Source organism: Tachypleus tridentatus, chromosome 6, assembly GCF_004210375.1.
Source record: "Tachypleus tridentatus isolate NWPU-2018 chromosome 6, ASM421037v1, whole genome shotgun sequence".
Lineage (NCBI taxonomy): Eukaryota > Metazoa > Arthropoda > Merostomata > Xiphosura > Limulidae > Tachypleus > Tachypleus tridentatus.
In genome coordinates, this window is record NC_134830.1 from 63,553,641 (window position 1) to 63,697,819 (window position 144,179).

At 32.2% G+C, this 144,179-nt stretch overlaps 2 protein-coding genes across 4 annotated transcripts in view; one reads left to right on the plus strand and one right to left on the minus strand.

Annotated features, from left to right (window-relative positions):
• Positions 1–15,404: 15,404 nt before the first annotated feature.
• LOC143252683 (arfGAP with SH3 domain, ANK repeat and PH domain-containing protein-like) lies at positions 15,405–112,931 on the minus strand. Its single transcript, XM_076505205.1, is given in 30 exon segments — positions 15,405–15,754; positions 17,242–17,360; positions 27,865–27,944; positions 28,228–28,279; positions 29,773–30,000; positions 33,058–33,229; positions 34,371–34,505; positions 35,676–35,792; positions 36,302–36,485; positions 38,991–39,076; positions 43,945–44,125; positions 45,536–45,624; positions 49,868–50,001; positions 50,571–50,711; positions 50,714–50,748; positions 51,020–51,068; positions 51,457–51,496; positions 59,736–59,783; positions 62,371–62,544; positions 62,691–62,853; positions 66,028–66,113; positions 66,824–66,873; positions 73,599–73,678; positions 74,854–74,903; positions 75,413–75,487; positions 75,694–75,755; positions 76,309–76,395; positions 78,546–78,610; positions 90,856–90,863; positions 112,668–112,931. Coding segments are annotated over 30 exon segments (3,117 nt in total). The 5' UTR covers positions 112,794–112,931; the 3' UTR covers positions 15,405–15,553.
• A 7,262-nt stretch (positions 112,932–120,193) lies between these two features.
• Positions 120,194–144,179, plus strand: part of LOC143252687 (F-box only protein 9) — a 48,671-nt gene continuing 24,685 nt past the window's right edge. For 2 of the 3 annotated variants that reach the window (XR_013029105.1, XM_076505216.1), the window contains exons 1-6: positions 120,194–120,338; positions 126,365–126,667; positions 133,848–133,905; positions 136,366–136,449; positions 140,678–140,705; positions 141,338–141,455. Coding sequence is in view for 2 of the 3 variants with exons in the window: in XM_076505216.1 (XP_076361331.1) it covers positions 120,336–120,338; positions 126,365–126,667; positions 133,848–133,905; positions 136,366–136,449; positions 140,678–140,705; positions 141,338–141,455 (594 nt within the window). In the remaining variant the exon portion in view is untranslated. Of the gene's footprint in view, positions 120,339–120,628; positions 120,753–126,364; positions 126,668–133,847; positions 133,906–136,365; positions 136,450–140,677; positions 140,706–141,337; positions 141,456–144,179 lie in introns of those variants that run through there. The other variant, XM_076505217.1, reaches the window with a different exon arrangement.

Genomic DNA, 144,179 nt, shown 5'->3' on the forward strand with positions numbered 1-144,179 from the left:
AGTCACATCTACTGGATGTGACAGTCAACCTGCTCTCTAAGTTAAGGTCAGTCATAATTAAAATATATAAAACGTAACAAATTCATGTGGTTAAAAAGGAATTTAATGTAATTTTTTATTCGAGAAATTGGTGAATAATCCTTTCTTAATGAACTTGATTAGGTATACCATTAAAATGTTTGTTATTCTAGTGATCTCGAGTCACCCCAATTTCTACCAAAAATAGGTTTATTTACTTTTTAAGTTTGTTTTTTTTTTGGAATTTCGCACAAAGCTACTCGAGGGCTATCTGTGCTAGCCGTCCCTAATTTTGCAGTGTAAGACTAGAGGGAAGGCAGCTAGTCATCACCACCCACCGCCAACTCTTGGGCTACTCTTTTACCAACGAATAGTGGGATTGACCGTCACCTTATACGCCCTCACGGCTGGGAGGGCGAGCATGTTTAGCGCGACAAGGGCGCGAACCCGCGACCCTCGGATTACGAGTCGCACGCCTTACGCGCTTGGCCATGCCGGACCAACTTTTTAAGAGCGGGGAGAGTGACTCAAGTTAAAGCATGTAAAGATTGTGAGAGTGATGAGTTCAGCTTCTAGGAAATGTTGCTGTATCGATAATTATCGACTTCATAATAAAAGTGTTAGTAAAACAAACGTTTTCTTTATTTTTTTATTTTTTGGAATTTTCGTGTATGTGGAAGGTAAGTAACCTGAAAACTTAATCCTGAAAATTGTGTATGATAGTAATTAGGAAATTATTAATTTATTACTGGAGGGCGCTCACCAGGTCCCCCAGTGGCTCAGCGGCATGTCTGTGGACTTACAACGCTAAAAACCGGGTTTCGATACCGGTGGTGGGCAGAGCACAGATACCCAATTCTGTAGCTTTGTGCTTACTTCGAAACACCAACAACAGCCCTAAACAGTTAAAAAAGGAGTTTGGAATACAAGCAAAAGAAATCTGTCGATGTAACATACTGAAGCACATATCTTGTTGTTTATTTTGATTTTATACCTTCATCTTGTTTCAACGCCAAAATAGCCTGTAGAAACATCATAAAAGAAACAGGCAAATTACTTATCGTTAGATAGACTGAATTTTGCATTATTTTTATCAAATAATTCAAAGGAACCTACACAATCATAAAACATATTAAAACAGCAAATATAAAGTAGTGGAAATTGATTTTTTTGGTTATATAATTTATCAAATATTAAGAGAGAACAAGCTGTGAGAACATGTTAAAGAAAAAATTACAAAATAATAGGTTTATATGAAATGAATAAAACTGCTTTTCCACAGTTAAACAACTGGAAACATGTTCTTCAAGGAGATGTTCAGTTTTTGTTCAGCTTCTTTTATTTTCTTTTAGTGTGGGGGACCAGAGACAGTTGAACACATTTGCTTCTCCTCAATCAGGCCCTGCATGGCAGATATCACAACCTTTTAACAGTGAAATACCATACATAAAAAAGTTAATACACTACAAAAACAAATTCAATTGTCAATAAGTAAGATAACATTATAGAAATGAATAAAAACTCTATAACCCGCTCGACCCGTAATCTGAATGTCACAAGTTCGAATCCCAATCACACTAAATATGCTTGCCCTATCAGCCGTGGGGGCGTTATAATGTAACGGCCAATCCCATTTTTCGTTGGTAAAAGAGTACCCCGAGAGTTAGAGGTGGGTGGTGATGAGTAACTGCCTTCCCTCTCGTCTTTTACTGCTAAATTAGGGAAAGCTAGCGCAGAAAAAGACCCTCGGGTAGTTTTGCGGGAAATTAACAAAGAAACAAAACTGCTAAATTTGGAACCGCTAGCGTAGATAATCCTCGTGCAGCTTTGTGCGTAACCTAAACCAAGCTATATTTCTCAATATGGCCTCCCCAGTGGATCTGCGGTAAGCGTAAAGAAGCTCAAAAATGCACATTAATTGTATTTCTTCTCCACACTAAAACGTGAAGTTTGAGTGAAGAAAAGAATTTTTTTTTTTTTTTGAGTGACATAGAAACTGAATCCAAATTCAAGCATCTAAATTACGCTGGTATCTAAGGTTAGAATAAATATGTTCGTTCAGTAATAAAGATTTGTTCTTTAACGTTTGGAGAACGGTGGAAGATACTACAGTGTTAGAAAGATTCACTTTGTCGCCTAATTTTATTCACGCTTTTCTTGGTTTCCATAATATTTTACGAAATTATGCATTATTGTTGTGTAAGAAATATTGTAAAATAGTTATGGAGGTAGTGTGATGTACGTTAACTCGTACTTCAATCCTCCAAACATGTATATGGATTTTTACCAGCTAATAAACAGCAACAAACATATCATAAGATATGATCAATAAATATTTGGCAAAAATATTTTCTGAATAAAACCTAGGTGTAAAGACAATGTCTCTAGCGTTATCGACAAACAAATAGTCATAGAATAAGTTTCTTGTTTTAATATTTGATTTTGTCCTTTTTGACCCTGATGACTGCTTGACTTCACCGTGACATAAGTGCACAAAAGATTGAATGTCAGCAAGAGTGCGTTCATGATGCCACAGACGGATTAGGGCTGTCTGCAGTTCTAAATGGCTTCTCGATTCTTTCTCTTACTCTTTGTTACTCATTACCTTCCATCAGTTTTTTGACAGAACTAAAAGTTTGGCTGTTGACTGGCCAGGGTTGTATCTTTATCCTCTCCCTTTAAAGACACTCCTTCACTTGAAGTAATGAATACATACGATGTATTTTTTAAATACATACTATACACCGTAAAATGTCTTCTTTATTTCAAGTCTGCTGCACGGAGTAAATAAATATCATCAACATAATTAGTCAAATAGCATGAAGAAGGTCATCCTGGAATGTGCACGAGTCAGCTCTACCAAAGATATCCCAAAATGTTTGCTTTAACGAGGACTCAGGAGTATTGATGTACTTGTTAATATTGGCAGTGCCTTTGATGAAATGCGAGTGTCCCACACCCCAATCAGAGATGTATCCCCATATTACCAGATACTGCAAATAATTCACAGTTGCACTGAAACACACTGAATCAAAAGTCATACAAAATGTTTCCTTTCAGACATGTGCAGGCTGAAAATTGATTTGTTTGAGCAGATCATTTTGCTCGGCATTGCTTTAGTCCAGTCAGCATGTTCTTTGGTCCAGCTGAACCTCGTCTTTCCTATCCTGTTAGTAAGGAAGGGTTGCTTTTTTCATGTCTTGTTGGGAGACAGGCTGAATACAGAAGAAATCAGACAGCGCATGCAGTGACAGTGGTCCCTGAAGTTTCCTATCACGCTCTTTTGAGATCTATGGATGATATTCAATGATTCTGCAGACTCGTGTTTCAGAACACCACTGTCAGCTGCTGTGAAAGTTTTCTTTCTACCTCTTCTCTTTCACTGCTCCACACAGCCAGTCTTTCTATATCTTCAAACCCAGCAGCTCCAAGTAGACTAGTTAAATTTAATTATTCTAGCAGATTGCATTGTCGAAAGTCCCTCTTTCCTCAAAAAAAAAAGATTGATTATTCCATATAATTGTTTTCAAAATTCATACAAAGCTACATGAGGTCTATCTGCGCTAGCCGGTCCTGAGCAGTGTAAGACCAGAGGGAAGACAACTAGTCATCATCACCCATCGCCTACTCTTGGATTATATCGCACCAAACATGCTTGCCCTTTCAGCCGTGGGGGCTTTATATCGTGACGGTCAATCCCACTATTCGTTGGTAAAAGAGTAGTCCAAGAGTTGGCAGTGTATGGTGATGACTAGCTGCCTTCCCTTTAGTCTTACACTCCTAAATAAGGGACAGCTAGCGCAGATAGCTCTCGTGTAGCTTTGCGCGAAATTCAAAACAAATCAAGATGAGGAAGTTTCTACCTCGACGACCATTGAGGCACCACCTGCCAAACAGTTCCATGAACAAGCCTAGAGACTACTGAAAGTGTCCACATTAGAACAGATCTCAGTCTACAAGAGATAACAGTAGAAGATTGCCACTCAACTGAGAGGAGAGCTGCCTCTTCACTGCATAACAAAGAAGAGTTGAACTATTATCTTGTTGAGAATGCCCTGTTCAAAGCTTGGGACACTTTGAAGGCCACAGGTAACTAACTATCTGTAAAACCACAATCATACTTGAAGATATTCTAGCAGGGTAAAGGTGATTGGAGCCCTGTGCTTATCTTGGTTAATATAAACGTGTCTATTAACTTAAAAGGGTTCTATATATACATATGTATATTCAACTCTGCATTTTGTTGAATTATTTATTGATGTATTCTTTACAATCTCTCTAGTATAGTTTATAAATGTTTTAAAAGAGGTTTTCCTAATATTTTAAAGTTCTTATGTATTTATTTTTGACGTGTTTTAATTACTTTTGTTTCATTATCAATCCACTTACTTTCTTTAAGAATGCGTTTATTTTGTATTTTGATTTTTCTTCTTTATTAAAATATCACAAACATTTTAATGAAAGGGTTTAGCTTATCTGGTCTCTCGTTAATCTTACTTCTATTTTGCATCTATTATATCAGTGCAGATTTTTTTAAAATTTGAACCGTATAAATGTTGAAGTATTTACGTACAACTACTACACAATTGCATCTTCAATAAAAAAAAAATTCTATATTGTACTTCTACTTGCTTTTGAAGGGTTTTTATTTTAAAGGGCTTGTTTGATTTAATTAGTCTATTTTTATATTTTAGTGCGTACTTGTATCAATATTAAACAATTTTTATCATGTAGTTCTTTGTTTAATTAAAGGGTACAAAATTTAATACACTCACTGCATTTTCTAAAAATTTCATTGCTTCAGATATAACTTTCTTATTGTGTATGTCTTCACCAATAGGAAAGTTATATGTGTACAAATTGGGTAAATTCATGTTGAAGGGATGACTGGAAATGTTAACAAAATGAAAATAGTGTATGTATTACAAGTAACTAGTTCAAGCTATTTATGAGGTGAATGCCAAGTTATTTGTTTAATATTTATATCTGATAATTTCTTTTTTCAGCAGGAGTATTGCCCAAGATGAATATTCTTTATCTACATATTTATCTTGTTTTCCTCGTGTTTGACCAAGATAAAGGTGCCAAAGTGAGAAATACTATGAAGTTAGCTTTTATATCGTGAAAGCTTTGATTTGTCACATGTTGGCATATCATGAACTTTCTAGCTTCTTTAATGATGTAAAAGCTAGAAAAAAATTACAACTTAGTTTCTGCGTTGTTTTGATGGCAACATGCGGTCCCGAAAGTTTGGTGTTTTTTCTTAATTTTGTGCAAAGCTGCAGGAGAATTATCTGCGCTACTCGTTCCTAATTAAACAATGAAAGACTAAAAAGAAGGCAGCTAGTCACTACCCACCGCTTACTCTTGGGTTACTTTTTATCAACAAATAGTGCAACTGTCTGACACTTATAACACCCCACAACTGAAAGGGTGAGCATGTTTGATGAGATGGGAATTCTAACCCGTGACCCACAAATTACAAGTACAGTGCCTTAACCAACTGGCCATACCAGGCCTCCAAAAAGTCATTAGCACAACCCAGAGCCAGATTAAGGACAACTGATCCTTAAGCACAACCCAATAATGGTTACCCTCTCGGCCCCTCCATTACTTAACTGACAAGACATTAAGACTCAGTAAGTGCTGAAAGTGAAATAAAAGTTTGAAATGCATAACCATTCTACAGTTTTCTTCCAGGTCAGACCCCACAACTATATTAAATAAAAACGTTTTTATTTTATTTATTTAACAGATTGGGCATAGAGTAAAATCAAACAATGATTGAGGCATTTCATTTAGAAACGATGAGGGAAATCACTTCTTTAATTAATGGTAATTAAAAATAATTATTTTTACTGTATATTTGTTTCCATTGAGTTAAAAATTCTCACTGTTGTTAAAAATTCTCACTATGATGACAACAAAAGTGAAAAATTTACTCAAAACCCTTTTATTTAAAAAACTCTCACTTTGATGTTAACAATTTCTTACTTTGAACTTACAGCCCTGTAAGCAAATAATTAACTTATACCTTAATAATATTTGTTTAAATTTTAAAGTTTTCTTCCAATTTTTTAATTGATCAAGTCCTTAAAACTAATTTGGCGCAACATATCTGCTTTATACTTAACAGAGACAAGGCATCCAGCCTGTCTTGTCGCATAGTTGTTCTGTTGGAATTTTTAATATGCTTGAGTTGAGAAAATGAACCCTCAGCTGTGCAATTTGTGACCATTAATGTTAAACAATATACGCAATGCAATGTTTATGTTTGGAAACGCACATCAGATTTGTCTTCTGAAATTATTTTATAAAGTTCAGCATGCCTAAATCTGTTTTTTTACAGTTTTTGTTGCACTGAACTTACGGCGCACATATGAGTGAAACTGCTGAAGCTCGGCAGAGAGAAGAGTGTCCAAATCCTTTGAGTAAGCATCAATTAGCTTTTGTTAACACTGAGAGTAGCTTTCAGTTTCAGCAGATGAAGTGACATCATTTGGCACATCACTTAGGAAAGAAAATCTGTTTTCTATTCGCAGTACACCCCTCTTCTTCTTCTCATCTGGGCTTTTAGTTGGTCAACAATTATATAGAAAGTGATGTTACGAAATTATGCATCTCCGTCAATGAGTATCTTCTTTCTGACACGTTTGCGAGTTTGAGCTGTATTGTAATCAACATCTGGTAGTATTTCCTTTGCAACTACTTCAAATCTTTCAAAGTCATTCCTTATAGTGCATAGTTGGTCGGCTAATGACCGATACAGATCTGCACGTTTTTAAGTTCACATCTTCAATTTGCAGAACTTGACTTGCTTTATGAAACTTTTGCAAAATATCATCCCACATGATCAACATTAAAACATATTCTGCCTCTTGCATCTTATTTGCAATATTGTCTGCTTCTCTTCCAGTACAGTTACGACAGAAAGTGTTCGTACCCCTGCGTCCCGAGTGGTTTTTTGCTCATAACTTAAAAAAGTATCACGAGTAGGCTAATAGAAGTATAATATACAGTAAATGTTCATTTAGAAGCACGATTGAGGTATACAAGAAACCAGGTATATAAACCCTTTACCTATTGGAAGAGTATTCTTTGGTCATACGAGACTAAAATCGAGCTTTTCGGCCACAATGATGTTCGCAATATTTTCCGTAAGAAAAGGAAACGAAATCTTCCAAAGAACACCGTCCCTACAGTTAAATACGGAGATGGCTCGATCGTTCTATGGGGTTCCTTCAGCTCTTCTGGTGTAGACAGCCTTCACCGCGTCAACGGAATCATGAAAAAAGAAGAGTACGTTGATATATTAGGCATTTATATCAATGATGATGCTCGGAACTTGCAGCTAGGGCGTTGTTGGATATTCCAGCATGACAATGACCTTAAGCACACATCGAAATATGTGCAATTCTGGTTGCAGAGGAACCATATAAGCATTCTGGAGTGGCCATCGCAGTCACCCAATCTCAACCCAATTGAAAACGTTTGGCATGAGTTGAAGATCAGGGTTCATCAGCGTCATCCGAAAAACTTGAAAGAGTTGGAGGATTTCTGTAAGGAAGAATGGAAGAAAATACCAGTCGAGTACTGTCAAATGATCATGGAGGGCTATGAGGAGAGATTGAGCCAAGTAATTCACCTGAAAGGCTACACAACTGACCATTAAAGTAGACGCACGAACACTTTCTGCCCCTCCTATGTTTGGTTATTTGTTTATAAACAGTTTATTTGTCATTCAATTTACATAAAAATTTATGTAGATGTGTGTTAGTACAATATTTATAATACACTAAACTTTCATTTTCCTAATCGTGATACTTTTAAATTATGAGGACAAACCTACTCACAACTCAGGGGTACGAACACTTTCTTTCGTAACTGTATCTCTCTTTGTGACTGGTCTTCAACTAAACATTTTCAAGCTTCCAAAATCTTAAGGAAAGACTTAAAAATCGTTATTGTTGCCATAGCAAGTGCCTCCCATATGTCTGAAACTTTATCTGCATGCTTGGATGCGAAGGCAAATTCAAAACCACGCCCTTAAATTGGGAATTGTCCACTTCATTATTCCAGGCTACAGTAGCGTTTCCAGTATACTTACATTAAACTAGGTACAGTATTTAGGCCAAACATTATTGTCTCTCAGTTCTCAAATAGAAACACTAATGTTAGGCCTACTGCTAATACATTGCAATTGAGGCCACAAAGTTGAGCTTGTACTCTGTACTAACTTTGCTCATATGAACTTGTTCAATTCATGCACTTTTCAAATAATCCTAAATTGATTTTGTTAATTTGTCGGTTCTTTACAGAATCTTTGTATGACCACATTACCACAGTATTGTACTACTTCTAGTAGAATAGCGTATACATACCAACGTTAAGAATCATTTTGTCGTACATGTCCAAGTCTTACGCAATTTGACCTAAAAGGTCGAATTATCGCCTTTAGACTGCTCCAATCAGTCAATTGTTTTCCCAGCTTTTCAGAAATGTAATAGAACACATATCGATCTGAATTTATAGTCGCAAAATTGTTGAATTACTCCTAAAAGTTTGTCGTCGTCTCTTGTGTTTCTATCCCTGATTGTTCGTTCGTCTCATAAAATATATCACCAGAGGGCCGGGGCATTATGACGTCAGAATAAGATCAAGTAAGAAGTGAGAAGATATATACAGTGTTCTCGAATGGCTCCCTTCTCGAACAATTTGGTTTTCGAACATATTGTTTGAGAAAAAAATGTCTCGGTTGTCGAACATAAATTCGGTTCCCAAACCAAGCTGTCGTGGCCCGAACCTCCGAAAAACCCGAACGACCCTTCGACCCACGCCAAGCTTGCCCAAAACATTTTACCCGCACCTGCCGCTCAGTCCACACCCCCGCTAAAATCTTTTGTGAACGTTCTCGTTTTTCTTTTTGTTTTTATGTTGTTTTTCTAAATATTCTAATTAAATAAGTCACCATGGGGTCAAAGACGGATAATGAAAGCAGCAAACCAAAAAGAAAAGTTGTTAGAGAGGTGACAAGAGAGGTGAAAAAAAGATCTCATAGCGAATTATGAGAGTGGTGTTCGCGTGTCTGACCTTGCTACACAGTTTGGTATGTGGAAGTCTACAGTCTGCACCATACTGAAAAATAAAGAGGTCATAAAAGGAGTGACAGTGCTTACGAAACAAAGATCACAAACAATGGAAGAGGTAGAAAAACTGTTATCGATTTGGGCAAACGAAAAACAGTTAGCTGGCGATAGCATTTCTGAGACCATCATTTGTGAGAAAGCAAAGCAGTTGAATGCTGACCTCCTGAAAAACATCCCTGGAACGAATGCTGATACAAGTGATGCCTTTAAGGCTAGTAGATGGTGGTTTGAAAAATTTAGGAAGAGAAGTGGCATACATAGTGTGGTTATACATGGGGAGGGTGCCAGGCAAAAAACAAACCTCATTAGACAAATCTTTAGTGAGAAATAGGTCCAGTGAGTCTTAAGCAGTCTGTAGCGGTGCAAAGAGACAGAAAAGAGAAAGAACCCCAAAAGGAGAGTTACCTGACGTTTTTTGGAAGGTGACTCTCCTTCCAAACAATAATAACCCTCCTACTCTCCACGTTCCTTACCACCTTTCACTTACGCCATCAGCTCTCTTCAGCACAGGTAAAGTGCAGTTAAATTTTCATTTGTTGTTGTTTTTATTGTGTTTATAGTTTTTGTGGTTGACTTTATGCATGTAAGTATTATTATACAGGTATAAATAAGCAACATTTTCACTTAAAATGCTTCATAATGCGTAATTTTTGGAGGTCTGTAACGGATTAATTTAATTTACAGTATTTTTTATGGGAAAAATTGATTCGGTTTTCGAACAGCCTTCTGAAACGGATTAAGTTCGAGAACCGAGGTACCACTGTAATTGTGATTTCCATTTTTGGTCTAAAAATGGCATATTTGACAAAATGTTGTTGGCTATTTATGAATGAGGATCCGGTCTCAAATCACATTTAAGACTTGGCACCCTTGTATTTATCCCCAAAGTAAATCTCAACTTCAGGTCTTTTTATATTATACATAATCACAAGGGAATACATATATGCCCTAATACTCTTACAGGTTACATGTAATCTATGAACAGTAGAATTGCTACAGTGGCATTCCTTTTTAAATTTTTTCTTGGTATGGTAAATTTCAAAACATGTACTCACACACAAAGGTTTTTTTAAACACAAGTTACGGCTCAGAAAACCTTCAGTGAGGAACACACTTATAAAAATATTACAAATCACACACGAATAATGCAATACTAACGCAAGTAAAGGTAAAACAAACGAGACAATAACCCAAATACGAACGAAATCAGAAACCGAAAAACACATAAACTAGCCACGTCTCTGTACACATCAGTCAGCATTTCATTTGTTTCTGTGGTATTATACTCTTATTTTTCTGTAGATGTGACTGAATAAAGCAGCAAAAGTTAAAACAAAACAGTTCCACTGCCTATAATGTCTTACAAATAGCCATAACAGAAGGAATGATTGAGAAAAATATTTCATCTTCAAGGTTAGACATTATAACGTCCGATCATTTTTTTACCTGAAGTTTTATCAACATTTTGTACTGCCGTTTACAGTAATCTTTCGCAAATCAATGACTTCTTACTTTAGATACATAGTTTAGTAGTTTCTCGAAACTTTAGTCACTCATCGAGCCAAAGAAAACGTTTTTTTAACAATGTGGAGTGAAGTCGAACACTGCATATAAGGACATTTACAAAAAATCCACAAAAGTTGAATATGGCAGTAAAAGAGTTAATGGCATGATAGTTAGGGAAAAAACCCTGTGATGCTCCCCTTCCCTTGATGCCCTGAGCACGTGCTTAGCTTGCTTTATGGTTAATCTGAGGCTGGCATTACCTTGTTTTAGTAACTTCATTTTTTTTTTTTTCGTAGATGAAGTATTATTTGTTTGCAAAGTTATTTTAGTACTATATCGAACATCCAGGTTAAATGTATTATTAACAATTTGATATCCTTTCCTGGTTGACCATGACATTGGTTGAAACTGATAGCCGACAAATGTCAACCAAAAGTCACGAAGTGATGATGTTCACTGTACAAAGAAAGCGAGTTTGAATGCTATTTTAGTTCAGCTTTCTACTAGATTACAGACTAGAAAGGATTGCTGTTCAGAGATAAATGGGTTTAGTTCCTCAAAAATCAACCTCAAGAGAAGGAAAACACCTTTATTAGAAAGAACTGTCCCAGCATTTTTGTACGTGTAAGCACAGTTTCCCGGTTTTATTTGTAAAGATTTTAACTTTTTTCAAAACTCGTTCAGACTTTTTATTCAGTACATAAAACAAGCTCAGTCCAAGTAACTAGTACAAACACATCCAAAATTTAATCCTCGGAAAATAAACAACCTGCAGGCATAACTACCTAAAAACTTGTTAGGATATTTATTTGAAAATACCACAGGTCCATAAATTCAACAACAGTAAAAAATCTCATCAATCGTTGGCTGTGGTCATTGGCTTTCACAAGAGATTCTTCCTGTTTCTTCTGCACCTTACCTGCGTGTTTTTGCAGTTAAGGTCACAATCAGAGCAGCCAGAATAGCCCTTCAGCATCAGTAAAACAAAGTGTTCATGTATCATTACCCCTAATTCTGTGATTTTCATTTTCTGCAAATATGTTTTTTGTTTGAAGTACTGAACTGATTGTATGCAGAGTGAGCACATATTTTCTTAGAAGTGCAGTAAGTCATTCAATCCTATGCGATATGATTTGCCAACAGTTAAATGGTAATTTTATTGACTATGATATTCAATGCTGTGTAGTTGTAATCCAAATAAACGTTTACTAATTTTCTTTTCTCCATTTCATCTACTTGTATCTTTCTGTAATACACACCTTCACATTTCTTCGTAATAGACCCGGGTCCCTCTCGGATCATATCGATACCAATTGGTTTTTTATTTTGTGCCAAATATTTTTGTTTCACAGATAGATGCGCTTCCTGATAAGCGATTGAGCTAGTTTTGATTAGAAGTGAGTATTGTGGTTTCTTTACATATTGAAAACAATCTACACTAGTTACACGTATCTAGTGCAGTAGTACAAGAAAACTGCTAACACTCAGCATGGTGTATCCACTGGTTCCTCGTATTTCTACCACCTACAGTTTTGGGTTTGAACCAGCAAACTTGCTTTGCATAGTCCTCACTTGTCCTACGTGAAATAATGTTTAATTGTAAAGTTGGGGATAACTCACTGGTTTCTCATGTCCATATTTGTTCTCTTTTCATTGTTTGTTTTGAAATTCGTGCAAAGCTACACGAGGCTTATCTGCACTAGCAGTCTCTAATTTAGCACTGCAAGACTAGAGGGAAGGCATCTAGTCATCACCATCCACCGTCAACTCTTGGACTACTCTTAACAACGAATAGTGGGATTGACCGTACATTACAGCGCCCCACGGATAAAAGGGCGAGCATGTTTGGTGTGATGGGGATTTGAACCCGCGACCCTAGAGTCGAGTGCCTTAACTACTCAGCCTTCATTTTTTGAAAAACCATATTGCATAATTCTTGTATCAAGATTTTTATAGTTCTAGCTGCTATACGTTTTTCTTAGAAACATCGGTTATCTTGTACTATTAGTGTTTCTGTACTCTATAAAGATTAGCAAATACACTAAATAAAAAAATATTTTAATTTATTTTATTTCTTAATTTTACTTTACATTTAATGTCTGTGTAGTATTTAAAATGTTATTGGATGATTTTAATTTTTTTTCTTTACAAATTTGATAATCTCTGATGTTAACTCCACTAAACTTGTGTCAAAATTTGAAGTATTTAGAATTAAAAATACATCTATTGGAAGGAACTATCTGAAAGTACACTGAAACTATACGAGTAATTTGAGGTTCTGAAATATTAGGTATTACTAATGTGATGTCTTGGATGGTTTAAATTTTTGCTCATGTACACAAGTATCATAAACTCATTTATTGAATTTATGCAAATTTAAATACTGACTAAGTTTTATTTATTGTATATATTTATATATATATATATACAAATCTCACACAGTAGAAAAGTTTAAAGATGACAAATATACAACAGCATCTATTGTCACAAATTAATTGTATAAGAAAAAAGAATATGAAGGAATATATTAATATTTAAACTACACCTTAGGGTAGTATTTTTTAAGCTCTCTAAAACAATATCCTTTCTATTAAACTTTTCAATTACCAAGACTCCATGAGCAATATAACAGGTAATGTTATATTTGGAAGAACAAATTTGTACACTGGTACAAAAATCAAAGTTTTGCAGTTTTTTTTCTATACTTGCATTTCTACCAAATCCTGAGATAAGCAATACAATTTTATTTTGCATAAGATTATTAAGTTCATGTTTTAAACAGTTAAGTCCAAAAGGTACAATCACTTTTGGATAATTTATACACACTGAAGTCTTAATACTCAATTATTTTGAATGTTTATCAGTGGTAATGTACAAAACATTAACAAATTATCTTTCAATTCATTCACTGTGATCCACATTTAAAAAAAATCTTATTAAAACAGGTTTAGAATAAATTATGGTAGTAATAAAAACACATCCTATATTTTATGTTAGAACTGGACAACAAATACTTGTGTCTTCCAAAACTTGAAATGTTTTTGTTTTGTTTTAAAAATCCTCACTACCTTACAGTTCTGAGAAGTTAAGACAGAAATGTATAAAATAATAAATGCTATAACATGTAATACTAAATTACTGGAATAACATATGCATAATATATACAATTTGTTGGACAATGTGCTTAATGAGTATTTATAGAAAGTGAAACAAGACAAAAGGATTGTTTTTTTTTACAAGACTAGGATATGAAGCTGTTTTCCAAAGCTAACAAACAAAAACTGAACTCAGAATAAAAAATAAACATATTTCAGGTAGTTATGGTTTTAAGAAACAAAATGTTATAATGGAAAATTATGGAAACTTAATAAAAACCCTCATTAGTGAGTAAGTCTTAAACTTTACAATAGAAGTTCTTTTTACTTTCTCACATTTTCTTTATTATTTGCCTTACTTTGAGAAGCACCACCAAACAATATTGGTGGGGGTATTAGGCATTATTGTCATTTCAAACAAACATTATTTCTAACACCATCTGAGCCCAAACTCAAAATAGTCAGAAAAGTTTGAGAGGATTCACTTTGAACTTCTTATAAAACAGGTAACATTATGCAACTAAGCACTGTAGTGCAATGTGATTACAACAAAACAAGTGATATTTCACATAAATAAGCAATCCCTTTCATCGTATTACATATACTTCCAATATTAACAACTTTAATGCTTTTAATCAGTTTTACATTCAAACTTTCATTTTTAATTAACCTGAACTAAATACAATTACTCCCATCTAGTCAAGAGTATCAAAATGATTTAAAATAAGAAATTATATCCAAATAAATTTATTTATCAAATTACTTGCAATAAAGTAATTCATCTTCTCTGTCAGCTTCACAATCATAAAGAGCCTTACAGCAAGGCTTCAAACTGTCATGATGCTGGGAAGGTAAAATAATATCAGATCCAATTTAAAAAATGTTTAAAAAATTTCCAATTTTTCTTAAGTATGTGCTAATTACTTTTTGTTTTCACAACAAAAGTAAACAAAAAAGAAATGATTATAGGAAAATATATCCCCCTACTATTTGACAACTTGTGTTTCATAGTTATTTGCTATCTGGGTAAGCCTGAGTAACATATTTTGTTTGACTTACTTTGATATCAAAATGATGTTATTAGCAGAACTAGAAAGTTTCTCCTCTCTATAAAGTACTTTCTACAGAACCAATTTATGGTTCAACCTAAAAATGTGAATACTTCACATTTTAACAATTTCAAGCTGGAATGTTCATAGTTTTATAATAAAGCTACTTCACTGCACAGTCTAGGAAGAAATTTTATGACTATGATATTAACCTTTTTTCTCTCTTAAGTTCAGTAAACTAAGATTGAAAAAAACCCTTCCTAGTTCTTAGGATCAAAAATGGTGTGAAGGAATGTTACTGTTTCCTCCAAAAAGGTATTGTACTACAGATTATTAACATCAGAAAACATACTGCCACGTACAATGCTAAAACACACCATGCTGTGACTACATTTAAGACTTTTGAGAAATTCAGTCGTAACTGTAGTTTCCTACCTAAGACTGACTAAAGAGCAGTATTATTAAATGTTGGGTCAACTCAAACACCTTAGTTGACACCTTTCATTTATAAAAAAAAAAATAATAATAAAAGAGCATAAACTCAAACAATTTTTATAAACATTAACAAGCACTTTAAAAAAGGAGCAATGGCAGTTTTAGATATCTTTACAGAAGTCCATAAAAACCTCTGAAAATTCTGCCTTTATGTTGTTCCGTAGTGTAGTCCACCACTCCTTTTATGTTCCACATGTGAATAGAAACTTTGGTTTATATTAACTCTGTTTTCCTCAATTTATTATTACAGCATGTGGACAAAACTTGCTGGAAATACTCCTCTTCGCTGAGGTTCCCCTTCAATCATTCCCTCCATCCACTCCTCATCATCAGTAGTTTCACTGATTATCACAATGATCTCTCCTTCACTAAAAGATAATTCATCCTCTCTATCAGCTTCACAATCATAAAGAGCCTTACAGCGAGGCTTCAAACTGTCATGACGCTGGGAAGGTAAAATATTAGATTGTTTAACCACTAAAGTATACTTATGTATCAAACGTAATATTTAGACTAGAAGAAATGTGTGTGTATATTTGAATAACTGCACCATAAAAGGGTTATTTCCTAAACTACACAACATTTAATGAAAATATTTTTTATTGAACATGTTGGAAAATAAGCATTATTATTATTAACAAGATTAGTAAAAAACTGTTCATCTAAAAAAAAACAAGAGATTCTCAAAAAGTACAGAAATATGTTGAATCAAAATGCAAGTAATATATTTTCAAGTCTAAAACATTAGGGACTCTAAAACAAGTAAACAAGGCTGGAAATAGTGTCTACGTTACATTCTCAAGCTACAAGCCCCTATTTTGACTCCATGTGTATAGTACTATCAATTTAAAAATAGCTATAATTATATGAAATAGTGATATATGCTGTGGTAATAATTACTGAATACACTCACAGTTTCAGCTAAGTGTGAGGAATAATAGAAAAAAAATCACCACCACTTCTTAGTAGATACATCCTACTGGGGTAATCATTCACTGTTAAAAACTTGTTAAAATACATTGGAAGAAATCCATGTAAAGACAGCAAACTTGAGTAACAATGAACAATGGTGACTTGACTAACAATGTGCAACAGCAAAACTGGGAACCCTTCACATGACAGTTTCCAATTAACAAACTAAAAAATGCTCAAGTTGTAGTTGCTAACTAGTGCTCACACTATGAAAAAACTGAATTTTATGATATGAAGGATTTACATAATTTTTTAGTATAACAAAATTAACAAGACTGAATTAACTTTAAAAATGTTTTTTTTTTTTGCAAAATTCCTGTTCAATGCCACACTACAGAAGATATAATATGTAACAATTTTATAGCAGAGTTAAATAATAATTTGTAGCTTGAACAAACTGCCAGAATTAGATCTCCAGCACTGTTTTCTTAATTTTTTTAATCATTATTTGTATGTTTTGAAGTCTCAGTTTTTAATTACTTTGTATGCTGAATTTTTTTAATGCACAGCAATGGACAAATAGATGCCTAGAGTTTGATATAATTCCCACTGAGTGCATATAAAAGTTTATTATGAAATATGAAAAAAATTATGAAATCACTCATTTTGCTTATTTATCAATGTTTGAGTGGTCTTGTATATTGAAAAGGAAGGTTTTGAGTATTGTCTAAGGAACAAGTTTTCTTTTTAAGGTGGTTTTGACTAAATGTTCTATTAGTTTTGAGAAAACTTGTGCAATTCCTATTACAAACTAATATAATGATTCCTGATTACAGCAACAGATATTGTTGTGCATTTTATTAGATTAATAAAGCAAAATTTTTAAAAACCTAGAAGATATTAAAAAAATTGATTTTGTTTAGTTTTATTATAGGTAAAAATTAATACCCTTGAATGAAACCATAATTTTTGTTGAATAAATACATTTCATATTTCCTTATAAAATGCAGTATATAATACCTTCCTTGGTGGAGGAACTGGCACAACTGTATGACCCGACTCTGTATCTGAAGCCAAGGAAGATAAACTATCTGACGATTGTCCATTACTGAGTCTTTTCTGTTGCTGATTACTCAAACCTTTAAAACAATCATAAAAAACTCTTAATAGCTTACGAAATCAAAATAAAGTACACATACTTTATTCTTAGGTTCTTAATTAATAGTAAATTTACATATTATTACAAAAGATCGTTTACTAACTACAGATTTTACCATTTACAGACTGATATGTACAGATTTGATATCACTGCAGACCAGTTACACATTCAGTTACTTCACATGTATACATGGATTTTGTGTAAATATATAAATACAGGTGTGTAGTGTGTGTAATTTCTATATAAAGAGATATGTTGATGTACTCACAGGAAGTTGTATTACACTTTAAGAAAATGACTTACAAGATTTGATACCACGGATAATATACTTAGCACTTATATGTGTTTGATTCACAATGAGTTCCTAAACATCAGACAAGCAAACCCACTAGAAGTAAACGTATTGCTGGTGAATACGTCATAGATTTCTTCAAAGAAAGATACTTGGAATACAAGCCTGTTCAACAATGAAGAGGCAAATAATGTTTTGAAGAGGGCTTTCACTGTCCTCTATGAAGGTAGAAACATTCACACAACAGAAAATTTAGATTGATTGATTGATTGATTTAGTGTTTTATGGCACAAAGCAGCGAGGCTATCTGCGCCAGACATTCGGTAAAAATGTAAAAAAAAAATAAATAAATAAATAAATGTAGTAATAGACATAAATGGAACTGAAGGTAAAACAAAAAAGTATAAAACCAATGTTGACACCTAGTCTACAATGTTAAGATAAAAGGTAGAGTATAAGAAGTTGTAAGGTATTTACTCTAGCAAAAAGGTAATGATCATAACCCGCCAGGAAGATTAACAGGTAAGTTCAAGAACCACCGTCAATCACCTGAAGTTGGCCTTTCCAGTCCTGGTTCTGGGTTATGTGTCATAGCAGCTATTATCAAAATGTAAAAGAAAGTAAAAGTTTTAAAGACACTCCATAAAATCGTAATAATGAGTAGCCAAATGTCCAGTAAAAGGATAAAGTCAAGTAAATGGAGTAAAATTTGTAGAAGTAATTGAAGATAGAAGCAAAACGGCAATTAAGACAGAAAATGGCGTAAAACCAATGTTGACATCCAGTCAACAAGGTTGTAAAGAACTACCTGTAGCAGAATGGTAATGATCGTAACCCGCCAGGAAGACTAACAGGTAAGTATAAAACCACCGTCAGTCACCTGAAGTTGGTCTTTCCAGTCCTGGTTCCGGGTTATGAGTCAATATGGCCAGTACTAAAAGTTAATTAGTAAAAGTGTGAAATGATATGCAGTAAAGTATAATAACAACTTCCAGGATGACTAACGAGTAGTTCAAGCGGATAGTTCAAACAGGAGCGTTAGTCACCTGAAGTTGGCCTTTCCAGTCCTGGTGTCGAGTTATTTAATGTTCTGGCCATTGTCCAATGTCAAATTGAAGGAGAAAGATTAAAACTGTAAAAAAGGAACCACAATTAAAAGGTGTAATGAATAAACATGCAACACTTAAATGAGATTAAAAGGTTAATGGCCATTAAAAAATTAAAAACATTATCAAGGTGGACAGAGTCACCATCACCAATAACTCTGTCCAATGTTACAGATTGACCCTGGGAAAAAATATGTTTAAAATATTGCCGTCGTTGAGAATTGTAACGATGGCAAGAAAGTAAAATGTGGCTGATAGTGATTTGAGTGTTACACAAATTACACATTGGTGCATCAGTTCCAGATAAAAGAAAATGATGAGTTAAAAACTGTGACCAATGCGTAGCCTAGTGAGAACAACTTCCTCCTTCCGAACTTTACGGAAGCTAGATGGCCAAAGTCCAATTTTGGGTTTGATTTGAAAAGTTTGTTGTCACGCTGCTCACTCAAGTGGACTGCCAGCTGGCACGGAGCCGACCCTTGAAGATAACACCATAGTCCATGTGCGGAATAGGCATAGGAGTGATGGTGCTGAAGCAGACATATTTAGCTGCCATGTCTGCAAGCTCGCTCCTCGAATACCAACATGGCCTGGTATCCAGAAAAACTGGATTGAAGTAGCTGCTAATGAGAAACGGGCCAGTCGGTTCTGAATATCAGCGAGAATAGGATGTGAGCCAACGTGTAGCGATTCCAAGGCAAGTATAGAACTAAGCGAATCAGTATAAATAGTGCAGTTGGAGTACTGCTCAGCTGCAATATGATCCAGGGCAAGAGATATGGCATACAGTTCAGCAGTGAACACAGAAGCTGTAGAAGGGATTCTGCGTGCAACTACTGATCCATAGCAAACCATAGCAGAGCCCACTGAATTACCTGATTTGGAACCATCTGTATAAATAGGAACTGAATGATTGTTTGAAAGATATTCATTGAATAAAAGACGGTACTTCCAATCTGGAGTATCTGCCTTTTTTAGGTGACTGAAAGAAAGGTCACATTTGGGGCTGTAATAAGCCATGGTGGGATGGGCCGACCTGTGGAACATGCAATGTTATCCAAGGACAGACCCAATTCATCCAATTGCTTCGGATGCTAAGGCCAAACGGAGCAATGACAGATCGTCTGTTCTGAAAAGTACTGCCCACCGAGGAAGGAAAACACATTTCCAGGTGGGATGCTTTGGTAAGGAATGAAGTTTGAAGTATATTGTAAAGATAGTTGCAAACGGCGAAGGTGTAGAGAAGGTTCATGAGATTCAATGTATATACTTTGAACTGGAGAGGTGCGGAAAGCCCAGTGCAGAGTCGAAGTCCTTGGTGATGAACGGGTCCAGCATCTTTAAGGCTGAGGTCTGGCAGAGCCATAGACCATTGATCCATAATCGAGTTTCGATCTAATAAGAGCACGATATACCTTTAACATTGAACAGCGATCTGCCCCAACTGGTAGAAGAGAGAACACGGAGGATGTTCAGTGCTCTTGTGCATTTGACCCGCTGCTTTAAGTGTGGTATAAAGGTCAGTTTACGATCAAAGATAAGCCCCAAGAACTTGGTCTCCGGGACAACTGGCAGCAAAACTCCACCGATATGAAGTTCAGGATCAGGGTGAATACCCGTCGACGGCAAAAGTGCATGCACACAGTTTTGGAGAGAGAGAAATTAAAGCCGTTCGCCATAGTCCACTTCCATTACACAATTGAGGGCGGTTTGTAGTTGCCGCTCAATATATCTCATGTTTGACGACTGACATGAGATGTGAAAGTCATCGACATACAGCCCATTCGCAACAGTGAGAGGGAGTTGTTCAGTGATGGCATTTATCTTTATACTGAAGAGTGTAACACTCAATACACATCCTTGAGGGACTCCAAGTTCCTGTACAAAAGAACGGGAAAGTGTCGAACCCACACGAACCTGGAATCTCCTGTCCATTAAAAAATTTTTAATAAACATGGGTAGATGGCCACGTAACCCATATGTATGGAGGTCTCAAAAACGCCATACCTCCATGTTGTGTCGTAAGCCTTCTCTATGTCAAAGAATATTGATACAAGATGTTGGCGGCTGAGAAAGGCTTCTCTGATAGATGTTTCAAGACAATTAGGTGGTCTGTGGTGGAGTGCTGTCGACGGAACCCACACTGGGTGGCGAGAGGAGGTTGTTTGATTCAAGGAACCAAACAAGACGAGCATTAACCATCCTTTCTAATGTCTTACAGAGACAGCTTGTCAAAGCAATTGGACGGTAGTTTGAAGGAATCTTGGGATCTTTCCTGGCTTAGAGAAAGGTAAAATAATAGCCTGGCCAAGCATCAGGAAAAACATTCTTCTGCCAGATCCGGTTGAAAACAATCAGAAGGACATTAAGAGAAGCAGGAGATAAATGGTGCAGCATGTCATAATGAATATCATCAGGTCCAACAGACGTACTGGCAGACCGATGAAGGGCCATTTTAGTTCCACCAGGGTAAAAGGACGATTATAGTCAAAGAAACAGTTAGTTGAAAGGAAAGAGGTGATCGCTCGCCTGAGTCTTGATGGCCAGGAAGGTGGAGGAACAAGCAGAAGTGCTAGATACCGGCAAAAGCTTTCACCTAGAGTGTTAGCGATGTTCGAACATCAGTCACCTCCTGACCATCAGAGAGTAAGATCGAGAGGGGATAGAATTGTAGTGTCCATTAACCTTTCGAATCCTGTCCCATATGATCTTGGAACTGGTGGTAGAAGATATACTGGTTGTGAACTTAATCCAAGATTCCTTCTGGCTGTGACGTCTTACCCACCTAGCATGTGCACGGCCCGCTGGAAAGCAACCCGGTTTGAAAGTGTGGGATATCTACGAAAAGTATCCCAGGCCCGCTTTTGAGCCTTCCGTGCTAAGTGGCAAGCAGGATTCCACCACGGACGAGGATATCGTGGAAAACGTGTCGAGGTTTTAGGAATACACTGAGCAGCTGCATGTGTAATACAGTCAGTTACCGCTGCTACACAGTAGTCTATTGATGGCTGATTTACGATGGCAGGATCAAGTTCTGCGAGAGCAGTGAAAGTGGACCAGTCTGCCTGATCCAGCTTCCACCGGGCACGCGGGTAGGGTGGCATCGACCACGCCAGTCTCTCTTATAAGGATTGGAAAATGATCACTGCCTAGTGGATTACTGTCAACCCTCCATGAAAAATGGGAAAATAATGAAGGGGAGCAAACTGAGAGATCAATAGCGGTAAAGGACTGACTAGGTGCATGAAAGTAAGTGGAAGAACCAGTATTGAAAAGAGAAAGATTGTGATCAGAGAGCATCCGCTCTACAGATCGCCCTCCCATCTATAATAGCACTTCCCAGAGGGGATGATGTCCATTAAAATCCCTAGGATTAGAAACGGAGATGGCAATTGTTCAACGAGAGCATCCAGATCTGATTGATCATAAGTCTTTCCAGGGGACAGGTACAGAGAACAAACAGTGATGGTATGACCCAAGGAAATACGGATGGCTACAGCCTCCAAGGGTGTGTTGAGTGACAAAGACAGGGTGGGCACGTGTTGATCAACCAACAGTGCCACCCCTCCATGTACTCGACCATCACACAACCTGTCATTTCTGTACAGAGAAAACTGCCGAATGGAGACAGTATCAGCAGTTTTGAGAAATGTTTCTTGTAAAGAAAGACAAACAGGATGGTAGGAAGCAATCAGCGTTTTGATATCATCCAGATTAGAACGTAAACCTCGACAGTTCCATTGTATCAAGGTGGCCATTTTAAGAACGGGTAGGTGAAGTGGCTGGAGAACCCTTCGGTTTACGACCACGCTTTTTTTCTTTACTGTCTTTAGTTGGAGGAGGTCTATCAACCTCCATGGATCCTGCTCTGTGTCGGTGGGCAGGTTTTGTTATTGGAAGGGAATCTAGTGACTGAGGACGAACCGAATAATTGTGTTGTCTCTTGTGGTGGGAGAAAAGATGTATCAGAAGAAATGCCTGTATTTGAAACTGAAGGACGTGGATCTTGAGGTGTGTTGGAAGGTATGGGAGGGACAGAGATAGGTGTGGTAGTTGATTCATCAACCTTTTAACCACGGAGGTCAAAAGGCTTTTCATTTGTTTTGAAAACGATTCTTTTGGAGGCACAGAGAGATCTGTCTGCACTCCCACTGTAGTTGTGGAATGAAGTGCAGCAGCATATGTCCGAGATGGAGTTGTGGACAGCAATTTCCGAGCCTCAGGATAACTAATGTTATGTGTCGTTTTCAAACGCTGCACCTCTTTTCCTCCAACCATTTTGGGCAAGAATGAAAGTATGAGGGTGAGAACCATTGCAGTTTACGCAATGTGGGTTCATGTCACAGTCATAGGCATCGTGGTCCTTGCCTCCACAACGAGCACATGTCAGGGAACCACGACAAGATGTCTTTGAGTGGCGAATCTCTGACATTGGAAACATCAAGAGGGTTTGGTATGTATGGCGAACCCTGCAATGAGATAACCTGCCTTGATAGTGGCAGGTGCACGTGGTGAAGTAAATGTTAAAACGAGGGTATTTGTTGGCAGTGTAATTCCATCTTTGAAAGTGGAGATGCCTCACTGCAGAAACTCCTTGAGTGGAGAGACCAGCGAGAATCTCTGACTCGAACGCTCTTCAAATCCTTTCAACAATAACTCCTCGTGAAGAATTCAAGGCAGCATGGGGTGTAACCTCAATAGGTATATCCCCAATTGCCTTTGATTTCAACAGGAGTTCACTGTGTTGGGATGTGGATGTTTCAACTAATATGTCACCAGATCAAGTTTCTTTACTGATTTTGAGAGCCAGCAAGTCCCTCTAGTCCCTTTTGAATAAAAAAAGGGGACATTTGCCCTAAAGGTTTTTCCGAAAGAGAATGTAATATAAGAAAATGAGGTACATGTGTTACTGATGTTGAAGATTGCTGTTCTGAGTATTCAAGACGTGGTCGCTACCCATTGACTGTTTTTTTACAATTTTATTTAAATTTTTTGAGGATCCATAGGAAAGGGAAAAATTTCGGTACCCACTGACCCCACCCACCATGGAGCCCTACAAGGGGACGCACTACAAAGTCACGCAAGGACAATGCAGCAACGCCAGGGTTTCGTGAGCACTATACCCAAACACCAGCATCAGGCACAATGTCCACAACACCCGTTGAGAACTTCCAACACTGGTACTTGGTTGACTCTAGCCCAAGTGGACCAGCCGATTGACCCAGGGGGCTACCCAAAGGCCGCCTGTCTACAGGAATTCGAGGCCAAAGTGGTGTGTTAGGGTTGGACCCCTCAACCACCAGGATCTTCTCCTCCCCTTCACGGGTCGCCACGCACGGCAAACACGTGGGTGGATGTTTAGATCCCAGAGAAGGTAACCAGATAGAACAGAACCTTCCCTGGGAGGTCCCCTCACCACGTACAGGAATCCACACCGAGGGGCAGAAAATTTAGAACAGCAACAGGTTTTAAAAGTCCATCTCAAATCAATCCCTCTTCTATAAAATAAAGGTTATGGTTATAAAAGAGAACTTTTTAATTAAAAAAAAAACAGTCATACCATCAAAACTTGCTGTTTTCAAAAGAAAGATGGCTGAATTACAACATAACCAATACGTTACCTAATGTAGCTCCAATGAATTGTAATGCTTTTGACCTTTTTAAATGCAGTCTTGAAGACAATTTTCGAACACAGTGTGGGTTTTGTGGAAAAGTTTTCAAGATAAATGGTCTAAAACTGACCTTGCCATTCTTTGCAGAAGCTCATCATAATGGAAAATGCTATGTATAGCTGAGTATAAACTGAGTAGGAAACTAAGCATAACCAATGATGGAGCGAGTAGTTTCAAAGGCAACAGGAGACTTGAAATATTCTTATCAAGGGCAATTAACCTTCAGTATAAGTATGTACTGAAGTATGCAATTTAGAAGCCTTTAACAAGTTTTTAAAAGACGGTACGCGAATAGAAACCTTTGGAATACTATTAGTTATCTTAAGAATTTATATGTTTTTTAGTTCTGTACAACTCATAAACTGTCTGACATCAATACAGCAGCCATCTTGACTTGTAACTGGAAAAAGGGGATGGTGATAAATTCCCTCATCTACAGAAAATGATCTGAGTTCAGTTAAAAGTTAACTATTTAATTCAATTTTCCATATCCTTCTGCCTCAGTTATGGGATGTTTGAAAACTGGGAAATTTATCAAAAAAGTAAGAAGACTAAGGTATATTATCATACTCAATCAGGGGTGTAGATTTTTTTTTACACCCGATTTGGGGGGAGATGATTTTTGCAACCACTTATGTGGACTGTTAAATTTGCAAATTGGTAATCTCTGATTACGTGAACCTGAAAGCTGTAAACATGCAGTCATAGAGTAATCTTGTTGCCACAATACTTGCATGTATACCTAGGCCTACTGACTGATACTTAGGAACTATCGCTTAGATCAAAATGCTTAGAAGCACGCCGATATTAAAGATGTACATTTCAGCTACTGAAAAAGCCTACATCTAGGCCTAATTATGTAATTCGATTGATAAGAACACGAGAATCACAAGAACAAACATACAATTTGTAGGCCTGTGATGCAATAAAACAATTCAACAGACCAAACTGTAGGGGGAAGGGATGATTGTATGCACCATATCCCCCACCTAAAATGAAGGGGGGGGGATGTATATCCCCATTGGCCCATGAACTACGACCCTGTACTCAATTCATTTTATGAAGAATCACTTAATGCTAAAAACAGAATTATAATGATTATTAGCTTTTGCCTTTTTATAACAATAAGTTTTCTTTTTAAAAATATTATGTTTTTTGGGACTACTGTTTTAAGCTGCATGTACACGTCTTGTAGTGTATCCAGTAAATCATACACTAGTTCACCATGGTTTATTATGTTAACTAAACCAAAAACTGGATTTTTCATCAGTGACAAAAAAAAAAGTGAGTGTTTTCTAAAAAAAAAGGATTTTTTTCTAGGAAGTACTGCACAAAAAAGTGTGGTGATTGTGCTCTTGAACTGCAAGAAACTTTATATCAAAATATTTATGAAATTTACTGTAAACTAATGTTTTTATACATTAAAAGTGTTACCATTTATTAAAAAAACAAGTTTTTAATAACCCCAGTTTCTCAGTACTACATTTAAAAATCAGATCAATAAATGTTATCAAACTCTCACGTACAGTCTTAGCAAAAGTCATGTTCTTTTATTTAAAATTGTATTATATTATAAAGAAATGGTTGTTGCACATGTTGCAGCTATTTTTCTAATTAACCAAAATCTTGAGAACCAAAAGTGTGAAATTTTATAAATTTTTGTTTATGGTGTCATTGAACAGATGGCACAGGAGTTATGGTTACATCCATTGATACTGACACATTTGCTGTGTCCATTGTAATAAGATTATTGTCACTAAATTTTAAATTAATTTTACTGTTTTCATGCAATTTTATATTCTGAGGTAAATAGCATAAAAAATAAGTCAGCTAGTGATATTTTCATTTTTTAGTACAAATGATAATATGAATCCACTTACGAAAAAATATTAAGAAATAATTATGCTATAATGACTGAAAGTATACCATATTTTACACTTAAAGAAAACTCATCCAGTTGATTTCTTACATACATGTTGACAATATCTTCTTCCATATTTTTTTTATTTAACTAAATAAAAACTTTCAGTAAAAATTTCAGCATCAGAATTTGGATATTTTACTTAAAGCATCTCTCTCTTCAAGTGTGTTAAAAAAACCCTAAGGTGTCACGTGTACACCTGTGTGCCAAATTTGAAGATTAAAATAAAAATAATAAAATTATCTCAATTTCAAAAAGATTTTAAAATCAACATTTTGCAACATTTATTAAGTATATTCACAATGAAAAATTAACACCATGTTCAAACCTAGGTTCCTGCACAGCACTTAGCAATTTCACCTTGAAATAAATTTTAAAAAAATTTCTTTAGAATTTTGCTGCCTATCCCAAAAAAGTAGATTTATATTTGCTTAAAAAATTATTTTTTAAGAATATAAACATTTATGTATTATTTTTCATATTATCCTATGTTTTCACTGACTTTTATTAGTAAAGCCTTGCATTCTCACCCTTTTACAACCTCAAAACACCTAATCTAAACTCTGGATAATGAAGAATTACTTTGAAATTGCTATAGGTAAAGTTTAAATGTCATTGGACATAGCATATTAAACTATGTGCAGCAAGTTTAAGTCATTAAAGTGGTACAAGAACACCAGACTCTTATGGAAAGTTCAGAAGATTCAAGAACAAATCACAGTTCTGGAAACTTAATTTATTTAGGTATTATTTGTATTTGAGAAAATTTGTGTTAAGTTATATTTGTTTAAAAGCTGTGGAAACATTTCTGTAATACAAATCATCAGGTAGATCTGGTTAGGTTTAGAGAGCACAGTAGATTATAGCAGAATATTACAAGGACTCAAATCTTTATTTATTGAACATTATTAAGTTCATTGCATTTAAATAATGCACATACAAAAAACATTTTATCAGTAAACTACATTAATTAGATATAAATTACTGTTGACTAAGAACTTTGTTAGTACAAATACTGTAACCCAGTTTGACCTGACAATTTTGAAAGTCACTGATCAATATTTGTCAATTTTGGGGTACTTGTAATGATTTATAGCCACAAATGGTGACAGCAGTAATTGACAAAATAAAGAATAAAAAGAAATATGTCAATGAATATCCACCTAGCTGAAACTGATTGGAAATATAAACAAAACAGAGCTTGTAACAAAAAAGTTTGGAAATATCAAAACATACATAAAATTAAGAAAAATTAAACATTTTGTAAGCAGTAAAAACAAATACTAGTTAGAAAGTTCATTCAAAGTCTTATTCAATTTGGTTAGGTGTTTCCTCTGTGAGAGAGAAAAAACTAAGGGACATCAACAAAATGTTTCTGGTGTATCAGGATTAATATCAGGACACATTAATCACAAGGTTAAAAGTGGATTGAAAATCAAAAGAAAAAGAAAATTATGCATCACTATATAAGAGTTTGAAATTTATTTACTCACTAGGTTGTCCTGAAGAAGGAGGAGGCCATTTTGGTTTGTGAATAGAACCATAGACCTGTGATGATGCTCTTTCTGAAGTACTATGTTTTAAAAAACATCAACAAAACAAAGTCAGGCAACACAAATATTTCACACATGAATTTACATACTCATATATTTATATTAATCCAAAAACTTAAAAGCTGCTTTCACTTAATAACACAATACATTTGTTTCACTAAGATAAGACTGTAAAATACATTAAAAACTGAATTCTGATCACTAGAGTAGTTTTTAATACAGAGTACCTAAAAATTTAAAACAAACATATAACGATGAGGTGTCCCTACAATTCCAAACTACATGTTCCTTAAAGTTTTTTACCTTTTCAATGAGGGAAACTGTGGATTTTTTGGAAGCACCTGCTTAGCTCCAACTGTAAAAATAACTTATGTAAGTGTCAAGAATATATGAAGTAACAATTACCAGAGTTTTAAATATTTAGGTAAACAATTACACATTTTCACAATGTTATCTCTCAATAATTTTAGCCTAACATACTTTACCCAAGAAAACCAATATAGATTATTACTATCCTAACACTTAAAAATTAGAAAAGTTATATTATTATGTAAAAAAACTAACCCTTTCATCAGCTGGATAGATCTCTAAAATATAGCTTTTTAAACACCAGATTCTGATTGTCATCAGGAAATGATTAATCAAGAAACAGAGCTTTGATATAATTGATGTGAATTTAAACCTAATTATCAACCATAATATTCATTAGGCTCACCCTTAATATGTAAATTGTAAGAAATTAACCAAAAACTGTTCACTAGACATGATTCCTTCAAAAAGTGATGTTAACATTATGTTTAAGCTGCAATGTTCATTACAATACTTCATAAACATCTAAATACAGCAATCATCACTAGCAGACACATAACACTAAAACTAAAAACTGTAACTTGTATACACTTCATTCACACTTGAGTTGTAGCTAATCAAACCCACTACAATTATGTAATCTTTATCATAAAATTTTATTTAAAATTAATACCAAGATCATTTTATGCAACATGAACAAAGAAATAGCTCTAACCATTCAATAATACATGATGGCACCATAATATACTTTGGAAAAAAAACAGTCTTTATCTCAAACATTAAATTATACAATATGCATTCTAAAATTTAAAGGTTAATAGCTACTTCACAAATTTTATGGTATATTTTAAAACATTTTAGAAAAAAACGATTTTATTTCAGACAGATTGACATTTACAAATGGTAACATTTATCAACCAAAAATTAAAAGTACCTTCAGAATTAATGATGTTCTTAAACAAATTAGAAGTTTTCTCACAATCAGTTACTTACATGATCCAATTATTTTTGCTTCAGTGCAGAAGCACCCAGATACTCAAGTGAGTAAAACTTGTATAATTAATTTAAATATAATTAAATTATACAATCATACAGTTCTAAGCCTAATAATAAATATCAGCATTAAGAATAAAAGAACAAGTATAACACAATGACGTAATATATATAAACTGAACTTGTAAATAACTAACGTGTTACTTAGGTAAAACAACCTTCAATCTATTATTTAGTGTATAACTGGAGAAATTTGAAAGTGCTTGAAAATTTGGATGTTTAAATAAACTTGAATTATATATGAAGTATCAGTCTGAAAATACTTTTTCTCCCTTCATTGAAATTTCTTTTTAAAAATGGACATTTTATATTTACAGTCGACAAAATGGTATTTCATCATCATTCAAATATTCATCACTGATCAAAACTTTGTTCAGTACAAAATTTTTCACCCAAAGAGAGAGAACAATTTTAGCTTTTTTTAACTTTTAGGAAAGGTATTTATATAATGTCTACGTAAATAATATGAATAACTGAAATCTTTACCTAAATGAGCACCCACTGGTGTCTGTTGTCCCCGACTAGTGGCCACATTGTGATTGCTTGTGGACATGAAGTCAGTTGAGTGATTGCGTTTGTGTACTGCACTTGATGGAGACTGAGAAAGACCTGGATCAGAAGGTGTACGAGTGTGGCAAACAGTACCTGAAGCAAGACTAGGAGGAGGGGGAGCAGCTCTTTTCTTCATACTACCATTAGAGTTCAACCCTGGAACTAACAAGAGTAATGGACTAAGCAGTCAGTATTTTTACATAATTACCTTACTGTACACAACATGCTAATTGTCTTTCATATACAGTCATATAACAAATGTTTGTGTTTAAAAAATATCTATCATATTACTTAAAAAAATCTTATTTGTCTTCCACTGTTTTATATAAGTAATGAATGACTAGCTGAGTGTGTAGTATCCAAATACTTTTGATGATACAGGTATTCACGTCTTGATTTTATGTTAATTTACATTCATTCATTTCATACATACACACATGCATGCATGCACATACATTTGTTATTTATAGTTTCATTTCTGTAGTCACAGGATTAATTCATAGCCTGCCTTTATGGCTAGATTATTTTTTTCATTGTTTCACTATTTTTGACATTGTGAGAATCACACATGATCCAAAAAACACTCCAGCTAAAAAGTTCAAAGCTTGCCAGAAATAAAAACATCAACCATTTCCAGCCTGGCTCTTCAAGGCTTTACAGGAGGAAAAATGACAATATCAAGTTATAAAACATTTTGTCTGATTCCTCCCCTCATATTACCCTCAAAATATTATGGTAAAAAATATTCATATTTTCTACTTTTGTTTGTTATATTAAAATTTTGTTTTGGGTCAAGTAATCATACAAAATTGAAATTAGTAGTCCTAATTACCAATTTTTACATCCTTTTGTGATTATTACTTTTGTTAAACTTTCTGCCTGCACAGAAAAAATATGTCACAGTATGATACAAAGCCAGACATAAAAATATTTTCAATGAGTATGTTGCTTGTTTTTACTTGGATAGTTTGATTAAAAAAAAAGGAAAATTTTGAAAAATTCAAATTTCAGTAGCAAGTTTTGTTTCACAATTTAAGTTTCTGAAGCTGAAAATGTTATAAATATATCATATTAAACTTGGAATTATTTTTCTTCTTGTAATCTAGTTGCTGTAAAATTCCTTTTTTTTTCCCCATGATATGGAATGTAAGTTTTCAAACATTCAATTAACACATCACAAAACTTGGTCCAAATCCTTTGTTTGTAATGGTTTAAGTTATTAATGATTATTTTTTATTCCTTTTTATCCTACTAAAAAGTAACAAATTAACTTAATAGGTTTTTATACATGTTTATATTCTTGGTTTAAAGCAATTGCTTTGGTAGATCATTTTTGGCAAACAAGAACTCTCACTGTAGTAACCTGGCACCCAGAGATGAAGGTAATAATTAGTACAGTAAAGTGAATAAGTTTTTATGTGAATGAGGTTTAACTTTAAGAAGAGATAGTGAGGACAATGGTGACTTTAAAAATGGAAACTTTCTCAAAGCTACGCAAGTTTTGGAGAAATTCAACCCATTTACGGCAAAGCATCTGGAGTCATGAGGCAATCCAGGATGTGGATGCATATCCTGTCATCCACAACTCATGAAGAAAGACTCTCCTTTTAATGGGGGATGGGAGTTTTCAAGGCAATTTCCAATGAAGTGTTGTAAGGTACTTCACTATAATCATCAATTCATCATCAGATGTTTCCAACTGTATCATATTTTACTACATGAGTGAAGAAGCAGTAACTGAAGAGCTATTCCTCTAACAAGAGTCAATAAGTATTTATACAAGCAATTTAATGGCCAATGTAGAACTGGGAAATGTTGAAGGAGATATACAAGAAGCAACTGGACAGTCATACAACAAATCAAATGCCCAGAAAATGCAGTGGCCTACAGACTTCTCTAAAAAACAAAATGAGCACATATGCTGTGTTCTGTCTGCATTCTCTGAACTTGGTAGGACTCAATACTGTTAAAAGCTGTCAGTGTGCTTCCAACTTTTTTTTTTTTGTCTTTCTTCAGCTTCTATACAATTTCTGCATTTCTTCTGCACACTGATGGGAGAAGATATTGTTCAGGTCTCACATGAAAAAAAGATAAGTCTATTATGTTTAATATGTATCATTGACAGGAGGACAGGAATACCAAGTTGAGTCTTTTATCCCAGACATTGACAAGGTGACTGTATTTTGTCCTGTATGTACCTCATCATGCATGCTTACCTAATTGATTTGGACAATTCTTTCCCAAAAGAGATGGTGCACTTCTCTAAGTTCATAGAATATGACATCACCCCCTTCAACACAAGAATGCCTACAAGTTATTCAATGCAACAAGCTCAAATCTGTCTTTCATAATTTGTAAGTAGCATTCTGGATTTATCCAAGTCGTCACAGATTTCCTTTGTGTAATCACTAAACCCTCCTAAATACATTTCAAATGTATTTTTCCAGTAAAACCTACCTTAATTAAAAATGGAATCAATCAATTTGACCAACCTCATAATCACACACAAAAAAGAAATAAATCTAAATCACCCTTTTTTTCTCTCTAAGATGACTTCAAGTTGTAACATGAAACTACATTTGTTTATCCTAAGTAACCTAAACTTGTAACAGTATAAGCCTATTCATGATTAAATGTTATTGTTTTATTGTCCTTTTGATTGCCCTTTAAATGATTTCTAAGTACTAGCCATGCCATTTTAAGTTGTAAGTCATTCTTGGTAAGTGCAGCTCATGTTAATGTTATCGAACTACATTACCCATATGCTGTTTGTGTGCTTGCCTTGTACCTCAAGAAACCATTTTAGGATATTATCTTTTATATTACCTAATCTACTTTTAACTAACCTAAAAAAATCCTAAAAACCTAATTATGTGAATAATGCACATTTAATTTCTTACTCTTCCAAAGGGCAGTTGAAAAACAGAGAAGACAAGATATTTAGAGAAAATATGAAATATATGTCATACTAAGAGAAATTTTGGTTTTTTAAAAAATATTTCCTTGTAGAATTAGTAACTTACTACTTATATACTATTAAAATTTGTATTGTTAACTAAGACTTTAGCTAACAATACCAATTAGCATAACATAAACAAAAAGTAGGTTAATAAAAGTTTCAACATAAGGCATTAAAAACCTATCTGTCATGCATAGTAATAGACACTTGGGGTGAAAGAGAACTCATCTTTATTAAGATTTAAACTTATATGCACTAACCCATGGGCTTTTTGCTTTGAGGTGGAGGTGGTGGAGGCATGATACGTGGTGCAGGTACTGGACTTTGTTTTGGCCCCTCACATATCAATGCAGATATTTTGGGTGGGGAGTCATTCCCTATAACACTGGAAGGTCGAGAATGGCATCGCCTTTCAGGTGTAGTTTGGTTGCCCTACAAGGAAAAAAGTTGAAAAACAAAACTGTTTTAGGAAATAATACTAAATTCTTATGATAAAATTAAAACTTTGCTGTGTATTTTAAAACAATAAACATTTAAGTTGAAAGGTATACTATAGATTCACATAAAATATAGTACAAAACTAAAATATCTGCATATGTCATACAATGTTAGCAGTAACAACAAAATATCTAATTTTGCTGATATACTACTGATCACACAAAAAATACAACATAATAAAGAAAAGTGCTTACACAAAATATATTACAATTTATGTTTCATAAAAATCCTATTGCTTTGATCATTTAAACTCAAACCTCAAACTGTAAAGCAAAAAGAAAAATCCTATCTCTTAAAAAAAGAAAAAAAGAACATTATAACTTGTTTTTCATAGCACTTTTCAACAGTTGAAAAATATTATTTACAATCACAGTAAAACAATATTGTTACAAATGACTAATTTCAAAATTTTAAGGCATACAAACCAATAACTGACATGCATGAGAAATTATTAATCACTAGAGAGTAAAAGAATAAACAAACACAATGAAAACAATATTAATGTTTCACTGAAGTTTATATATCACATCACAATTCATTTTCAGGCAACAGCACAGCAGGCTTGAAATAAACAAGTAACAAATTAAAAAAGCATCGTACGGAAGTGAAAAATATATTTTCATCAAGAACGCAGTATAGTAAAGTTCAGTACACAGGTAAAGCATATGGAAGTCCTTTCATGCCACTTACTTGAATTACTGTTGAAGAAATAAGACAGAAAAACATTATATGATTAAAATGAAAATAACACATTCTGAGGATAGTTTTCTTTTTTTTTTTTGGAAAGGGCTGTGGTTATGCAGGAAGAGCCAATGTTAGTTGTAACTAATCAAGCAACTCACTCAGGGAAACACTGGCACAAATATATTACCCAATTTGAAAGTGATGATTTGTCCTTATATAATACTATTTTGATTTATTCTGTTGCTGTAAACTGCATGGGTTTTAATCCTTTTGTAATATAATTAGTACTGAACAACACATGCTATGGTTTCTGCTGTAATCCAAAATTCCTGAATTGTAGCAGAAAAAGTTTCATTCCAAGGGCTGAGAGGGGATTTATTAATATGTTTACCAATGGAGTGAGTATGACTCTTTCTCCAAAGTTTCTCTGTTCAAGTGCAGAAAGAGAGAATTTTCTGATGTAGTTGTCTAGCCTGCTTGTCCCATTAACCAAGTGTTTAAAAGAACCCATGGTAAATAACCGATACTGAAACATACAAGACGATATCAGTGTAAAAGTAAAAATAATCCACAATTTCTTTTCTAACTATCAAGTGATGATATAATCAATGAATAAAAATAAAAACCCTTTCAGAAACATTCTTAATTTACATACTATGTCAAAAATGAGAGATAAATTTAAAGTTGCTTCTTCGTTATCCAAGTTTCTCCTTTCCACAAATAAGTTTAATTTTAACGAAAGCATAATAATGTATGGATGATTAATGGTAACACTTTTTAACTTTATATAATTCTTTTATGATTGTTAAAAATTATAATTTTAGTCATTTTTGCAATTCTCCATGTCCACGTAACAACTAATAAATGAAATAGTCAAACTGTCCAAAACATAAAAACAAAATAAATCAAATATATTTCTACACTGACAGCAAACATTTTGAATATTGAAATAAGTAAAAAAATTCAATTTATTTTCTAAAGTGATAAAAAACAACTAAATTTACTAAACTACTAAGTACTACTACCATGCACAAACACATTCAGTGTTACTTTTCATTTACTGATAAGAATGTTTAACATTATTCATAAACTGAACATTTTCACATGTACAGATAGGTTTTGCCACAACACCAGAACACAATTTTCAGTAATAAAATTAGTAAACATTGTATTTTAAAACTATGGAGACAATCTTCTCTTTTGGAAATATATATTATTGTCTTAATATTTTTGAACAGACTGTGCTACATAATAATAGCTTTGATATCATGGTAATAAAAGCTCACACTTCCTGTAGTTTAAATTGCTTTTTAAAACATAAGAACATTAATTATATTTGTAGCAGATAACTGTTGTGTATGTTTTTGGTATTAAGTAACTGGGCTGGTACAATGTAAGTCATAGTTTAGGAAAGACTGACTAAAGCACTAGCATATCTAAGTTCTGAAAAAAAATTAAAGTTGGGTGACAATAAATACTATATCTTAGTTTATTCCAACAACTTGGTTTAAAATTACATGAATATTAGTTAACTTGTACAAATTAATTACTTTATCAAATAAATGCACTTCCTGTCATTACAAAAGCAATATCACTGCATTTTATATATAAATATATACATATAGTTCACATAGAAAAAATTATATCACCAAAACATGTTTTACTTAACATTAAAAAGAACTGTTTTTGTGTTGACCTTTTCATCAGCACCATCTTCATCACTTAAGTCAGTAGAGCCATCTTCATGTGTTAAACGCCAATCAATGTTCACATTTTCAAACATAGTTTTCTTGTTCTGAAGAGCATGTTCAAGCTTTGCAAGATGGGGAGCAAGAGAGAAACAAACTGAATATCAATACCTTGAGACAGTTACAACAAAACTAAGGAAAACACCTACTTATAACACTGCAACATGTTCTAGTGCACCATGAAATTATAAACTTCAAAATATAAGAAAATGTCTTTAAAAATATTTTATAAATATAAAAAAAAACAATTATTGCACTGTTTTGAAAAATTGACTTAAACTATACAGACAGCACATCTATAAATAAAATATGAAATTATTGTACAAGTAGTCTAATAACATATCTAGTGGGAAACATTTTGGCAATAAAGTTAGAAAAACAACTTTTACTCTGCAAATTATAATAAAAACTTTTATTTTATCTGAGATTTTGTCACTTCAGATCCAACGAAGCCAGAAGTACAAGAACTTTATATGAAAATAGTATAAAATGTGATTATACTAGTTTAATATTTTATTGTTGTATCTTTTGTTTATCTCAATTTCATAAAAATGTTTGTTTTAAATGTACTCACCAGCTCTACACAAGTGTGAAATTTCTTTTCTCTGGCTATATCCAGTGGAGTTTTTCCCTCAGAGTTTTCTATCTGTGGATTGGCCCCACATCTCAAAAGTAATTTCATACATTCAGTTTGATTCTGTAAAGTGCTTACATGTAAGGGTGTATTGCCATGCTTGGTCTGTTTGTCTATACTGGAACTGTGAAAACAAATGTCAGTACAGTTAATATAGAATCTTAAAGGCTCAACAACTTGCAATGAATTTATAAACGTTCAACTTAAATCTTCACATTGAATTTTATAAACATAGTAGACTTAGTTAAACTAGTTCTCTTAATAAAATTATTAACTTTATATATATACACATATATAAACACATTTCTTTATACTCAGAACTATTCATTGTTTCTTTTCTGATGAATAATTGTCATAACAAAATTTGAAAAATAAAAATTCACACACACACACACACACACTACACACTTAAAAATAATTCAATTAATCCATACTATGACTCTTGAAAAACATAACAAGATGTAACCAGATATCTATGCCTAATGCAACAACTACTATATTATTAATTTGTTTGCTTGTTTTTGAACTTCATGCAAAGCTATGCAAGGGGTATCTGCACTAGCCATCCCTAATTTAACAGTGTGAGACTAGAGGGAAGGCAGCTAGTCATCACCACCCACTGCCAACTCTTGGGCAACTTTTTTGTCAAAGAATAGTGGGATTGACCATAACATAATGCCCCCACAGCTGAAAGGGCAAGCATGTTTGGTGTGACTGGGATTTGAAACCACAACCCTCAGATAACAAGTCGAATGCCTTAGTCCACCTGGCCATGCTGGGCCTATATTATTAGTATACTACTATGACAAAGGAAGTATACAAGTATAACTGACATAATAGTATCAATATTTCCATGGAGAATTGGTTCAAAATTACAATACCATTATTATAAAACCTGGCCATTCAAAAACCTATGTGATAATTGAAAGGGAATTATTTTTTTAATGAAATAAGTAAATAGTAGGTTTTTAAAACAGAACCCTAACAACATCTATTTCATACAGATAATGCCATTTCTTTTGAACATTCTATAAGTTCTTTACTTTTAATTAAATTATATTATTTTGAATATTATTACACTTATTAATGTCAAAATATATAAAAACAATGACTTTTCTGTACATGTACTAAACATTAAATCAAAACAGGTACTGCATAATTCAGACCTTTTGTCTTTTAACTTTTACACCAACAGAACTTTACATTGAAATCTAACAAAAACTGTACCATTTTAAAACTTTTGATACTAAAAAAAGTATTAATGAAGCATTTTGAATGATACTTTAGTTTCTCATAAAGTTAGTAAGAGATTTTGATATGACTTTTAACACACCAGTTATATGAAATTTGCATGTAATATCTAAACTGTCTATACTGACGAATTATAATGAATAATTATATTTCCACAGTCACCTCCAAAATCTAGGGTACTATTCATATCCCACATTATAGCCTGTCATGTGGGGAACCTTTTGATTCGTGCAGGGTTTTTCTATTTTGTTTGGTCTTGTTTTTGTTAATCAAAAATTATTGTTGCTCAGTGGTTTGGATTTGGTGTTTTTAACACAGTCCTTCCTTTTGATTTATTTTGCTTGACTGTTAAATATTATACACACACACATGTATATATAAAAAGAACTTCACTGTCAATAATTATAACCATATCAGTTTAATTACATCAAATGAGGGTGAAAATAGGGTGTTAACAACATCTTTTGAAGTAATATTTTCTAAATGATATTTCTGTACAAATATTATGTATAACACATACAAATTTGCTTGATTCCAAAAAACACTAATATTATAAAACTGCCAATAAAATTTACAAAAAGATTTAAGATAAATATAACAATTATATCATAAAACTTTGTTTTAAAGTAATATATGATAGTAAACAATAAACATGAATCTGTTCTTTCGTCAATTAACACTGCACTAAAGTACATTTAACACATTCAAATTCATGTTGTTTTTATATCATCAACTGTAATGAAATATAAACAAAAAAACTATGTTGTGGTAATAAATGTTTTTATCATGTTTTTGATATAAAAGAGCTGACCGTATGTATTATAGAACACCTTTTAATCCAATGCAATCTTCAAATTTCAAAAACTAACCTTTTATGTAGCTGTCTATATATGAATGTTCATTATGTTTTATTTGTAAATACAATGGATTATCATCACATGTAATAGGATTAAACTTTTTGATGAAATGACTGTATAATCAAGTAGTCTCATGAAAAATAAGTATCTGTTTTACTAATAAGAGATACATGCACAAACATAATGAAGTAACTGAACAACTTTTTGACTTTAATAAGTATATGATACTTGACTTTAAACAGCTAGTGATCCTTATTGGGTACTTAAAACAAGCATTAAATGATGAAAAAAGGATTTTAAATACATTTCATATCATGCTTTAAATAATTATTATTTCCCTTTGCTTCACATCTGGATCCTTCAACAACAGACTTACTCAGATTTCAAACCTTAGTTGAAAACTTGATGTCTCCTGTTACAACAATTTACATGTTTATATTTTTAAACATTTTTGCATGTCTGTAACTATAATTATTTAGTACTTCTTTCTGTGTTATCTGTATCACAACAATGGCTCTCACCTATTTTGTACAAGAAAATCAACTACATGGAGAGATGTTCCATCTTCCTGAGTAACAGCAACATGTAGACTAGTTTCACCTGTTTTCTGAAATATTATAAGATGAAAAGCAACAATGCATTTATTTTGTAAAACATTTATCCATGTTTAACTAATATTTCTGGTAAATTCTATAACTAGCTAAAGAACATACACTATATGCAAAATGGCAAAACATTATGTTTGCTACAAAACATAATTAATTGTAATAATATCTACAAAAGTTTGAAAAAGGTGCAGAAAAAAATCAATCTAAAAGAAGGTTTTGGATGAGTGAAAAATTTCCTACATGTTCTTGATTTATCCACAAGGCAGATCTGTAACAAGTGTGTAAAATAAAACAATGTTCTTATTAACCAACTTTCTTACACAGAGTTCCATCACTTTATTTATACAAACAAGAAGCAATCATAGGACAAGTACTTTAGATCAATCACATTGTAATTTCAAAGCAAGCAAGCTTAAAGAACTGAGTGATTTACAACATATGCTCAGACTGAATGGTTACTCAACCAGTTTTATTTTAGATACAGTTAAGAAGACTAAATATATATTGAAAAAAAGTAACACTACTTTTAAACAAGAAGACAAATGTTTGTCTTGGGTTATCCCTTACAGAAAAAACAACAATTAGCTGTTTAATAAACAAGCTTACCTATAAAAACTGTACAAAGATTAGATAAGCTACATAAACAAGAGTTAATATGATTAGCATCAAATATATGGAAGAAAGGGATAAATGTACAGTATACAATACAATTTACAGAATAACTCGTAAAATATGAAATGTATTTTACATTAGTGAAACATCTCTTGTATTACATGATAAACTTATTGATATGCAAGGTCTTTGAATCAAATGAAGTAAATAATGAGTGTGATAGATGGTCATTACTTAGAAAAGCATGTCAGACAAATATTCTTTGAGCAGAAATTCTGGGAACAGCTGATGCTTTTCCGGATCTTAAATACAAAGAAGCTTCCTTGAGCTCAAAATTCAAGTCACAAATCAATCAAGATAATGGATACACAATATGCTATAATATTTTTTCCATGTTTATATTACCAATATTTAACTTTTTGGCATCTAATATATAAATATTAAGGTCTATATTATTATTAATAATTTGTTTTAATTTTACATGCTTGGTCATCATCAAAATAAATATTACTGTACACATTATTTCTTCTTCTAGATTTTTGTTACAGTATAGAATAAATTTAAGGTTTAAGACTTGTTACAGTATAGAATAAATTTAAGGTTTAACACTTGTTACAGTCACTATGAGCCAACCAGCTTAAGTGGAAGGTTATTTATGAAGACATACAAACAAAAAATTACCAAAATTTAAAGTAATTTTCTTCAAAATATAAGAGAATTTTAAGAAAAAAAAGTTAAATGCATTAATAACAATAATAAGAGAAATAAGAGAAATAACAGTAATATATTATCAATAGGATGGTAAACTATTTCTAAGATGTCAAGTATTTATAGTGATAAAAGTCACTAGAATGTCAATGATGACTTTTTGAAACTTAAGTTGATAATTTGTTGGAAAGAAATAATATTTAAAAAATGAAATTATGAATTGTTAAGACTTTCACAAATAATACAGGCTCTGAATGTATTTAATTCAAGTGTTAATAAGCTCAAGATAAAAATCACATATTTTCATACTGGTATTAGAAAATTTTCCCAGCAATCATAGTAGGGTTAAAATACATCCTTTACTTAAGGAAGGTTTGATCATTGAGGCTAATAATTACCAATGAATTTCATGATTTAACAGAATGAACATGTCATTTAATGGGAATTTAATTAAAACTGAATAACAGGGCTGAAAGAACATTTTTTAACAGGCAGAAATAGATGGGGTATCATGTACCAATTTTGCAAATCATGGTAAAAAAACTGTATGCATACGATGGAAAAGTTTAATCATCAGTAGTTCTTGTATATATTTTACTGGTATGTTTGACTGCTTTTTTTCATTAAATGTTTTCTGTATAAATCAGTAAATAACACTGTATGTTACAAAATCATAAATACAGTAAAAACTTATAATCCAAAGTGAAATCTAGTATCAAATACTCAAATTAAAATAACTAACCTATTATTGTAACCATAATGTAATTAACTGCCAGGATCATATGATTACACATATGCCATTTAATTTTGCTTCATTTATAACTGACTTGATTATTAAGGTTGAATAAAAATGTTTAAGGTCTATTTATGACTGATTCATGCTGATTGTTTTTATTACAAAAGTCTATAATGAATATGGAAAAACTGCAAAATGTATCAAGAGTATTTTATAAAATGTTTCACTTTAAAATCAACGAGTGTTGTTTTTAAAAGAAAATGAGTAATTAAGTTATCAAAAAAAAAACTGTACTGTAATTAAGCAAATATAGTACCCAGGCACATGCAATTAGGTGTATATTTATCAGCAACTTATCATAATATTTGACTATTAAAGTTTTCTCACTGCCAACTGAAAATGTTTGTGTATATATGTGTAAAATTTACCATAACTTAACATTTTAACACTCCTACGAAAAGACGTTTTTAGTCCTGATTTCTCCAAGCACGTTCCCCTGGCTGTGGTTTTGCTAGATAGTAGATAGGGACAGTGAGAATCTCGTTAATCCATTCATTAATGGATTTAAATGGCAATTTCATTTAAATACAAAATTATTAGCCTAATATTAATAACCTTTCAAGTTGCTCTGGGGCCTATTAGGCCCCACTTTTCGTAGGAGTGTTAAAATACAAAACTGTTGACACAGTAACAGAAACACTGTTATACAAAGTTGTGTTGAATAAGTAGATTATTAAGTAATTCAAACAGTACATATAACTGTTTGTACTTTTATCTAGTAGTACGTAAAACAATTAGTTCAACTGCATTCAAATATACAATGTTCCTATAATACTTATAGGTACTAAAAATGACTTTCTTTAAATTGGCACATGACAGTATGATTCAATAAAAGTTTTGGGTAGAAAGGTGAAAGTTAACTGAGGTACAAAAATTCAAAATATACTCGTAATTTGTGGTTTTGGAATTGTAGGGTTAAATAAAAGTAACAAGTAATTTCTTCTAAATATTACAATATAAGAATTAAAAAAAACTAGTAATATAAACAGAAGGATTTCATAATCTGTTGATAACAAAATGATAAGTACCTAAAGCTTACAGCTCCTTCTTCCACTATTGATGTTATTCTACATTTTAACTATGATCATATTTAACTGCAATGCAATTTACACTCAAAAAAAGGTTTTTAGACAAAATCACCAAGATCAGTGATTTCCCTCCTTTCTCTTCATGTGCCTTACAAAATCCATTAAATTTCCACATATGATGATTTATTTATACTTGTTTGAGTTATTCAAGGCATGAAGTTCAATGGCTACATCTGCAAATAATATAGAATACATTCCCATTTACACTTGTATTTTGTAAAAAAATCTTCTATGTTGACTTGAATGCACAGTTTTATGCTTTGTCTCTATAGGGCCATATTCCAGTGGCATCAAATCCATATAAAGATGGTATTCCTTCACAACATGTTAACTTGACTATAAAGTTGTAAACAAGAATTGTTGAAGCTTTTGCAAGCATAAATCAATGTAAATTATCTTGTTTACATTAAAATGGAGGTTCCTAATTAACATGCAATGGACTGTTGTGTAGTGGTGATATTTCTGGTGGCATTGTTTAAACCTATTTCATTATTACCAGTGTATGAATGGAAGTCACTTGTAAAATGGAATGTTTTTTTACCTGACATAATTTCTTCCCTGTGTTTAGTAACAATGTTCAACAATAAGGATATCCTTTTCTTCAGAATACTAAACTTCATGCTTTAATTCCTTTTATATTTATAAAATAGCAAAACTTTATGTTGGAAATACCTTTAATGTGACTTTGTCAGAAGAAATAAAGTTTAATTAAGCACTATTTAGACTAGCAAATAACCACATAAAAATATCAGAGCTTTTAACCTGTGTAGTTGCAAGCTTAAAGATGGTTGGAAGTTTGTGGGTTTTTTTTTGTTTTTTTTCAAATCATGAACAACTTTTTAAAGAAGAGTAAAATCAGTCCTTAAAACTAAAAATATAATATAATAAATATTTCTAAATATAAAATATCCACAATGAAATTATCATCAAAATTTGGAAATAAAATTTGGTATATAAAGAATTAGACAAGCAAAATATATTTTGTTCTTACTGCTTGGCTAATAAAGTTTTTGTTATATAAAATAAGTATTACACACTGCTTCCCTCCCATCCTTTATTTCATGAATTAAAAACTATACTGTTCCAATGTTTTTTATCCAAATAAAGAAGAAGAAAATTAAAAATGTATTCAATTAATAGAAGCAGAAGTTACACTTTTGCTGGATAAGATTTTTCTGGTATTAACAAGGATATAAAAATCAAATATTAACAAAAACCTTTCTCATTAATGCAAAAATTGTATAATGTAATGGGTTTTAATAAGGTTTGGAGTATTTGAATAATCAAATAACCAGAATATGTAATGACTAATATTAAAGATTGAAGTCAATTCTATATTACACAAAATAAAATATCTGAAATTTCAGAACCAAAGTTTCCATAGAATAAAAAAAAAAGTTACAAAACCAATCTTAATGTTCAAACTCAAAATCACTTTTGTAAATGCCTGTAGTATATAAGATATAGTAAATACTAAAGTAATTGTAAAATAATTCAAAACAATCAAAATAACATCTGAAGATCTGAAAGAACTAATCCAAATGATGGAATTAAAACTTATTGAGAATGTAAATATTAAAACATAACAGAAAGGTAACTTCTAAAAGGCCAACTTTAACAAACATTTCAAATACCATGGAACTATTTTCTCAAGTCAACTTACACTATTTGGAAGCACCCATGTAAGGTCAGCTCCTTCAACAAATGCTTGAAGAAGCTGATACAAATGTCTTGACGTAACAGCAATTTCAAGATCATTTCTAAGATCTTTTTCATCTGTACATGTTCTAATGGCAAACTTCTTTTCTACATACTTTGCTCGAATAAAGTCACACCTTTCTTCCCTAACATAATGTTTAATAAACAAAAATCTTAACACTTATACAATGTAATTAACGTCTATCCCATTCCATTATGAAACAGAAATATTCAAAGTATAACTTATAACATGAAGTAAAGGATTTCTGTTTTCTCATAACTTTTACCCTGCTTTACAAAGTATAAGCACTGGATAATAACTAGTTTGTCATCATTTCATGACCATAATTTATTTATAAGTTAAGGTACTGACTTCACTAAACACCAGCAAATACATCAAGGTTTTATTACTTTTTTACATGTTAAATTTTCAATTTTTTTACCTCAAATGCCCATCTTTTTTACCATTTTGTTAAAAGTTACAATGTTTTTCAACCTTTAATACTTCAGTATAGTAAAAAAAAGTTAAAATAACATGTGGGCTCACATACAATAAATTTAATATTAACAGCTCAAAAAAAAAAAAAAGAGAAGATAACTACATAAAACAAACCCACAAAGGCTTACCATGAAGAAAACATTCCTGTTCACTAAGAATATTGAGTTACATATAGAAGTTATAATGCAACTGTTTAGAGACTCAATCTTTCTTCGAACACATAGTAATTACAAAAATGTGCATTATACATACAAGTACAATGGGAGGGTCATATGTTACTGTACTGTTGGTAGAGTTCATATTACATGGTTAACATTAAAGAAAATATTATGAAGACAATAAATATCAATGTAATTATTTATTGTTTCAGAGTAATAGTTATAAATTAAAATATGTTCTAAGTAAGATAGAGGGATTAGTCAAATTTACCTCACCTTGCATATACTTGTATTACTTTTGGTTCATGATTCTAAAATGCTATAAAAATTAATTCAATAACTCACTTTTTTAAATTAAAGTTTCATTTTGAATAAATATCAATTACTTTATGTCCTTAAAACATAGTAATAGGCTTACAAATAATCAGAACATATGCAAAACCTGGTACATAAATGGTCTCTAAATTTCTTTCTGTTCACTGCAGCTGATACATAGATTCTTAGTTTTAAAATTCCTACATGAAGCACTGGATTGTAAATATTTGAAGTAGTGTTGTCTTTCTACCTTCTACTATATACTGCCATACAGTAAGTCAATTACTTCTACTCTTTGTGTGTCAGTTTCCCTCAAGATGTCAGACTAACCTGAACAACATTTCACTGCCATATAAGTATGTGACAATGATGCTTTGGAAAGATTTACTAGACAGTACCCAGTTACGAGTTGATGCAGTGAACTAAGAAAAACAAAATTTAGAGACTGCATTGAGCAGGTTAAAAACTCAACAAAAATATAAAACAAGATTTATGTATTATGTTTAAAACACAGATTCATCTAAAGTTATTCATTACAAAACATACCTGTAGATACACAATTTAGAGCACAAAAATAATCTTACATTGAGCTATCAGAAGAAGGCTTTCTGACTTGATTTAGTGTTGCTTCCATCACATCATTAAACCCAGCATTACTCATTACCCTGGCTAGCTGCAAGTTAGAATAAAATTTACAAGTTAAACATTTTTAAAAATTACTACTTTAAATACAAAATCATATTCATTTTATTACATTCTTAAAAACAAGAAAGTGTCTGTGCCAAAAGTCACTTTTTATAATTTTTCTGTATAATACTTCCTTTTCCTCACAAAAATTAGTCTGTGGTCAATTCTATACAAATAGTTCATTTGATCAGTTTTCTAATATATTTCAAAGTAAAAACATTTCATCATATTTGATTTCATTTATGTGTTACTCAGTATAAAATACTCAGTATAAAAATGTCCCTTAATATTAAATGACAATGTGAATTTTTCCCCTTTAACTGACAACACTTTGTACTAAAAACAGTATTCATACCGTGAAAAAAAATGTATTAAAACAGGAAAAAACACAGTAAATTCTTAGACAAAAAATATATTTATACACAACCTAACAACAAGCAAACACCTCCCAATAAATACAGACTGACCTATATGAACACATATAGGTGTAGCTCAGTAAAGAACAACAGCCATGCCATGAATGAAAGGATCCTGGGAATTAACCAAATTTTGTACAAGATTGCATAAATAAGCAGCCAATGTCAGCATGAAATCAGATAGATTACAATACTCTAGTTCATAGTTTAAAGTAATGGTGCAGTTCTATTCACACTGGAAAACCATAATTTCTATACAATCTAACAGCCTAATCCACTAGAACAAATTTTTTAGTACCTTGCTGAGAACTTTGGAGAATAACCTACAACAAAGAGTCATCACTGTTACAAGACAGATGCACATGTGCCCTACTGCCATCAGAACTTATCTTCAATGCTATTCTTCACTCCAGAAAATACCATATATCAACAACAGAGGGATTCATAGATGCTATTATATCCTTCATGTGTTTTAAGACATGGAATTCCTTCAAACATATCCAGATTTGCACATTTCTCAGCCACTGGATGCACTGAGTTGCAGCAATTGTCTTCTAAGGAAATTTTCATTGAACCATCTGCATTCCAAAAATAAAATACAGAATGTATTTAAGTTATGATATGGATACCATATGAGCAGATAGATTATCGCAGCTGGTGATATACTGAAGAATGGCCAATGTTGTTCAATACATCAGATTTCTTGAGCAAGGTTTTCTGTTTAAATTATCCATCAGATTACAAACGCAAAACAAGACAAGGTTCCTACACTTTAATCCATAAACAAAATTCAAGAATATTTTATTGACTTAAGAATTACATTTTTTTTTACAACTTCTAGCATAAAGTTGGTGATCAATAACTATAACATTGCATTTAAAACTATAAACACCCACTGTCAATAATCTAAATGAGCTATTAACATATGGTTAAGAGTGTGGCTCAGTGCAAAACATTTGTCATCACAGATGTTTTTAAATAGAAAAACATAATATTTCTACTAATTACTGTAAATCCCCACACTCTCATGTTTTTTGTAGTGATTCTGGTAAATAATGTCGAGTGCTGCTTTTGACATATTCATTGATAAACATTAATTCTGGGAAGGGAAAACATATACAAATTTGACATTTAACATTTTTTATGAACCAATGATTTCCAAAATAAGTATAAAAATTGTCTACTTGTATACTTTTTTTGCCAATTTAAGCACATTATAAATCATCATGAGACCACAACCTTATGGCCACTTTGTTTATTTTGATGTCTGTGCCACACCAAGTTCTGTTTATTGCCTCACGAACATGAAAGCTTTAGTTATAAACACTACTGCCTAAACATAAAAAGATGAAAGACATGTAAAGTTGTAAGAGCTTTGTTTTGGAATACATCTGATTTATAACAATACATTTTTAGATGATCACTACATTAAAATATAATTTAAGGTTTCCCATACATTCTCCAGAAATATTGATAGCAGAAGTGATTTCAACATAGTTACAACACTGAAACCAAGTTATTAAGCTATCATTGAAAGATATAACTGACAATATGACCATCAATACACTAACACTTTAAGCATTATGTTACACGAGTTAAGTTTGAGACTTACCCAAGAATCACTTCAGTTAAATCAATATACTGTTAACTTGAGTGGCAAGTCACAAACACAAGTTTATCAACATCTAATTATGGAATTTTCTAATTAGACTGATGACATATAATGTAAAATCTGTCAGTGATACATAATTTTACAATTTAAACTAAACATGTTGGCAACTAGTGATGTCAGTTACCAATAAAACACATTTCAGGTTCTTAGATTTTTATATATTTTATATTTCCCAATTCTATGCAGATTTCTTGAACATTGTCAATAATGCACAGAAACTCTGAGCTTATGGCTCATTCAATCAAAGTCACAAAAATAGCTTGAAGATAATAACATTACAACTCTTCCTATGCCAAGCAATTCACCAGATATAAATATTATCAAACGTGTGTAGTTCATCATTGATTGTTCCCTGCAAGAGATCCAAAAGTAACCAATATCTGGAGCATCATTCCATACAGTTTTTCACGAGGAGCAACATGCAATCCTAAAGACCCAAATTTCATGTTGTAAATATATCACTATATACCTGCCTTAACCCTATGTGTATTACTGAGGGTGGAAAAGTGTGTGACACTTCTTACAGAGTGCTATTCAACATGGTACTACATATTCAATGTTAGAAGTATCAGCTATTCCTTTCATACCACATTGCTGATTTAGTAATGGTTCATGAGAAAAGAAGGTAAATACTGGATATAATATAAAGTGATATGAAAAGACTGTTGATATGTATTTCAGATGTTTCACAATTTATTGGAAATACAATATGCATATTGTACGGTGGAGAAAAGAATTTTAATTTTCAGATGAATATCAATTTGCACTCCAACTCTTTACATCTGTTTTTTTGGCATACAACACTACACTTGACAAAAACCTTACAACATTTTATGCAGAAAAACAATAAATTCTGAATTATAGTCAACATTTCCTCTTTCAATGTAAAACTGGTCCAAAGAACCAACCCCATAAAAATTTGGTTAACTACTGTATAGGCAAAATACACTAAACATAATGGTAATATTGCACCCTTTATTTTAAATTTATTTCATTAAATGCATTTTTTTTATGTGCATGTTTATTTATTTAGTAGCTGTATGTAACTTTTACACAAAAAACATATTAAATAATTTTTCAATTATCGATTGTTTTTTTTAATTCTACATTTACATTTTATTACACTCTTAGTACTTAAAAGTACTAAGTAAACTACACAATTGATGATATGACACATTAAAAGCTTATCTATAAGAGTAACTGATATATAACTTCTCTCATAATACCATAATCATTGCATACTATAAACTTAAAGCTACAGTTGTAATTGCCCTTATCATAACATTGTTAGTTTCTGTGAGCTGGTATAATGATTTAAGGTTTTTTCTCACTTGAATCCAAGTGTAAAGCAGTTTAACAAATAATAGCAAATTACACATAGAATTTTGTAAATTAGCTCAAATATTTTTATTTTTGAAAAAAAGCATAAAAGATAGAACTAAGAGCTCTACAGTATTTATTAAATTGAAATAAACTAAGGAAATACAAAACAGTCAGATCATAAGAAACAAACTTAATTGCACAAATTAAAACACACATATTAAATTCATAAACATTTTTTCAAACTAATATTATGATGCAAGGAGACTAGTACCTTGCAGTAGGTGATACCACACACAAATTACATACAAAGGTTGCTGAAAAAATGCTCTAGTCCATTCATTTTACTTCAACAGATCAAAAACTTGGGACTTTTCAATATTTTATGAAGAATAAATGGACAAACTCAAAAATGTGTAGTATTCAAAATATACCTTTAAAAAGAAAGTTTTATGAAACAAAACATCAAGTTTGACTTCATACTTCATATACAGATCTTTTGTACGACACGTTTTAAAACTACAGTACATTTTAAGGACACGTGCAAAGGAATGTTTAAAGCTCAGTTCAGTGAATTCGTATCTAACTGTACTTCACCATAACATGTAATAACGCACACTTTGATTCTATATAATGAAATTTTTAAGGATACACACAAAGGAACATTTGGAGCTCAGTTCAATGAATTCGCGTCTATCTATATTTAACTATAACATGTGACAATACAGGTTTTTATCCTGTGTAATATAGAAAAAAAAATATTATACATTAAAAATCCATCTGCATATAAATTATCATATATTAATATTCACATTACTTACCAACAGTTGAGATGTTCCTATATTATCAAGTGTCAGTGACTGAATTCTTGAAATGTGAACTCCTAGATCCCGATGAATTCCCGAGCATTCAATACATGTAAGAATCCCAAAATTTGTGGATAACCATGTTGGATCTACATTAGAAACAAATTGTGTGTTTTGTGATGATGGGCAAAAAAAAAATCATAACTGTTCCTGCAACACCAGCTATTTACTAAATCTGGAAGCTTTGTTTGATTAAGTGCAAGACTACATAATGGGCTATCTGCACCATAAGGAATCATAAACCAAATTTCTGTGTTTTAGCTCATAAACATACCACTGACAGATTAGGGGGCAAATTAAAAGGATTTGGGGAAAAAGACTTATCATGTATTACACATTCTTTCCCAAATTTTTTTATTGTTTCTTTTAGATATATAAACAGACACACAAACACTATATTTTATTTAACACGATGTACAATGATAAATCACTGATTCAAATACAGAAAAAAAAATGACTTTATTGAGTATGTTTCCTTCTTATTAAAGACAATGCAATTCAGTATTTTTATAATTTACGATTATTCATACATGGCAGAGAGAAGTTACATGTTTATTATTTTCAGAACATATAGTTGACTTAGAATTAATTTGTTACCCTCAAAATTTCATTACATATTTTAATTATTTCTTAAATGGCTCAATACCTCATTACATACCTTTTGTTGAATTACAATCACAGCACCGATCATTGCCTGGCAGTCGCTGTATTTGCCGAATGATACTCTGTTGAAGCTCTAAAAGGCTGTGATTTAGTTTGTCTCCATTTGGCTGCCCAGTGTCATCGAAGGCTTTCCGTGCGCTCCCTCTTTACAGTTAACCAAAACTGACATCCAACTAGAAGAAAAAATACATAAAACAGAATAATTTCTTAGTTTATCATCCTAATTTCAGTCATTTATAAATATTTTTACTCATGTTTTGCTGGTAATCTTAAATTGACAGTTTTAAGTTTAAAATAAATCCTTCACAATTACTTAATTTTAGACTTTATTTTGATTTCATACAAATTCTCAGTATGTACCATTTACTCTTACTCTTTTTCTGACAAAAAAGCCAATATTATATATTTAAGGTACTCTATTTCAAAACATTAATTTCAACTTACGCATCCATTTCAACATCATCTTCAGCTTGAAAATGGTATGTTCTGTTATCTGTTTTAGAAACACTTTAGTTTATAATGCTTTTCAATAAAAATTTGTAAATTCAGAAGTAGTAATTTTCTATCACTGTCAAAATATTCGAATTATGAGTACAGCTATAAAATATGGAATAATTCTATTTAATAAGCAAATCAAATATTTCCAACTTTTAAACAAATTATTTGCATTTATTTTTTTTAATAATAAATTTAAGATTAAGCACGTTATATTTTTGTTTACCAGGTTTTTTTACTTGCATTTAAGGGGGTATTAAAACAGGATTAAATCTCAAACATTTAAAGACAGACTAACACAAGCTATAGCTTGAAATATTAATGCTTACACAAAAGAAAAGGTTAAGAAATTAATCTCATAATTATTGTAAAGTTACTATACTCACAAGAAATAAGGTCAAAACTCTTCTTTTCATCGACCACTGTCTTCATTATTAAAAAACAAGCCAAAATATATTTTTAATTTGGCAATATATACAAATTAAACTAACAATATAATACACAAATATTTGCTGTTAACAAGTAATACTTGTGCCAATTCCTTATTGAAATTAATTATAACAAAATATGACAATAATAAAATAGATTAGATAATAAAAAATAAGCTATAGGTGCCAAGGGAGGAGTTGATTTATTATAAAAATTCCATAAATTATATGTTATACTGATCAAACAAATTATATTAACATTATAACAAAAACAAATAATTTCTTCTACATTACTTAAGTAACATACATGTTTTTCATTATGCACTGAATATATACTGACAGGTTACTGTTAAGCAGTAAAAAATTAAGTTAAATTCTTTGTTGTTGTTTTTTTAATTTCACGTAAAGCTACATGAGGGCTATCTGCACTAACTGCCCCCAATTTAGCTGTGTAAGACTAGAGGGAAGGCAGCTAGTCATCACCACCCATTGCCAACTCTTGGCCTACTCTTACCAACGAATAGTTGGATTGGCAGTCACATTATAACACCCCCACAGCTGAAAGGGCAAGCAAGTTTGGTGTAATGGGAATTCAAATCTGCAACCCTCAGATTATGAGTTGAGCATCTTAACCACCTGGCCATGCTGAGCCAGTTAAATACAGTTACAACAGAAAGTGTTTGTACCCCTACTTCCCAAGTGGTTTTTTGCTTATAACTTAAAAAGTATCACGATTAGGATAATAGAAGTAGAGTATATTATAAATATTATACTAACACACATCTGCATAAATTTTTATGTAAATTAAATGACAAATAAACTGTTTATAAACAAATAACCAAAAATAGCAAGAGCAGAAAGTGTTCGTACATTTCAGAACATGTGAAAAAAACTGATATTCCTGTGCATTTTTGTTTAGTTTGACAAATAAACTACATTATACTATTCCAGAACTAGACACTGGGTTCATAATTATTGGAAGTTAGCCAGCAAAGCATGTACTTCTGGCAATTTAGCGCAGTCTCCGTCATTATCTGCTTGGTCATCATGGCGAACAGGAAACAACTATCCAGTGATTTAAAAAACCAAATTGTTGTAACATGCAAGTCTCATGTGTCTATTTCCGGTATTGCTAAACAACTCAATGTGCCGAAATCTACTGTTCAAAGCAAAATTGCCAAGTTTAAGCTTACAGGATCAACTGCTAACCTCACTCATTCCGGATGCCCCACCAATGTTACACTCTTCTGGGTTCAAAGCATGCTGTCCTCGTAGAACTTCATATTTAAGGCCTGTTCATTTAGAAGCACAATTGAGGTGTGCAAGAAAGCATATAGATAAACCATTTACCTATTGAAAAAGTATTATTTGGTCAGACAAGACTTATAATTGAGCTTTTTGGCCACAATGATGTTCGCTATATTTTCCATAAGAAAGGGAAACGAAATCTTCCAAAGAACACCGTCCCTACAGTTATACACGGAGGCAACTCAATCATACTATGGGGTTCCTTCAGCTCTTCTGGTGTAGGCAACCTTCACCGCATCAACATAAACATGAGAAAAGAAGAGTACGTTGATATATTAGGCACTTATATCGAGAATGATGTTCAGAACTTGTGGCTTGGGCATTGCAGACTCGTGTTTCAGAACACCACTGTCAGCTGCTGTGAAAGTTTTCTTTCTACCTCTTCTCTTTCACTGCTCCACACAGCCAGTCTTTCTATATCTTCAAACCCAGCAGCTCCAAGTAGACTAGTTAAATTTAATTATTCTAGCAGATTGCATTGTCGAAAGTCCCTCTTTCCTCAAAAAAAAAGATTGATTATTCCATATAATTGTTTTCAAAATTCATACAAAGCTACATGAGGTCTATCTGCGCTAGCCGGTCCTGAGCAGTGTAAGACCAGAGGGAAGACAACTAGTCATCATCACCCATCGCCTACTCTTGGATTATATCGCACCAAACATGCTTGCCCTTTCAGCCGTGGGGGCTTTATATCGTGACGGTCAATCCCACTATTCGTTGGTAAAAGAGTAGTCCAAGAGTTGGCAGTGTATGGTGATGACTAGCTGCCTTCCCTTTAGTCTTACACTCCTAAATAAGGGACAGCTAGCGCAGATAGCTCTCGTAGCTTTGCTGAAATTCAAAACAAATCAAGATGAGGAAGTTTCTACCTCGACGACCATTGAGGCACCACCTGCCAAACAGTTCCATGAACAAGCCTAGAGACTACTGAAAGTGTCCACATTAGAGCAGATCTCAGTCTACAAGAGATAACAGTAGAAGATTGCCACTCAACTGAGAGGAGAGCTGCCTCTTCACTGCATAACAAAGATTTGTTTGTTTGTTTGGGAATTTCGCACAAAGCTACTCGAGGGCTATCTGTGCTAGCCGTCCCTAATTTAGCAGTGTAAGACTAGAGGGAAGGCAGCTAGTCATCACCACCCACCGCCAACTCTTGGGCTACTCTTTACCAACTAATAGTGGGATTGACCGTCACATTATACACCCCCACGGCTGGGAGGGCGAGCATGTTTAGCGCGACGCGGGCGCGAACCCGCGACCCTTGGATTACGAGTCACACGCCTTACGCGCTAGGCCATGCCGGGCCACATAACAAAGAAGAGTTGAACTATTATCTTGTTGAGAATGCCCTGTTCAAAGCTTGGGACACTTTGAAGGCCACAGGTAACTAACTATCTGTAAAACCACAATCATACTTGAAGATATTCTAGCAGGGTAAAGGTGATTGGAGCCCTGTGCTTATCTTGGTTAATATAAACGTGTCTATTAACTTAAAAGTGTTCTATATATACATATGTATATTCAACTCTGCATTTTGTTGAATTATTTATTGATGTATTATTTACAATCTCTCTAGTATAGTTTATAAATGTTTTAAAAGAGGTTTTCCTAATATTTTAAAGTTCTTATGTATTTATTTTTGACGTGTTTTAATTACTTTTGTTTCATTATCAATCCACTTACTTTCTTTAAGAATGCGTTTATTTTGTATTTTGATTTTTCTTCTTTATTAAAATATCACAAACATTTTAATGAAAGGGTTTAGCTTATCTGGTCTCTCGTTAATCTTACTTCTATTTTGCATCTATTATATCAGTGCAGATTTTTTTAAAATTTGAACCGTATAAATGTTGAAGTATTTACGTACAACTACTACACAATTGAATCTTCAATAAAAAAAAAATTCTATATTGTACTTCTACTTGCTTTTGAAGGGTTTTTATTTTAAAGGGCTTGATTGATTTAATTAGTCTATTTTTATATTTTAGTGCGTACTTGTATCAATATTAAACAATTTTTATCATGTAGTTCTTTGTTTAATTAAAGGGTACAATATTTAATACACTCACTGCATTTTCTAAAAATTTCATTGCTTCAGATATAACTTTCTTATTGTGTATGTCTTCACCAATAGGAAAGTTATATGTGTACAAATTGGGTAAATTCATGTTGAAGGGATGACTGGAAATGTTAACAAAATGAAAATAGTGTATGTATTACAAGTAACTAGTTCAAGCTATTTATGAGGTGAATGCCAAGTTATTTGTTTAATATTTATATCTGATAATTTCTTTTTTCAGCAGGAGTATTGCCCAAGATGAATATTCTTTATCTACATATTTATCTTGTTTTCCTCGTGTTTGACCAAGATAAAGGTGCCAAAGTGAGAAATACTATGAAGTTAGCTTTTATATCGTGAAAGCTTTGATTTGTCACATGTTGGCATATCATGAACTTTCTAGCTTCTTTAATGATGTAAAAGCTAGAAAAAAATTACAACTTAGTTTCTGCGTTGTTTTGATGGCAACATGCAGTCCCGAAAGTTTGGTGTTTTTTCTTAATTTTGTGCAAAGCTGCAGGAGAATTATCTGCGCTACTCGTTCCTAATTAAACAATGAAAGACTAAAAAGAAGGCAGCTAGTCACTACCCACCGCTTACTCTTGGGTTACTTTGTATCAACAAATAGTGCAACTGTCTGACACTTATAACACCCCACAACTGAAAGGGTGAGCATGTTTGATGAGATGGGAATTCTAACCCGTGACCCACAAATTACAAGTACAGTGCCTTAACCAACTGGCCATACCAGGCCTCCAAAAAGTCATTAGCACAACCCAGAGCCAGATTAAGGACAACTGATCCTTAAGCACAACCCAATAATGGTTACCCTCTCGGCCCCTCCATTACTTAACTGACAAGACATTAAGACTCAGTAAGTGCTGAAAGTGAAATAAAAGTTTGAAATGCATAACCATTCTACAGTTTTCTTCCAGGTCAGACCCCACAACTATATTAAATAAAAACTTTTTTATTTTATTTATTTAACAGATTGGGCATAGAGTAAAATCAAACAATGATTGAGGCATTTCATTTAGAAACGATGAGGGAAATCACTTCTTTAATTAATGGTAATTAAAAATAATTAGTTTTACTGTATATTTGTTTCCATTGAGTTAAAAATTCTCACTATGATGACAACAAAAGTGAAAAATTTACTCAAAACCCTTTTATTTAAAAAACTCTCACTTTGATGTTAACAATTTCTTACTTTGAACTTACAGCCCTGTAAGCAAATAATTAACTTATACCTTAATAATATTTGTTTAAATTTTAAAGTTTTCTTCCAATTTTTAATTGATCAAGTCCTTAAAACTAATTTGGCAACATATCTGCTTTATACTTAACAGAGACAAGGCATCCAGCCTGTCTTGTCGCATAGTTGTTCTGTTGGAATTTTTAATATGCTTGAGTTGAGAAAATGAACCCTCAGCTGTGCAATTTGTGACCATTAATGTTAAACAATATACGCAATGCAATGTTTATGTTTGGAAACGCACATCAGATTTGTCTTCTGAAATTATTTTATAAAGTTCAGCATGCCTAAATCTGTTTTTTTACAGTTTTGTTGCACTGAACTTACGGCACATATGAGTGAAACTGCTGAAGCTCGGCAGAGAGAAGAGTGTCCAAATCCTTTGAGTAAGCATCAATTAGCTTTTGTTAACACTGAGAGTAGCTTTCAGTTTCAGCAGATGAAGTGACATCATTTGGCACATCACTTAGGAAAGAAAACCTGTTTTCTATTCGCAGTACACCCCTCTTCTTCTTCTCATCTGGGCTTTTAGTTGGTCAACAATTATATAGAAAGTGATGTTACGAAATTATGCATCTCCGTCAATGAGTATCTTCTTTCTGACACGTTCTGAGTTTGAGCTGTATTGTAATCAACATCTGGTAGTATTTCCTTTGCAACTACTTCAAATCTTTCAAAGTCATTCCTTATAGTGCATAGTTGGTCGGCTAATGACCGATACAGATCTGCACGTTTTTAAGTTCACATCTTCAATTTGCAGAACTTGACTTGCTTTATGAAACTTTTGCAAAATATCATCCCACATGATCAACATTAAAACATATTCTGCCTCTTGCATCTTATTTGCAATATTGTCTGCTTCTCTTCCAGTACAGTTACGACAGAAAGTGTTCGTACCCCTGCGTCCCGAGTGGTTTTTTGCTCATAACTTAAAAAAGTATCACGAGTAGGCTAATAGAAGTATAATATACAGTAAATGTTCATTTAGAAGCACGATTGAGGTATACAAGAAACCAGGTATATAAACCCTTTACCTATTGGAAGAGTATTCTTTGGTCATACGAGACTAAAATCGAGCTTTTCGGCCACAATGATGTTCGCAATATTTTCCGTAAGAAAAGGAAACGAAATCTTCCAAAGAACACCGTCCCTACAGTTAAATACGGAGATGGCTCGATCGTTCTATGGGGTTCCTTCAGCTCTTCTGGTGTAGACAGCCTTCACCGCGTCAACGGAATCATGAAAAAAGAAGAGTACGTTGATATATTAGGCACTTATATCAAGGATGATGCTCGGAACTTGCAGCTAGGGCGTTGTTGGATATTCCAGCATGACAATGAACTTAAGCACACATCAAAATATATGCAATTCTGGTTGCAGAGGAACCATATAAGCGTTCTGGAGTGGCCATCGCAGTCACCCGATCTCAACCCAATTGAAAACGTTTGGCATGGGTTGAAGATCAGGGTTCATCAGCGTCATCCGAAAAACTTGCAAGAGTTGGAGGATTTCTGTAAGGAAGAATGGAAGAAAATACCAGTCGAGTACTGTCAAATGATCATGGAGGGTTATGAGGAGAGATTGCGCCAAGTAATTCACCTGAAAGGCTACACAACTGACCATTAAAGTAGATGCACGAACACTTTCTGCCCCTCCTATGTTTGGTTATTTGTTTATAAACAGTTTATTTGTCGTTCAATTTACATAAAAATTTATGAGATATGTGTTAGTATAATATACTATACTTTAATTATCCTACTTGTGATACTTTTTAAGTTTTGAGGAAAAACTACTCACGACACAGGGGTACGAACATTTTCTGTCGTAACTGCACTTAGCAACAATATATACATAGGATTAAATAAGTCATTTATGCTAACAAAATTTGGAATATGCAACTCTGCAACTCATATGAAACCACAAATGATGCAAGTTTATTTTGGAGTAGCATGCTTTAAAACCATGTTTTGATATTGCTTGGCATTTTATAGGTAATGTAATGCCACTGAAAACAGAATTTTCTAGCATGAAATAAAGATCTTAAAGATGTTTTCAACTTTAGAAATTTTCAAGATGTGAACATCCATTATACTTAATAAAACTGAAAAACAATAAAATATGGACCAACTCAGAGCACCAACACCATTCATAAAGAGAATTTCAATAAGTCACACCATAACAGTAGTAATCCAAATGAAGTATTTTGTTATAGAATATAATCCATGAATGCATAGGTCAATTAAAAAATAAAAAACCTACATGCCTCAAGCAACAGTACACAATATAATCAAGAAGTATTTCCTTCTGAAAAAGTGACATGTTTTTAACAGCAATATATTTTGGAAAGGAAGATCAATGTAGAAAATTGTATAAGTGTGGTATCTAGCTGGAGAAAATGGTAGTACATAATGACAATCAATGAAGCATATGTTTAACTCAATAATGTTACAGCTTTTATGCTATTTCCTACTGATCAGCGAGTGTAAAAAATTTCCAAGATGTCATGATCATGGATGGATAGCATACCAGGGACAAATTAGGTATCAGGAGAGTGGCTACAAAGAATTTATGTGATTGTTTGTAGTGAAGTACAAAGCTACACAAAGGGTTGCCTGTGCTCTGCCCACTATGGGTATCAAATCCTGGTTTCTAGCTGGGGGGCAGGTCTATATGAGCTCTGCTAACTATAAGACCAATGTTGTACATCCTATGTACCACACAGAGATGCCAACTTTTTATGGAATTGTGTTCAAAAGGGTATGGATCCATATACAATAGACTCCCAGTCATATCTTTCATTTAACTATCACATACTTCAAGCTGCTAGAGAATGAAACAATAGAGCTTGACTTAATGCTCAAAATAGGTATGATTTAATATGGTTAAGCTATTTATAATATAGCAACATCTACATTTTAATACAACTAGTTCAATTTCAAAACAAGAACTAGTTCCCCTGGAAAAGTCCACTTGATAACTGTACAAATAACATATTTTATACCACTTTAACATTACATAAACGCTACAGTAAATGCACCAGATGCCCCTTATTAAGGAATTTTTGTGATGATGATTTTAAGACAGATAACTAAATGAAAGAGTGCAGCTGTTTTCAAACTTTTTTCACTAACAGCACCCTTACCCACTTACTTTGATTCCTACAACACCCCTGCTGCAATATGCAATATTTTATGTACAGGTTTGTTTGTTTTTTTATGTTCTTAATTATTCTTCATTTGGATGAACTGTCATGACACCCTAAGCAACTTGACAGGACAAACAGGTTGGAAACCACTGATATAATCACATGACAGAAGCAATGACTGGAGAATGACTGATCATGGAGATCTGAACCATAATGTCAAGATTAGTCTCCAAAATCATTTTAATATAACATACTCAACCTCTGTACTACTTATGGTTGTCCATCCATACATACAAACCATTGTTGCATACTATCAGCCCTAACAGATATAGTAGAAAATGTTACATTGTTAACTCACTTTCTACTAGCTACAATATTAATTTTACTATAAAGTGAAATAAGATATTTTAGCTTATAAATCTCTTACATCAACAACCACAGAATGAAGAAAGAAATAACATTTTACATACTTTTACTTGGCAGGTAAGTAAGTTGAGTTTGGTGGGAGCTTTGGTTTCCTGCAGAGAATTATTAAAATTGAAAAAAAAAATCAGTCCCTATTTTTATTTGTACTGCAAAGAATGATACATATAAAAATGTAATATTTTATAGATTTCATAAAGTTGTCTGAATTACACATATATTTTGTTAAATGTCTACAAAAGTACATACAATAAGATACACAAGACGAAAGTGATTTAATCATTTAAACACACTATTTTACATAACATTAGTCATTTATAATTAAACAATAAAACCCACATTTGGTATGAAGCTCCCACAGGAATATTAACTTTAATTCTTTTGTCTCATTCATGATTGTCAAAGCAGGAATGAGAGAAAATGGAATCTTCAGTATACATCTAAAGAAGAAACTAAGCTATTCACATACATTTGTAATACCCACAAGTCACAATTATGGTTGCTGTAGAAATTCAACCATATAAATTATCCCTTTAAGAGTTAATCACTTGTTATGGAGAGTAGTATGAAGTGAACTACTACTGTATTTGTTCACTAAAAACAGTTTACTTTTTGACCAAAGCACTCTTAGAGCATTTTTTGTGCATTTATTTAAATTATTTTTACATCAAATAAGTATTTAACATATATGAATGTTACAGCATTTGTGATTTATTAAAAATATTTTAGTAACAAGTTACAATCACAAAAGCTTATACATAGGTCAATTTGTAAATACAATTTTCAGTAAAATATTGCTTACCTGGATCACACAAATTTGAATTGGAAAAACTTAACACTTATACTTTACTGTTACATGACAGTATAGATTTTAAATAAAAATACTGAAAAGCTCATACCATGGCTCAGTCTGATTTCTTTTTGTTGTTCTCCAAGTATTTTACTTTTATGGAAAGGACTTTAAAAAAAAAAAATTAATAAGAGTTCCCAAGGCATTCTCATGAGTATTCAAGGGCATCAAGTTATGTTACCAGTTATGTAACCTCTACATATTACAATAACTTTAGTGTGTGCCACCATGACAGATACCTATTTTTAACTTATCTTTAAATCACTATTTCTTTACAGCTTACACAATAATGGTTCTGATTTTTTTATGTTTCAGCATTTCTTTATTTTTTACTTCTAAACCATTTCTCTCTTTTTTGTCACTTCTTCCTCTTTGCTAATTAGATCTCAAGTGAGAAAAAATGTGTGAAACATTTTCTTTTCAGGCAATATGAGCTTAATTTATTTTTATCACTTGTAATCAGTAAAAAACCTTTTTTCTTCTTCCTAATAAGCTATTACAATAAGCAAGACAAACTACCATCTTCATTTCTGATAAAGAATATACATTTCTGTATGTGTATTTATGTAAATTGTTACTTTTTTATACTTAACTAGAATACCACTCTTTACTGTTGTATTTACTATTTCTAATACACTTATTTTTCTTGTATTAAACAAATTTTTTTGACAATATTTTTAACACAGAGTAGCACACAGCAGCTTATTTGGATAACTTTAGTTCTGAAAATAAAGAAGGTAAAATATAGCTTGCATGTGTGTGTGGTAAATTTATGCCCAAGTACCAAGAAATCACATTTGTGTATTAACGTAACCTGGGTATGTATCATGCATGTTAAACAGATGACTTCTCTGTGTATTCCTGAATTGAGTTATTTCAGCTATACACCTTGTATATCAAATAACTATGTTGTGTACAAGCTGGGTTGGCAATTCTGTATTTTCTACAAGTTATGATAACAAAAATATTCTTCTCAAGAAGTTTCTTTGTTTGGTCAAGTACAATGCAGAAACTGTTGCAAAACATGGTTACCTGTTCATTTTAAAATTTTTGTGCAAGGCCATGCAAGGGCTACATAGCTGTTTGTAATTTTGAACTGATGAATTAGAGAGAAGACAATACTCAACAGCATCAACAACCAACTCCTGGGCTAGTACTTCCTGGCTAAATAGTAAAATTTGAATAACAAACTTATGGCCTAAGGGAGTGAAGCTTCTATGTACAGCAATGGACGATGAACCAAAAATCCTCAGATTCACAGTCAACACATACTAACCAAGATATGCAAGCCTCTCCTGTTTGTGTATATATATAGCAAATAATGTCAACACATAAAGTGCTTATGATAATATTTCAAAAATTAAATTAAATTAAATATTTTGTAAGAAAGAAGATACAAGTAATTATTTACATAGAAATTTGCTTGTGTAATTGGACCTGGTAAATATACAGCTTTACAATAAAGAAAAAACAGTTACAAAGTGAAACTTGTACACACTAATTCAATTTATTAACATTAGTCTACAATATCAACTGTGTATCAAAATGAGACAAGTGTTAAAACAAATTTTTATTTTTCCATTTGAGATTTGTCTAGCTCTTTCTATGATAAATTGAAAAAAACCTGACAGAAGCAATGATTGGAGAATGACTGATCATCTTTAAGGTTCAAATTTGTCTTTTTATATATAGTCAAATATCTAAATAATAAAAGATATAAAATGTTCAATTCAACATTAAAAAATATATATTGTACTCATTTGACTTTAAGGACAGACAAACAAATGTAATATAATAAGTACCCTACTACTGTAACAATGTAATGTGCTTACATCTGAGTGGTAGATAAAAAGATAGCCATCTCGAGTCTCACATTTCCGTTTTTGCCACACCTTCCTCATCTTCCCATCAGATTTCTTGTTAAGATAGCCTGTTTTAGTGTAACCATAGTGTTTATTTCCCTGAAGCTGATGAAGTGTATAGCCTGATTGTGTTGCTCCAACTTGCTGTAAGTTGAGGAAACAACAAAATGAACAAACTTAGAAAATAAAAACATATAACATACAGTTAAATCTTTTATACTAATTCAAAATAATATACAACTTTACCTGACAGTCAATTCTGCTAATTTAATACTCTTAATTAATCTAACCTCTCTTCCGTCCAGTGACGGGGAACATCGTAGAAGGTTGCGAAGTTCAATTAATTTCTTTCTCTCTTCATCTTGTTTCTGTCGAATCTTTTGTAGTTTAGTTGCTAACTCCTTAATGTAGCCACTAAAGTGTTCAATAGTTTTAAGTCCATCTTGAAAAAAGCTGGAAAAAGGAAAATAAATATTTGTTTACTTAATCTTAATATATTTTAATTTCCTATATCACTCTTACACTTTGTACATAACTTGTAAAGTGATTTTAAAAATGAAAGTTGTTTAACTCTATTGTCTCCAGATGAACACATCCTGCCCTGAGGGGAATATCGCACCACTGAATTAAAAAAGTGTACAACATATAAACTTGAAGTCATTCTTCCAAACACTTCCTTTTTTTACAAAATTCTTCAGAGTTTAAATTTATTCAGACAAAGTTTTGTTCATTAAATTTTTACAAACTTTTTAAAAAATTACAAATTGTGATCTTGTGCTTATTTCAGCACACTCCATATGTGCATTTCCTGATTTTTTTTTCAGATCATGATATGACACTCAAAGTCCCCATGAAGAAAACCAAAATAGTTTTTGAATAAAATAGATATAATCTGACCTTGTAAATTCAACACAAATCTAGTTCTATCAATTTTAGGCAACCACTATTTATCAACTGTCATATCTCAACTTTAAGAAGTCACAGGCTAGTTATATAATGAATAATAAAAGCTTGTGTTTTCTTTTCAATTTCTGTATAAGCCAGTGTAGATTCCAGTTTAGTAGAGATGTGTGTAAAATTGTTATAAAGTGATAAAAACTAAACCTGGTGATATACTGCTAGATAAAAAGCTGTTTGTGAGCAGCTTCTGCTACAACTACAGTCCTGGCTTTTTTAAAAACTTGCTTTATTGTATTTTAACTTGATTTATGACATTGTTGTACAAGAGTAAAAAACAGTTTTTCATGATACCAGATGAGGTAAATATAGTTAGACCCGTTTTTACTTGAATATATTGCATTTGTTTTGCTAACAAAGCCACTGTGTGTGACATTATGTTTACATTAGGTCTCGTGGGCATGATCAACAGCCTTAAATGTAAAAAGCAAATCATCATTAAGGAATGTAAATGCACATATAAATAACCTAAAACAGATTTAAAACTTATTATGTACATTAAATGAAACTTTCTGTTCAGTTATTATAAAAGTCAGATTGCCGTTTAAATTTAATACAGTTAAAAAAAAGTTTTTATTGTACACAAATATTCTTAAACACACTGAAACTGCATAAATCCTTTTCAATCAGAACAATGATAAAATTTAGGCTTATAAAACAAATTTTACAAGGATGCAGGATGACAAAGATTCTGCAAAACCAAGAAGTAGATATTTTAAAAACCTTTACACTGTATGTTTGACTTCCCCATTCTTGGACTCATATTTGCTCCATATACTGTAACACAAAGAAAATACTTGGAAAAACATTTCATTTTTAGATTAAACACTGTTAATCCCTATGTAACGAATGAAGAGATCTCTTTCCTTTAACTTAATCTTTTCCATTTCCCATCTCTACACTTTTCATTCTTGTTGAGTCTTCTTGATACTGTAGATCTGGACTATTTTCTGTTACATGGTGTATGGTCATTTATTTTACACTTGAGATCAGCTGAAGACTTTATAAATGAACATACATAGCACCAGTATCATTTAGTGTGGGTGTTCAGCCTCTTCCTTTCCTATTTTAAAATTTACCTGTCTTGGTCTCATGATGAGAGTAGTGTTTTCCAAAGTGTGGTATGAGTACCTCTGGAGGTACTGAAGGTGAATTTATGTAGTATGTGGACAACAATTGTATTTTAATGGTTATATTTATTTTAATGTGTATTAGAAAAACATTTAAAGAAAAAATGTATTTCAATGAGGTTATTATATTATTTGCTGACAATTAAACATTGGCTATTATTCAGAGGGCATGCACACCATCTGGTCCACTTATTAGGTAAACGTTATTCAGAGAGCATGTGCAATGACATGCCAAAAAATATATTCATTAGTTAGTGTTAGATGAAAACTCTCATTCAAGGATTGTGTGTCTGTACTATGTTTTGTTATTTTTGCTTTCGAACCCACCATGGAACAGTGATTACAAATGGGATTTTTAAAGTGTAAAGATGGATATTATTATGGAAATGCGAGTACAAAAATCCAAAATGTGGTGACAGCTAAGAGGGCCAAAGTAACGAATCACCTGAACCATTTGTTTGTATTGTAAAAGTACCAGCTGCAAAGGAATCAAAAATATCATACAAATATGACAACAATTATTTTAAAATTGGATTTTCATGGACAGGCAATGAGAGTAAACCTATTCTATTGTGTCATATTTTAAGATAAATTCTGGTATAAACCCATCTAACCTCAAGTACCATTTTGAAAGAAACCATAAAAAAATACCATGAAAAACCCACTGAAGTTTTTTAAAGAAAAACAGAATGTAAATAACAGTACAGGTAGTACATAGATACAGCAAAAATAATGAAGCTGGAATGTGAAAGACTGTAGTTTTAGAAGAACTGATCTAGGATGTACTTTATAGCATTTTGAGAGCATTTCAATTTGCAACAATTTGTTGGAGAGCCCAACCACCATCATGTAAAGCATCTATGCAAAGTCTCTGCTCTACTGACAACTATGTTTCTTGGGCCATGGCATGACAATGAAAATTAATATATGATATTAAAGATTGTTTTTATTGAGGTTTATTTATGGAGTGTCATTAAATTGGTTTCTTCTAGCATTCGGTACCAGTATATGCTACAAGAAATAAATTAAGACACTGCATGTAGTTCCCATTACAGTTATTTTGTTCCTTAAAGTTGAAAATTATGTGTATTCAAGCAAAACCCTTTCAACATGCTCTTGCTACAAGCGTATGGAAATTTAAAAAAAAATAAGTATTCTCATCCTGACTCATTCACTTGTCAACAGGGATCTGCAAAGCATTACTATAATGTTTAAATTTAGACTGTAATGGCATGGAAGACTTAGCCCCATGAAATGGAAAGAATGTCAAAATATTCTCTTGTCCTAGAACCTCTATACAGTAACTGTACAAACAAGTGAAACAATAGTGAAATAACCACTCACTTTTTCTGATAATACTTAACACAAAACTAAAATATAATCAATGTACTGATACACTTCAACTAAATTAAAACACATAACTATTTCACATGAGTGGTTTAAAATAAGATCAGGTAATTATTAGGAAAACGAAAGCTTTTCTAATAGTAACTATTTCTTACTTGGTAATAATATAAATTTTAACATTTTGTACACTTACTTATTCTGTGCATGATAGTATTCAACCAGATGCTGTAGAAGCTCCACTCCTTTTTTTGTTTTGATTTCATTTACTTTAATAAGGTACTAGAAATAAAATAACGAATTTTCTCTTAAAAGTTGGAAAAGGAAGCAAATACAAAAGTAAAGGCTGAAGCTATATTTGTATGATTCTCTAAAGATATTTATACAAAATTTCATTGAAAGTAATGACTATAAACATTAAATTCTAAGTGTTGAGAATCAAAGGCTAATAACAAATTTGGAGGAAAAGTGGTGGTTTAAAATATGGTATATGAGTAACAAAAATACACGTGTAACATTATTTATAAACATTACTGAACAGTTTGTTGTTTAATTGAAAGGAAAAAGCAAATAATTACTGCAGAATAAAATAATTTATTGATCACAAAAAATCCTATTCAGATATTTTTACTTTTAAAATTTGGCTTAAATAGTATTTTTGTTAAAGGAAAGGTAACCAGTTAATTTTATAATCCTCACATCACCATTACACTACTATTTCCAAAAACATACTTCACCTAAAAATGTCTACAATGTTAAAAATAACGAGGGTTAAAACAGCAGGTAAAAGAAAACTACTTTTCTTTAACTAGAAAAAGACATTTTTATTTAAGGTTTTCACTTTCAAATTTCTTTTGTTATGCATCCGTAAGCCAAAAAGATTTTAGAAACTTCAATTCAAAACAAAAACCCAAAACTTCACATGTAAGTAAAAACATACTTAAAAAGTTTAAATTTTTAATACACGTGGAATTAAAAACATATTTCCTTACTTCACACATCTGCAGCTGAAAAACTCGTCTTTCCTTTTCCATGTCATCAGCTACCTAGAATACACAAAGGACCCTTGAATTTCTCAATGAAGAGTATGGCTTTTGTAAAAGTAATGTTAAATGTGTTGCTTTTTCCTGACCTTCCTCTTTTGGCAGGGATAGATAGATCCATGCACTGTATATAAATTATTTAAGTTTCTTTATTAGACAGATGTAGTCAGTCTCAGCTTTACAATGGCTCAAGACACATTATTAGTAAAGTAATAAAGTCTTAATAAACATTTTCTAAATTTAAGTCTTTTATTCACTCAGTATGTAAAGTTTTTCTTACTAAATTCCTACTTTTACCAAAGACTTATCAAAGTTAGACTATTATTCAAAAAATCTTTCGAATATATAAGCTACAAAAATATAGTGATGTACAGACAAATAGATTAATTCTGACAAAGATTTTGCTAAGTAAGGCCAAGCCCATCATCACAGCTGAGAATTTTATTTTATCTAAATAAAGGTTTGTAAAGAAACACATTTCATATTTATTTGGGACAAATAAGCAGGCTCATCTGAACAAAAAGTCAGATCAAGTAGTAGAGATATAACAAATAAAAATGGCAAATTTGCAGTTGTGGATTTCTTTTTTTTTGTACTCTAATAACAATATTTATCAAACAGGTACAACTTTTTCTTCCATAACATCTTATGTTAACCCTTTCACAATTGGTAGAAATGTTTTATATCTGCTCGACTACAGAAGGACATATATACAAGATATCCTCAGAAAACCTGATATTTTTTTAGAGTTTATAAATATTTTGTAAATGAAGAATCACATTATTTTAATTAAATCTTTCTAATACGAGTTATTTATTTATAGTAGTTACTTGCTCTCAGACTTTGAATAGTTCAAGTGCAAGATGATTTTGATTTTATGTATAGTTTTAATAATTCATTACCATAATCTAGAGAACCTCCTATATGAATATCCAACATGTTTTTTAAAGTAAAGGTTTATATTCTATTTTTACTTTTCTCCACCATATCACTAGGTCTATCTGTTTTCACCAATGTACTATTCAGTGATATAATTTAAATTAGGAAACAGAAAAGGTACCTTTTATTTTCTTTGTGGAATATCTTTAAAGATCTTTTAGTTATATTAATAATTTCAGGTATTTTTCTTTTCATACATAGTTAATTTTTAATATCTTATTTTGTTTCTTGTCCTTTAACTTTTATTATTCATCTCAACACAATTCAATGGTGCCTTCAAGCATACTACCATATCTCTGGTGGAAACCTTTCTGCAAAATGTTTGTACACAGGTGAATATTTTTAGCCTTGAGAACTGGCACAAACTGTGATGTATATTTTTAAAAAATGTTTAAACCTTTCAGTTATGCATTTTAAAACATAACTAATACATAATAAACTAATATAAAAAGTAAGACCTAAACACACTTTAATTGTTTCTCTAACTAAAACATAATTAGGTAAGAAACAACTGTAGGTGATACAGTTGATCAAGCAGGTACATGTACCCAATGATGAAACCTGTGTGCCAATTTCAAAATAATTATTTCTGGATTATAAAATGAAATGAGTTCTTTCTAATGGCCACATTTAATCTCAACTTATAGGCTATAAAGCTCAAATAAATCTATTGAAAGTGGGCATAACATCAGTCAGGGGTTGACAAACCTGTTTCAACTGCATTCAGTCAGAGAATTCTGAACTGCAAGTGCCAATAGCTTAAGTAAACTTTCTATTGTCTAGACATACATCTACACAACTGGTGTTATATTACTGAAGATATGGAGTGTCAAAATGGAGAATTTTCATAGCCTGTGGGTCACATAATCTGAAGTTTTTTTAAAGGTTTCTTTTGAAATAAAGGACTTAAAAGTTAGAAAACAAACTTTGAATCATAACATACATAATATTATTCTCATTCATATACACTGATAATAAAAGTGTTTTAATAAATATTGATTGTAACTTCGGTGAGTTGTACAGAAAAGTGTTTAAAGGAGTAGTTGTGTGAAAGGGTTAATGCTCAACATTTTGGTCATATACCTTTATATTTAGCAATAGCTTTACTTTTCTACAATATAAAAGATTTTTTTAAACTGATTTGAGGTTAGCTGTTCAAGACTACATGTGTTTGGGTTACTTATATGCAACATAGATACCACAAAGTTTATGTTATCCTCTACCTAACTCTTTCAGTTTCCCATTACAAGTTCCCCTTTTTGTAGTCTTTTTAATATCCTATAGATTATTAACATAATTTTATACATATATCCCAGTTGAAAGAACTGTTAATTTTACCATACTTTGACTTTGAGAGTATATGATTACATAATTATATTCTTGCAAGTTTTTCAAAATTTCATTAAACGTTCTGCATGTGGTTAGTCTTCCCCCTGTAAGTCACATGTACAAGGGTTTGAAACTTGTACTAATCCTTTTACTTGGACCAGGGTTACATATCACAAGGATTATTCTATAACCTTCGTACCCACTTGACCTTATTAGTGCATCATTTCGTCCTGAAGTGATGTCACTCTGACTTCAAAGGCTGAAACAAACTTATGTAAGTTATGAGTTGAAGGTTTGTCTCCCTTGGGGATGTATAATACAAATGATCATTGATATAGATAATCTAAGGATTGTGAGAACCCAATGCAAGGATTTTAGTGTACCATAACAGTGATATCTTCATTATACTTGCTCATTTTGTTGTCTTATACTAACATGAGAAATACTGTTCTCTTGTATATTTAAAAATGGCTGGCATGGGTAGAAAGCACTAATAAAGGAGGCGAACAACGTTTCAATCTTCTTCAGCCATCGTCAGGTTCACAAAGAAAGAAAGGGTAACTGACTGGTAGCTGACAACATGTTTAAAGGCAGTTGTGTAATTGAGTCAGCTACCGGTCAGCAACCCCTTCTTTCTTTGTTAACCTGACGATGGCTGAAGAAGATCGAAACGTTGTTCGCTCCTTTATTAGTACTTTCTCTACCCATATAAGCCGTTTCTAAATATATAATTTTCTCTACAGGTGAGTTTTCTCATCATCACGGAATACTGTTCTCTGTCCAAACGGTCAGCTATCTCTGAGCTTAAAGTCTGGCCAGTTGATTAAGACTTATAGTATTGTATGACTAAATATTTTATATTTGTACATTTGTGTTTATTTGTTTTACCTCTGTTGTATGCAAACATTTCTAGAATTGGCTGTATTGCAGATACGTATAACTATCTGTAGCAAATCAGTGTATATGACACTGAGCATGATGATCATAAATATGTCTGGTTATAGAGTGTCTAATTTGAAACAACTTGAAAATGCATTTTATCTGTAACTGAACACAGATATAAATACACCTTAAAGAATGGTGACAAGTAAGAAAAGAAGCAGCAAATTACACTGGTCTCCAAATGCATGTTTTTATCAATCTCGTCCAAAAGATGCTACTTTTAGCTGATAAAAAGTTCTTCTCATAAAACACTGATGTAGTTTTGTGTTGAAGGAAAAACTGGCTACAACACAAACATAATTTTGAGAATTTCTCTTAAATGTTTATTCACGTTTTTGGGTGAAAGTTCAGGTAGATATAATGTTAAATATAGAGAACTTGCGAGATTATTTTCAAATCCAAAAAGAAAATACTGATGTACATGTTAACCTGTTTTTTGTATGTTTGTACTTTTGAGTTATTTTTCTTAGGTAAACTATATCTCAAGGAATCAGGTAACATAATTCCATAAGAAACAGATTATAAAACAGTTAATTACAGGTTAATATAATCTTCTGTACATGATTAAAATGTCTCAACTGGCACAGACTAGAAATGACATAAAATACTTCAATTATCAGAAAGGTACATTCATATTAGTTTCCTTACTGAACAGAAGTATTATCAAACAGGCATTAATTATGTTTATAGTTTTATTGCATTTTTCTTTCTTGTTAGATCTAAATGGAGGACAAGTAATGATGAAAACAATTACAAGGATTGGCTCTTGTATTATGGAATCTCAGTCTCATAGGTCCAATGATAGTTAAGTATTCTACATGTCACATACTCAAAATTTAAAATGTTTGAACTCTTGCAAAGCCCACAGAATTAGAAATTTTCATTCATTTTAATTCCATAATTGCATCACATTTCTTCAGTTTGATCATACACTTTTCCTTTTTATTGGTATGATATGAATAAGTTAATACTGAAGTTAATTCATACTTCTAGTAAGTCTTTCATTTTCAAATTCCCATTTTGGTACTCTACGTTAGCATGTTATTAACATAAACAAAGGATACTATTCATGCTGTCTTCTTTATTCAGGACATATGCAATGAAAACTACATCAATGGCCATCAATTCACTGTACTTCTTTTACAGAGTGAAGGGTTGATCAAACTCAATGTTTTTAAATCAGAGATTCTTGCTTGATCACCCCCTCCCCAACACACACTACAATGGATTAGTTGAACATTTTCTTCAAATTAAAAAGTTTCAGTTTAACAGAAACTTACTACGCAGATTTTTCATATCTTTCTGCTGGATAAACTGAAAGTCACATGTTCAGCCAATACATTAGATAGCTACTCATGGTTCATGTCAATACATTGATAATATAGTAAAAGCAGGTCTTATCCTTTATTTTATCCTTTGTAGCTTCTTATTATCCTGTTCATGCAGGAATCATTTGATAAAACACTTTCCTCTCTTGAAATAATGTTTTTGTGCAAGATAACTATTTAACTGCCAGCATGTATAATAAGGAAACAGATTTTTCCATGTAATGCTTTGATACGTCTCAATCTTAATAAGAAGGCAATAAAAAGAAAACATACAAGGTGAATACTATAAATACTGTATTAAAAGGAGCTATTTGATTTTACCTATGCCAGAGTTCTAAGTATTGTAAATATGAAACACAAGAACCATATTATTCTAGTATAAACTCACAATCATATCAACAAGCCCATCATATACCAAAATTAATTATCATATTTTAAGCCTTTCAAGACATCATTGTGAAGGATGCCCCCTAATTTTGGAAAGACAATTCTAAGAAAAAAATATTTTGACTCAGCAACCAACACCTTGATGTAACCTTGACTTTTTTTCAAGCTACTGAGTAAATACAGTCAAATGCATCATATTCTTCATAGTGTATTGACAATATTAGTTAAACTGAATGTTTTATGCTTGCAAGTGGTAAGTAATAAGATTATGATCTGTATTACAGGTAGTTTTCAGCAAACCCTAAGCTAACCTTTAGCCTTAGCCCATCACTTTTGTCTTGGAAGATGCATGGAGATTGTTCAAGGTATTTTTAAAGAAATAGTGTGTCTTTACAAGGCATAAAATCCAGTAAACCATTTTCAAATTATCCTATAACAAGTTCTATATTTAAAGAACCAGCCAGTAATACTTATAAGCATGTCACCAACTTCAAACACAAAATGATACACAACTTAGAAAAAAAAAAAAAAAGAATTACTTAATAGAAGATTTAGGCAAAGTAGTCATGATGAACAAACAAGAAGAGGACTTTTAAAACACTGTCCTTTCTACTTAAAAGCTATTTTTGTAAATTAATCCTCCAAGACTTTCTCCAAGCATTACTCTGAACAAGGCGGTTGCTGCCAATTTCACCTTTGTTCAAGAATTTAAGCAACACGAAATACCATATACTTGCAAGTGTCAATGAAACCGAATCATCTCTTACTAAGTATGTCATATTAAAATGACTTTAGTGCCTCATCATGTTGTTACAGTCTGTGTTGTGATGCCATGTCTAGCCATGCTCTGCCTGATGAGCATGGATCTTGACAATAACCTTGCAGTGTAGTTTTCTTTGCAAATGATTTCATAATAATGTTATGATGTCCAAAATACATGTTGTCTCTTGCAACTTTCTATAACATATTTATTTTATGAGGACAATGGTCTCCCAGCACCTGTTTGAACATAGTGATTGCACAGAAATCTGTAGGTGCTGCTATTTGTTAACTTGACAAATATGTCTTTCTCGGTTACAGAATGAATACCTATTTTATTCTTCAGCTGTTTAAGGTATGTGACAGTTCAAGAGATAAGTTGTGAAAGTTACTTACATAAACATGACTTGAATCACTTGTGGAGATCCTTACTGATTATTCTGTGTTCTGCTACCTGGGGCATGTGAATGACTTTTGCCACTAACCTTATAATGAGACCTCAAACAATACTAAACTCCATAAACCATGGATGGAATATAACTTGTTGTAGGTCTCTTTCTTAGCAGTCCCAATTTCCCAAGTTGATATTTATCCAATTGTTTTTTTTAATACCATTAAGTACAAAAATATTCCCACCTTGAAAACTCAGTCTTCACTTTAAACACATTTTTATGATTTGAATGTATGAATATCTTTTAACTAAACTGTCATTACATGTTTTCCAAAAGCAGTCAATTGTCAGTAGTATCACATAACTACAAAATTCCAAATAATATCAAAATATATTTTAGATACACATCATCCATTAAAACTTTATATTAGCTTTGGTTATCATGAGAGTTGCTAATCTGCATATTCAAAATTATTTCAATGCAACACACTCAACCCACTATACAGTTAGTGACAACCAGTTATATGTAGCTATATTCTTTTGAATATGAAGTGTTTTCTTGTAAGATATTTTTTTGATTTTCTTACAAGTCTGAAAGAGTATACAAGTGCAATGATATCAACATTTAAACACAAAACAAGATCACTACCTACCTCTGCTGGTGAAATTTCTGTTCTAATAAGACCTACTTCTTTAGCTTGTTGTTTCTTTTCTTTCTCTATTTTTGTCCTGTCAAAACAAGCATCATCAACTTATTCATAAAATGTTTTAATTGAGTATTAACAACACCAATTAACACTGACTGCAAAACAAAAAAAAATGAAGAAAATAGAAAATTAATATCAAAGATAACCTGAGGTTTAAAATAACTTTGTTTACTGAATAAAAATAAGCTAAATATAATTTTAGTTAAAAGATTTAGGTAAAGTAATATTATCAAAATGAGTGGAAAATCATATGGTGAAAAATTGTTAATTGTTCTTTTAGGTTATCCCTTTAACCTTTCAGAAAGCTTATGACACAGTCAGGGATAATGCAACTGACTAATATTTGATTCTATGGACACTATCCAACCTTAGGTCTATCAAGTAAGTGACTTGAAATGAAATAAAGGCATAAAAATAAAAAAAACAATAATCAAAATGAATCATAAAAAAAAAACTTTCAGTATAAAAACAGAGAGAATCTCAGGCTTCTTCACTACAATATAAGACAGTATTCAACCTTGACTGAGTTTGAGTCACTTTGAATTTGAAGTTATTGTTTTGTTTTTGTTTCAGAAGTACTATGGATCACATATCACGTAACTAGAAATACTTTTCTCTGACACTAACATATTTCAATAAATATTATTGTTCTGCATTTTAATAAAAAACCAATTTCAATGTTTTTACTCTTCTGTATGATCAGTATTTTTGGAAACAATCTTTAAGGTTTTAAAAGTATGAATCAAACTAATGAAAGGCAGCAAAAGAAGAATCAGTTGCAATTATTATTATAAAAACAACAACAACAACAACCTATACAACACTTCTTTATAATGAAAAATAACTTTATACTATGATACAAGTGACTCTTAGAGCCTGCAGGACCAACAAGCTTGACTTTATGTTCTTGCACATTAAAAAGCATCATGAAGAACTCAGGAATTTGCACACTGATCAGCTACAAAGATGTACAAAAAGACACCTAATATAATCAACATCACCACAACTGTTTACGTAGTCATCCCAGTCTTAAAACAACAACAAAATCTTACTGTCAATGTTATTAGGCTAATCTCTTAGCACAATCAGCAAACCAAAAAGTTTCAGATCTGATCCAAAGCCAAGGGAATTACTACACTAAAAATATATTAATATGCAAAATAACATGACAAAGGACATCAAACCCAAAAAACTTACATTTTTGCTTCATAATCTCTCCACGCTTTGTCAAAAGGCCTTTTTAAATCCTAAATGTTACAAAAAACAACACAGTATGATCAATGTTAACATTTCAATAAAAAAATTATGTGTTTTTAAAACAAAATTCAACATCAATAACATTTTATTCAGATAAAGATAAAATTTATTATTAAAAATGTGATGTTAATCGGTTCTTAAACTGATCAAGATTAATATTAGAAATAAAAAGATCAGACACCCTATTAATCATATATAGTAGAATGACAACTCATGACAGCATCCAAATATTAGAAAAACACATTACAACTGCAAGTCTATATGAATAAAATGCAATAATTGGAGATTTTAAAAGTTATACCTAAGATTAAAGTTATCCAAAGAATAATAAGTGCAATAACAAGCACAAAAACATTCATCTTGATGTTAGTAAAATTTACAAATGTAAGAAAAAAAAGACTGGACTATTTGCAGATTAACATTAATTACAATAGACCTCCTTTAGCATTTATTAACTGAGCTAGTTAAAAACATTGGGTAAAAAAAATTTAGGACTTACCCCTTTAACACCTCGAAGGTCTCCTTTGAGCAAACTGTCTACTGGAAACATAATGATGTTGTTCAAATTTTGCATCTAGAAGAAAATAGAAAATAATAATCACAGTTTGAAACATTAATAATATATAGGTAGAAGAGAGTAATTCTTTCAAAAATATCTTCAGCCAGACACATTATTTATTTCATATTACATGAGGAAAACAAAGCTGTTAAAATTACAATGTAATGACCAAAGTTGGTAAATGCACTACTTATATTCACTGAGTACATGAATAACCTTACCAGAATCTTCATTAACTGTGAAAGCTCTTTGGTCACAATGGAGAAGTTTATAAATGCTGCACCTGCATATACACAAAAAAATGTATCACTAAAACTACATATATTACTCAGTCAGAAAATTCACAAAATAAAGAAACTTCAGTATCTTCCAGAAATAATACATAATCCAGGATAATCAATAAACCAAAAAAAGACAACCTTACAGCTTCAATTTATTTTGCTCACCATTCAAATTATTAATTATGTAATATAATTATATTCTTGACAGCAAATTTCATCATTGCTCTAAAAAATAAATCAAAGAAATAAACATCAAAAGATTAACCTAATAAATTATTTTTTGTGTTAACCATAGTACCTATCTCTTCTACTAAAAACAAAGATGTTCAACAAGAAATAATATAATGTGTCTAATAGTATATATCTCAAAAATATATTTCCAGTTCCTACAATATAAGGCATCCAAATGTAAGATAACATATAACTGAATGCAATACAAAATCTTCAATGAATAAAGCTTCTAGAAAGTGGGATAAAAAAAAATCCTAAAACTCAAATATTTCTTTCAGGATAAGTCATGAAAAACAACAAGTTCTGAATCATTCCTTCACTTACCTATATCATGTTCCTGGTCTTTAATGTTTGCATTGGCTCCTAGTCGCTCAAGTGCTTTTGACAGATAGATTTCATTGTCTACATGAGCTGTATTAATATTTTTTTTTTATTTTTGTCCAGTCAAGTTAACAAGACAATATATAAATATATATATATCATTTCTCACTATATAAAGAAAATATTAGTTTCAATCCATTTCAACCAATTTTAGAGTTACAAATTTTCCCACAGAAAAGTATTATAAAAATATTTAAAAATAAAGTTGCATCTTTAATTATTCTTGTAGTATATTAAAATAATTGAGCCATGCTGAAATATGAACATATCAGTCAGAGATATATTAATTTAGACATTTCACATATATTTACAAGATATCAGTTGTAGTACCATCTTTTCCTATTTCACGTAAAAAGAAAGTAAAATCAACTATGTACAATTTATAAAGTATGCTTTAAAAAAGTTAACATAATCAGTTACAAATTTTGTGTTGTTATAAATTCAGTTAATACAACTGTGATGCCTCAGCTTGTGTGTTTTGTTGCAAGATTAACATGACAGATTCAGAACATTTTGAATGTGCTACCTACTCTGAAAAGATACCACCCTCATTTAATCATCAAATTTGACCATTTGTTGATTTGCTGTTTTGGTATAAATGTTTCATTGTTACCTATTGGTAGTGCCTGAAGATTCTGATAGACTGACAAGAGTTCTTCAAATGTTGAAAACTAGATAAACATAGAAATAAGTTGACAGCTGATTCTGATGTATCCAGATCCATGGCAAGAAGGCTATGGACATGCAATCAGACAAGTGTCATGTACATGAAACACATTAAACAAAGTCAATCACCACATGCAATGACCATTATCTATCCAACATGTATGTCTATCAGGAATCACCAGTCCACCACTCACTGGATTAAAATGAACTCTTAGAACATTAACTGGAATAATTTTTAGTAACTTCATGAACTTGACTTAAAGTTGAGGAAATTCTTCAATCTTATAGTTGGAGAAATGTGTGACAATTCACTGAGCTTTTATCAAGATCAACTAAATTGCTAGTGACAATAATGGGCACACATACACTTTAACAAAGCATCAGACCCAATTCTTTGGGCTTTTAAAGGTGCAGTTGAGCCAGAATTCATCCAGATGCTACATAATATCAAATGTCAGGCTTTATGAATTTAATATCACAACATCTTCATCCAAGTCCAGCAAAATATTGTGGCACCTCTCTGGACCTTGTATACCTGATCTCACTAATGGATTTCACTGAAAATCTGGAAAGGACTGGTTGTCAAGTCATCTGCCCAGAAGTACACTGACAAAGACACAGATTTTATCTATATCAGAGTATGGTGTTATGCTTATTACTGTATATTTACCTTTACCACAGGTGACTTTCCAAAACAAGTTGATTCAATTAGACTATTTTGAATTTCAGAGTACTTGTGTTCCATACACTGTAGCCAGTGATGTACTGTCGGAACAAACTAGGTGAAGACATGCAATGGCAGACAGTGATATCAATGACTTACACTGACTAAAAAAAATAATCTGAAAACTGATAAGAATATTCCTCTGAAACCCGAAATTGCACAAGTTGTGAAATACAAAGCTGTTTGAAAAATTAACAATAAGGATGATAATTGTTTACAACCTAAATTTCTGTAGCCTTCACCTGCTTCTATGCTTCTTCTTTTCCATTATTCATATTTTGTGAATTTAATAAATAAGGTTTTAAACTAAACTTGAAAAACCTTTTTAATTAGAAGGCAAATATCATATTGTACTTTATAATACACAAATAGTTGTCTGAAAAGGCAATAATAAGGAAAGTTTTTGACACAAACTTTCAACCCTAGTCTCCACATTTCTATTTTTATTAAAAATTCTTCTCATATTCTAAATTCAATAAATGAAGATCACACTGCATTTAAAAAAACTCTCCTGAGAAAGTAAATAGTGTAATATGCTTCATAACATGCACAAAACAAAAATTGACATTTACTCAAGTAAAACAAAAAATATAGCAAAGTGGTTTCATTACATTTGTTTATAGGAATTTTATGCAAAAATGCTTAAAAGTAGCTGTGAGACAGAGTAAAACTGCACTCAAGCAACTCTAAAATGTTGCACGTTTTACAACAGTCTTCTATAAGTAAAAGTATATAATATAAAGTTTATAACAGTTTGTTGGTGCATAATAATTATCAATATCTGCCTTACCATTCCCACTATTATATATTGCTTTGACAGCCTTTTTCATCTTTGTTAAACCATCCCGATCAAGTCTAATGTCTATAAAAGAAAATCAGATATTCAACATACAATAAAATTAAGGTTTTAAACATCAGAATATTTATTGTAAAGGCTTATCATGTCAAGGTGAAATATTTCCTTTCATTCAAATGTACCTAAAGGTTGAAATTAATATAAAATTGGTCTTATTTATTGGTTTTGGAACAAAATAAAAATCTTAGATTTTACACCTGACAATGTTATGACAAGCAAGAACAATAAATTCACATACAAGAAGCTATTATAAAATATATAACTTACATACACATACTACATTTTTCAGAAATCAAGATGCATTCCTTTCAAAATTTAAATCATACCTAAAGCTCAAATGGCTATAATTATTATTTTAATAACATTCATAAACTGGAATTAAAATCACACACTTTAAATTTAATTGCATCTATAAATATATCTGATAAACAATGTATTTAATGATACTGTAAGGGTACCTAATTTCATAGCCACCCTTCCATTCTAAAATCCAACATTGTAATATGTATATAGGTTCCTCTATCTCCACGTGTGAAACTTTTTTATTCTGCTTTGTTGTATGGAGAATTACTTCACACTCAAATGCACATGTTCATAAGTGCAAACATATGTAGGTGTCTCACACTGCTACAATTCATAACTTAGATACTTCCTTTGTAAATTAAAAGCTATTAAAGATGAAAATATTTTGGCATGGTGTACAAAAACCTTTGTCAAGTTTATCCATTACTGTACATGGTGTCCAAAAAGTCTTAAACCACAGATGACCTGTAGCTCTTTTTTAATTTTGAACACATGATTTATTATGGCACTGTCAAAGAATATGAAGGTTAAGTTATTCCCGTTGTTAATTCAAAATTGTTTCAAATTACTAGGACAGCATGTGGAACACATTCTATAAAATGTGTTGAAGTACTTAGTTTCAGACTTTTCAGATATCCTGTATACAAAAAATTAATTTTTCACAAAAGAAGTTACAAAAACTAAGTATGTAAAATCAGAAGCTGAAAGTGAAGAATAACATCATAACTTCTGAAGAAAAATTCCATTCAATACTCACAAATAAATAATTTGTAAAGTTTTTGCAATTAAAGAAAATTTAATTTTCAATTTCTGAGTATCTATGTTTAAAAAAATTGCTGAAATTATTTGTCAGAGTTATATCTGTTATGTTTCAAAAACAAAAAGGTGACGAAGTATTTTGTTACCTTAAAATACATTTTAAAAGCTATTCAACTTCCACCTTATGATATGAAAGTCTGGATTAAATTATTTAAAAATGTCAATGATAGACACAAAGAAAAAATTACATTATTTGTTCTTATTTCAGTCATGATGAGGGAACATTCATGATTAAAGCTAGACAAAAAAACAATCACAACTTGAAAATTTCCACCTATATAATGAAGACGTACAACAGGTGCATTGACCATGAAGGGCTTATCAATGTACTATAGCCCAAATTATATAAATTTAAATATGAAAGGACATTCATAATCAGAAATACAAGGAGCTATATGCTATTACAGAAATATGTGAACTATACACTCAATTGCATTTGCTTCATGAGTGAAGAAACATTAATCATTTATCATCTTTTCATACTGAATAATGGTTTAAAATGCAACAATGTTTTGAGTTTCAAATATATTATTTGAAATCCCTGGAGTCCATATTTATTATATATCTACTACATGTATATAAAATAAGGATACAATTGATACAATCAGACTTATCTCTATGTAAAAGATCACAAGTATATAAAAATGTGAACATTTTGGATAACTATGGCATATTAGTGTTGTATGGCAAACATAACTTTTATTAAAGATTTGCAGTTTTTCATAAATGTATGCATATCTTACCGTTTACTAAAACTATACACCTTAATTATCAAATGCATACTACTGTGCTATAATAATGTGAATTTTTTTTTTTTAAATATCTAAATACCTACATACACAGCTCTTTTTTGGAAATAGAAATATTCAGTAATAACAAGCTTGTTCTGGCCTTCCTATACACACTTAACACTTACTTCACAGCTGTAAAGTAAAGAGCAAAGTTTGCCTAGACTGGTAAGTGTGTAATATTGCCATATATGCTCATTAAAATTTAACACACACACACACCGACATTAGCTGCGTACAACTACAAAATGTAATAACCATGGAAACTTCACTAGCAAATTACAAAGCACACCTGAAATGTATAGTTAATACTATGTGTGTATTCCAGTATAGACTGGAACTCGTAATTAAGAAATAAAACAAATGACACATCTTAGTAAATTAAATTTATTCACAAATGTATTGTATTCTTTAGCCTAGTCTAGAAATAGCAACACTGTACATTACAAGGGCAGTAATAATGTTTTACTGAGAAACAGATCTTCAAGTTTCACCTAACACAATTATTCATTAACACTTAAAAATATCAGCTATAAACAAATAATAAACACATTTTTATATCAGCTGAATAGATATAAATTGTACTTTTCAAGCTTAAATTTAATTCCTATTAAAGTAATGTAGCATGTTAGGCTAATCCTCACATGGAAAAATAATTTGAGAAATATATACAAACTCCCATTTCTCCACTGCTAAACTGCAGGGTTAAAACATCAGTTATAACATTTATGCATATTAATTAAAGGCAAGAAATACAGAAAAAAACATGAAACATGAGCATGAATAAATTAAAAATGCACAACTAAGGCTGGCACATTAATCTTCAAGTAATTCAATGACTCAATCATAAGAATGAATACAAGTCTTTTTGAGGAACTCAATAAATGATTGCACATATGTAACTATAGTCCCTTATTGTAAGTGGTATATTTAAAAAAATAAAACAAAAACAAAGTATCACTTATTTTGGTATTTGGAATAAAGTAAAGTGGTGCAAGAAAAGTTTACTTCCCAGATAAAAAGCTAAAAATTTTGAAAAAATTACTGTTACATTTTTTATAATTGTATCAAAAGATAATGAACAAAGAAATTTGTTTTAATTGTTCTATTATTAAAGTTTATGCAAAATAAGAGACATAAATGAACTTGTAAACAACTTAAAATTCACAAGAAGTGGACACAAACTGCAACTAAAATTTTATTTCAGCTAGTGTTATTTGACATGTAGTTCTCACCAGTGATATCTAGTCAAACTAATTATTACATATGAACTTAATAATTACATAAAGATATCAAATATTGAGCACTTGTCAATAGGCCTCCAAGAATTACTAGAAAAGCAAGTCTCATAACATCACTATATCTCCACTGCTCCACAAAAACACTGTAGATCATGTTAATCTTATAAAATGGACACAAATTATCTGGAAATTGATATACAAGTAATATCAATTATCTTTTTGGATGACCCACTACTAATTTTTATTTAAACTTTTATGTTAATTCTAAACAATGTAATTTATTGAGTATGTTATATCAAAATGATTTTGAACATGTAAATCAAATCACATAACAAGCACAACTGATACAAAAACCTTGGTGGAATGGCATGTATTAGAATTACATTTTGACACTGAGTGGCCCAATGTAAATATCAACAAAAAATGATTACTCTTGGAAACAGTAGTAACAGCTCTTCCCTATACAAAATATTCATACTCACTATTCATAAAAATATGTTCAAATTGGACATTTAAAATTCTTATCTTGGGGATATCCCTTGTATTTAACGGCATTAGAAAACAAAGGAATGTGGATCAACTTGTGGAACCAGAATAAGCCAGAAAAAAACACCTGCAACAAGCTGTACCTAGCCATGGTAAGCAAAGTGTGGTACCTTGTAAAAGTCAAGAATTCACATACATTAAAGTTAGTGGCAAAAAACATTCACATGTTCCAAGCAGTAGTACACAATGTAATTTAGAAGAATTTTCATTGAGAAGTAAGACCAACAGGGTATGAATTTACCAAAATAAGGCTTCTAATCATACCTGTCATCTCTTATCTCAGGCAGCTGGAGAATAAGATGTCCAGATAAATGGCAAAATACAGCATCAATTGATTTTTTTGTAACTAGACTGTTGAAAAATGTTCTGAAAAACTGCTGTCCTCATAAATTATATGGGGTATAGAGAGCCACTGAGGAAGAGTGTGCTTTGGGCATGGCAAACTTATGATGGTGCTTTTTTTCAATAGAAATTATGCTGCAGAGCAATTATCAAGATGCACAGTCATCAAACAGAGCATGACCAGACATTGTAACTACATGGTGAGGCTCCAAAATTATTTTAATGCCATGTACTCACTTTGTGTACATTATGCAAAGTCAAAATATAAAAGAAAAAATAAGAAAAGGTCTTCCTTGAAAAATCCAATTTAAAATTACATGAGTATAATAATTCACAGAAAAAGTCATAGCAAACGTATTAAGTGTCCTTGAAAGAAAGTTCACTGACAAAGATTTAAAAAGTAGTTATACAACTGGAGGCTATAATAACGTAAGTGATGCGATGAAAGTTTTCATTATCCTACAAACACATTACTGAACTTTGTGCGAAATAAATAAAATTCTGAGGTTTTTAGATAATTCGATGCTAAAGATTAAGTCAAAAATGGAAGATGTATTCGATCAGTTTTATAAACACTAACATGCACAAATAAAAAGTGAAAGCCATATACGATACTGAGGGGTTGGCATTTTGCCAAGCCACATTTCTTTTAAACACGTTTCTACAAGAAAGATAAAAAAGATGTAGAGAAAACATGAGTTCTTAGTACTTGTTCACACACTAGGTAACACGAACCATAGTAGATAGTTCTAAACGTGTTTCAGATACATACGAGATGTTTTTAATGTAGCTTTAAATTTTTATTGGATATATAATTCATATACGCTGGCATAGTTCTTAAACACATGTAAAAAAATTACAAGATTCATAATTACACACAACGAATATCTTTAATTAGTAATTAAAATAAGTTTCGTCTGTCGTAATTAGCGAAAGCTATTGCTATTAGCTCAAATGCAGAAAATTAAACTTGTTCAGCAAAATAAAAGAAAAACAAGGCTTAGTTGCAGGTTATCATGTAGCCAGCCCCACAAGTTCTCCAATCTTTTTCAGTGGTGAAAAGAATTTTTAAGACATGTCTGCATGAAAACGAAACAAGTTCAGACCGAAGCCTAAGCTGCATGCAATAAAACAAAAACAACACCTTTTCAAATTGAACAATAATTATGTAAATCGTAATCTACAAATCTACTTACACTATATTAAGTAAACACACAAAAACTTGCACGTGAAGGATAACTTGATAAATGTTATGAATAATCGTTGAATAAATGCATTTAAAATTATAGATAAATTATAAACTATATTTGGTGACTTACAATATAAGACGTCAATTAGCATTCAGGTCACGGGAAAAAGTCAGTGTTAGAGATATTTCAAACCTGTAACCAAGAAATAGCATGTTCTCCATAATGCATATGAAAGAACTCAAGGTCAGGAGATTATTTCATAAAATGATTAATCTTTGGATTAACAAGTTTGATGCACCATTAAAATAATTCACTATTATGCAAATTACTGTGGAATTAATTAACGAATATTGCTGTATATGTGTACACAGAAAACAAGTTATTTTTTTCAATATAATTGCACGTTCCAATTACAACAAAAACAATTTTTGGCATACCTTCACGTCTTTTCATGAAATTATTACATGCAAGCAAACTACTAAATAACGCACACGGTTAAAAGCGTGAAAAGTGAAATGGCATCAGAACTACAATGCGAATGTAAAAAAACTTAAAATGATCAAATCTTACAAACAATTTGTCAGAGGGAAAGTAAATTTTACCAGAGGCGTAATGTTTATTTGTTTTATTAATTTCGCGCAAAGCTACCCAATCTGTCCCAAATTTAGCAGTAAAAGACTATAGAGAAGGCATTCATGATGACACGAAACCCACTTGAAATAAAAATGTATTCTAAACACGGCTGGTATGGGAATTAAAATATTAAAATACAGAACAATGTTTCGACCTGAGGTCATATTCAGGTTAGAGGAAACGCAGCTAGTCCTCACCACCCACCGCCAACGTTTTGGCTACTCTTTTACTAACGAATACTGAGACTGACTGAACATAACGCCTCCACGGCCGAAAAGGTGAGTATGTTTGGACAGAGATTCGAATCTACGGCCCTCAGATTGCAAGTTAAACGCCCTGACCACCTTACCATGCCGACCCAGACGTAATAAGAACCATACAGTTTTTTTCAACAAGTTCTGTATATGATGTCACTAAAGTGGTCAATGTGCATCCAGATAAACGTTCTCAATTAATATATTATTATAACGCCCGCCCGTATCCTCAAAATCCTAGACAGTGTCTATTGGTTCTTAAAACAAACAAACACACACACACACACGAATCGCCATTTCATGTTGTTAAAAGTCTTGTTTATTTTTAATTTCTTTTTACGAATTATACATATAGGGTTTACTTTATAATTCCCCAAAATATTTTTATTACTATTATTCTTTTTTCACGTTTTTATAGGTGTCAATTCCTCCTTAGAAACCTCTCGCCTACAGCTATACAAACAAATATTACATGTTGCATTTATAAATAGAATTATGATGAAGTACAAATTGATTTAATGGAATGCAAGAATGTATTAAAAACTAAAAACCCCTGAAACTGTATGACACACATTGAGACGCAAAATCTTAAGAATACGTTAAAATATTCTGAACTTTCAATGAGCTCCTATATTAAGTTAACCGAATTATAAACTTAGTTTATCCTTCTGAAAACTAAAATAAACGAACGTGAGCGATTTTTACGGTTCCGAGTTGTTAAATTATTTAATTAAACTTGTTGGGTTCAATGCCAAGCAGAATAATAACTGTTCTGTAAGATAACTGATTTTACCAGATTCTCGATTGGTTATTGAGTTCCTTCCGATAGCGTCATCCGATAGATGTTCAATCGCTCAAAACATAACACTATGCAACAAATTTTTTACTTTTTCTTGTTCCTAGGCAGAAAGTGTTATTTCCCAATTGCTTATGCCTAAAGTACAAGACCTATTTTTTTCTTTAAACTTTGTTTTTATGAGCTGGGTGCGTATAACGAAAACATGATGGGAGACTATTTGGAGGCTGATACGTGAAAGTGATTTACATAACAGTCGCAAATATCGAAAAGCTATTCACTTCTAAACATTTTAATATAACTTTAATATAAATACATGCAAATCTTGATTCATATATTGTTTTATTCAGACCTTATGCAAATGAAAATGTGCAAATTTGCCCGTTTTTACATAGAAAATAGGTTAATTTCTAAATTTCATTATCTAGGTCACAAAAGCAAAGCTTGAAAGGAATAACACATACTATCCAAGAACAAAGTTTGTGTTACATAGTGTTATCATCCTACTAAAAGTAAAAACGAAAAAAAAAAAGACTGTTTGGTCAAATTATATGCAAGCTACTCGAAAACTTTCTGCGCTTGTCACTAATTTTGAAATAATAGACTAGAACTCAGAAGGCTAGTCAAAACCTATCAACTGTTAACTCTTGGGCTACTATTTACCTAAGAGTAAAAGTGTGATTGACTGTCACAACGTCTCCATGGCTGAAAAGGGAAGCATATCGATGACGGGATTCAAACCTAGATAGAAGCTTACCAAGAGATATTTAAAAATGAATTTACATCAATAACATGTATAAGGCTTATATCTACAGCTCAGGTTATCCTTCGTTCTTTAATTAACTTTCATGAAACTTAAATTAGATTTTTCAAAACTTCTGACAAACGTAGTCTTGTCTAATGGATAACGTTCTGGACATCAATTCGGGAGTACATGGTTCGTGTACCGTTGCCACAAAAACAAAAGTGCTTCATTGATACGTTATAAGAATAATGGTTAGATCCTCCCATTCGATTACAGCATCCAAAAAGTTGGCGTGGATGCATTTCTTCTGTATCCTATTACTTTAAAATTAGGAACGGCTGGCGAAAGTTGCGCTTGTGTAACTTTGCGCTAATTTCCAAAACAATTCGTTTAAATTACCCCACTTTTTTTTCTGGTCTTATACATCAGAAAAATCGGGGCCTTTTTCTTTAAGAAAAATGAAATATTTTTAATAATGCCTCTAAAATATAGATAATTAAGACTTAATATAGAGAGCGTCCGGCATGACCAGGTGGTTAAGGCACTCGACTCGTGATCTAAGGGTCGTGGGTTCGAATCTCCATCATATCAAACATGCTCGCCCTTTCAGCCGTGGGGGGTTATAATATGTGAGTGTCAATCCCACTATTCGTTAGTAAAAGAGTAGCCCAAGAGTTGGCGGTGGGTGGTGATGACTAGCTCCTTTCCTCTAGTCTTACACTGCTAAATTAGGGGCAGCTACCACAGATAGTCCATGTGTGGCTTTGTGCGAAATTCAAAAACAAACAAATACTCTTCAGAAGGAAATGCATAACGAAAGTAGATGTAGTGCGACTCTTTTTTATTACCTTCGAATTTGCTTCTTATTGTTTCTTTCAAAGCGTTCAATCACAGGAGTACTACACCTATATGGTTATTTTAATTAAATCTACATTTATTCCTTATGTTTAGTTGCGTACTTATTTGTATTTTATTATTTATTATTTTGAATTACTATTTTATTAGTTATTTTATTTTAATAGCTTTCCCCTTCAAATTTAACTTGCTCATTTGTCTTGCTTGCGTATTTCAAGTCTCTCACTGGGACAGCGGTAAGTCTTCGGACTTACCACACTAAAATCAAGGGTTCCATTCCCGTCGGTAGATGCAGCAGATAGCCCAATGTGGCTTTGCTATAAGAAAAACATGCACGTGCGTATTTCAAATATTTTCTTTAATACTAACGTCTTTCCAACAGTTGAAATTACAGTATCCTGTTGTTAAAACTTCGGCGACAAGCTTTGAAGTCGCGACACTTTTAACCTTTAATTCACGACTAATTCGAAGCCACAAGTGGTCAAGAACTGTCAAAATCTTACAAAAATAACGTGTATGATAAATAATATGTACATTACGACAGAAACCTACTCGTTTCTAAACACCCGTATTTTTATGTGCGATCTTAAAACTATATTGAATTTACTCAGCACCTTTCTTTAACTTACACTGAAAGGCGTTATAAGATGACGTAACGAGGTGAGAAAAACAAGTCACAATACACACATTTATTTACACAGTAGTTCGTTGAATTTCGCGCAAAGTTACTAGCGAAATCTGCGTCAGCCGTCTCTAAATCTGAACTGATAAACTAGATAAAAAGCAGCAAGTTAACACCACCCACCTACAACTCGTGGACTTCTCAAATCGAATAATGGGATTTGATAACCGCTTTTTTAACAAAGCCACGTCCTCAACACGCGGAGCGCAATTTTTTTACAGCGATAACAAAGCCCGTACCACGGAACCTAGGATTTGCAGTACGGCCAGCTACCCACCAACTGTGCCGCATTCAGCTCATTTCTTCATCTTAAAGTTGCTTTACACGTTCATGTGAATTAACGAATATATTAACAACTCAAACAAAAAAAAAACAACAAAAATCGAATCAAAAGCCACTCTATACAAATGTTCATACTATTTAAACACAATCCTAACTTTCACATTCTTTTTGTAAGCTTCGTATAGCAGGAAACAGATTGTAACGATAAATAAACGATTAATACGAGGTATGTCACACACACACAGTTGAGCTACAACTATTTAACACAACCAAAACCCATGAATGTTCATTGTGATGCTAAAGCATTGATGCACATGGTAGATAATGACACCGTGTACTAGCTGAAACCATGAAAAATATTATGGCTTTGACGTATAAGCTGCAAAGTAAAAGAACGTATATTCTTCTGTCTCGTATTTCTCAGTTCGACATTCCAAAGAAAGGCGGACTTGACAACCTTCATTACAGTTATACACGACATAATGTATGATATGAGAAAAATACTTTCATAACGTCTAAATCAATCATTAAAAAAATACTAGAACACCTCTAAGTTAAAGTGGGCCCAGCATGGCCAAGTGTGTTAAGGCATTCGACTCGTAATACGAGAGTCACGGGTTCGAATCCCCATCGCACCAAACATGCTCGCCCTTTCAGCCGTGGGGGCGATATAATGTGACGATCAATACCACTATTAGTTGGTAAAATAGTAGCCCAAGAGTTGGCGGTAGGTGGTGATGGCTAGTTGCCTTCCCTCTAGTCTTACACTGCTAAATTAGGGACGGCTAGCGCAGATAGCCCTCGAGTAGTTTTGCGCGAAATTCAAAACAAACACACACACAAACATGTTTAAGTGTTAAGTTACCGTAACATTCAACAAACGGCTTCAAGCAGCTTGACTACACAATATTTAATGCAAGTTATATATTTTAAATTTAAGACCTTCATATACAAACGAAACCAAGTTCATGTTTTCAAAAACATTCGAGAGATTTTATTTCTAATACACCGAAAGGTAGGTGTAATTGCTGTAAAACATAATAATCCCTAATTTCAGCTAATCAGGTCGTCCACCCACCTATAAAAGACCCAAGAGCAGTCAGCGTGACAGACCGTGGATCTAAGGTTTCGTGATTTGCGCGTTGTTACTGCTAAATAAATAAAATAATAACAGCAAAAACAACCAGCAGGACACACTGTATTATTAAAAGGAGTGAAAGTTTAGCTGTTTTCCACTTTCTGAAGCTCTGATTGTAGTACACCAAACTAAAATATATTTTCGGTGTATGTGCTCTATTGGACCCTTACTTCATATACCAAACTTTAAGGCAATACATTAAAAAATACCTGATATATAATACCTACAATTTGAATTGAGTTTGTTCTTTTCTTCTTCGCGCTAACAGTTCGGAACTTTTATTTTATATGAAAACATACTTAACTTTTATGGATTATTTTTAAACGATACACTGACAGTTCTTTACAATTTATAATTACGAGTCTCATTTGATGTGAATGCAAGTCACATGTGCAGAGTTATTCAACAGAAATTGCTTAAATTTGACAAATATTTGCGCACGCCTACGCGAAAATTCACACGAGCTGTTAGTTTAATATTTTTATTACAGCTGAATATAGGAGTTAAAAAAGTAAATCGTTTCTAGTGGTTTGTCATTTGGATTAAAAACGGTTGATTTAGAGCACCTAAACTAAAAGGTGAAAGGGCGTGCGTATGCACAAGTATTGGTTAGGCCAAGAAAACTAGATTTTCATATATTGTAAAGACTTCTGGTATAGGTATTAAAACTTTAATTAAAATAAAGTACAGAACAACATTTCGACCTTCTTAAGACATATTCAGGTTAACAAAGAGAGCTAACAACTGACCGCTGCTGGGCACGTCTTAGGGACGAGTTGTGGGAGAATACAGATTTGCAGTTCTTAGCCCACGTTTTCAAATGAATCGCATAGATGGGCTACTATAATTACTTATTCATTGCTAACTCTTCACCACAAATTTACTACATATTACGACATTATCCTAATTAAAAAGCGTTTAGCGTCACATCATATTAGCTTAAGCAAGTAGCATATATAATGAACTTGATATGGTTGTACCGATTGTATAAGGGTAATGACAAGAAACTGTTAATCTAAATTCCATGGCGTTAGTATATAAGGGATAAGGGATGCTATTAACACTGTTTTAGAAAAGAAAACAACCACCATATATATAATGAGAGAGAGAGAGATAAAGAATCTGTTTGGTTTTGTCAAGTGTAAGTTTGTTCCAAACAATAGATTGTGATCCCAAAGCTAATGTTTGGTACTATCAATTGTCACTTTCTTACTTGTGGTTTTTCAGTGCGTACTGACAAAATGTCATATCTTATTAAAACTACTTTAGGTGTGAAAAAGGGTGTGGCCAAAAATGAATTTAACGTGCGACTAAAACGAATTAAATCAAAATTGGTTACACTTATAAATAAGAATTTTACAACAAATATTACTTCATTAGTTAGCTAGACCGCGTATTTTATATCACCCACCATTATATCCAAAGTTTACCAAAGGATGAAAGTTATCGTTGTAATAGCCAGATAAAAATGGAGCCAATAGGTAAGTATTAAGTACCGCAATATGGGGAAAGGTTCGAAATTATTTGTTTGGTAAGAGCAAAAAATAAATGAAAACGGATAGCAAAATAAAAAGGTTTAGAACAAACATAAAAAAAACAAAAAACTATTTATTTAACACACAAAATGAACTGAAGGTGCTCTCGTGTTTCTGAATTAATCTGGTTGTTGAACGAAGGAGGAAGGCTTCTCCACCATATGAAGAGAAATAAAATTGTATTTATACCAAAAATAAAAGAATTGTGCATATATAATACCAAAGTCAGTTCAAAGGCTTAGTACTACATCGTACAACCAATTATTACTTAAATCGGAAACCTCTTCATCATACATATCGAAAAGAAAGTTGATTTTCCGTTTATAATATCTTGTACAGATCTCCTGCACCATGCCACTTCTTCAGTTGGGTGTGATCCACACACCAGGTGGATACAACTGATACAGCCAAGTGAGTACAGGCTTCTTGAATGACTAAAGACCTGGTGGGGAAAAAAAAAACCGTTTCGGAAGTCCGTGCAAAGCCATATAAAGGGTATTTGTGACAGACTTCCGTAGTTTTAAACTGATAGAACAGAGAGAAGCAACTAGTCAAAGCATTCGATGGAAACTCTTGGAGTATTTGAAAAGTGGGATTTGACCGTCACTCTTATAATGCACTCATGGCCTCAATGTACCGAACAAATTTGAATGATAGAGTTTCGCATTCCGGCAAGCTAATCACTGAGCCACGCCCGGCTTGATAACAAAATCAGTTTCATGACTACCTACATTTTCTTATCAATGCAAAGGTATGAATAACAGTAACATTGAGAAACAAAGCGAGTTTTTGAAACTTTTTTTTTCTGTTTAAATATAGCTTTAGTGACAAAACAATCGCTAAAATAATGATACTGTGTAGATAGTGCCTCGACTAGTCTTTCAATTTTTCTTATAACTACATATACATATGAATATTGCCATTTGTTGAGAAAATTTTAATACTAATCAAAATTATTTATAATTTGCAATTGAGACACTGAATAAAAAAAGTTAAATTCGGTGTGTAATATTTGGTAGCTATGCATTCAAATCTATACAAGGAAATCACTTCGTCTTGAAAATTATGGTTTGTTTTTGAATTTCGTGCAAAGCTACACGAGAGCTATCTAATCAGCAGTGCAAGATTAGAGGGAAGGCAGATAGTCATCACCGCCAACTCTTGGGCTACCCTTTTACCAACGAATAGTGGGGATTGAGTGTCACAATATTGCGACGAGGATTCGAACACGCAAACCTCAGATTACGAGACGAGTGCCCTAACCACCTGGCCATGCCGGGCTAATAATTATGGACGGTTCATACAATTTATATTATCAATATAACTTATCTTACACCCATACACACACATAAAATCCTAAACAAGTTGACTTAAGTATAAAGATCATTCGTTATGTCAAAATATAGCCAACTGGCTATAAAAACGTACATTCATATACGTTCTCTTAACTCATCCTGCACAACAGTACATTTAGCCTCTTCGAAAAAATTCTTATCACAGACCACTGAACATAATGCCATGGCTCAAAAACAACCTTACAAAAAAAAAACTACCATTAATCTAAAGCCCAAAAGAATCAACCTGGTCAATCGCTATAGATGCTGTAAAATTCAATCACTTTAATGGTCTAGCGGTTAGAGTGCTTCGTTCATACACATGAAGGTTCATGGTCCACAGGACATTGCCGCAAAAACACGCTCCTTATTTTGGGTTTGGTTTGTTATGAATTTCGCACAAAGCCATACGAGGACAACCTGCGATAGCCGTTCTTAATTTAGCAGGTAAGGCAGCTAGTCATCACCATCCACCACCAACTTTTGGGCTACTCTTTCCCAACAAATAGTATGATTAACAGTAACATTATAACGCTCCCAAAACTGAAAGGGAGATCATGTTTGATGGGTTGGAGAGCTGAACCCGCGAACCCGCAGACTGCAATACAGCAACGTAGCCACCAGCCTATGCCAGGACCCGTACCTTGAGGCCTTGGGTTCCCAATGAAAGCGATGGTCAAATCGTAATATTTGGGGAAACAAGAAGAAATCAGAAGTTGCAGATGACTGTTGATGGCAAGCTGCCTTCCTTTTAGTCGATCAGTTCAAAACAAGGAATGCACAAACAGATCTTACTATCGCTATGTATGAAAATTTTCAAACAAACAAATCAACTACTGTCTGCTTGTTAATGTTATAAAAAGTTAATTAATTTGCTATTATATAATACATTTTTCTTTATTCAAATATATGATTTAATCCATAGGAAAACAATATTTTTACTGTAAAAAATAATCAAAGTAATATGCTTATAGGTGGTAAGAAAATCCTTCCATTGCGTTAAACTCCAAATCTAATTGTGTGTGTGTGGGGGATTAACAAGAATTTTTTTTTTCCGTTTCATGATGTGTATCTTGTTTAAACGTATTCCTCTCTACTCTTCAGAGAGAAAAAAAAATTATTGAGACTGTTAAGACTTTACAGCTAGATTCATACTCCGGTTTTCATCTTGGGGATGGTATAGTTTGAAATAGGTGTCTTTTACCACACGAATAACGACAAAAATAATTATATTTTGTTTGAAATTGTTGTTTATAGTGTCGAGCTTCAACGTGCCATCGGTTTTTAAAGCTTTCGAATTGAAAACATTTTGATAAGACTTCCATTGTGACCATTTCTTTTTTGTCTTTTTGAGATGGAGGTTATGAAATCTCAATGGAGGGAAAAGCCTTTAGTTCTTCCACCTGTAAGCTTCAAGCAGATGTACATGTACTCTATCTGTAGAAGATCAAACGTTACACTTCCCATCTGTTGTCTAGAATGTTGACGACCTTGAAGATTCCAAGCAAGTAAGGTTGCACTTGGCGTATACTTCAATTTGTGCATGTTTTAAAAGCTTGAATTCTTATAGAAATGTGTATGAAGTTACACGTCAGGCTTAGTGGTTAATGTTAGAACAAATTATGATTTATATAAAGTCTAGTTTTCAACGTTAATTCGCCCATCAACTCAACTCACAGAAAACGACGAGTATGGCTACGAGAAACTAGTTGTTTTTTCGTGTTGTATTTTTTTTCCCACTTTTAATGTCAAAAGTAAATTTAGAAGTTAACATTTTCGGGAAATATTCAATCTATGCATAGATAAACTCAATTACCAAAGACATCGTTTCTGATTTGGCAAAAATTGCCATGGTACCAGAAGGCTACAAGGCTACGTGTCTCCGTTTTTAGAACATACTTGTTTCCATCCTGTTATATTGCAAGTTAATGAAGAAATTTGAATGGATCTCATCAAAAGGGCAGGGGAATCTCTGATATAACGTTTTGAATACCACATTACTTAGAATGCTTGAAATGTTAGACCATTAAACCAAACTAAAACATTTTATCATCTCTTAACCAAATATGTAATTTAATTATCACAGAAGTATGTATGTGTGTTTTCTTATAGCAAAGCCGCATTGGGCTATCTGTTGAGCCCACTGAGGGGAATCGAACCCCTGATTTTAGCATTGTAAATCTGTAGACATACCGCTGTACTAGCAGTAGGCCAAATCACAGCAGATATTTAAATAAATCACAATTATTTCTTGAGTTTAAAAATTCAATATCATACAACATTCCTTTGGTTGTTGCTATCTGAGGATTAAGTCACTTTAGCCAAACATATTTTTAATAATAGTAACTGATCAAAAGAAAGTAAAAAAACAGAAAGGCAAATAAAATAAAAGTACAATATATTTTTGTAAGAAAAAGGATCAAAATTTAAATTTAAAAAAGCCTGTAAAATGCTAAAAATATAGTCAATCTTAACTGTGTCATCACTGCTTGTCACATTGTCCAGGATCAACTCAATATCAAAGGTAAAAACACTTTCAAAGTGATGTCATCATAGAAAAGCACAAAGTTTACTTTTGACTCAAATATGTTGGTATCACAAATTACATTAACAATTTATAATAGCCAAGTAATATACTAAACATCACTTTTCTTTTTATTTGCCAAATTTTGGGTAAAACTACTCAAAGGCCATCTGTACTAGATGTCCCATATTAAAAGTGATAAGCAAGTGGAAAGGCAGCTACTCAACACCACTTACAGCTGTCTCTTGGGTTACTCTAAGCAACTGAACAATGGGATGACCATCACATTATAATGCCCCCACTGCTGAAAGGGCAAGTATGTTTGGTGATAGGATTCCAAGCTGTAAACCACATACTGCCAGTCAAACATTACAACCATTACAGCATGAAAGTAATGGATTGATATAAAACTGTGAGAGGACACTTTTCTGCCAGCAATTCCTGCACAGACTAGATGGAGAATTTCCCACAGATTTTTTTAGCTGCAGAAATTTGTTGTGTCATTGCTCATTCCACATTGCCTACTAACTGTCACGAAACCTTGAAAAGCTTGAAATACAAGTATGAAAAAATCAAAGTGTAACATTATCAGTTTTTCAGTGTCAGAAAACTCTCCAAATATCAACATAGACATGATTCCAGAAAAAACACATTTATGAGAGATAATAATAATAAAATGGACCACTTATTTTTTAATATCCAAGAACTGGATATTAAAACTACTCCATGGCCCTCAATGAGCAAAGTGAATCTGTACAGGTGGTGGAACAATTGGCATAATGCTTAGCTTCTGTATGATCTACAGCAACTGAGATGGCACACAAAGTAGGAGTGAACATAGATTTTGAAGATGGGCTCTTGCAAAGAGCAACAAAGGTGTAGCAAACACTTTGGCTGAGGTAACAGTCAGCTGATTTCAAGCCACCTGTAAAAATAGGAACAGAAGGATGACCTCAAAAGAGGCTCTTAAACTGAAGTTACTACTTTCAGTTGGAAGTATCAGACACCTTCACTTGGCTCAGCAAAAGATAACAGTAAGGGACACCAACAAGCCATGATGGGATGTCTAGTCATCAGATTCAACTCCCTTACCTTTGCCTGAATATGGAGTACAAAAGCAGAAGTAGCAGATCATCTTCTTGTAAAAAACACAGCTTACTGAAACATGAAGACATGCTGCCAGGTTTGATGCCATAAAAAAGATTGGAGCTTAGCAGAAGACTGTACAACAGTTACAAAAACTTGTAAAAGGAAGTGGACAAAGTTTTGGCATAATAAGTATTTAGTTCTCAAATAAACTGCAATGTTAAAAATTTGAATATTTTCAGTTCTCAGCAATTTTTTCCATTGTATAAAACCTACCACAGGGCATTGTTGTGCTGTGTTTATTAAGTCCTTGATCTCCTTATTTGTATATTAATATCAAATTAAGGACCACCCAAAGTAACTCCATTACAGAATCAATAGTGCTTTATTTATGTTGATCAATAAAATTAGACTGGTATAACTTCAGTTCAACAGTAACCCCCAAACTACAGATAACTGCCAGCTAGTAATCATTATATAACTCATTTATAAATTTTACTTTTCCTCACTAAAACTTGTAATTTCAGTGAAAAATGATAAAAAATAATCCATAAAGTGATTAGATACTTAATATATTATTTGACTTACGAATTCCTCTGCAATATGCTATAGATCTGATGAATCATGAGCTTTGGAGAATTAACCAAAAAAATATAGTAGGCTTTCATATTGTAATAAAATGTAAACAATTTACAATGTACATTTAAAGACTATATCAAACCCTACAAATCACTTTAACACATTAATCTGTTTAGGACGAGAATCTCCCATATTTTTTTAGTTTAGTGCCAAATTGGGTTTTCGTTTCTTTCAAGTTTACAAATATACTCGTACATGAATAATACAAGTATGGGTGAATGTTAAGTGTTTTTCATATAAACAATTTTTATTTCTGAGTTATTTTTAATGTACAAATGAGTATTTATTGGAATACACAACTGACCAGGAGCACTAGAAGTTCATAGGGCTATGTAATAAATATTGACCACAGAAGTGCAAAAAGCTGCTGTGCAAAGTCATAGCCCCTGAAGATGCAGAGGGTCCATCTTAAATGCAAGACACAGGCTGAGGCCTAGACAAGAGATTTATAGTCCACTTTGGATTAAATGTGAATGCAATAATTATTGATTACATATCTATCTTTTCTCCAAGAGATGGAAGAGAAGGTATTGAAGTTCCTTAATGTGTGAAATAAAAGTTATCATCAAAGGGAGATCTCAGGAACTGTTTTTCAGCCACTACAAAAATTTGTACACTTTCCACATAGAGCTAGAGGTTAAGGTGCAATCAAACATGAAGTCATAAATGCATGTAAATAGTTTTAGTTGAGGAAAAGTTTAAATTGTTTGCAGTGGTCTACTGACAATTTATTGAGGGCATTTTGGTATTGCTGCTCAAAATATTTCATATTTCATGACCAACAGAAAATGTAAAAGTCATGAACATACAGAATGTCTACAACTGTAAAGGATAGCTGTTCAGTGATAACACTGATCTTACTGCTTTAAAAAATTAAAAAAAACTTGAAGAAATAGCCTTTACATACTCCAAGCTTCAGTGGGAAGGATCAGTTCACACAGACCTAGAATGAAGTTCCTGCTAAAACATTACAAATAAAGATGGATGAATTACTACACAAACCACACTAATAAAGGTTCTGTTACATAACAAACCTACAGGTGGTATCAAAAGCCTTATACTAGCTTCCCTGGTTGATGTTTCTAAATGTAGAGTCTACAGTGGAAATTACATTGAGTATTGGAAGGAGGTTGTTAAATTCAAAGAACAAAATAACACAAGAATTAACCATCCTCTCCAGAACTTTATACAAATAGATATTCAAAGCAAAAGCCTATAATTAGAAGGCATCTTGGAATGCTTTACAAGCTTAGGAAAAGGGATGAAAATTGCCTGATATCATAAATCAGAAAACTCCTTTTTACAATAATGGTTTAAAAAGAACCAAAGATTGTAAGAAAGAGGAGAGAAATAGTACAGTATCTTATAATGGATGTCTGCTGGTCTAACTGATGCACTGACAGATTCATGTAAAGAAAATTTAAGTTCTACTAAAGTGAACAGATGGTTACAATTGTAAAGACAGATTGGGTGAAAGAGGAGATATTATCCTTACAACACAAATCTTAAATGGCCAAGAAAACAGTTCCAACAATGTTGACAATACCTTGTACATCAGCAGCTTCTTTGGCATTGAGTTGCAAGATTTAAAAGAGGTGAGATGTATACTTCCTATTCACTTTTCAAATGTTGTCTCAAGCTACACTGGAACAGGCAGAGGAAGAAATGTAGGAAGTGAATTTGATTCAAGACTCATTCTAGCTTTGATGACTGACTCGGTGGGCATGGGATTAAGTCTTCTGAAATGTCATGCAACTGATAAAAGTGGAATAGTTTAGAACTTTCCATAACTGTGGCTGTCAAATGTTTACCACAGATGAGAACACCATAGGAAGCATAAAGGTTTTAAGAATAGTAAGGACACCCACCCAAGCAATAAGTTTATTCTTGTCAAGCACAAATCTACACAATGTGTTATCTGTGTATTGTCCACCATAATTACTGAAACCGAGTTTCAGCACTTAAAAGCTTCCAACTTACTACTGAACCACTGGGAAGGCACCCAAACATTATTGGTTAATTCCTTCATGAAGTCATTAATATATGGTAAGTTAATATCAGAATTAAACTCCAAAAGAGGGTGAATGAGGTCTATTTCTCCTTCTTTAGCTTGCACTGTGGTATATCAATCTAGTTACACTGGTTGTAGCCAACTTCCCATGAAATAACAAAATTATCACTGCCTTGTGGATCATTGTCTACTTACCAAGAAAAGGGAAGGGGGCAATATTTGCAAATAGCCAGATGACTGGGACTAAATGTCTAACCCAGAGCATAGAGACAGCAATATTTTCCAGTATTTAAAATAGAAAGTTTGAGATATAAGAGCACAAGTTCCACAGATCAAATACTACTATCACATATCTCAATAACCCCAGATAGCAGTACCCATTAGTGTCCTGATGATAATGAATGGTAATGGAACTGCTGAATAAAGTCATCAGTGTTTGTGTAATTGAATTTCCTCCCACAGAGACAGATATGAAAAGCACAGAGAGATGATACAACTATTAAGACTACTTTCCTAAGAATCCATCCAATTTATAACTTCTTTATGAGAAAAACTGCTGAAACAAACAGTATTGGCAATTTTCAAAAAAAGTCTCCTTTGAAGAGTTGATGAAGGCCTTGATATCATAGCATAAAAGCTTCAACAATTCCACTGTGTCACTGCAGCTATTTTTACCTAGGGTCCTAACCTAGAAGGAAGCCTTTGTGTGGGCTATATTTTCTCTTTTTGATTTATCTTTAGAAATTCAATTCAATCAACCTCAAAAGAATTTACCGATGATGAAATGGGCAATGCATCTGTGATTTATGACTATGACCCCAAAGAGAAAGTGTAAAACTTTATAACAGTCTTGCACTTTGAGACCAGTTGGTCTGGACTAAATTACTCCTGAGTGCTGCACAAAGTTCTTAAAATGTTTTACTTCTTTCTCATCCTTCCACTGAAGACAAGATAGGAGTAAAAAGGGGTTTGTGCTCTGGGAGTTCACACAAGTCAGAGTCACAGCAGGTAAAATATAACCATGACAAGTTTTTGAATGACCAAAATTCTACCAACTGAAACAAAGTATATTTTAAATATATGGTTATATCCAATAATTCATTTATCCTAGTCTCACTTTGACAAGAAGGTAAGTATTAATAACTAGATTGTTTAGATTTCTCTATCTTACAAAAAGAAATTTTCTTTTCTGAAATACTGTTAAGATCGAGTCAGTAATTATTCCCCTAGAGGTTAGGGTGTTATGACCTCAATTGTAATCTTCCAAAAGAACAGCTGTCTTTTGACATGGATATTTTAATTAGAATATCTCCTGAATAAAGTTTTGTAACAGATCAAGGAGAGACAGCAAGCCCCTCTAAGCACTTGTAGATGAAAAAGGTGACAATTTAATCAAAGTTTTCCCTGATAATGAATAAAGAATCAAACAAAAAGAAAAAAGCAAGGCATAGTTGTAAGGATGATAGAGACCTTGATATGTGTTTGTTTCATTACATGGTTTTCACAATCCATGAGAAAAGAAAAAAATAAAATAAATGATCACTTACCAGGCCCACCATAAAGTTTACAAGAAAGCATGATACACTATCAAAATCCAAACACACTGAAGATGTTACAACAGTGACAATACCAGACAGAATACCCATAAATCTCATTGAGGATGTCTAATACTACTATTTGGCTTACCTTGACTACAAGTTACCACCTAACTGACCCTAGAGAAGCTACCTCAGTATCTCCTGTATACAAGAATTTAAAGCCCAAAAGGTATGTTAAAATAACCCAACCACAGAACCAAGGATCCCTTAAATCAACAAGATTTTCTCTTCACAAGTCACTCTACACTTAAAACAGGAGAAATTAAAGTGTACAGGTAGAACCTTCCCAGGAAGGTTCCCTCACGAGGTGCAGAAATCCATATAAAGGACATTGACATCCACAGATATGGAATGTACCTTATTGTGTTTTATATATACAATTTTTTTCTTCTTTCAATTTTACCATCACGAGATATGATTTATGTATTTTTGATTATTTAAAAACTATATTATCAATCACAGGTTCAGCTAGACATGTGTATTAGAATCACTGCCCAAATACATTGAGTATGTGTTCTAAATATATGTAAGAAATAGTAATCACAACACTTTATCTGGACAATATATTTCAATAGGCTCTGACACTGTTAAATATTTTGCAGGCAAAAGACAACACTAGAATTAATCTATATAAATGCGAGTTAATACAGAAACATACAGAAGTTTAGAAATATTCTCCTGATGACAAATATAAAGAAAGTAAAAAAACTAGCTGCAGTTTGTATGGAAAATCTGGACACAACACAGACATATACTTCTATCAAACTATCAGGCAGCAATACGTAAAAGGGCAACTGCTGAAACATCTACTCAAACAAACCCAGATGGTCAAGAATAGAAGATTATAGATGATACCTTTGTAAGTGACTGGACAAGCCAATATTAAACTCGTGACTGGACAAGCCAATATCAAACTCCTGAGCAGTGCTAGAGTCGTGTCATTTATCTCAATCGACAACTGCCAGTAAAGCTAATGTATGTGTATGAGAAACTGCTTACCTTGCAAACTGGTATGTTACTGCATTGACATATGTCACGACACCAGCACTGAATGTCAATCTATTAATAAAGACGATAAATAAGAGGTAGATGATGATGTGTAGGATGAGAAGGGGTTAAACTAATGCATGATCCTTTAAAGGAAATACCATGTGGTGTTTTCAAAATGTTAGTATGCCAGAATTTACTTTGATTTGTGCATTTTATGTCAGACACGAGGTTAAACATGATACTTGACACAACATGCTATTCTACAGAATATGGTTTTATAAGTTCATGTAGACACATAGCTTTCAGAAAGCTATGTTTTTTGGATTACACACAAATTCTGTATTTAGAAACAGATATGTCAATGCTCAAGATTGAATTATATTCAGTATTAACTTCTACAGAATGATTAATGATGGTGTAAATGATTTTACAGAAAACTTTCTGTGAATACCATAGTTTACCATAAGATATTCTTATGATACACACATATCAACAGAGATAATATTTGTATTATCAGTTGTTAGAGATCCAACTTAACATACTGCATATTAAGTCAGTCACTGAATCTCAGTCATTGCATTTCTAACTACATGTACATAAAATGAATATAACCCACGTTAATTTTGTTAGTTAAATAATTTTAGTACAAATATTCTTGTTTCATTTCCTTTAGCCTTATCTGCTAATTTTATGGAAAAACGGTGATAAAAAGTTATTAATTATACGAGACCTGTGTCACAGTTTTACAAGTAATGTGTAGTTGCAGTTATTGCTTGTGCATGGTGAAAGTGAAATTATTCATATCTTCTAAGTACATGTTCAGGGTTAAAAACAAGTATAATCTGAGAGGAGAGACACCAGACACTAAAATTTCTTCTGGCACCAAGCAACCTTTATCTCCAGTGGGTGTTACTAATTTCACACTATGCAAGCTTGGCTTATGGGGTATATGATACAGAGAAACAGTAAAGGCGTTAAATATATAAAGTCACTGACCTAATATTTCCAGCCAATTCGAAAGAAATATCAGGTACTACATTTGGGTAACCTTAATTTAATCCATTTACAGTACTTTGGTGATATGAAAAAGTGTAAGGGCTGCAACCGACCAAATCAACAAATATTTAATTATTGTACATAAATAACAATCTACCAGACAATTTTAATTACACCATTTCTCACAAATTTTCGGGCAAACTTCTTGCGCAACAAAAATCAACGCGGAGTAATAACATCGCTTCAGCAGTTCGTTAAATCGTCTTCCTGCTCTTATCGATGTGTGCAGACCGAATATTAAATAAAAAAAAAACAAGGAGAGGGCGAGACCGTGTGATGACCAACTAAAACATGCCAGGCACATTTCCTCTTTAAAATGTCTGTTAAAATAGCTGACATCTATTATTAGATTTTAAAATTGCTTCTTAAGTGCACAAGTACTTATGGGTTCCAGATATTGCTACTTCGACGATAATTTACTCACGCAAATCTAGCTGACATCTCAATGAAGGCTGTTCAATGTATGTCATCTGTTTGATTCCAAGTTTCAATACTTCTCGTCAAAAAATCCAAGTTTACGAAATGTTAAAGTTTAGCACAGACCAATCTGACTACAATACGAATAAGTTTGTGGAAAACATATACCAAAAATGAATATTTAGGTAATCCATGGTAACGGGCTTTTCTTCGTATCCAAAAGGTTTTTTGTTTTTTTCCAAACAGTACTATTGGGCAAACTTAAGTTAGTTATGAGATTTAAAATGACACCTGCATTGTAAAACACTGTTGTAACAGTAACACATCATTTCCAAACGTTATTTTGTTTAAACCTATTATTTAAACTTTTATTACAAAGCTGAAAAAATTACGTCTGACAGTTTTGCTTTCGAGGATAAGATAAATCGAAGAATTTCTGTATATCTGAAAAAATAATAATTGAATAGTGAAAGAAACGTTTCTTAACCAACTTAAATATGTTTATAATTTATACGAGTCTTTATAGCTATACTTAGTCATTATGAGGACAGCGATTTAATTATCTATTCTTCAAAAATAACAAATGCCGAGTGCTCGAAATAACCAGCACTTTTATATAACGTGTTCAACAATACACACTGGCCAATATCTTAAGGCCAATGAACATTAAAAAAAATGCATTTTACGTTATTAAACTCAACCACTTATTTGAATAGAGCTTCAAAAGATGAAAATAAAAAAAAAGAAAATAATTTTTTAGCATTTAATAGGGAAAATGTGAACACTATGAAATTAGCCTAAATACCAGCTGGTCAAAAGTTTAAAACCATATTGATCAAGTTCCATCATGATCTGGAGTGCTTTCTCCTTCTATGGAACAATGGAACTTCGGGTTATACAGGGGCGTTAAGCAGCAGCTGGCTACAATGGCATGTTGGAGAGAGCATCCTTATTGACTGAAGGCCCTCGCTTGTGTGGAAATGGCTGGATCTTTCAGTAGAACAACGTTGCAATCCACAATGTCCGCAGGACAAAGGTCTTTTTCATGGCGAATAACGTGATTCTTTTAGACCATCCAGCGTGTTCGCCCGAACTGAACCCCATTGAAAACGTTTGAGGGTGGATGGCAAGGGAAGTCTGTAGAAATGAACCTCAATTCCAAACAGTGCTTGATCTTCGTGAAGCCATCTTCACCACTCGAAATAACATTCCAACTACTGAGACCTCTCGTTGGGCATTTCCTACCCTGTTTAGGACATTTTTTTGGTATGGTCTTAAACTTTTGACCAGCTAATATTTAAGCTGATTTCGTAGTGTTTATATTTTCCCTATTAAATGCTAAAAAGTTTTTTATTTTTATTTTCCCTTTTCTTATTTTCATCTTTCGAAACTCTACTCACATAAGTGGTTGAGTCTAACAACGCAAAATGCATATTTTTTCTTTATGTTCAATGGCCTTAAGATTTTGGCTAGCAGGGTTATATTTTTTAGAGCTACTTCACGCATGATGCTATTAAATCAACTTTTATCTAGAAGTTTATGCATAGCATATGTCTGAGAAATGAGATTATCAACTACATTATATTCAAACATACGAAATTTATTTGAAATGAGCGTATGAAATTCGCGATTCTTTTTTCATTGTCATATTATAAATATATTACTTAAATTTAATTCCTAATACAATGAGAACCATCTTGGAAACAAAAGATACCGACAACTTGTTCTTTCAATAATTACATGAATAATGAGATTGTATATATGTAAAATCGGCTCGTTTGGGTTGAGAAAATATTTTACGTAGAAGAGCGAATAACGTTTCGACCTTCTTCGGTCATCGTCAGGTTCACAAAGAAAGAGAGGTAACTGACCGGAAGCTGACCACTTGCTTGGAAGGGGTTGTGTAACTGAGTGTCGGAATGTAGAAGGCGGTGTTAGATGTTTGAATATGTAATTTTATATTATTTGATATAGGCATAAAAGTGTTCCTTTGTATTGGTTTATTTTGGGTTTAAGTTGTTGTATAAGTAAGGCTTCTTTAATTTTGCGTTTGTTTCTCGACGTCACTGTATAATGAGATTGATTGTACTAGTTTTATTTCCTTTCCTGGCTTGTTTTGCAAATAAAAATCATGTTACACAAATTTAATAGGTACAAGTTAACATCGAATGGATTATCATGTACGTAGTACTGAAAGGTTGTAAAATCATAAACTATACTGGAATTGTTATTACATTACGACTGAGTGATTTAAACAATATTAAACCAGTCTTAAACTTAATGACTTTACACGTGACTTACAATGAAAAAAATTCATAAACACATTTTTACTTTTTCCCATATGCCGGATTATAAATCCGAGAGCAAATGCTTTACGTCCTGTTACCACACACACAAAAATTGTTTCTCACACTTTGGGGTGTGTTTAACTAGAATAACTGTCAAATTCCACTAATATTATAGTAGTTAAAATGTTGGCGGATAGGCACCTTTGACTAGCAGCTTATCAGTTGAAAACCTGGAACGGCTAACGAAGATAGCCCGTGGATAGCTTTGCGCAAATTTAAGTCACAAAATTTTCATGTAAAACACAGTTGCTACTTTATAATCAGAATAAATGATGTAGAATGGCATGTGCAAAAAGTGCGGGATTATCACACGTGCTAATGAGAAATTGTCTTAGGTAACATACGACTGGCACATCCGTGAATTATAATCAATGTGCTTGCAGTACGACAATAAGCGAAAGTTGCCTATTCTCATTCACGACGTCCTACGTATGATAAAGGCATACTTGGTTTACATACCACATGTGGGTGCAAAAGATAAATAGCTATGTACTAAAAAGGAGGAACGAACTTTCTTCCTACCGAAAAATACATCTGTATTGTGATCGATACTCTGAGATTTTAATTTTGTTTTTAAACGATTTTTGTTTCAATGATTTCTAATATCGGTTTCTTTCTACTATCGCTTTTTGCCATCTTTTTTTTATCGTATATAATCTGCAAATGAAATCGTTAATGATAATTAAACCCCAAACTCTGAATGTTAAGCCTCACTAAAATAAACCTTACATTATTTATTTTTCAAATTTGTCTCTTCATATTTTGATATTCACAGCTGTAAAATATAAAAACTTGGTAAACATTGCCTTGAAAAGTTTTGGGAGGTTTAGAAAAATTAGTAGTGGGGAGGAAAACATAGCTCCATCCTGGAACCGTCTCTGAGCGAACTGTTTGAAGAAATATTTCCATCCTTTGTTTATAACATAAAAACAAAAGTTAAGTTTGGAACATATGCAGCATTTTGAACATTAGCTAACCATAAAATGTTAATGACAGAAATGAATCTTTTTCCCAAATTTCTAAATATTTAAAATTAAATAATTCTACAGCAATGTAAGTGTAGGATCACTTGAGTAATATCTAATTACATTCTATGTTCAACTGTATCATTGGATTAATTTTTTGTGGTAAAACCATTCATTTCAGCCTAAAAACTGATAAGAAAGGCATACACAATGAAAATAAGTAACTCACAATTTTGTCTTTTTACGTCAGCAGACAAAATAAAAAGTTAAACAAAATCTTTCTTTACACATGTATATTAATAAATGCACATTTCTGTCATTGAAGGATGATACATATATATATAAACAAAACATGCTCCAATAATGTCTGTTGCATATCAAAGGAGAACAGAAAAAATTTGGAAGCAGTGTCAACTGAATACATACACAAACAATAATTATACAAGTGGTTTCAAACATTTTATTAAAGTATATGATTTCATCTCTATAATGTGATATAAATTTTCATTTTTACCTTAGATACATGTATGTTTTACTTCTATATTGTGACAGCTAATGAACAAGTAAATTACCCTGACACACAAAGGGGAATTCTCGTTATGGTATTTGATATATTCAGTGAAGATATTCCATAGAAAGTTTTTCATGTATTTTTTTAGAATTTGTAATGAAACACAAAACAGCTTTTACCTAAAAATAAAATACTCATTAAACAAGAATAGTCTAAAACATTCAACCTATAAAAATTATTTTCAACATTTGCTCCAAGATTACTTATCGTCTAAATGTTCCATGAATGAAAGAGTTTTAACAGTTCTTTCTTAATTTATTGGGGTTGTAAATTAATCATTTCAAACATCCTTTATAACTTACATAAAGTCACATTTATTTACAGAAATTACCTCTTGCATGCATGATTTTAAGCTAAAAGAACACACTGTTTAACAGGATAAAATGTGTATCCTACAACAGAATATTTATAAATGAAATGTCTTAAAAATAAATGTATCCTGGATGTTCAGTAATATATTTTACAAATAATTATAAGACTTCTATATTAATGTATTTAACATCCATAGGCATTATAATTTTTACTGCAATATATTTTTACTTTAGAAATCACAAAATTATTTTTACACAATATTCTTCTCTAGTCTTTATACATCCAAGTGACCACTAACTATTGCTAGGAACTATGTGCACTGGTTTACAAAAACACTAACTATAAGAATCGCTGCAGTAACTTACTAAGTTGTGATGCATTTGAAATTGTAAATACATACTGACACAATATAAAGAAACATTTTTCATGAACTGGTAAGACATTCTATATTACTAAGTTATGCTAACATGTTTTCCTTTTGTATGGAAAACTTTTCATTGAAGTAAAAAAAGTCATACAGTTTAATATTCTATAAAATAATTTCGAAAGCTGTTGTTTAAACTAAATGAAAAATATTGGTCAAAAGACACATATACACAAGTTAAAATAATATCACACACACATGGGTGGCTTAAAGTTAAAAATTTGAAAAGTTCAAGAATATAAAATTTTGTCCCTTTTTCTGTATTTATATTTCTTATTCAGTTTTCTGTAATTGACAAAATATTAAATATTTTTTTAAAATTCAGAATACAGAGTACAAAAATTGAACTAAGTAGAAAAATACACAAAAAGCAAAGATTAGTCTTTTGAAACTGGAACTTTACAAGCTTTTACTGTGGCAATTTTTTCCTTAATTTGTCCATATTAATTTCTTTTCCTTTTCTACTAAAATTACTGCAAGGCTGTTTAATCTCTCTTATTTCATTATAGAACTAAAAAATATTTTTATCAACTTCAGTCTCAAAAACAATCTTTTGCTACTTGTCACACTACTGGCCAGAGTTAACTTCTTAAAACAAGAAACATTGTTAGAAATATTTCTTTGATTTGGTTTTCACATATATAAAATAGAACCTAATACAGGGTTGAATTTTCTGGTATTTAAATGAGATATTAATTTAAGTTCTGCATACCACCTTTCACCACATGGTAGCATTTTTATAATATTAGCATCCCCTAAAATTTAGCTGTAAGTTCTGAGAGCCCTTTGAACCTGCGTTGAGCTGGCATTGCACACACACACACACACACACACACATGCAATTAAGTATCTAATCAAAATTATTCTAAACCTTTTAGTTCACTCAAAATTATAGTGAAGGAAAATATTTTATTTAAATAATATAAAATATTCACACGATCTAACAAAAACAATTATAAGCTTTATATATATATATATATATATATTTTAATCAATCTTGCATGTTTTTTTCAGTTCATAATGTTTCTTGATTAAATTGTGTTAAAATATTTGTGCCTTTAAATAGCAAAAGTACTGCATAATGAAAGAAATAATCAATCCTTACAGAACTTCATAACACTATAGCTATGACAAAACAAATACACTATTATAAACCAATGTAAATCCCCTCTTCAGTTCATTGTTACACAAACCAAGAATGAGGTGATCAGTCATTCCTTCTGTTTTGTAAATACATTATTAAACTATTGTACTAACATATCTCAAGAAGGCTGGTATGGGTATGAACACTTACTAATAAAGCAGAGAACATTTTAACCTTCTTGAAACGTTCTCTGTTTTATTAGTAAAATAAATACATTTTTATTTCTAATGGGTTCTAGTTATCACAAAGTTATAGTAGTATTATTCCAGTCGTTATTTTAAAGTGAGTTACAGTTCAAAATACTCCAAACTTTCCACGAAGCAATGCTAGACCTCAAAGAAGATATTTAGACATGTAAATTGATCCAAGTATCACAAGCAGAATGTGAAACTCCTCCCAAACCAATGATGTAGTTGTTCAAATAACTTTTAACAAGGGAGGCCATCATCCATGGCATGCACACAATATCTACCTGTCACATTTGGATCAAATAATTTGTACAGTAGAGGTTTCAAGACTGAACTAAACTTTTGAAGCAACAATTCCATGCTATACTGATACACAGACTGAAACAGACTTCACAAGACTATCCTATATGCAATACATCAAGGGAAATGTGTTCTGCTCTGCTCATAAACAGGCACAAGAGATAAGCAATTTCTAGCACACAGATATTGCTAATCATGTCATTCACATGTGACAAAATACTCCTAAAATATCTCTGTAGAATCACCATATATGAAAACTGTTTACTGCACATACCCTTTCTTTTAAGAAACAGGATAATTTACTATCTGGTTTTACACATTGTTCATTACTTATAATAAACAATGAGTTAGACAACCATATGGTCTTTTTAAGATGCCTCTTATCCACTAATACATAAATATATAGAAGACTTAATATCCATATACCTATTTAACATGATTCAAATTAACGACACAAATCACTTTCTGTTAACATCCCTAAGATGAATATATCATTTACTGAAATGATATACATTAAACAAAAATCAATTTTTTAATTGAAAACCCTTTATCATTGCTAATTTAAAACAAATAAAAGCATAATTTCATTTCTTCCCAGACACTTTTCAGTTTCTAAAATAACTCTTCTCTGACAAGACCTACTTAACTGTGAAAAAAATTACTTTTTTTACCTAAAAGCTTTATATATATATTCTTTGAATTTACTAACAAAATAACTTACATCAACAATTTATTTTTTCATGATAACAAAATTTAAAATATTCAGAAAAAGGGTTCTTGCAAAGTATATTTTTTCTATAATACAGTCATCACTGGGTTTAACAGTTAATGGGTAATTATTTACATTTTTGACATGAGATTGATGGAAATTTATTCTTAAACACAGGTTTTCTATTTTTCTAACACATTTGCTTACAACAAATATAATATATAAATAACATTGTATGAATTACAACTAAATCTAGAGTTAATAAAAATATTTTTTTCTTTTTTCATATTATATTTATAATTATTGCTCATTTCTTTCTTTTTTTATTTGAACTCAGTTAAAATCTCTCTCTATTATACCTTCTAAAGGTAAGATTTCTATCACTCAAGTACAAATTATATTATAATGAAAATAATCCAAAACTTTGTATGCTGTCATAAATCCAAAAATTAAAGCAAAGAAATCAGACAAAAGTATTTTTCTCTGAAAAGAACAATTTTTTTTTCATTTGAAGAAAAGGTTACATTAACGTTACATACAATAAATATATTATAAGCCATAAAAGGGATAAAATTTTTATAAACCCTAGCTTTAGTTCTAATTCATATTATGTTATTTATTATCTTGTATTTGTTTTGAGCAGATATATGTTAAAGAAACAGAAAACTTGTATTTAAGAATAAATTTACACAAGTCTCATGTTAAAAATGTAAGTTAATAAATGCATTATGGAAAAATATCACACTTTATAAGATACTGTTCCAAATATTTCAATTTTAGTATTCATGCAAGAGTAAGAGATGATTTTATTAACAAATTGAAAATTACATCAAATATTATACAGTTTAACACAGAGAGAATTTAAGATATATATAAGCTTTAAGATAAAAACACGGAAAGTCTTTCATTGTTATATAGATCTTGTCTAAGAACAGTCTTAGTTTTGAAACTTAAAAATATCCTGGATGAAACCTTAACTGTCACATTTACCACTATTGTAATATTTTCCAAGTCTCATTATTATCATTGAACTTTCTTGAATCTTACTGTGTTTTCATTTCAGGTATTAAGGATTTAAATTTATTTGTTATTTCACCTGTTGCCTTTTCCAAGGTTTTGTCAAGTGACAAAAGTTAATTAAAGTTGGATCAGTTATGTACATTTTACTACATTATTTTTCTTATTATATTTAACAAGGTTATATTTTAATTAGAATGCCAATATATAACCTATTTATTGTACAATTCAGGTATTTATTTAACTTATTTATTACTATTTATTGTTTTTCCATAAACATTAACATTTTGCTTACTACTGGTACTCTCTCCCTATCTGACTTACCAGTAATATTTCATAGTAATTTACCTTAGACATCATCCCCTCTAAAGTTACACAGTTAGAGCTGTTTATAGAAGTTTTAAAGACATTGGAAAGAAGCATCATGGGAAGTTTATATTTTACTGCTTTTATAGATTTATACTGCTGTGAAATTTCTCAATTGACGTTAAATTTATGACCATGTTTGAAACTAACAACTAGTGTTTATATATTCCACAAGCGTATTCTATTTTTTCTTTAATACTACTTTTTATGGCATTATTTGTTAGAATGGTTAATAAGTCAAATGTCATCATTTTACAGTATTATACTTGTGTTATAAAAATTATTTCACATTGTTAGCTCAGTATAGTTATGACTAACCTAATTCTCCTCAGCTGGCAGAACCTTGTCAAGTATCAGATTTAGAGGTAAAAGCATTGTTAACAGTACAGGTACCCACTGAAGAATCAATGCATTGTAACCATTTTTAAATGTGAACATACAAATAGTGTATTTAATTAGCTATAATTAATACCAGATTGATTTTTTTTTTTAACTTAACAGGTAGTTTACTTCCTCTAATTGGAAATTATATTAATTTAAGGAAGTAGTTGTAATGTAACATTTAGACTGAACCAACAAATTACTTAGAATTCACAGATTTGTACATTTGTATTGAGTATCTGCTCACATAACATTAAATAAATAAAGTAGAACAATAAACATATTTTTGTAGGTAGAACTTGTGCTCTCTATTAATATTTATAACCAAAACTCATTACCTTTTACCCTAAAATTCACAAATATCATAAAACTGAGATTTCCTCATCAAAATTCATTTCACTACATAACTATATTTGTGTTGGTTTAGAATTTGTATAGGCATTATGTATAAAAAATTTATACACCTGCTGCATACAGTGAGTATGTGTGAATGTGTATTTAAAAACAACACATTTTCTTTGGGTCTTTTGAATAACAATGAGATTATTTAGCAAATCAATCAAGACTGCTAGTTCAAAATGACACACACACACATACATATATATATATATATATATATATATATATACACATAAATAATATATACACAAAAATGTCTATACATTAAAGCAATAGAGAATAAATACTAAACAGGAATAATTGTAACAAGCTTTGTTAATAAACACAAAACAAATATTTATTTTTAGTTTAAAAAATAAAATCACTGAAAGTGTAAAAACATTTTTAATATAAACAGGTATATATAACTAGAAAGCAATAGCAGTAGGAGCCGATTATTCACATTCACAATTACAGCTATTTCAAATTCATACAACTTCAATATATTACTTATTAATAAATATTTATTGAATGAACTGCATACTTATCAATGTAATAAGTTATGAATATCATCATGTAGGAACCCACAATAGTAAAAAGTTAAAAACAATTATTTATTTTGTAATAATTAATATTTTAAATTATTAAACTTAATGATATATTCAATCAAGTTTATCAAAATAAGATGCATATTGAAAACATTTATCTTGTTATTAATTTACCTTTTTTTCTGTATTCAATATCAAAGATTACTGATCTTTCTCGAAATCAATATGCAATAACACTCAGTCGTGACTCAATGCTAACAGTTAAGTAACTTTAAAGTTATGTTATTAATTATTGATAACGTATGACATGCTTCGTTTAATCCAAAATTTGAGATGCACCAGTCAAAAGTTTGTAATTTTATATAGGTCTGGGCAAAAAACTGAAAGTCAACTGTTTTGTAGTATTACATCGTTGAACAAGTAATATTTGATGAGCTAAATCCTGCACACTCACAATTATAAAATGGAGAAAAGAAAACATAACGTAAATTTTACTCGTTATACAGCAGTTATCCATAATTAAATTGTTGCATAATCACTAAATTTTGCGTTTTTATAATTTAGTACTTCATAAATTATGGAATTCTCAAATACAATTTACCTCCTCTAAAGATCCTATCGTTTGACGACATTGGGGCATTTTACCAACAAAAGTCGATGTTGTCGGTGAATTATAATCCTCACGAGTTTCTGTTACGAACTCGGCCACGCTCATCAATCCAGGCATGGCTGAGTTTTGCAGAAAAATTCACACCATTAACAATCAAACCTCAAAGGAGTTTCATATTCTCAGTCATCAGACTAAGAGTAAACCAATGCTTACACAAAATCAAATACGTTAGCTTAACCAACAACACTCTCTTTCTGAGAGCTATACTGATTCTTATTATAATCAATGCACTCCAGGGGGCATGACCGTAGAAATCCCTTCTTTTCTCACCTGTTATGAAAACTTAAATGCGTTGAGAAATTTTTACTTACATGTTATTCCAACATATATCTTTGTATAATATATTTCGTGTCAAGTTTAATTTTTTCGGAAATATGAATGAAGTATTTTGTAAGTTTATTTTTTAAATAAATTCATCGTTGATTATTTTCAAGCAAACAGTATTCTAATATATGTGTAATTATTCCTGTTAATAAAACAAAATAACTGTGTAATCAGCTAACTAGATTACTAATAATTTTAGTTTTGCTTTTTTCTAAATTGTTCTCAACCACAAGAAATTAAATGGTTTATCATCTCCAATCCTATTTCTCTACAACTGTATAAAAGTTTGATTATCATGCGGTCTTCATCTTGTTTATTTAGCGTTAAAAATTGTCTGTTTAATATATCGTTGTTAATGGTTTCTAATTAATTTTTGTCGGCGCTTAAGAAAATGTTTTATATCCATTATTATTAGCTGTAGCGTAGTATTCAATGTGAAAAGATACAGTAAATTCGTATATAGCTGCTATTATTTTAATTTTTTCTCACAGTATTAGATTATGATAATAATATTATTATGATTCACAGTTGTTTGAAATCTTCAGATAACTCCTTTCATTATCATTTGTTCGTTTTCTTTGCTCTTTTTAATATAATTGTTTTAGGATAATATTTTAATTTTTGACTGGTTTTGTGTGTGTGTGTTTTCTTATAGCAAAGCCACATTGGGCTATCTGCTGAGCCCACCGCGGGGAACAGAACCCCTGATTTTAGCGTTGTAAATCCGAAGGCATACCGCTGTACAAGCGGGGAGCATTGACTGGTTCCATTTCTGCTTGACTAGTTCTTCACAAACTTTCATTATTTTCTATTCTTCACAATTTATTTTCTTACTTGTAGTTACGATACATGATTATCAATTCCATACGACATCTTTTACTTTTATTTTAACGTACACCAAACATGTTCGCCTTTTCAGCCGTGGGGAAGTTATGATATGACGGTCAATCCCACTATTCGTTGGTAAAAGAGTAGCACAAGAGTTGGCGGTGGGTGGTGATGAGTAGCTTCCTTTCCTCTAGCCTTACACCACTAAATTATGGATGGCTAGCGCAGATAGCTCTCCTGTAGCTTTGCGCGACATTCAAAAACAAACAAACAATTTAACGTACAAATAACTTCTTCGATACGATACACTACCTTTGCTGAACTTCGAGTTAAATTCTCAAGCAGATATGTTAGTTATCTGATTTTATCCAAATTTGTTTTAAAGTTTGTTTGAGTTAGAGTTCAATGAGATATTTTCAGGCAAACTGAATTCAACAGGTTAGCAATTAATAGCCACGCACAAGAGGTTCGATAAGGTCTGTATTCGAAATTAATATATCTGATACATTATTCTGGCTGACAAGAAACAAAAACATTATTATTCAACAATATTGTGAATATTCTTATCAAATATGGTGCTTGAAATTGTCTACAGATAGATTGAATATGTATTGGAATATAATATTGTAAGCTATCTTTTCAATACTGTAATTTCATTTTTTGACAAAGTATTTGCTAATCATGATAATAATGTAATCATCTAGAAATTTTGCATGGAGGAATAAGAGTAGGGTTGAAATGCAAAAACCATGAATAATCAATGATAACTTAGTGAATTTGTAGGTTCAGTATCAGAAAAGTTATTCACTGAAATTTGTCGATTGATTAACGAGTAAGTTCTGTAAGAGTTTTATTGAGCTAGGAAATTCTGTAATTACCTTTAATGGCCGTTAGAATTACTTACCATTTGTCTCTGAATTTCTGTTTAAACCTTGTTTTTGCACTTAGGCGTAGAACTAGAAGTGAAAGTAGAAATAAATAAACTAATTCATTATTGTTACTTGAACTTAGCATTATTTCTACCAAAAGAACCCACCCAATGATAGAGCATATTTCATGAATACTGTGCATTTCTATCTTCTTGTGGTATTATAATGTTTATTCTACATTCATTATTTTTGAATATATGGAAGTTTCAAATAACCAAATGGTTAGAAAAGTCATTATATTGCTCTTGTTGTATTGGTCTTTGTTTCTATGTTATCAGTAAAAGAGAGTAGTATACGTTACCATTCGAAAATACTATAGTTCAATATAAAATGTTGTATAAGAACATCGACAGTGGTGTCCTTTATCAGTTGTTTAAATGATAACCAAAGATTAGAGCTCGATCCATGTAAAATTGAGATTGACCAGCCACTCTTGGTAAATGTGGAGTTTCATGCGAACTGAGGGATGTTTGGTACTTGCTTTAAGATTGAACGATTAGAAGAGAAAATCCACTAAAAGTGGCTATCTCATGAAAATAAACAGTAAATATACACAGTATGATTATGTTTCATTCTAATTATAAAAATTGTCCATTTAGTTTTACGCTTTCCCTTCTGCATTGCCATTTCATTTTAGAGGACCCAGTTAGTAAGGGATTCAGAGCTACTCCACAATCAATGGGTTCAGATTTGAAACGAAGTTGTCTGGTTCATCATTTCAAAGGAAGGATAGGGATAATAAAAAATACAGAACCAAGTTTAGTTAAAATGCAAAAATTTATATTTTCAAGCCTGCAGCTAAGAACTCTGAAAATGTGAACCAAATAGGCTGGAAATAGTGTCTACATTATTTTTCAAAGCCATAAATCCCTATTTTGACTCCATGTTTACAGTACTTATCAATTTTAGTAGAATCTCTAGTTTGGGCTTGAAAATATATTTTTGCATTTTAATTCAACTTGTTTCTGTACTTTTTGACGACTCCTATTCCTCCTTTTAAATTAACAATACTTAATTGTTTAATTTCTTAAGATTTCTATATTCATTCATGGAGTATACAATTTAAGTTGTATAAATTCAAATGTATTCAGTTGAACGTTACAAGTTTTTCAAAAATTTACTGCTGTATTGGCTTTCTTCTCTTTTTACCAAACCATTATTTACTGAGATAAATGGTTTTATATCAGAGCTTTCATAAAAACATGCGATTAACAAGCGTCAATTACACTTGAGCCACTCACAACAACATTGTATATATTAGTTTAGGAAAAATGGCCTTCATACTCCAGATATATATAACGTTTATTTTATTTTAATCAATTTTCGCCTTGACGGCTTTATCAGGGATTATACATATAATTATATACATAACTGTGTTTTATGAACTTTTTATCCAATTGTGCAAATACCTACAGTACACACACAAAATTTTGAAGGATAATCGCATACATTAGTATTTATAGCTAAGTAAATCAACTTTCAATTAAAAATAGTCAACTTTTAAAACAAATCATGGACATTTGCAAAGTTTCATATAGTATATCTGTCTCGGTTTTGGTGCAAAATACCCAGCTGATTTTGCTGTAAACTTGTGAAACAACAATATAAATAATAATAATAAAATAAGCGCTCACAATTTTAGCAAAGCACAGAATTCAGTAGGATAACTCACTACTCACAAGAGTATAGAAATCTATTACGATATTCATTTAATGTTAAAACTTAGTGAAGTAGTCGCAGTAAACCACGTTGAGACAAAGTACAGCAGCGAACTTAGAAATGATTAACCCTTAACGTTCCAGTTTCCAATTAATGCGCTATACCTTGCACAACTTGTTTCCATTTAATATTACATTCATTACTATTGCTCAAATTTCAGTAAAATATTCTTAGTTTTTGATGAAGTGACTTATAAAACTATAATCAGCAATACTGAAGCTGAAGACTCTTGTAAATATATATATATTCTTTACTTTAATAAAACGAAGAGTTTCCAACTAGTTCTACATTTCTGTCATGTTTGAATAGCTTCAAAATGCTTATGATGGTAGCGAAGAAATGAAAAAGTTTTAGATAACGGAAGTTTCGGTTTTCAAGAATCAACTTAACAATAGTCCTCTAAGCTTCACATCAGTTTGTTTAGTAAATAAAAGTGGCTGAAAAACAATACTTACTAAATAAGTGCAATTTAAACTAAGATAATCTATAAACAAAATAAGTATGTGGAGCATTGTTGATATTAGCTTTATCTCTTTCAGTTACTTTTATTTCGAGTATGAATGATGTTGGATGATTACCAAGGTTACTCTGACCACCTCAATGAAAGAAGACCAAGGTGTTTTAACCAGGCACGTCACCCGTTAAAGATATTGGAATCCAGAGTTCCCAACTTGTACACCTTTAAAATAAACCAAAATATTTTGAGAACTACTTAAAAAATTATCCACCCATTTGCCAGGTAAAAATATTCAAGTCATAGGCCAAAAACGATTATACAAGTATTAAAGCCCCCCATAAGGAAAACATTAATACACTTCAAGGGTAAACGTATTATGTCTGGCTAGAATTTATAAGGAAGTGTAAATATCTGTGCTAATATTTTTAAAGACTGTGTAAAAAGAAATCTAATTATATTTTACGTTTTAGAGGAATTTATTTTATGATGTACAGATATTATGCTACCTTTGAATGAAACTGAATTGTTGTTTCTTTTATACAAGAGGCCCGGCATGGCCAAGTGGGTTAAGGCGTGCGACTCGTAATCTGAGGGTCACGGCTTCGAATCCCTGTCACACCAAATTTGTTCGTCCTTTCATCCTTGGGGGCGTTATAATGTGACACGGCAATTCCATTATTCGTTAGTAAAAGATTAACCCAAGAGTTGGCGGTGGGTGGTGATGACTAGCTGCCTTCCCTCTAGTCTTACACTGCTAAATTAGGAACAGCTAGCGCAGACAGCCCTCGTGTAGCTTTGCGCGAAATTAAAAAAAAAAGACTTTTATACAATGCTGTCACTTTACTTGCTACGATTGCTGCGAGAATTTGATGGATAATAAGCTAACGAACATTAGTGAATGCGAAGAACAATCCACAGAATTTTATAATAACTAAAATGTCAAGCTAATTATCTGAAATTATATTCCATGAAATGATTTTCAGATCAGGGTTATAGAAAAAGAACTGCTTGACTAATACTTAACAGAGCAACTGTGTTTAATTCATCCTGTGGAAGATATTTTAAAATATTTGTACGATTTTCGCCGCAAAGTTATGTCTTATTTTGAACTTTAAATTGTAAAATGTGCCGCATTTACTTAGTCCAAGGTTTTGCTTATTAGCAATGAAGTAACAACACTGTTTAATGTATAGACAGGTGCTGGTGGTGTATTCACATAAAGCTTTTCTACATTGGTTGTTTATTTTCAGATATTCTCAAGCATGTACTCAGATGCTAACTGCTAGTCAACAGAAATCATCGCCAATTCTTCATTTCATTCTGCTTCATTAAATAATGGAATTTGACTATTACTGTTATAATGTAGCCACAGCTTGAAAGTGTGGATCGTGATGTACGTATATACACTGCTGGCCAAAATCTTAAGGCCATTGAACATAAAGAAAAAATATGCATTTTGCGTTGTTAGACTCAACCACTTATGTGAGTAGAGCTTCGAAAGATGAAAATAAGAAAAGGGAAAATAAAAATAAAAAACTTTTAGCATTTAATAGAGAAAATGTGAACGCTACGAAATCAGCTTAAATATTAGCTGGTCAAAAGTTTAAGACCATATCAAAAAGAAGTCCTAAATAAGGTAGGAAATGCCCAACAAGAGGTCTCAGTAGTGAGTTGTACGGCCGTAATTGCGAATAGCTTCAATCATTCTTTGGCATGGTCGATATAAGCGTTTGCAGAAGACTGGTTGGAATGTTATTCCAAGTGGTGAAGATGGCTTCACGAAGATCAAGCACTGTTTGGAATTGAGGTTCATTTCTCCAGACTTCCCTTGCCATCCACCCTCAAACGTTTGCCAGACAACCTGTCGAATCCTCCTGCTCAACGCCGGCGAAATTTTCTTGGGCCGACCTCTTGAAATTTTCGTTCCGTATCCCACAGGGTCTTTTAAGAAATTTGCAACAGCAGTTTTACTACGCCCAATCTCACCAGCGATGACACATTGAGAGAGACCTTGCTTTTGCAGTTTGACAATTCTGTTACGTTCAAACTCTCAACTTTTTAGCCTTTGCCATGTTTTTACACAATGTAACACAGAAGATGTCAGTAGGAGATGTTGACAACGCTAATGCTGGAACACAAATGACTAAATTTCGTTGCATGTTTACCGATTAACGCTTCGTTTCAATATGGTTTTAAACTTTTGACCAGCTAGTATTTAGGCTAATTTCATAGTGTTCACATTTTCCCTATTAAATGCTAAAAAAGTTTTTATTTTTATTTTCCCGTTTTTTATTTTGATCTTTCAAAGCTTTACTCAAATAAGTGGTTGAGTCTAACAACGCAAAATGCATGTTTTTCTTTAATGTTCGTTGGCCTTAAGATTTTGGCTAGCAGTGTATATATGTATACATGCAGGAATAGGACGTAAATGATGGACCTTTAGATTCACAGCCGAGCATATTAACGACTAGAACACGCTTGATTTATACTGTATTATCTGCGTTACACATAATTATCTATGCTTTGTCCACGAGAAGAATCTACCTCCTGATTTTAACCTGAAAGCCTTTAAGTTACAATTAATCCACTGAGGATTAGTAAAATATTAAATGCGTATGTGACATATATGTACAGCAAAGTTTAGCGATATGCGTGTATGTGTTTTCTTATGGCAAAGCCACATCGGGCTATCTGCTGAGCCCAGCGAGGGAAATCGAACTCCCGAGTTTAGCGTTGTAAATCCGTAGACTTTCCACTGTACTATGGGGGCTTAAAGATATGCATTGTATTGCAAACAAGATTCTCCCACTTTGTACTCGTTTTTTACTATTTGAACTATTGATTTATGTCAAAGTCATAGCACATATCAATGTATCCATGAATTTAACATGCATATCCTCGTATCTATTTGGTATTAGTATCTAATTTGAATTTTAATCTCAAAAATATTTAACGAATTTTGAATCTAAATAAATTTGACCTTAAATCTTGTCCGTGCATTTGAACCAAAAGAGAAACTAGATATGTTCAAAAGCCAACTTATCAATTTTATGCAGAAGATAAAAGAGAAATGGCAAGATGGATTCTTTAATTTACAGATATAGATGAAGAATAGCATTAATGGCTGTGAGAAGTTCCAAGATGTAGTAAATATTTAAAATATAGCTACCCGTGTTTATCTCGTCCATCTAGCGCTATCAAGCGTAAATTCCAGCAATTTTCGTAGATAGGAAGGTCATTAAAATGGCGTCTGTGCTGGAGGTCAGGCGCTATGCTTGTTATGTTATACGCTTTAATTCTGATCGAGAATTCGTAGCTTGAAATAAAAACGGTTATTGTAAAATGGTAAGAAATCTGAAACTTTATACAGCGTTATATGCTCTTTAAGTGTCCGTAATCATTTACATGCTTCCACTTTTGTTATATTTGTTCTGAAATTGAAAGTGAAATTCGCTTAGTCACGTGAAATATTACTTTGTTTACTTAGTAATTGCGTTATATTATAGTTTATAAGTTACATTGTTTACTTCGACGTGGAGTGGATATCACATGAACTGGATGACCGTGTAATTTAACTATGCGTTAGTAGTTTATGTGTGATCATGTACCAATTTTAATATTTTATATAAATGAAACTTACGTAGAAAATATATTATTTTATCACCAAAAGCTGTTTCAAGAACTTGAATACGTTACCATTACTAAGTAATTTCGTGAGAAAATATTTGATTAAACGGTTAATACTGAGTAAGATCCTAAGTAAGTATGATTGCTTCTGACAAGTACTTAAACTTTGAGGCAGCATGTTAGTCTTTTACATTTAATCATACCCTATACACAGTATTAATGGCTTGTATTATATTGATAACGATATTGGAAATTAAATGTCGTGCTTTTTATATGTTGTACAAAACTTCATATAAATTAATACAATCTAGTTTTAATACATAGAAAACTAAAGAGTTTCATTGATATTAAGATTTAAGTATAATGTTAGACATGTTACATATATGAAGTCCTCTATTTTTGTTAAATTTAAAGTACTTTTAGTTTCAAATAAAAATATTGCTGTGTGATCTGCAATAATTGTAGTGGCCACAATGTGAAGCAAGTCTGTTCTAAAGCTATAAACATAAGTTGTTATTATGATCATCACACAGTGGTATAAAAGATAATGAGTGAAAAATGATTATTTCTAATCTCCTGTGGGCCCCACTCAAAATCATAGTTACTTGATTCATCACTTGTCACCAAGTTACACCAACATCAAAAATTTAACCTCTCATTGCTAAGAAGAGCAAATTCAAATTACAGAAAAGGGCTTTTTATAGTGGTGGAGTGTATTATATATGTGGTGTATTTAGTTGTATCTTATTTATAGTGATGAACGTACACTTACATTGGACTTAAAGAACATGTAACATTGATGCCAAGATTTTGGTGATAGTTTAGGTTCATTTATGTTTTAATACCCCTTCAGGCAATGAAAAATAACCAGGAGCAGTCAGAAATTTTTGTTTCTCTTCACCCCACTTGAGATTAATGATTATAAGGCACCTGACTTATAACCTGATTTGTTGAGATTTAGTGAAAATATTCATTTCCTTGGTTAAAGTTCATGAGCTACAAGAAGAGAGTCAGGAGAAGCCATGAATAAACCCCAAAAGGCTGGGGGGAAAACTGAGAAATGGAGCTGAAGGGGGAACTTCGATGAGTTGTTTATGGACTGTAACATTGATGTTACAAATTTATTCTTTTAAGTTATTCACTAGGCAAGCTATTGAAAACACTAAAAAATAAATATGAAGGTCAGTATACAGTTTGACATAACACTTGTCACTAAATTATAATATAAGCCAGCAGTTTATCTTATCTACATGAATAGACTCCACCACTTTAATGGATCTAATTGCAATTGAATGTGAATATTAAATGGGAAAATTGTAACAATACAAAAAATTGTGGGTAAAATGTCTTGTTTTTCACCAGATAGGAAGTCTTCAAGTTTATAATGAAAGTACAATAATCATACTTTGTTAGAAATCACTACCAATCCAATGATGTTGCCTAATACAATGGTAACAAAGAAGAGAAAATGTCTGTTCTATGAGAAATTGTCAGTATTTTCAGTTCAAACTCCATGTAATTAATTGTTGTCATCTCTCTTGATAGTTAGGAAATTGTGATAAATGCATAGTATTAAGAGGAACTTGTAACCTGTCTTAGTGTATTTTACTTAATGTTGTAATTGATAATCAGTTTATAGTAACAAAGAATTTAATGAGCGTTAATGAAAGTTTAATTGAAGGACAGTTGTCTGCTTGTAGTGGAGAATTTAGTACTTTCAACAATGAGACTTTTCAAGATAACTTTTGTAATCTCATTGTATAACTAAATATTTTAATATATTTAATAAAGCGTTGTTTGTTTTTTTGTATCTCAGCCTCCAAGCCACGGTTTTTATTCTAACTGTAAACTTCCTTGAATTGGTGACTTGTGTTCTCTGTTGATGACTACATACCCATATTTTAAATAAATGTATATGTAACTGTATTTAAAGTCAAACTCCAAACAACTAGTCTATGTGGTGTCCCATCATTTTCCTCTTTTTTGTGAATTGGCATCAGGGGCACCTCTTCTTCCATCTCATTTACTCTTGCTTTTATATCATACATCTCACGTCCAGGAGTGTTGCTCCTACTTTTTCACGTGGAAGATTTATCAGATTCCTTTTTTCCTGAGGTGATAACCGTTCTATTATCCCATTTGTGTAACCCTTTTTTATGCATAGGATGCCTCTTACACCTTGTTTTACATATCTTCCTTGATTTTATTCCATGACCATTTGTTTCTTTGACTCGGGCAGTTTGGGAGGGAGATTGTATCTTTTCTCCTGTATCTCTTCTATGATTGTATGGATACTGATTTTGTTTTTTGTCCATCTTAAGCACTTGCATCACTCTATTTGGGGTTCTTGTGGTTGGTTATTTTTGCTACAAACTCCTCTTCTATGGTTCTTTTATTCTCTACTCTTACCAAGTGAATTCATTAACTCATCTGGATCATTTATTCCTCCCATGCTGGAGATGCTCCAGTCTTTACCTCATCTCTTTACATCAAACCTGTTAGTTGACTCAGTCTCTGGCTTATTCTTTCAGTGATTCTTGAATAGCCTGCCTTTTTCAAATCTTTTATTGTTATCATAAGAATATAGTAGAGCAGTATAAGGGGTCTTAATCACATTAGTCTCCCTAAACTAGTAAATTTAAATAAGATTACCTCTCGCTTTTTTCACAATAAAATAATTAAGAGATCTTGACCTATCATTGTAAGATAACTCTTCCACCCCTAGGATCATCCTCGTAGCTGAAAATCCTTTTTGTAAATCAGTATTCTTTCCTAGGGAAGGAGACCAAAACTGTACACTGTATTCTAAGTGAGGCTTCACTAGCACTTTTGACTTGTAATCATTTTTTATAAATACACCCTAAAATTCTATTAGTTTTACTACTAGCAATGGAGCACTACTTCAATGACCTAAGGGACTTATTCACCACTGTGTTAAGTCCAGGGTCCTCTTCTTCAGTCATGCTATCAAGATGGTTATGATCTGTATTGAATGTTTGAACCAAATTATGATAACCTAAATGCATTATTTTGCACTTACTGTAATTAAAGATAGTTTGCAAAGTAACTGCCCATTTTACCATTTGATTCATGTAATCATTTAGTACTTTAATGTATTCAATACAGCTAGAATTAATCAAGGATTTAATGCATCTTCAAAAATTTTTTATAATTATGTCTTTTTTACTGTTGTTAACCTTAGTAACAAAGAATAAAAACACAAACACAACTCTGGGGTACTTCACAAATAAAAAAAAGGTGCAGTTTGAGTGGATTTCATTAATAACAACCTTTTGCTTTTTCCCACACATCCACCATACAATTCAATTAACTAGTCTTTCCTCAGTCTCTATTGATGTTCTTTTCTAGCTAATATGCTGTATGGAACCTTAATGAAAGTATTTAAAAATATAAATAAATAAAGACAAATATTTTCCTTTGTCCAAGTAACATCTTACAAAAAAGATAACTTATTATTAAGACAGTTGGAGTTAAAATCAGTATAGTTACCTTCAAACAGAAAATTCCTAAGATGAAGCTTTTTTTTAAATCTATTTGTTAGTTTTACTAAAGTTATCTGTTTGCTTTCAGCAGCAAACATATACTTGCCCTAATTATCAGTCCTTGAATGCAGTTTGTTATTAGAATTCATTCAGTGACTATTCATGAACTGTTTCAGTGGGGAATGTTGAGATTTATTAGTTTTTAAAGTTGTGGCTGACGATAATTTTATGATGTGGTTTAAGATGTGTGATAGTTTTAATAGTATGTATTTAAAATTGTGGTGTATTTACACAGAAAATTTTCAGTATATGTGATGGCAGTAGGAAAAAATAAATTTTATTTATCATCTCATAGTCTTTCATTTATTGCAATTGTATTGAAATTAATACAGTCCATTTGACCACTCCATGTAATATTCATAGTTGCATAAGTATAAAGATTTTTTGTTTCTATTTACTGATTAGTTAGAGATATTTCATATTACTTGAGTCAAGTATGCATGAAAGATTGAGATGTTTGGATTGTAGTTATTAAATTATATTTTAGTAAAATTAGCAGTTTTAGCCTTTTATTATAAAAATTTAGAAGTAGTGTGACTACTGCTCTCCTTTGTGTGTTACAAATGATTCAATACTTGATTTATCACAAGAAGAATTAACAAGTTGTACTCGTTAAAGATTCCAAATGTAACTAAATCTTCAAATTAATTTCAAAATCATAAAAACTGTAATTGTTTCCATTCAGAAATAGAAAGAATAATTTTGTTTGAATATGAAAGTTTATCCCTGAACACACAAACAAATCTTTAAGGGACTAATATCCAATTGTATTGAATATTTATGATAATTTTTATGTGCCAAGTGAGTTGTGCACATTAGTTTGCATTTTTAAGTCATTTACATGATAAAATTTAAATTGTGTTATTGCAGAACAATAGTGCATGTAGATATTGTTTCTGGAGAAAGAGGTACAATATTTACTATATTGTTCCTACTTCATAGTTTTGACTATTTTTGTGGATTAAGAATGACTGATGATTATCCGAAACAATTAATAATTTGTAAATTTCAAAACTATGGCAGCTGTGACACTTTCTATACTATGTTCTTGAAGTGATTGCTGAAATCAATCAATTTGAATTATAAGTACAATTTGGATGGAAATAACCTTAACAGTGTTATGAAAGGGATATTTGGGTAGTGATTGTTCAGTCTTAAGCCATCCAAACAGTGTGCTGTTGCAAGTGGTAGGCCAAATAGGAGTTTAGGTTGTATCTAACTTCTATAATTTCATTGTATAGGTCACTGGTTAGACCATATTTGGAGTATAAGTGTTCAGTCTTGGATGCTTTTTCCTTAGGAAGGACATTGAATTTTTGGAAAGAGTTCAGTGGACAGCTACTGGAATGGTGTCTAGGATTGAGGGGTTGTCATATAAGGAGAGGTTAAGATTTCTGAAATTGCTTTCTCTTGAAAGAAAGAATTAGAGAGGATCTGACTGAGATGTTTAAGATTGTAAAGGGATTTGATAGTGTTGATGCATCATATTTTTTCACTTAATGGTGAGAATTTTAGGACTAAGTGACACAAATCTAAATTTTAATAGGGTAGGAGATAATCAGGTAAAACAGTATTATTTTTTCTATTAGGGTGGTTGGTCTTTGGAACAGGTTGCCTTTAGATGTTGTGGAGGCAATAAATTTAAGTGAGTTCAAGAGAAAGCTTGATAACTAAACGATTGATAAGGGCTGCCTTTGATGGTTTTATATTATTATTTTGTATTTAATAGTTTTAGTTTAGAGATTGTCCCTAAGAATTATGTTAAAACTTGCACCATCACTTTGTTAAGCTTCTTTGAGGTTTTAGAATAAATCTAGTCAGGGCTGAGATTAATATTACGTATTAATATCTATTTTTCTTTCTCTGCTTCTGTATGTAGTTAGGTTTCAAAGCCAAAATTCTGGTATAATGAAAAATAATTTAGTTTCACATCACTTGTTCCAATCTTGCTTTATTATAGTCACATTGAACTAAGATAATTATTTGGAGAATTCTGTTTTTCATTATTAAGTTATATATTTAAGTTATGTGTACATCATGCTGTAACATTGTTATACATGATGAAAATGAAAAAAATATTCTGAATTTTATATTTTAACTTTTTTATATAGTACCATTAAAAATAATATTAAAGTCAAATAAATAATTTATTTCCATAAAATATGTACCTGTTATGGGTAGGATGAACTTCAGTCTCGAGGACCTGGGGCTTTGATGCCTTTAGCAGAAGGTACAGCAGGAGAACAAGGCAGCAGTAGTTCAGGAGGTGGGGATGGAAATGGAGATGAATCAGGTGAGGCACAAGATGAGGAATCATCTTCGTCCAATGCATTGGTAACTATGGAAACTGAACTGGAAAACTTCAGACAAGAGTGGAGAAGAGAGCTAGAAGAATCACCCCAATTTGATGCTTCAGGGGGAGCTACCAGGGGGAATACTGCAGAACTGAGTGAAAGGCACAAGGAAGATATAGCAGAAGAAAAGGTGAGCACATTGATAATTTGTATATCATTTAGTGGCTTGTTTTATATGTTTTTGTGCTTAACCCTTTCACAACAGGCTCGGTATAATATGTGCAAGTTAATCTACACATTTACACGTTCTGATACAGCATGTGTTCTTTACAAAATTTGGTAGACTTTTAGTAAATATTACAAGTACTTTGTATACCAAAAAATCAGGTGTTTCAATCAAATATTTTTACTAAAGATTTGTTTGTGAAAATAGTGTTTTAATAAAAGTCTAAGTTCAAAGTGATTTCATGTTATGAGTAAAAAAAGTATTTTTGTCTCAAAAATCTCATGTTATTTGTGTAAACTCTACAACCTCCAAAATACATTTCATATGTTTATTTTTAGCAAAACTTAATATTTTATTTTCTGTACTCTATGTTGGGTCTGTCACTTGACTAGCCTCATATCCATCATAAGAATAGTAAGAAATAAATATAAGTTATGCTTTTTTCATACTTGAATGACTACGTATTATAACACAAAAGTGCAAAAGTTTAGTCCAAGTAGCTTAAGTCTCATAACACTCTATAGGAACATATATATTTATTATTTGTTATGATATTGACCTTCCAGTCATGCTGACCTAACGTTAAATAGCTTGTATTGATGCAGTGTGTGTGCACTTAGGTCAGTATCTAGTGATATAAAACTGACCTTTAGTGGTCCCTGTCTTGTCAGCATTTTAATGGACTAGTATTTTGTAATATACAATCACATTTCAATTATTGTAAAACAAATATATGTATGTATGTGTATAGATTATTACTATTTAGAAATAAATTATTATACTATTTAGAAATAAATTATTAAACTTATTCTTAAAATGTAGAATAATAAATTGGGAGGTAAAGCAAACAATTGTTTTTTCTCATTACAAACTTTGTGCTCAGTTGCTGCTGGACATAAGTTACTAAGCCTTTTAAAATTACACATGTGGAGGATATAAAAACAAATATTTTTAGGTCTAACATATACTTGAATACCAAAAAATCATGAAGAAATACACTGATACCATAAAATTTCACTTTAATTTATTAACCTTAGTAAGTAAGATTTATTTAGATTCTAAAAAATATGAAGCTTTAAGCAGAATAAAGACAACACTTATTTCATTGAAATCATGGATTGAAAGACTGTTGTGGCATTCTCAAATAATTAAAGTGGCAGGAAAGATTACTTGGGGACATTCTAAGATGTTGATTGGTTATTCATAAAATAGTAGTTAAATAAAATTTTGAATGTAAGTCAACAAATGTAGTGACATGGTTTTTGAATTCTGACCCCTTGTGAAAGGATTAAACAACTTTTAGTACTTGTTTATTATGGGTGTTTTATTTTGTACAAACAACAAAATAAAAATTTTTAGCATGACTTCATTAAAGAAAATAAACTTAATTTCAATTTAAGCCATGTAATTTATACATATGTGTCTGTTCTTTTGACAAGAGAACTAAGTTGATTGGTTTAATATATTTTATTTTCATACATTCTACATGAAAGACAACATTTACACACTATAAAATCAGAATTGGTATTTGATAAACTTTTAATTATATATTTGTGCATCAATGCTTTAGATATGATGTCAGATTTTTAACTGGTGCATTGTCAGTGGAAACTGTGTGAAAAAATTATTATTAGTTTAGTAAATGATGCTAATACTGGTTTGTGGTAAACTGATGCAAAGATTATTTTGATGTGGAATTTCTTTCAGCATAAGGTCTGTTTACGTATTGTTTTATTCAGACATGATATCTTATGTCCACTCGCAAAACAAATTCTCTTAACTTGTGCTGCCCTCTTTATACTAACCTTTTTGCTTGCTACAAGTCTTGATACTCCCACCTACCCTCATGTTTTCACATGACAGCGAGCAACAACCCACCACCATTAGGAGTGGAACACAACTCCCAGCACAGCTGACTCCATCTAAGCTGCTTAGCCCCAAATCACTTCTCAGTTTGCATTTGTTTTGAAATTTTAGTTTGTACATGGTAGCATTACATGTTTGTTAATAAGTATGTGATTTTCTGCAGTTATCTGTTTGGTCATTTTGCTTTCTACTCTTTGTTGAAATGCATTTGGATTTTCATGGTACTGCTGTTGTGACTGCTATACTTACTACAGTTATCTTACTAAAAATAAATGAAAAAATATGGCTTTTGGTTCACAATAGTCGTAAGGAAACCTCACAACCTGGGTTTTCCAGAATTTACTACCTTTGCACATGTTTCTGATTCACCTACAGATTTTCCTTTCATTCTTTATTCAGGGGTACCTGAACATGAGGATGTGGATTTTAATAGCCTTTTTCCTCCATTTCATGTGCAACATTGTTGTGTTTAGTTCCATTGGCACCACATTCCCACCTCCTTACCATCGTGGTATTTTCTTGGTTTTGTCCATTGGGGTTGTGTCTACCAATTCTGGGCTCTTCAGGCTGGCTTTGACTTCCTGTGTTTTTTGTTGGGTGGTCAAGGCCTTTGCCCATCTTCTCCAAGGTCTTCTCTTTTCTTATAGTTAATAAACCAGCTGTGTTATGTTTTACATTTGTCGTCTTTTCTCCTTTTGAATAAGACACCTTTGGGACAATATTATATTCTTTGTCCTTGCCAGATGTTTGGTGTTCATGCCAATAGGTTTGATAACTAATTATGTTCAGGGGCCAGTGTGCCTTGACATGGGACAAAATGAAAAAAGTGGTTGGAAAAACATTGCTGTAGCATTAGGATTAAAACCACAGAGAAGCACAACAGAATCTAACTATTGAGAATCCAAGAAATGAAACAAAAGGTCTATGGAAAGCCACAGCAATGTTTTTTCAACCACTTTTTTATCCTGTATCCATATGTTATCCTCCCTCCCCACTTTTTTGTTTTCCTGTATCCATATCATGTTATTGTTCCTCCTCCTTTCCCTTTCTTCATTAACATTTTGTCTTAACCTCCTCCCAATCCTTTTCTTTTGTCCCATCCACTTTCATCCTCATTTTTACCAGTACCTACTACACTGATCTTTGAGGTTAACGTCTGGTATGCTTGTCAAAGGATTTAGCACTCTGACTGTTCTGATGACTGTGTGGGGAACATGTCTAATAGGGGCTGGGCTTTTGTGCTGTGCCATTGTTTGGTATTTTTTTTATCACAGACCTTTGAATTCTTACTGTAGGGTTCATTCTTTAAGTTCCTCTCCTCACTGTTCTTTCATCTCATATCCTTCTGTCCCTCCTTGGAATCCCCTTTCCATTCAGCTCTTTCTGAGACAGTGCTAGATCTTCTTCATTTGGGTGCTATCGAATAAATGGATCCTTTACAGTCTGGTTTCTATTCAAGTTTGTTTATAGCCCCCATAAATATCAGGGATTAGAACCCATTTTTTGATTCACCATGGATTCATACATATCTCTTTAATAGGCTCTCACTCCTGGTCTTTGTTAAACTTCGTTGGTTGTCTCTGATGTTTCCCACCTTTCTAGTATCCCTGGTATTTTATTAGTTTTGTATGTTATGGTCATGTTTTATTTCTGGTCTTTGTTAGACAAGTTGGTTGTCTTTAATGTTTATCACCACATTCCCACCTCCTTACCATCGTGGTATTTTCTTGGTTTTGTCCATTGGGGTTGTGTCTACCAATTCGGGGCTCTTCAGGCTGGCTTTGACTTCCTGTGTTTTTGTTGGGTGGTCAAGGCCTTTGCCCATCTTCTCCATTTTAGTTGCCTTTGTTTCTACCATTAAATGGATAACAGGCTTCTTTTAGCTTCTTCATATTCCATCTCTTTCGTTCACTCTCAGCTTCTTTGAGAGACTGAATGGGCTGGTTAGCTAGTCTAGGTGGAGAACTTCATCTTGTCCTCCCACTTTACACTTTATGCATTTCAGGGATTTTTCTATTCCCGTTACAGCCTTCACTTGTAATCTGTGGAGATTCTGGTTTTGACCATTTTCTCCTCTCTTTCTGTAACTGCATGAGAGGTACACTTTCTTTAGGGATGTGAGCTTCTTTGGAGGTCTTCAATCCTTTTTGTCAAGCTTACATGCAACCTATTCATTGGGCTTTATACGATTTCTCAGATGTTCATTTCCATCTCCTTCTTTCCTGTCATGTAAATTTTGTCTGCTAGTGGAATAGAGACAACACCAGTGGATTTTCCTTTTGTTCCTCCTCATCTGGAGGTACACCTCTTTACAGATGCATCTCTTTCTAGGTTGGGTGCGTATCTGGACATACAGGAGATTTTGGGTTGGCAGTCAGTCACTGAGACATTTCTGCATATCAATCTCTTGGAAACTATTTGCTGTCCATTGAGCTTTGGTTTACTTCCATTTTTCTGGAACCTGTTGGCTATGGTCCTTTCCAACTATTCAACTGTTGTCTATACATCACTCAGTATTGAGGCACTCATGCAAGGTTTCTTTGTTCCACATGTTGAACCTTGTGCTTTGGGCCCATGTCCATTACAATAGAATGTTTGCATGTCATATATCAGGTGTTCTGAACCTTATTGTGGACTGTTTATCATACCTAGACAAGTTGCTCCCCATGGAGTGGTACCTCAACTCACAAGTGTTGAGCTGCCTGTGTTCCTGGTAGATTACCTCAGAAATGGGTACTTTTACCACACCCCTGAATTCTAAACATTTTCTCTTACCCTTACAGGTTGGATTCACCTGGCTTATTCTTCCCTGTTTCCTCTTCATGATGGTCATCTATTCCATGTTTTCTCCCCTCCAGTTCATCATTTTGCCATATTTCTGGCTGCCCAATTTTGTCATACAGTAAAGGATATATACTGTATCAGTATGTTGGCCACCCCTCATACATTTCTTTCACATTTTCTTCATTGTATGGCTGTTTTCTGTTGCCTGATGAAGTATACTCTTTTCTTAAACCTTCAATACAAACATTCAGGTCAATAATGCCCAATGTAAAAATGGAGTGTTCTCTAAGACTGCTTGTAGGTTTTTCATTGTGGTGTTTTGTACCATAAGTATGTTCACCCCAAACTATAAACTGATAGAAGTTTCCTGCTGTTACAGCAGTAAGTCTATGAATTTACAATGCCAAAATCAGGGGTTCGATTCCTCTCGGTCAACTCAGTAGATAGCTCAATGTGACTTTGCTATACGAAAACACACACTTATAGAATAAAATGAGTTAAGCAGAAGGGAACTGCTGTATATCCCTGCTACTCCTTCATTTGACTAAATCATGAAGGGTCTTTTCCAAAATAAGGTTTTATGGCCACCCATTGCACTGTTTCCAGTCGTGTGTTCCTCCAGACTCTCCAATGCATTATTTCCCCTTCTTCCAGTGAAGTATAGGAGTTCCAATTATTACCAGCTCCTAGCCACTGGGATGGTGGACTGTGAAGGTTTCTTCTGAGTTTTCCACTCTGTTGAGAATAGGGCAGTGGTTTTCTGCTGGTTTAGGTGTTGTATAGATACCAGACCTGATGTACTAAAGCAGATGCTACCTGGTTGTGAACTGGATTATTTTGCCCAAATCTGTTTGTGTACACTTCTTCCTAATGTTGTCTGGATGTCAGTTCCTCGGTTCACTGATGTTGGTTGGAGCTGGACCAGCCACATAAGTCATCACACGTGAGTTTCCCAGGTATTTTGCTACCATATCCTAGACAATTCATTTCTAATGCTGCCTGGTCCTGGACTTGACTTGAACCACCACACTGTTGTTGGTTTTAAGGAGATGCTGGTATTGGTTGTGTTTAGTGGTGGTCTGGCACACATAAGAATGTGGGTCCTTGGAATGGAAGATCTTCTCTTTAAGTTCCCACATTTGAGATAAACAGTAAAGGAACCTTTTCCTACCATGCACTAGATTTTTTTTTTTTTTTATCTTGGGTCTTGGTATTGGTTGAGGTTTAACTCCCCCATGTGACATCCCCTAGCCACTCTACACTAAAGGTCCCTTCATTTAATTTTTGTGGTTCATCCTGTGTTTATGAATCATTTGCAAATGTAAAGACTTTACCTGGCTTAGAAAAGAAATGGCGTAGTCCCTTATGGTTGCATCTTACATGCATGGACTTCCTTTGTGTTCTTTTAGAATGGGACTTATTTAGGTAATGTTACACCAGTTTCTCCACCTTCTTGAAACATACAGCATGCATACTTTAAGTTTACCAGGTTCAATATAGGTTCATGGTAAATGAAAGAAATATATGATCACATAATAAAATTTAAAAAGAAATAGTTTTAGGCTTATTGCCCATGACAAAAAATCCATCAAAGAATGAAAATTAATGAGCTACTAATTAATTAGTTTAAATTCTATATTCAGACAGGTAAACTGCTTCCATATTCAGGGAAGTCCCAAGAAGCAGCCAGGATTAGTTCCTTGATCTTGATAGGGAGGTCGTGTTTTAAACTGTATGGGGTGTGATTATATCCAGTTATTCAAAGGATTTCCTTGAATATGGCAGCAGATTAGTAGTTAAAGTGTAGAATCTAAAGAAATGGTAGCTTATTCATAATTAGACATGGATCATCAAACATCAGAGTGGCTGTAAGTATGAAAATTATTGAATGTCCAATAGATACATCATTTAAAATACGTAGTTACAGATACTGTGTTCAGTACAGAATACAAAAGTATTATATGAATACTTTGTTACTTTGTTTTTATATATTGACCAACCATAACTGATTAAATAATATAAACTGATAGAAAATGTATATGCAGGTGTAGTCGTATCAGCTGATTTTATATATATATTTTTTAAAGTTACATTAGCCCCTAAGAAGTTAAAATAGTGAAAAAGTATTGTATGAAACTTTATTAAAAGTATACCATTATAGGGAACAATTATTTAAAATATCAGTAAAGAATTTTGATAAATATTTATGATAAAGTAAAATCACTGATTGGTGTGTTTTGTGAAATAGTGTATTCTAAAATGGAATAAACGATTGTTTTTCACTTAAGTTGTCAGTTTAATTCATCGGTTTTCACTCAAGTTATTAGGTTAATTCATTGTTTTTCACTCAGGTTATTAGGTTATTTCCTTCTTTTTTTTAGTTTTTCAAAATGTTATTTCTCTGTGTTGTGAAACTTGTATAGAGTTTTGATCTGTTTTAAATCGAGTTTTAAATCTGTCTAGATTTTACATCAGATGTTTTTTCTTCTTTAAGGCTAGAAGGTATTTTTTACAAGGGATTAATTCTGAGCAGTCAGGAAGACTTTACGAAGGTATGTTATGTTATTGCAGCAACTTGATCTATTAATAAACATTTATAGCACAGATAAGTCATTAGTTAATTACCAACAAGGCTTAATGGTTAGGGTACTCAACTTGCAAGCTGTGGAATCAAACATGCTCTCTCTTGTAATATTAGAATCTTTGTAACATTCAATCTCATTGTTCATTAACAAAGAACTGATGGTGGACATTGTTGAATAGCTGCTTTCCCTCTTGTATATCACTCTAAAATTAGAGAGGGCTAAGTAGCTTGTTGCACAATTTGACACACAATTTCATATAGGTATTGAGACCTCATTGTGCATGAATAGCTCAGTGATAATGCAAAAAATAAGATGGTTAAATAATTTTTTTTTCGTAATTATTATAATACAAACATGCAGTGTTTCCCTCACAATGATCATTAGTTGTCTTTGGTATAAGAGCTAGTAAGATGAAAAACTTAGGGTGCAGTGTGAATAAATTTTTGTTAGACTCTCAAACCAATGAAACTTTCATTGACAAAATGTACTTATTTTTGTTTCACAAAATACCTACTACTTATTTTGGTATTTAACACTACTGTTTGTTGGTTTTTTTTTCGTCTTTTATTATTGGTTCAGTTTAATTTTTCAAAATCAGCCATTATAGTGGACTCATATTTTTTATTTCTTTATTAATAATTCTGCACCTCATTTTGATTCCATAAAATTAAGTATTTTCTGAAATATTTTTTGTTATGGAACATCATCAGAATTTGGAATAAATACATAGAACACTGATGTGATTTAAAACTTACAATTGCATTGCATTAAAGTAACAAAAGTTTGAATTGTTATGCTAAAGTAAAAACAAAAAAATGCAGGTGTAATGTTAATATTGCATAAAATTAGTGAAGTATTTCAGATTTTATTACTAGATGTAGTGGAAAACATGAAACATTTGTTTAAGTGATGACATTAGAATTTTTTTTTTTTTAAAGCCACCATGATGTTAATCATTGGGTTGAAGACTTGTTTTCTTGATGATAAATGAAAAATATTTAATATTTTCTTACCCTGTAATTGTAGTGGATTTTTACTATAATTTTACAAGTCATATTTTTCAATAAGTATGATTATTTTAAAAATGGGTTTCTATTTTTGACATGATAAAATATTATTCAAAGTAAAAAAATTAAAAGGCACCTAATAAGTTTTTGCCAAGTGTTATAATATTTGCAAGAAAAGATAAGTACATGAGGAAGACCAATTTCAGGACAGTGTGGATAGGTGGACTTTCCATTGCATGATCTAAGTAGACAGTTATTATAAAGTCAAAGTATCAGGAACAGCATGCAGGACTAACTTTATGACATATGAATTATGGAATTTATACAAAATTAAAGGCACTATATCAATTGTTAAATATTGCCACCATTATTTAAATTATTCCAAGCAGCCAGACAAAGTTGTAGTTACTGACACACATGGTGTTTCATTTTAAATTGCTTGAGCCTCTGTTAGTTGAATAATGTTTGTCAGGTTATAGTGAAAGACTCGTGTTTTTTAGTAGTTAACAGGAACAAGTGTGTAAACTGTCTCTTGAGGACTTGACCAGTCTGCTTACAGTAACAATTGAGAATTGCTCAGATGTTGTGGGATGCATATTGCATCCAGAGAGTTGGCTCAGTACTGCACCAGATTTAGTGGTAAAATTTTACCATTATTTATTGTTTCAAACTTAATGTCTTCTCATGCTTTTCTCTATGATTGACAGAATAACACTCACGTGTTCCATAATATGCTAATTTTTCATGCTACAGAGTATGATTCATTATTACAATAATATAAATGAGATTATTAAAAGAATTAGTAAATAAATTTGTGTTTAAATTAACTATAAACTAACACAGTCCTATTCTGTTGTTTAGTCTACCTGTTTGTGAACTTGTATTTATACAAGATCAGTATTAATAATGTTTTAAAAAGGTTATTGATATATGTATACGTGAACACACAAGTTATTTAAAAATAAATTACTTTCTAGTTAGCTATGTTTGAAATTCTATCTTATCTCCAATGCAGCTTTTAAAACAATTTTCCTTTACTCCCATATTCTGTGTTTTAGCAGCACTTCCAATATAATTCTGAATACATGCATTGTACATTTAGATCTTTATTTCATTTTTAATTAAAAAAAATATTTATGTAACTTTTCTCTAATTTCAAAAAAATTAGAGATTTGGCACCTTTGACTTTCTAAAGTGACTTTTATTATCTCTTTCAGTTTCATAATGTTGAAAAGGAAGGTGTAATAGTATCATTAAGCCTGAATACTTTAAAGCATTCTCATTCTTTTCACAGAATGCATACAAGTTTTTGGAATGTATTTAGAATTATGCTTCCTTGTTTATGCTTTACAGGATCTTTACTAGTTTTGTTACAATTGGAATAAACTTCCATGAGTATAAACTTCTCACAATTTTTCAGCTATATCATTCTACAGACGAGCTGTTCAGCTTGTTCCAGACATTGAATTTAAGATGTTTGATAATTCTGGAAAGATGCAAACTGGTGAGATTTTTGTGTTTTGAAAGTGCTCTGACTATTCTTTTGCTTAATTAATTGAATGTGTATGAGATTAGTCTGTTACTGTATAAGTAATGCTGATCATAATTCCATATTTTATTGTGTATTTTCACAAAATGTGGTAAGTTTTTAGTCAACCCTAAAGTCTGTGTTGCTATTATATGTTTGTACTGAAGATATGCCCATGAAATGCTGAAGTCTGTTTGACAAGTCAGTGATGTTCATGGGAAGAATAAAAATATGTTTGTTCATTGTACGATTTAGAAGTTGCATTTGCATAACCTCTGCAACCTTCCGAATATATATTTTATTTTTTTCAGTAATCATTTATTTTATATCTGGTATTTTCTTTATAACACATACTCTTACAAAAGTAGCAGTGTAGGGCAAGATTATAAGATTAATGTTGATAACTCTGCCATTAAATGCACAATACCACATTGAATGGCACTCTGTACAAGGTTGAGGCATGGACACTTTGATGCCTACTCTTGCACCATGCACTAGTGTTCTGTATTGACTAGTTTTCAGTTTTAAAACCATATCATACTCCTTAAAAGATCTGTAAATTTGTGAAATCTATAACAATCACTAAGATTTTTGCTGTATCTGATGATTTATATCAATTGGAAGAGGTTTATTACTATTACTCAATACAGATTTTAAAATAATTTTAATATTTCAGTTATGTTTATTGTTATTTTATGCATGTAAGAGGTTTGTTTCCAAAACTTATATCCCCTCACACTACAGCTATTACTTAACTGCTAGGATTTCCTTCCTTTGCCCATCTAAACATCTGTCTGAATGTTTTACTCTTGTTCCACTCTTTTATTCCCCACTTAATTTCCCATGACTAAATTCCAAGTAGAGTTTCTCTAGGGCCTCTGAGGCTGCATTTGAGGGTGATCATGGACATTATGTAGAGAATTTATATTCACTTTTTTCCAGCACCTTCCTTTATTCTATTGACTACTCAGGAAATCACTTTGGAATCACCCACTTCAGGTTCCTTTTCTTTATTTGGCCAATTGATTGTGTAATATTTTGGGTACTTTCTCCAGTTGTTTTTTGAGTCTTCACTTTTCTTGATGGCTGAAAGGTCTGGGAGTGAACACTCAGTTTTCTCTCCATTCACTAATATTGCAGTTAATGTGGCGAGGTTTACTGCTCAATTACATGAAAGGACAGCAATGCTTTATCTTTCACAAGTGTTAGAACTATGTGATTTAACATACTACCACCAAGTGGATGCATATTCAGACTGTCAGAGAATATACCTGCTTCTGGAATTTTGAGGCCTAAGAACAGGATCTGTAGTGAACCTGAATAAATCACAATTTTCTAGGATTTATCCCACTTTGTGTACAGTGTTAATTTGTCTGTTATCCCTCCAACCTTTGTGGTTCCTCCACTAGGGTGCTAAGCTTCTATTGGTACACCCACAATGTATGAAGATGCATTTTGTATGGATAATACCCTCACTGGCCCCTCCTCTTTATCAATGTGAGATTCTAGCTGTAGTGTGAAAAGAGGTAAGTATGTTTTGAAAGTTAACATTTTCTTAAATTGAAAATGTATTTCCAATAATACTTACTAACTACCAAAATTTGTTTCTTTTCTCAAAGGCATAGCAGTGTTTACATAGTATGAGGGATATACCTAAGTTTTGACAGAAGAGGCTTAAGTGAATGTTGAGGAGCTCTTATTTTGCACCTCAAAATATTCATCAATATTGAAAGTTTAAGAAAGCCTTTCTTGGCATATTTTAACATTCAGCATTTGCTATGTTTCACTTGATTAATTAATTGGGAATTCATTGGCTATAGAAGTGTTTTATAGGCTGAAGTTAGAAGGTCGTGGGCTAAAGTAGAAAGTTAGTATAATTCAAGAAATGGCTCTTCACATCAACCTTGTGGTGGCTATTAAATTAGAAAGTTCAACTGTGTTTATATATTTATTGCTGTAGTGGTGGTCATTTTTTTCATAGCTAGTGCACTCTCTTGAGATGTATAAGATGTTTATGTGCCCTCCCACTACACTGTATGTATTGTTCTGTGTAAAGCTGTGACACCATTTATGAATGTGATTAATGTTAACTTATGCAGAATAACTGCAGTAATTTGAGATCCACTCAAAAAATATATGTATATTAATGCAGTCCAAATATCCTTTTAACCAGTGTGGGACTTTGGAACCATGACCCTGTAATTCCAACCCTGAGCAGTGGGACCTTTTCTTACCTGATTGGGAGCCTGGCTTATAATGATGACAGATCATGTCAAATAACACCTGAATGACATAATTTAGATTCTAGCTGAAGAGATAAAAGTGTGGCTGAGATTGGTTCAGTGATGTAGAACTAATTAGATAGTGGACAGACAAACACAGATTATTGTTCTTTATATAAATATATGAGACAGATTGCAAAGTTAGTGAGAGATTTCATAAACACAGAAGACATTATTAACAGTAATATTGATGAGCCAACTTTTCTGATATTTTTGCAGTGACAGATGTTTTTAATATCTTAAACTAGTTGTCTTAATGTCTGCTGCAGTTGAACATTCTCCATTTAAACATAAAGAACAGTATCTTATTTATTTCCTAGGAACCTTTTACCAATCATAGTTAAAAAAAAGAATTTCAGCTAATGTTTTCTTCCAACCTTTTTTCATGGTAATTTACTGTTTCTTAAGTTTTTATACCCAAGTACTTTGTTCTCACTTCTTTAAGCCAATAATTTGGTACCTGTAAAAAGTAGTTTTATTTATTTTCTTTTCTCAGTTTATATGATCTTTTACTTTCTTATTCTATGGTGTTTTCTTAATTTTCTTCATTAATTGTGTTTTGCTGAATTCGACAGTTTAACCAGTTATCTTTGAGTAGCAATTACATTGATTAGTGTGACATAAACTAATTAATTAATTGAAATTATGATTAAATCGATTGTCTTAAAATTGATCATTTAATCAAAGTTAAGGTTTTAGATTACTTCAATTATCCAAGTAATTAAAATGTTGTTGCCAAACTTATTCACCCTGTCTTTTTATTTTATGACAAAGCTACCTGTTACTGACAATAATTTTGAACTGCTTGAAATTGATCAGTTAATCTATTATGGCTTTTCCATTGGCTTAAAAAGCAAAATTAAGAAAATATGATTTTCAACAAGCCTTTACAAAAATAAAATAAGCAAATGCAACTATACAGGCCTAATCACAAATATTCATTTAAAAGCTCAAGATGTTAATTTTATTATCCAAAAATTTTATATCATCTGTGGTATCTAAATATGTTGGATTACTATACATGCAATTGCTTATATCTGTGAAAATTTTAAATGTAAAATTACAGTACTGGTTTAGAAATGGTGAACACAGATGGGTACTGTAGCTTACAATCAAAATTTAAACCACTGATCATTTGAAACTCATCAAATCCTCTCCCCTAGGATATGATGCTGAATTTCACTTAAACTGACAGATGGAAAACTGTCAAAATAATCCACTACTGAAGCAGAAGTTTTTGATTTTAATATTTTTAAAGAAATGTATCAATCATAAATCTGTTCTTGGATAAATACTGCAGGATTGAAATTTTTGGCCAGTATAGAAAGTATTGATACAAAATACACAATGGCATGCACAACAAAAAGCTGCATTGATTTCTGTGACAAGAACAATGAATTTTCTGACCAAAATAAATATGATTTTGCCAATAATCTTGTACTTAAAAATGCACAATTATAAGTTCACAAAAGAAATCTAAATGGTTGAGGCATTCATTTGTGTCAGCAGGCAGTTTTTAAGCGAACCAGTACAAAATGTAATAAAGTAATTAAATGAATAGAGTTGTAGTTTTTATTCAGCCTTTGAAAATAATACTAACTTCCAGTCTGTTAGTTCAGACTTCCTGTGTTTTTTCTCTATAAAAAATTCTCTGGTTTATTTTTGAAAGTAACAAGTGTTTGATTTAAAAACTCCATTAATAATAAAATAAATAAACTATTGTTCTGCTAATTGTATTAATATTTTTGGGAAATAAGTTGGTTTCCTTGGATTTTATTTAAAAAATCATTAGTTTATGTAAGTATGTTTATAGTAATGTTATTCTGGGTAAGTTTAGACTGCTGTGTGTAATTTTAGTTTAAATCTTTGTCAATATGTTATTTTTGACTAATTTAAAACTGTTTCTTTTACTCTCCTTCCAGGTAATGGAAGTGATTCATCTGATGACAGGTAAAGGGTAAACTTTTTAATGGTCACAACTCTGTGAAGTTACATTGCATTGTAGTAATTCTGAAATATTATGTTTAACTGAAACTAAACCAGTATTTGTACACTGTGCAATAAAATGCCTGGCTTATTTGTAGCATAAGAGAAATGTTGTTTTCATGAAAATAAGTATTCATTTCTCCAATAGCTCTAAGGTTCTTAATTTGTTAAATAATTCCTTAAAATTTTCAATAATAGCTTTAAAAAACACTGAGGTTTGAAAACATATTGTGTTTCTGGTCTTCTTTTAATGTTAGTTTCTGAATATGCTGTCCATCTTAGTCATGAAGTGATCTGATATTGTAATGTGAGAGTAGGTTAAGTTATTAAAAAATACATCATTAAACTAAATGTAGAAAAACTTTCTCTGATGTTATCCCAGTTTTCTTTTCAATTTGTGTTAAATTAGTATCAGGTTGACTACAATAATACACTAGTTACAACTCTTTTTTTTTTTTAACCCCTACCACCCCATCATCAGTAATTATGTATATGGATAGATCACACAAAACTTGACTCTCGTTTATATTAAACTGGATGTAAGGTATATTTACACGTTTTTACTGAAACTAAATTTCAGTTTGTTTTTTTGCCAGTGCTGTAGAAGAAGAAGTTTTGAATGCGGATGATGTTTCTGATTTGGTGACAAAATTTAATAATCTGTCAGCTCATTCTGGTTGTACCTTGATTTGTCAACCTGATATAGATCAAAAGGTAGATTAACTTCTCTCTTGATGAAATTTTTAAGAAACTTAACATGTACTTTTCAGTTTTTTTGGAGTTATTGTGTGATTGATTCCCAGTTTTTTTTTTTAATGTTTTTCTGCGTCTTACTTTATTGTATTAAATACAGTTAGCAGATAAATTTCTGTGGTTCTTAATAAATTGAAAGCATTTGTACACTTTTTATATATACATGATATTCCATGTAAATGGTTATGCTGTTCTATAACTGGTAATAAAGGTGATCATCAACTTTGATGTTAGTTAGCATTTATTCAGGGTCCCCAACATATTCCCCTAGGTGTGGATTTCTGTATGTGGTAAGGGGATCTCTCAGAGAAAGTTCTGTTAGTTCACTTTACCTCCTCTTGGATCTAAACATTTACTCACGTGTTTGCCGTGTATAGCAACTTGTGAAGGGGAGGGGAGGATCTTGGTGGTTGAGGGATCCAAACCTAACACACCACTTTGGCCTTGAATTCTTGTAGATGGGTAACCTTGAGGTGACCCCCCAGAGTCAGTCAACTTGAGAGATCTGCCCACTCAACCCAGGGCAGGGTTCATGGAGGTTGATAGATCTCCTTCAATTAAAAAAAAGATGTGGTCAAAAGCAGAAGGGCTTTCCACCCAATTTGCCTATAAATAAGTAAAAAAATACCACTTTGACACAGTGACACTGTGTCAAGATCATATCAAGCAATGATTGATTCTTACCATCCTATGTGCCTTTCCTTACAAGACACATTTCTGAAACCTGCTGATACAGTTACCTTTCAGCAATTTACTTTGTACAGAAATGACAGGTTGTGTGATGGAGGAGTGGCACTGCTGGTCGATTAGCATATGACCACCCTGTCTTTGCCACTTAACACATTCTTGGAGGCAGTAGCCATCCATGTCTCCTTTGGTCATACCATCACTGTTTTTCTCTCTACCTGTCTCCTGAAAAAAACCTGTGATGAATCAGACCTTGATGCTCTCATTGAACATTTACTATTTCCATTTTTAATCCTGGGGGACTTTAATGGGCATAATCCCATCTGGGAAGGTGCTAATATTGATGGGAGTGGTGCTCCATAGAACGTATGCTCTTAGATCACAACCTTTTACTTTTCCATACTGTTCTTATGCTTATTTTCATGCACCTGGTCAGTTTTTACTGTTGTTGATCTCTCACTCTGCTCCCCTTCACTATTCTCCCATTTTTCATGGAGGGTTGATAGTAACCCACGGGGCAGTGATAATTTTCCTATCATTTTGAGAAAAAATGGCTGTGGTTGGTGCCACTTGATTTGCATGCCCAGGAAGAAGTGGGACCAAGCCAACTGGCCCTTTTTCACTACTTTCATGGAACTTCATCCTGCTGTCATCTTTAAGCCATTGATAGATGACTGCATGGCAGCAGTGACTGACTGTATTATTCAGGCAGTTGCTCAGTGTATTCTTAAAACATTGACACATTTTTTACGGTAGCCATTTCTGTGGTGGAATCCTGCCTGCCACATGGCATGGAAGGCTCAAATAGGTATCTTCTGGATACCACTCCACATTTGTATTCACAGGAATGAGTTCACTGATACCATAACTAAATCTGTCTCCTGGTGCTATCACTACTGTGCCTGTTCTGTATATGGACTATGGTCCTATATTCAAGGTTTGGCTCCACGCCAGTTTGCAGTCGACTTGGAGTGAGCAACATGACAACAAGCTTTTCCATATAAAACCTTCTATTGGACTTTGGCCATCTTGTTTTCATAAGGATTGGAAAGAAGAATTCATAACTAGACTATACATTGGTCATAGTTTTTTAACTCATTGTTTTCTTTTATGTAGGACTGATACACCAATGTGTGGTTGTGTGACAACACTCAGGTCACTCTGATCTACATTTTACTATTGAGCTGTTATTACTACTCTGAATTATGGCACCATTTTAGATGTGTTTTGTCCATATGTTTATCACTGATGCTGGACAGTATCATTGGCAGTGGTGACACTGTCCACCTTACAAAGGCTTTTAGTTTTTTAAGGGCCATTGGCCTTTTTAACACTATTTAAGTTTTTAATTGAAAAATTGAACTTTGTTTTGTTTTAACATTATTCCTTTTTATGAATTTTAATAATTTTACTTTGATTTTTTTACTGGTTGCATTGCACCATAAAATGCCAACCAACCCCAATACATTCTAACTCGGGCTTTGACAAATATTTTCAGATCTGAAAGCCAGATGCTTTTAACCTAACTTCATTACTGTGTGAACTCTGGGAAGTAGGGTCTATGTTAGTATTTCGATTATTGGGTGCCTCCATTATCCACATTCCTCAATTATCTGTTGTTGTTGTTGTTTTTTTTCCTCACATTTTTTCCAAAAAGTTGTGCCATCACCATTCTAAACAGTAATTTACATGTTTTGGAAAAATTTTCACTTAGAGGTTAATTTGGGTTGCAAAAGTTCAGCTGTTGCATGGTATCTGGTGTCCTCATGTGCAGGATCTAACATGTTCAATTCATAAATCGGCCAATTCAAGCCTACCCTTGCTTTTTTAAGTTTCATTTTTTAGTTAAAGGCATAAATATAAAGTATTTGTAGCTTGTTTAACTTTATTTGATTTGTGATTAAAATTATACTGTACAAAAAATACATAAAACACACATTAGGATTTTTTAAAGATTTTACTCAACTTTAGTTGTTGTCTTTTATTCAGTGCTGTGAG